General features: G+C 40.4%; 1 protein-coding gene and 1 long non-coding RNA gene across 5 annotated transcripts; both read right to left on the bottom strand.

Annotated features, from left to right (window-relative positions):
• Positions 1 to 15171: 15171 nt before the first annotated feature.
• CHRM2 (cholinergic receptor muscarinic 2) lies at positions 15172 to 101564 on the bottom strand. Of its 4 annotated transcripts, none has more exons than XR_007203216.1 (3): positions 100812 to 101564; positions 17596 to 20080; positions 15172 to 15456 (listed from the first exon to the last, which is right to left on the bottom strand). XR_007203216.1 is itself a non-coding variant. In XM_048301863.1 (3 exons), the coding sequence occupies exons 2-3, from the start codon at positions 20039 to 20041 to the stop codon at positions 15435 to 15437; spliced, it is 1416 nt and encodes a 471-aa protein (XP_048157820.1). In that variant the 5' UTR covers positions 20042 to 20080; positions 100812 to 101564; the 3' UTR covers positions 15172 to 15434. The 4 variants fall into 4 exon arrangements, 3 of the variants coding, with proteins under 3 accessions (XP_048157820.1, XP_048157821.1, XP_048157822.1); XM_048301863.1 differs by having other exon boundaries at positions 18648 to 20080; XM_048301864.1 differs by lacking the exon at positions 100812 to 101564 and adding an exon at positions 23792 to 23863 and having other exon boundaries at positions 18648 to 20080.
• Positions 101565 to 129784: 28220 nt separating this feature from the next.
• LOC125324422 lies at positions 129785 to 135139 on the bottom strand. Its single transcript, XR_007202965.1, has 3 exons — positions 135069 to 135139; positions 130150 to 130237; positions 129785 to 129964 (listed from the first exon to the last, which is right to left on the bottom strand). It is a non-coding gene; the product is annotated as an uncharacterized LOC125324422 (long non-coding RNA).
• Positions 135140 to 144179: the final 9040 nt, after the last annotated feature.

Raw genomic sequence — 144179 nt, forward strand, 5'->3', positions numbered from 1 at the left:
AAGATTTTGACCAAATCTTTGATGATTTGTTTTCAAAATATCCTCTTCTTTGTTTCCTACTAAGCATGCCATAGATGAGGAACGCTCCCAGGGATATGTAGAAGTGGTGCACCTAAAAACACAGAGATGGCATTCTGGAGTGGCATCCCTTGTGCTTTCTTACTCTGTGGTGAATCCAACACACTGTTAAAAAATACAGTTCTTTGAACGCTCCTTCATTAAGTGTAAAATGAGAAGCTCGTAAATGGATTAAATTTCAAAGAAGGTTCAATACGTGCTTTGGATTGTCTGAGTGTCTCTCTGAATTGCTTTATTTCTAAAAGTAATAGTGATATCTAAAAAATGTCTCAGCTGGATGACTGTAGTAATCACCTCATCTCATTATTTTCAAAAATTTGCATGTTGCTACTTCAGGAGAGAAAAAGGGTTCAGAAGCCACCTCCATTTGTGTTGGCATCTCATTTCAGATAGTCCTAAAAATGAACAGGTTTCCAGTAACCCCCGAAACTTGGTTTCAAGGAAGATTCTTGCCTACAAGGAAATGAGTTTGTGTTCAAATGCAGCCTCTTGCTCAGTGAGAGCATCACCACTGGGATCTCCAGGATTTCAGAAGCCTGTGGCCCTAAGTGCAAGGCAAAGGGTTGCTGCTAAGTCTTTCCTGAGAGATTGAAGGAGAGGAAAGAGGAAGGGCAGGGCTGGAGAGGGTTGGGTGAGATCAAGAGCTCAATTTTTATTCAAGAAATACTGCTGAGCAATGAAACCTGAGTTAATTCATCATCTTAGCTCCCAGGCCTATTTCTGTGTAATTCTAATTAGCCTACTTTGTGTTTGTGGTCAGCTGTTGAATCAGATTACAGAACAGCATATGTGTCCTGGTTTCAGCCAGGACAGAGTTGGAGTTAATTTCTTCTTGTTACAGTTCTGTGTTTTGGATTCTGACTGAGAATGGTCTTGATAACACATTGATGTTTTGGGTTTTTTTGCTAAGTTGTGTTTATCCTAAATCAAGGACTTTTTTTCCCCTTGTCTCATGCTCTGCCTTTTGGAGCTGCACAAAAGAAACTGGGAGGAAGCACAGCTGGGACAGGTGATCCAAAGTGAGCAGAGGGATATTCCACACCACAGAACATCATGCCCAGTATATAAACTGGGGGGAGTTATCCAGAAGGGTGGCTGATCTGGGCTGGGAAAGGGGGATCTTGCATCAGTCAGCAAATGGTAAGCAACCGCATTGTGCAATTCCAGAGCTGGAGAGAAGAAACCAGTTTGGATCCTGATTTGAAAAGCCTGAAGCATTGGGCAAGTGGCAGAGCACCATGGATGACAGCCTGGGGTCCCCAGCTGGAAGAGCTGCCTGAGAAGCTCCTCCATGGGAATGATTTATCACTGCAAGGCATTTCCCTCTGATTAGGCAGCAGGCCTAATTGTTGTTGTCTTCAGCTGCAAATGCATTAGTAAGGATGAGTGTGTCATGGGGAACATACTGCCTTCTCACTGCACTGAAGGAAAGGGCAATTTTTTTTTGAGGCTATTGCTGTAATTATTCTGTTGTGTTTGAATTACTCCCAATATATGTCATGAATAGGAATTGACCTTATAGGATGTCTCCAGATGCAGAGCTTCCATCCATCTAAAGGGAAGTCTATTTTGTATTTATAGGTAAAATTTTTTCCCAGCTTGCTGCCAGTTTCTCAGACTTAAAGCAATGCTTTTGTGGCCCAGGGATGGTTGTCTACCATTAGAAAACCTTGGTTCATATCTGTCTGTCGTGTCCAAGAAGGCTAAAATATCCTTCTTCCATTTAAATCCATAAGAGCAACAGATTCATCAATCTCTTCTTTTTAATACACTCAACAGAGTGACCACCTAACCTCCTGTTTAGAGCACTGGAAAAAAAGGGGGAAAGTCAGTGCTGACAGTTGTCCCAGGTAATATCTGAGGCACCCACAGGCATCTTCTGCCACAGCTGAGTATCCTAACAGCAGGTATCCAGCGGGTAAGGAGTCATTCTTCTGTTCCACTCTTGTAGTTCTTGAAAAGTAGGAAAAGTTCAGCCAGGAGATATGAGGAGGCATTGCTGACAGCCCCTGCTAACAGCAGGACTGGGAGAAGAACTGGGAAAAAAGTGAAAATTCATGGATAATAACGCTGTCCGCATCATTAATTGTTGTCTTCCCTGATGGGGGACACGTTCAGATTTTTGCCAGGACAAAAAAGGAGGCGAATGGGACTTCATTCTCCAGACAGGTGTTTATTAATTCTTATCTAAGGAGTACAAGCCACTGGCATGGCCTAGACCTAGCACAGAGCAGAGAATGCAGCAAGAAGACAACTTATCAAGATCTCACAGCCTTTTTAAGGTAAATTACCCAATGAAAACTTAAAACGCAAGATCTTTTCACTTTTTTACCAATGTCCAACAAGTTCCTAAATCACGTAGACAGGAACTGTGGAATTCTGTATCCAATCATCCCAAACCACTATTGCTGCAAAATATGGAGTTAGTGAAGAAGGAGAAAGAAGCTTTTAACTACAACTTATCCTCCAATTTGAGTTTTCTACTTCTATCTATTTACTATGCAAATAGACCTAAAACCTCTAAATTTTTCACCCTGTGATAATCTCACATAGTATTCTATCACCTCATTCACACCATTGTAGATTCAAATTCTTCCCAGAGGCTAGGCAAATTTTCCCATGGACAAAGGTCAAAACCAGTAATGTCCAGAGGGGTAAAACCTTTCAAAACAGGCAGAGAAATATTCTCTGCATTCTAGGTTCCCACAGTTTAACAATTGAAACAAAGTAAATATAATACAAATAATACTAATGATATCAATGCTAATAATTGTAATGAAAAGGAGAGAGAGGGAAATAAAACCCAAGAAAGGCATGTGATGCAGAGTACAAGTGTTCACCACCTGATTCCTGGCCTGTCCCTGAGCAGTGATTGGCCACCCCGGGCCAATTTCCCCTTAGTTTATATACTGAGCATGATCTTCTACGGTATGGAACATCCCTTTGGTTATTTCGGGTCAGCTGTCCTGGATATGCTCCCCCCCAGCTTCTTGTGCACCTGCTTTCTGAAAAGTCCTTGAGTTTGGGTAAACACTACCTAGCAACAACTTAAACATCAGTGTATTAACAACCTTATACTAAATCCAAACCACAGCACTGTACCAGCTACTAAGAAGAAAATTAACTCTGTCTTGGTTGAAACCAGGACAGACAGGCAGAAGAGTATTTGTTTATGAGTTTTTGAATGCCAGCAGATCTTGTGGATGAACAGAGACCCTCCATAGTCAGCACTCTGTGGGCAGAGGCAGCTCAGCAATGCAGCTACAAGTATTTAGGCACTGGGGATGTTTTATCAGTTCTCTACTTAGTCCTCTACCTCTGCTCCTGTCACTGCACAGGGAGTCTTGCAAACTCAGAGTCTATCCTCAGCTACCATGTAAGTTGATCTTAGCTCATTTGAGTATTTTTCTCTGACATTTCGCATGGCTGTTTCTGTGTCCTTATGGCTTGGTCTTGGGTGTGTGAGGAATGTTTTGTTGAAACTTTTGGACTATTTGTTGCTTATGTCAGAAGTGTGGGCACAGGGGAAATGACACCTGTTAGGTATTGGTGACTTCTGCTGAAGATGTTTGCTCAATTTTTCTCCTTGTTGTGGTCTAGTGACCTGAAGTCAATCACCTTCTTCTTCTGCTTTGTTCACTACAATCTCAGTATGAGAAATGTCATAAAACAAGAATGGAAGTTGCTTTACACTACAGAACATAGCTGAGACTACTTAAAATAACTTGTATATTATTAGGAAAAACAACCAGGAACACTTGTCTTGTTTTTTTCTGAACATAAATGTTATATCTGTCTAACTCTTTTTTTGCACAGGTTATTTTCTCTGTGTTTGCTACCATTGCCTTTTTCACATGCACTAACAGCAAGCTGTTAAATTAAGCAGTGAAAATGGGATACCTCCCTCAAGTTTCCTCATATATCCCTTGGAAAGAGCCCAATATTTTGTGATTTTTTGACCAGCAAACAGGATTTGCTCCTTACTGGGAGCCAGCTGCAGATGATTTTTTCTGTCTGTCATTGTTCTCCATGCTCCCTTCAAGCTGTTTTAATTTCCTCTCTTACTCCTGAGGACCACAGAGCAGTCAATCCAGGTAGCTGAACACAGAGGGACCAGGGAGCTGAGGGCTCTGTGCAGCACTGCCACTCTGCACCAGGCAGTGCCCACAAGGGGCCCCAACCCCACTGGAAACCCCTGATTAAGACACAGCAGCATCTGACACCTAATTGCTTTGTGTGGGAGTTTTCAGTGAAACATCCTGAGAGTGTAATAACTTTTGCAATTGATGGCACCTCTTGGAGCCCTTCTGGTTATTTAATTGATTCCAGGCTGGTGCTAAGAAAAATGCAGCTTGTGGGTGCTTGAGCTGTTTATTACCCATTAATAACCACGTGGGTGGACAGCTGCATTGTGCTGATCAATATGCAGAGCTGTGCTCCTGAAACAGGGGTATGGGGAATTTGGCACCCAGGCTGTGCAGGGAGAGGAGTTCCCTTCCAGCCTACAAAGATACTTCTTGCCCTTGCTCAGCTGGCCTAAACTCCTACAAGCATCAATCATTCCCAGGTGTCTGGAGAGGCATGTTTGTATGAGGCATGAAAGACAGGCTGTGTGCTGATGCTGATCCACCTCCTCCCAGCTGAGGGACTGATCAGGACAGCAAACACCACCCCCCTCTCCCAGATTGTGAAAAAGTACTGCTTTTCAGTGTTTTTCTGAGGTTTAAAATAGAAGATTTTTGTTTTGCCCTGCTCAAACCATACTCACTGCACAATTACATTGAATACAAATTTTAAATATTGAAATAAGTATTTATACTGAGGAGGCAGTAGTTATTTATACTTCAGCTTCTGTGCCTGCTTTTGTGATGTCTAGTATGTCAGCATCCTGGCCTTCAGGTTTTTCAGTTTTATGTCTGTGTATGTTCTCATGTGGTAGACACACAAATATTAGGGACATTGAAATACAGTTTTTCAACTCATGGAAAACTAGGAAATTATTATTTTGTTTTTTAGGCTTGGAACAAAAGCTTGTTTCTACAACTTTCTATGAAATGAGAAATCCTGAAAATTGTTTTCAGTATCTTATGTTATATGGTGCATGAATTTCACTAATTTATTACAGCATCATTTAGAAATACATACAATAATCAAAGAATAAATGATGGGATTGTGTTAAATGAAATTTTCATTTTGTTGAATTTTTCATTTCTAGTTTTGAAATGCTTTTCTGATGTTTATGTCACTACATGTGTAATACTATACCCCTCCCTCCCCTTGCCACTTTCACTCTAGAATAACTTACTGACAAATTTATGGGCAAGATTATTGACAAATGCTTGCTGGGCTTGTATTTGCTCTGAGTTGAAGGTTAATTCTGAATTTGTTTCAGATAAGCTACTGACCTGATGAAAAACAGCAGAAATTAAAAATAAAACTCATAACCTTCCCTCCCTAAATTCTACATTTCATCTAGGTTCTGCCTTTAAGTGCTTTGCTTTGTGGCAGCAGTACCCACCACCATTAACATATTTTGTCATCAACAGATTGTGATCACTTCTAGCCATGGAGAAACTAGAGGTGGTTTCAAGGCAGTGACCTAGAGATGAGGGGTACTTTATCTCATTAGAAGGTAATCAGCACTGTCTGGGCCCCTGAGAAATTACTGTTTTATGATTAGGTCCATAACCCAATAGGAAGAAAGCCCCTTGGAGGAGGTTTCTTGGAAAAATAGGCAAAAGGCAATACAGAAGGAGATAGGCTGTGCAACAAAAATTACTTTAAACAGGAGTCTCAAGGCTTCTCCTGGCAAATTAACAGCCAAGGGTGTATTTTTTTATTCAGTATATTTACAGCTTATCCATTACAGTCACAACCTGTGTCCAGCATAACAGGAAGAGCAGTGACTTGTGTGGAATTGATTCCAAATCTGTTATTTTATTTGTCCCTTCTGTACAAAATGCAAACTTCGAGGGGGAGGGGAGGATGAAAATGGAAAAAAATGCATGTAAACTGCTGCCTGCCCCTTCCTTTTCCTCTAGGTGGTTGTCACATTAGGCCTTTGCAATCAGGTTCACAGTTGCCTTTGTAAGGCTCCTGTCATTTCAGGTTAGTATTCCTGTGGGGCGATGTTATCGTGAAGTGGCTTTCCTGGCACCTTCGGTGGGATGCATGCTAATAGGGAGTGATGGAGAGGGGAAAACGTGATGGGGATGTCAGACCCTGTTAACAGAGCAGTCCTGCTCTGCCCTTTGCAGCTTGCACTGCACCAGGCCGGAGCTCTTTGTCTTATTGCTTTGTTCACTTCACATGATGAGAGGGGCAGGTCCATGCTAGCTGTGACCATTGCACCCAGAGTAGAGAAAGAATACTGTTCTGTGCCCTCAGGAAACTTATCTCAAAGGTGGCTCTACTGCATTCAAGGACATGCAAAACTGGACATCACCGTCGCTGCTGTAAGAACCAAATGCTGTCTCAGAACAAAAGACTCCTGGATACAGAGCAAAGGCATAAGAACTAATCAGATTTTTTTTTTTCCCATCCAGTTTGCAGCTTTGCATAATGGATTTCTCTTCTTTCCTCCCCTCTCTACTTCTTATTTTTTCCCAGCATGACACCAGTTATTATAATTACTGTTACAGCTACATCTACAAAACCTATGAAACCCTGGAGCTGTGCACACGTGGACTGAGAAGCATCTTGTCTAACTGCAGCAGTTCAGAAGAGGGTCATCTGAGCCTGTCCCCCTGGCTCTCCCTATCATCAGTATAGGCAGAAAAAACTGTATCCAAAGAGGCCTTCAAGCCATTTCAATAAGGTTCCTGTTCTAGGGAAAATTATATTTCCACATTGCCCCCAGGAGGGTGTCCTACTTTTGACAGATGAAGTGTGACATGCCTCATCTTCATTTCTTGCTGTGGCTTCAGAGTTCTTTGCAAACACCATTGACTTTCACTTTTCAGCCCTGTCCACTCTGAACTGTGTCTGCCAGGGGATTAACACATGTTATAGCATGTATCTTTTAAAGTATATATTCCTCCCTTCTATTCCTCTTTGCAGGGTCCCACGTGTTAGAGTAGCACCACTATAACTGTTCATAAAAGTATAATCATGCTGGTTGTTTGCTCTGGATTATGACCCAAGCATGCCCAGAACAGAAATGGTGGTCATTCCTGTTCTTTGTGAAATGCTATGGAGATCTGCTTATGCTTGTTCTAGCCTGGTGCATGTCTCTGTTGAGCCTCTGCTCAAGGCTGTGCATAAGCCATACAATTTATCCCTTTTTTTCCCTAGAGCATTTCAAAACCAGGAATTCATTTGAAATCACAGATTCACAGAATAAGCTGAGTTGGAATGGACCTTCAAGGATCATCAGGTCCACCTCCTGATCCTGCACAGCACCATCTCCTAGAGTCACACCATGTGCCCAAAGAGTATTGTTCTTGAGCTTCTTGAGCTCTGTCAGGCTTGGTGCTGTGACCACTTCCCTGGGGAGCCTGTTCCAGTGCCCAGTCACCCTTTGGAAGAAGAATATTTCCCTGATAGCCAACCTAAACCTCCTCTGACACACATTCAGGCCATTCCCTTGGGTCCTGTCACTGATCACACAGAGCGGAGATCAGTGTCTGCCCCTCCTCTTCCCCTTACGAGGAAGTTGTAACTGCAATGAAGTTTCCCCTCAGTCTCCTCTTGCTTTGCCCACCCCCCTGAAAAAAAATTAACAAATCAGCATTTTATAGCAGGAAAAAAGTTTCACTGGAAAGTTCTCAAACAATTGTTGTTGTAACTGCTGGACTCTGCCTAGCAGGCTGCAGCTCCCTGAGAGCTCAGTGAGGGTTTCCTAGGGCCGTGCAACCAGGCGCATCCCGGAGCCCATTTGGGACAGCCCCGCGATCTGGCTCCGGCAGCCAGCAGCGTTACAGGGCAGTGGTGGTAAAGGAGGCAGAGAAGGGTCTCTCATGAGGGTGTGAGATGGCTTTAATCACATCTTGCCCCAGCACCCTCGGAGGCAGAGAGAGAGAGACCTCGTGGTCTGGGTGCAGGGTGGTTTTGTCAGGGGCCCAGGGGTGGTCCCTGGGTGGGATTGGGGTACAGAACAAATAGAGAGAAACCGAGGGAGTGGCCAAGGCTAGGGCAGGGAACAGGGGGAACATGGCATCACAGAATCAGGGGGGTTAACAGGCTACCACAAAACAACTCCATTATTTTGTAGTTGTCTAGTCCTCTCAGCATGATGTAAAAGCCACTGAACAGAAGACATCAACCCTCCCTTTTAAAAAATTAGGGTGACTTTTTTCCACACAAGGAAATTACATGGAAAATATATTAATTTAAACACTTGGAAACTTTTTCTTTATTTATTTTTAATTTTAGAAAGACAGCATAACAAAATCTGGGATTTGATGTCCATATTTGATATGTCTTATTTATATTTTCTGAGAAACATCCGGAACATCCACGGTTTTAATAACTAAGCCTGTATACACTGAATTCTGCTCTCATCTCTTGGCTACTGGCAGGAATGCTGAAGCCTAACCCTCATGTTGAAAGACATGCAATATTGGCAGTAGCTTAGTTCTTTGTACCCAAAATGACAGCCTGGCCAGACAACCCAGGAGTACCTTAATTTGTGCCAAAGAGTGCGACTTTTATGGAGTTCTTGCTCTTTGGGCTCCTGGCACTTCTTAGTCTTCCCCTCTGTGATGGGAGCTAAGGTAGATCTGTGCTGGAGGGATTTAATTGCTTTGACCTTACTCCCTATTCTTTTATTAGGTTGCATTTTAGTAGGATGAATTTTGTAAAACCACAGATCCACTGTATCTATATTTCCAGAAAATGGTTTGGTGCAGCTGCCATCAGCTTCCATTTAGAAATATTGCTCCAATGCTTCCATTTAGAAATATTGCTCCTGTGCCATATGGATTCAATCATCTCTGCTCAGCCCTGTTTATAAGTGTTTTTCAACTGCAGGCAAAATGATAGCAATGATTATGGGGAGAGTCAGGGAAAACCTTTGGTCCCTAAGCTAAATGAATTAACTCCAGTTTTTTGAGGCATTCCTTCTTGTATTTTTCCCTCCTACATTGCTTCACATTTTTAAGCCAAAGGCTTTGATTTCTTAGTGATTTATTTGGCACCTTTTGCAAGCTGTTAATGAGAGAGAGAAACCTGGAGAGGTAGATGAGACTTGTCAGAGACAGGAGAGGAAGAAAGGGACAGGGAGAGGGAGGAAGGAGCGAAATAAGGAAGGAGAGGGTGGCAAGACAGAACAAAGACTGAGAGCAGAAGGAAAGGGGTATTTTTGTCTCTCTGCTTCTTCAATATCATTCTTGCTGATTTTCTTCTTTTCCCTCATTCTGTGTGTTGGCAGAAGTGAAGTTGGCAAGCTCCATGGAGAAGAAGGTGTCAATCTCCTAGTGCTGCCAAGTAGGTTCCCACGTCTAGACGGTGCATGTAATGATTGGCAAAAGGCCAGAAACAGTGTTAATGGATTTACTAAATAGCAGCATTTCTCTGTATTGATTTTCTTAGGGAGTTCCCAGAACTCAGGGTGAAGTAGGTAGCTATGCTTTACCTGATATTTTCTGCTAATAAATGGCCTCAGAGAGAAGCACTTAATAGAGACACTTCTGGCCTGGTGCCATTGTCTCAAGATGTCTCTTCAGAGGGAGATGATGGATATTATCAGGTATTATATTAACTGCAAGTATTGCTGGCTGTACTTGAAGATTGAGGTGGCAATTTCTATTGTGCTAAGAGTGATTCTGCACTTTTAAAGAAAAACGTAACTTTGCTCAGAGCCCAGTGGTGAAACTGTGAGTGTGAGTGAATGGCTTAGGCAGGTATTCTGGCATATCCATGGACCTTTTCTACTGTGTACAATCAGCACTGGCAAAAAAGTTCTCAAAATATATGTGGGAAGACAAACAAAGGTTTAGCATCAGTGCTCTGAATTTACTGGTAGCCTTAGCTGTACGTTTCTGCAATGTTGATCTTAAATACATGTATAAATAAGAAATGTGCATGCCAAAAATAGTTGTGCCTTGGGAAAACAGAGTTCAGGTACCTGTTTGTGTCTCTATTATGATTCTTACAAATGTCTTTTGACCATCAGGGTCTACCCCTTAAAATTTTCCCACCTTACAGCCTATCAGTAGAGTCCTTCATCTGCAGGGTTCAAGGGGCCTTACATACAGGGCAAGAAAATAAATCTATTCAAACACATCAATTTATCTGACTGCCCTGAGAAAACGACAGTTAAAAAACTGGCTTTTCTCATTTTTATTGTGGAAAGGTGGTGGGCAGCAGGGTGGTGAAATGGCTGGAGGTGAGCTTGGGCTGAAGAAACAGTAGAGCAAATGGCAGAGGCAGGAAGTCTTTGGCAGAGAGGTTGACACAGGTGTAAAGTCTTCTAAAGGTGGAACCAGTGAAGATCCTCAAATTTTAGAAAGGAAAAATTGAGAAAAAGGAAGGCAACATAGACCACCTTATTAAAATGGCTTCTTCCCATTCTGGAGTGGCTGGACAAAAGTAACCTGACCCTGCCATGGCTGATGCATCCACCATGCCCAAGAGACCCCCTCTTCAATCGCTTGTCAGACTGATAGACTGACTGAGCTCCAAAACCTAGATTTACCTCGGCAGGCATGGCCCCACATCACCCCCACTGTCTCCCTCTGCTTCTTTGGAGCCCTGTCTGCTTCCAAAGTTGGCGTGAAACTGTGTTCTGAGACCCTGAGAAGATGAATACGCACCTTATTTCTTTACCTCTACTCCCAGATGCTTTCCGAGCCTGCCATGCAGCTGGGTTTGCATTCATAAGGCAAAGGGAGCTCAACATATATTTGGTTGTTAGTGGTGCCATCTGCCTTCATAACTAAAAAAATTCTTTTGCTTGGATACAACAGGATGGCTACAAAAGAATCTTACCTATTCCCTTCCAATACTTGGATGACAGAAATATCTGGAGGAATGTTTTATTGGAGGCCCTTGTCAGACTGCTCAAGGGACATTGTGGTTAAAGGTGACATTTTCTGAAGGAGGAACAGAGATGTGGACAAAACAAGGACAGGTGAAGTTGTACTTCAGACCTCTCTTGAACTTCACACTTGCCAAGAAAGTCAGGCAAAAGAAGGTTAGAATTTTTTTTCTGGTTACTACAGACATTCTCACTGCCTGTGGCTACTGTAGGAAAAGCATTTCTTTCGATCTATCACTGTTTCATATTTCACAGAGTAGTTCAGTAGGTGGAAAGATAAATTAAACAGAGATACCACATACAAACACATTTTTACTATTATAATTCTCTGTTTAATGCAATGCTTTAACTAGGAATACAACTCAGCAGAAATACATACACATATATTGCATGTAATTTTAGTCGTCTCTTCAAAATGTTTCAAACCCTCATCATCTTATTCCTTCATGGCTTGTTTTGGTGAAATACCTTCTTTCTTCATCTTGTATAACAAGTTAGAATGCTGCTGAATAACACAGACATTTTTCCTCCAAATGAAATACAACATTACATCCAAATTCCCAGTTAATATGACTTTAACAAACTTCGCTTTCACTGTATGAACGTTGTGTATAATATATGTATATCTATACAGCATATATAAATATATATCTATAATGTATATATAATCAAGTGGGTCAGCTTTACACAGCTAACCATAAACTTGTGCTTATCTTATTTATATGAGATCAAATGTACGGCATCAAGAATTTGACCAGTTCCCGACTTGTAAGATCCTCAGTTCCTGGTTTTACCACATGATTTTGGACATCACATACAGGTAATGCATTCCCTTCTTTTTTGCAGTCATATTTTCTTTTGAGGAAAAGAATGCAGGTGTTTTTTAATACATATATAAATGAATAACAAGTTTTTCATATCCTTAAGTTAAAAAAGATCTCAAGAAGAGATGAGATTCTTCCTTGTACATAGAACTTGAAGAGTAGTTTGACATTCATTGTAGATATATTTACATTACAACCTTATCTGGATAGTATTACACATAATGTATTATTTTTTACACAGTCAGGATATGGTATTGGTCATGTTAAAACACACTATCTAAAGGTATTTACAAATTGCTAGTCTCTAACTTACCAACCACCTCAGCTAAGTGGCACCAGAAATAAGGGATAAGATAGAAGAAGGTCTGTGTTTGGCAGTCATGGCACTCCCGCCAGTGTTTTTATTATTATTATTACTGCCACTACTACCATGATGTGCTTCAGAGAAGGGTTGTCTTTGGGGTAGAGGTGGAGACAGAGTCTCCAGTGGGGGAAGAAATCCCTACCTCCTCCCTGAAGCCTACATGAACTGGGGGAAGCAGAAAAGCAATCCAGCTGGGACTTGCTTGTCCCTTTGCAAGTAAGAGAACACCAACCTTGTCCCCCTGTGCTTTCTCCATTTCCATCAGGTGAGTCCAGACATTAAACACTCAGCGAGGTCCTTGCTTCCAAGGGCACTGTAACACGAGCTGTGATCACACTGCCTCATGTACTACACAGAGCTGCTTCTGTCAGAGTCAGAGCACGTTGGGACATCTCTCAGAAAATAGTTTCTGTGTGCTTTTTGGTAAGTATGATCCAAAAAAATAAAAAAGAAAAAGGAAAAAAGGAAAGAAACTCACCGTGGAAAGATGGAAAAGAGTAGTTACTGAATGGCACTTTTCAGGTAATGCAGAATTTTGGAAGGCAAAAAGACACCAGAATTTATTTTCCTTTATTTGGTTAATACTGGAATAAAATGTGTTTAACAAATCTACCCAGTACCCTGAGATATGAGGCCTGGGAGGACTAAGACGCTCGTGTAACCCACTAGTTCCACAATGTAGCAAAAGAGGCCATAGCAAAAGGAGGGAAGGAAAATTATAGGAGAAATAATTGCATTGGTTGTGGTAAATGATTCATGTTCAACCTAGCCTTGCTATAATTACATTCTTAGGTTTGGACTCTCAGTGCATACTCTGCTAGTAAGCTCGTGAATGAAAGGGGATTTGAGGGAAGGCAGGGCTGCCTTTCCGTTGCACAGAGCATAAAATTAATCCGTGCATGTTGCAGCATGATATTCCACTACAAGCACATTTGCTCCTTGACATTATCCACTGTTGTGCCTAATACAGAGATAACAAAACTGGGGAACAAAAGAACTGATTTGGCTTTTTTTCATCTGAGGGTTTGTTTTACTTCCATTTTAAAACCCATGCAGAAAGGATTTATGGAACTTGCCACTCCACACAGTAGTTTGGGCTTCAGTGGAGGGGGGGATGTGCATGCTAGGGAAGGCAGTTTTTGGGTGGAGTTAAAGAGGTTGAGTACCAGCATTCACAGTGCCTGAAAGGCAAATGAAACTGCATGCCTGTAGCTGAAACACAGGTGACATTTGTTAAAGTGAGGAAGGAAGAAAGCTTTTTGTTAAAACTGTGGTAAAAGAGGAAAAACAGGCAGAGAAGAGAGGCCACAGCAAATTAAAGACCATCTCTCAGATTCCTTCAAGGCCAGATTTTCTATAAATTAAAAAAAAAGATTCCTTAAAAGCCTGCAGCATTTCATGACATACAAGAACTGTAAAAGCAATATTGTATAGAAATCATACCCTTGTAAGTGTCTTTAGACATAGTATATAGACCCAGTGTGAAAGAAAAGCTAACTTCTTTTTAGCCTCTCAATTTCTACCACTTGTACTGCTGTCATCTGGGACTATTAAACTCCAAACTCACTGTCAGAAAACACCCCCCATGCACAGGGTTTGTTTTCTGGTCATTTCTTTTGTAAGACTTTAGCTTCTCACCCCAAAACCACCACAATTTGTCAAAACATAAAGATTTTTAGGATATATTTTAGGGGGAGGGAGAAAAACATCAGCATTGCTCTTCTCCATTTCCCCCCCACCCCAAGCTGCACTCATGTCAGCTTTGCAGCAGGGGGGCTGTCAGGATGCTTTACCTATTTGGTCCTGCTAGGCCACTGCCATGATTAGTTTTGGGGCACAGAAGTGGCAAGGAGAGGTACTGTCAACAGAAGTGAAAAATTCAAAATGTGCCACCTCAGCACCACAGGAGAAACTGGGAGCCATATCCTGAGGCAATACTCATCCACAGGAATGTCTCATTCATAGGAATGAAGAACAGAGACCAAAATTGGTCAAAACTGGGCAAGTGGACAGTGAGTTTGCTAGCAAGTCCCACAGACAGATGGACACATTCAAATCCATAAAGAGATAAAACCAAAAAATTCTGTGCCCTCCTGCTCCTAACCCTGGATGGGAGGCCAGGAGCTGCTGGGCCACTTCAAGGTTTCTCAGTGGTGTGTGGGCTGCTCTCACCACAGTCACACTTCATAAAAGCACCTCTTCTAGTCAGTATGTTGTCCTCCACCAGAAGGGCATAAAACAGAGGGCTGATAGATTTAGCACTTGCTTTTGTCCTCTTCATGCTTTGTGAATGCCAAACAACTGATCTCTGGGGTCCACTTGAGCACTCCCTATCCCATCAGCATTTGTACAGCAAAAAAAGAATGAAAGAAGGGAAGAAAAAGCAATCTGACCTCTACAGATGTGTTTGTTGCCTTTGGACTGTCTTTCATCAGGCAGCATTCATATACTTTCCTATATTTTAATAGATCCTATGATTTCTAATAAATCAAATGAAAATCTCAAACAGAAAGAAGGCTGACAAGTTTTTCTTAGACTTTGTTCTCGCTGGAAAACAGATTTTCAATATTGCTTCAGATTTCTCTTTCTTTCTTTCTTCTTTTCTTTCTTTTCTTTTTTTCTTCTTTCTTCTTTTCATTTCGTTTCGTTTCATTTCTTTTAGTTTCTTTTCTTTTTTCTTCTTCCTCTCTTCCTTCCTTCCTCTTTTACCACAACACCTTTAATACTCAGAGAAGTTGCCCACTGGATTGTTGCATCTTCAAGTTGCTGTTTTCTTCCTGAAGAGTGAAGGTAGGGCTGTCCTGTGACAACACAAATCACTCCCCGTGGGCTGCCTCTTTCTGGAAGTAATGAAAGAGGAAAAAAAACGAGGGAACAAGAAGTTCTAGTGCAGTTTTTTGTTGTTAGCTATCCTTTTTTGTTTTTTATTTCTTTCTTTTTTCTTTTTTGTTCTCATGAGTCACCTGCACAGTATGCTTGATTTCTATGTGAAGCAAAAGTGGTCAGTGCAGCACGTGGTGTGGATGTGCCGCTGGGATCCTCTGGCCAAGCCCAAGGTGAAGATGAGGCAGCTCCAGCAGCAGGGCCACTTGGGGCCGCAGGGCCACGGGGTGCAGGTGACAGCCAGGGAAGCCGAAGTTACCCAGGGAGAGTTGCTCTTCAAGACTGACATCTAGATCCCGCAGAACTATCACTCAGAAGGGAAGTGAAACCTGGTGAACGTTGTTTGGGACACAAAGGAAAGACATGAAAGCTCAAAGGATATTCAAGAACAAATTGTTTCGTGGTTCTGAACCATTATGACATTTTTGTCTTACTGAGCCAGCTGAAGACCCAAGAGGTTCCCAGTATCTCAGGGCACTCTGTACCTCCTCTCTGCTTTCAGGAGAGGCTAGATACTGTAATAAGTGTTGGCTCTGCAGCTGCCAGCACCTGGTAATGCACACAAGGCAGACAAGATTCCATGCAATATCTTGATTAGTAGTTGGTTATTTTTCATGTATATAAACTATATTGGGTTGTGTGTTTGCTTGCCTGTGGACACATGCATTATGTCATCTATTTTTACACTGTTTAGTTGTCTGCAAATGTAGAGGTATCATGGAACTGTTGCAGGGTGGAAACACAAAGGACTGTGTGTCCTGCAAGCCTTTTAAATATACTAAAACACAAAGCACCTTGTCTTTTGGGCTCAAAAGTGAGGGTGGTGCCAGGGAAAAGTGCTAGAAAGCTTTGAACTGATATTTTTCCTTTGCTTGTTTGTTACATGAATACTGGGCCCCAAAATACTTTTTTTTCTGTGGTATTTTGAGTGTTATCACATGATGAAGTATAATTGTAATCTGTCTCTCACACTTCCTAACCTGTAGGGGTGTCCTTAGCTGTTAGATTAATTCATTATGAACAAGTGACAGCTTCAAATGTGAGAATAAAGGATTTGCCCCCTGCCAGAAAACCAGAGTTAAAAGATTAAGCATGGCTGTACAAACCATTATTTCCCAATTTGAGTACCTGTACTGTTGATATCCACAGCACTTGCTGAATGAAAGAAGCAGGTGTGTTTCTTTTATGAAACTTTTCTAAAGAAGTCTGATTTAGAAATTGATCACATTTGATTTTATTTTATCTTGGGATTTTATCTGGGTTTTTTAATACTGTGAGAGAATGAACAGCCTAGGAATGTGTAAGTCCTTCCTTTGACCTGTCAAGATAAACCTAGTGAACGAAGTTTTAAAAGGCAAGTAGTGCTCAGTTTTGCAAGCTTTGTCGTTGAGTTATTCTTCCTTACAAGCAGGAAGATGAAAACAGTGATAGTAGATATGACTTGAGGCAAGTGGGGGTTTCAAAATTAGATCCTTGGCTGTATGGAGACACTTATATTAGGATGAAATCACTAAGGGTATAAATTCAATGGCTTCATATTAAGACACATTAATCCTGAGTTTAACGTGGCCTTAATTTACTGCAGTTTAATCCTCCTGCTTTTCGCTTTCTGCTGGGAACTTGTACTATGAAACATGAAAATTGTTGTGATACCAAAGTGCTTTGACACTGTGTTCCAATAAGCTTGTCAAATGTAAAACTTAATTCTGCAAGATTAATTTCTCTGCAATTTCAGAGGCTGCTATTTTGAGGTACATTTTGGAATACTCTAATGTGGTAGCATGAAATAACAGAATGAATTGGTGTTCTGTTTGGTGGGTGGCTTTCATTCCAGAAAAGAGACTCTCGGACACTGTCTATGCTCTTTTTGGGTAACAAAATATATAAACGTATCTTTGATAGGGCCTGGAAGTTAAAGCTACTAAGAAAGAGGTAAATAAAATATGCACAACTCACAGACAACCTCTGTTGTCAGTAATCTGATACCCTTTGACCTGTCCACACAATGCTCAGTTTTACTACAGTAAATATCAAATATTGGAATACTAAATTCTTTATCAGACAGAAATAATCTAAATTTTGCCTAGTGTGGAGTAGCAGAAAATATTTGATCTTAACTCTTGCCAGACTCCCATCCAGACTATTTCAGTATCTGATTTCCTATAATCACAGTTTTCCTCTCTGCCTTTTTATTAGTGTTATCCCTTGGCTTACAGTCAAAATATGGCTCCCAGGCAGTACACAAGGCAATGTGACCACTATCTTTTCCAGAAAGCAAACATCTTGTCCAGGATTCACCCAGAAAGGACCCAAGTTTCACACTAAGGGCTTAGCAGAGCTTGATCAAGGTGGATATGTTGGTCTATCTTACTCTTTTCCTCAATAAATTAATCATAGAATCATCTTTTGACAGGCCAAGAGCATGGTCATCTAATATTAACTATTCATTCTGTGAAGCCTCAACATACCTCTTTGTCTGTACATCCAACTTTAAATGGATGTAACCATTCATCTTCCTAGCAATAATCTTGTTTCTATTCTTCAGCTGAGACCCTTTGTTTGGCCACCATGGTGGCTGACTGGATGAGACCTTTGAATTTAAACTTCTTTTGATGTTCAGTCTTGCCTGGGACAAATAAGGTACAGAAAGGAAGAAAAGGCTGATGGAGGTAAAAGACAAATCCATAGGTCGATGTTATGTGACGAACAAAGTGAACAAAATAATCTCAAAAGCTTTGGTTTACATGCAGGCTGAAAAAGTCTTGACATGTAGCAATCTGGACGAGACCACATCTTTTCACTTTGATCTTGACGTGATGAAGTAGTCACAGAACAAAAGCCCTGGGAAGGGGCAAGCGGCAGACTTCAAACAATATACAATGATTACATGTTGAGAGCATAAGTACACTTTCAGAACTGAGGCAGTTTTGGAAATGGTGGTGTCATAAACAACATAAAAAACTTTCATCATGATTTACCTAACATTAAGCTTCTTACATGACAGTGGCAAAACAGCTTTAGACAACTTGGAGCTTTAGAAAATTTCTGCCATGATTGATTTGGATTATACAATGATCTTCCAAACTCCTGTGCCTCTTCCACACAGTTATTAAAATTTGGGGGTTTTAGCCCTAGGTGAAGATGTATTAAACACATACAGGAAAAAAACAAGAAAAAGAGAATGAAAGAACAAGAATTTTACACAGAATGACTAAAAATCAGAGACTTTAAAGCCCTTCTGCAGAATATTCTCAGAAAGTAAGGAACTGTGCCTCCAGTCCACATCCTTGAATAATTTCTCAAACATCCCCATGTCCCAAAGATTTATTTTCATTTATAAAAAAAATGTTTTTAAGTGTAGTCCTCAGGGGTTCAGCTGATGCCCCTTATCAGTATTTCCACTAACATCCTGGATTGCACATTCCATAGAAGAGCATAAAGTGCTATAGCGTTGGGTTTTTTTAAATTTAATTTGGAACTTCTTCACCCTTTCCATAATTATTTTCATCATTATTTTTACCTTGTAGCTCCTATATTCTTGTAATGACACATAAGAAGGTGCTTAAAGGTCTTCTTGAAAGTGGCATTGCACAGCGCGTAGCAAGCGGGGTTGATGGTGCTGTTGATGTAACAGAGCCAGTAACCTATGGTCCATACGGTGCTAGGGATGCAGGATGTGCAGAAGCTGTTGATGAGCACCATCACATTGTATGGGGTCCAGGTGATGATGAAGGCCAGGAGGATGGCCAAAATAGTCCTTGTCACTTTTTTCTCCCTAGAAGGGGGTGGTTTCTTTTTGGCTGGCTGCTTTGTCATCTTGACGATTTTCCGGGCGACGCTGTTCTGCTTCTCTTCCCCGTTCGTGCCTACAATCTCCACGGTAGTGTTGGTAGGGGCACAGCAGTCCCCCTTTTGGGACTTGGTGACTATCCTGATGCACGTCAGCTTGGAGTTCTCTGCTTTGAGATGGTCTTGGGAGGCAGAAGCCTGTCTGGCATCTTTGGTAGCTTCGTCCTCTTTCAAGTTGGAAGCAACCACACTGACGGAGGTGGAGTCGTTGGAGCTCTCCTTCTCCCCTTGAACACAGTCTTCGGTCACAGTCTCTTCGCTGGTTTTTCCATTCTGAATTTTGCTGTGCTCCAACCCATCTCCACTGGTTGGGATATTGTTATTGTTTGGTTTCACTATTTTACCTTGGACAAGGCTGGGGGAAACTGTTTCTTGGTTTTGGGTGGCTTCCTTTTTTCCTTTCTTTATCCGACTCTTACTGGCTCGAGAGATTTGCCAGTAAAGGACAGTCATGATGATAACAGGCAAATAGAAGGCTGCAATGGCAGTGCCAAATGTGACAGCAGGGTTGGAAAAAAACTGGATGTAGCAATCCCCATCCGGGACAGTCCTTCCTCCCACAATAAATTGCCAGAAGAGAATTGCAGGGGCCCACAGGATGAAGGACAGCACCCAGGCAGCTGCGATCATCATGCCTGCCATCTTCGTGGTCCGCTTCACTGGATATGTCAGAGGTTTGGTGACGCAAAAGTATCTGTCAAAGCTGATAATGAGGAGGTTCATTACAGAGGCGTTGCTGACCACATAGTCAAGAGCCAGCCAGAGGTCACACACCACAGGCCCTAAGGGCCAGTAGCCTATCACAGTGTAGAGGGTGTACAGGTTCATGGAAAAGATGCCGATGATCAAGTCAGCACAGGCCAGGCTGAACAGGAAATAATTGTTGACAGTCTGGAGGTGCCTGTTGACTTTGATTGACACCATAACCAGGATGTTCCCAATTATGGTGACTAGACTGAGAGACCCTGCCACCAGCACGATGAACACCACCTCAACAGTTTTATAAGGGCTCTCCAAAGCCATCACATTTTCAGTGGAAGAGTTTATGTACGTTGAGTTATTCATTTCGCTTCTGATAACAAGGTACCCAGTTACAACTTAAGCCTGCAGAGGAGAGAAAAGAAAACAGATACCATCAGGAAGTTAGTTTCTTTGCCTTTAAGGAATGGATCCCAAAAAAGCCCAACATGACAGGAGTTGAAAGGTAGATGTATTCAGGAAAAACCAGTCAGCTTTGGCTAAAGGAAACACCTTACAGTGTACAGTTTAAGAGTAACAGAACAACAGGCTAGGTCTAAGCATGTGAGAAAAGCATACATTTGGATCCAACACTACATTTTTAAGTTCTCAGATACAATTTTCTCTTTGTTACTTTTTTAAAACTAATGTTGACTTGAATATTTTGGAACTGAACCTGCATATTGTTTTCTTTCTTGCTAACAGAACAGTTCACTTTGCGCATTTCAAACCCTATTCCAAATAAAAAGTCTGGACCTGAGGGTGCAACACCCTTATAACCCAAAGTGAAGCTGTGATTTACTGAGAGGCAGATGACATGAAGGAGATTTCTGTTTCCATCTTTCTTTCCTGTTCCACCCGGGCATGTTTCTGTGAGGTTTATGGAATGGGTTTTTATCATATTTCCTCCCAATTTTCTTACCCTGCAGTTCCTTTTATAGTCAACACATACAAAGATTTTGGCACTGCATCAAACTAATTAGTCTGTCAATAAGCAAAAGAGGGTGATTCTGTTGAAGTTAACAGAGTTAGTAAACTCACATCAGTTGAGCGTTTGGCTATCTAGTTAGATGCATACATAATTTATTTCTATTTTTTTCAATTTCAATGTTTCAACAAGTAAGATTAAAGTTATTTTTTACTTAGTTTTGAGCATTTGTATCTGGATAAGGCAGTGTTGTTTGGGTAGAGTTTTTTAAAACACAATGAGATTATCTTTTGATGCTTGCTTGATACTTTTCTCATGATTTTTCAAATCACAATATTTTTAACTGCTATCACACTAAACTACAACAAAAGGTCTGAAATGGATAGCAGGGTAATGCTAAATAAAGAAACAGATAAAAATAGTTCTGTTTACACATAGCAATTCTTTTTGTGCCCTGTATACCCTACTGGCAGTGCTCAATAAATAGCAATTAAATTGCTAGCAATACACATTTGAGAGAAGACTGAGAAAACAGTGCATGCTTTTGCCTTCAGGATCTGTTCTATCATTTTGTGCATCCCCTGGAAGTCAATAGAATGCACTGGAATTGTACAGCCCATCTCTGACTGCTCATTATTTATGAGCTGTGCTCAAGGGGTTATTGAAGCATGAAGGCCAGATGTGACAGAGAAGTTAGGTTTTTTCTAATTACAATATTCTCCTTTTTTTTCCCCCCACACATAAGGCCTCACTTCCTTAAGAAAGAGTTTCTAAATGTGGTGGTGCAATCAAAGGAAGACAAAAAATTCATCTATGTATAGCCCCTCCAAACACCAGGGATTAAGGAATTCTCTGGTCTCTCTGACTAACCTGCTGCTGTACAGGCATAGGCAGTCCACGTCACTTAAGAGGAGCAATGCATTTTTACTGTCATTTCAGAACTGTGCTTTGCTTTTCTTTTTTTTTTCAGATGTGAAAGAAAGAAAGAAGATGATGCAAAATGTCAACACAGCAGCAAAACCCCTTCTGACCTCTCGGAAAAATAAGAGAGTATGTCCCCATGGAAAAGTCAAAATGCTAAACCAGGGTAAAAGGTTTTCTGTCTGAGGCAACTTTGTAATCTTGCAATTTACACTTAAAGAAATACAACTGGCAGAGGGTGGGGCTCTTTGAAAGCCTTTGCTTTCAAAAACAGCTAAAATTTGTTTGCCAATTCCATGTTGAAGTGAATACATGAATAAGTAGAGGAACATAAGGCTAGACAGGCATTATTTTCCTTCTATCTATTTAGAGGTACATCCCTAAAATTCTTGGGATCAGGTTCGAGACAACAAAAAAAGGACGAGGAATGCTTTAGCAAAGTGTGTTCTTTGCACAGTAAGAATAGGCTGAGTGCAATGGAGCAGAATTTCTACTCTGTGCAAACACATCCACAGGACACCTTTAATATATAGGACTGTCATTTCAGCATTTCCTTGCGTATTTTTCTCCCAAAGCTTCACAGCTGAGCAGCTGGTTATCCAGTTAGATGTGTTAAGACATCAATTTTTTGGACAAGCTAAGAATTACTCCCAAGCAGAGTTGTTTATGAACATTCTTAACAGAATGCATTTTTAATGAAAAGACAAAATCACACATAGAGATGTATTGATTTAAAAAAAAAAAAAAATTCAACTGAAGAGGGTTTGTGATCCAGGGCTCTGCAGCTACCTCTGGTGACGGAAAGTGAGTGGGGGAGCAAAAATGGAAATGACTGAGAATGGATCAGAGCTGAAAAAAATAGTGCTTTATGATAAGAAAACAAATGTTTCTCTGAAATAAATTTTTGAAAAACTGTTCAGAAGTCCTGCTTCATTCCACCAAAGAACAAAATTAATTTTAAAAACTTGAAACTTGTTGTGAAACCAAATTGCCATCTCCCAGCTAACTTTATTCCTGAGTTTTTTCAGGTAAAATTTTTACACACTTTCACTGGAAATATTAGTAATTCAATTCCCCTGATTTTATGGGAATCTATGGGATGCAAGGAGATGGATGAAAGCTAAAAGCTAATTTTACTTGCTAGGAATAGGATTTCCCTGTGTTGATGCAAATAGAAGCAAAGCAAAGTAGTCCCTTTCCCAGTGATCTGTGCACAAAACTTTCCAGCCTTTAAAAAGGTTGGTAATTGTGGACTGCAAATTCCATAGATAGTGACAGCTTTCTGAGGTACAGGGAAACATCTGCTGTCACCAGCTCCAGTGGAAACTTCCTTTGCCTGCATCACTGTGATTGTAAAGTGAAGCATGTTTTGCTGTGTATGTTGATGAGAGGGTGTAGGGCTGGAGAGAAACATCTGATTTCCACTGACATATATTGTCACTGCTGAGAGTACAAATATTACATGAGCAGAGGCAGGGCTGTGCACGCTTCCTAACCCAAGAGCCCCTGCAATCTTCTGGGCTCCTTCCTGTTGGCTCCAGTAGAGCTGGAATCAGGTGCACAGAGAGGGTTCTGTTTCTTGTCGTGGCCACTTGCTGCCTCAGTACAGGACTGCCTGCGGACTGCTTTTGTTTTTGTCTTGCCACAGAGCCCATCTCTCCTGCTGGAGAGACAGTTGTTATGGGAGCAGATGTTATTCATCAGGCAGACCTAGGGGCAGAGGCATTTTAAGGTAATATGACCTCCGGTGTGAGAAATACCAGATCTTACTCTTGAGCAAACAGAGCTCTCCTCTGCAAGCCCATGGGTCTTTGTGTGAGTTACACAATATGGCACTGACTCCCATGGGCTACCATAATTTATCCTCCTATGCTAAGTGCATTCTTGCTAAACAGAGGATACCCAGAAAAGGCAAGGAATGTCTCTTGTGACCTGAAAAGCAACCAAGTTAATATTCTGAAATATATTTCAAAATATATATGACTTCGTGGAGTGGAAACACCATAATCACTGCACGGAAAATGTCCAAAGCCAAGAAATCCACATATAAATTAATTCATTGTTTATATTTGATATGTACGTGGGAAACATTCCCAGTGCAGTAGTTCCTCCCTCTAAAGAACTCATAGTGCTGAAAATCATTCCCTTCTTTTGACTGGACAACAGTTTAGGGCAGAACTGGAGCATACTTAAGCACTACATCCTGCTGAGTTGTGCTTTCCACTTACCCCAACAGGAACACATCCATTTGGTGCAGGCGAATCTTGTAGCAAACACTGTAATTTTAAGTTTAAAATATATCTCCAACATCTGTCACAAAACAGACTGTAGAAATGTTTGGTATATTGAAAAAAATGGCTGAAACATCACGCCTGTCAGAGTGTGTTAGACAAACCCTTCTTCTGTATTGTGCATATTGACAAGTTAAATTTGGTAAGGATTTAATGTCTTCTTTGAATTCTCTGAAACTATATAAAGGTCAAGACGTGAAAGAGGCAACAAATGATCTGCACCTGAAAGTTATATTTGTGATTTAAACAGGATTACCCAAGACTCTATGTGCATTGCTATTCTGAATGCATTTCAACATGCAACTCTCAAGCAGAAGTTACTTTAACTTTCTTTTTCTGATCTAGTTCCTATTCAGCCCAAACTTATGTAAAATGGATTTGATGTTTGCTGTAGCAATAATAGAATTTTTTTTCCTGAACCGATTTTTATCCTGAATTGAATTGATTTTGATTCTACATTTCTTCCTCACACCATTTTAAACTCACAGTATGAAAAGAAAAAGAGAGAAACAAAATCCCTACATCTGTGACAAATATCCTAGGTCTGTTAGCCAGAATTTATTGCAGACTTTAAGAGAGAACTATAGATGTAGTCTGGACTTTTGGTAAAAAAACATTTCAGGAAATACCCCAACACCTGAAGAATAAAATCTTCACCACATGGGTTATCTTCTGCAATCCTTTTGAAACTAGAAACATCTTTGCTAAGTGTTATGGTCTTGGTGTGGTCCATTTGTTTTAATTTTCATGCACTTTTGTTTATCTCAATCAACACATGTCCTACAAAAAAGATATCCTGTGGTCCTGCCTGGATCTACTTTTCTCCATCGCATTGTGAAGAATACCTAAGGGCAAAATTAAAAATTTCTGCATGTATCTTGAAACAACAAGTAGATCAGAGTCAAAGAGCATTAAAAAAACCAAACCAACAGTGTGCCACAAACAACAATTGAACAAGGCAGAAATGAAAACATTCCCCCAAAAGCAGCAGGGGACTGTACATGAGAAGGTGTCAATGCTGGCACCAAAAGTGCTGCCTCAGGGCAAGTTAGGGTCTGAGGATTTGTAAAGCTGTTAACTACATCTTGCACACTGCTGCTCTTATAGTCTAAAGCTATATAGGAGCAAATGTAGAAAAACTATTTGGAAGTAAATATAGTGCAATGAGCCCAACTTGTTTGTATTAAATATCACACAAAGAAAAGTATAGTCAGTATAATAAAAAAAACTCAAACAAAGAATAACCTCTCTGGTGTCAGGAAATTAAAAAGAAAAAAAAAAGGGTAGTTTTTCCTCAAAGATATGGATAATCAAGTATTTCTAATATATGGGTACTGTTATTACAATTACTACTGTTATGTTGATAGTCACCTGTTGGTACTGAGGCACGTGAAATATTACCTTTCTGTAAGTATAGGTTGGGCTGCAGATATGTTTTTGTTTTCCAGGACCTGAGTAATCAAGAGAGAATTTACATTCTGTCTTTGGGCAGCTGATACCATTACAAGCTAAACTCTGCATCCTACTGCATTGGGCAAACCTGAAAAATATGCTTAATCGGCATGGTTTTATCTAAGTGGTTTTGATCCACAAAAAGGGATTTTTACCTCCTGGACTAGAGAAGATACTTTGACTCACATGCCTCCTTATTCTTGCTAGGATCATATGTGAAAAATCTTGGTCCAGAAGGGAAATAGCCAAGTCTCTTGGTGAAGTTATGGAAGGTTTTCCTCGCTGTTCTTGTGGAACCATGAGATATATCCCTATGATAAAAGTGACTGAATACAATGATCCATATCATTCCTTCTGAGTCCCACCTGCAATGCTGTGCACCTCAGCTTGTCAGAGGTGCTTACACAGTAGAGGGAATTTTCAGGATAGCAGTTGTAAAGCAGAGGGTTTCAGCACTACATTTCAGTCAAAGTCAGTAGTTAGGGATGCTCTTGCTGTTGAAAGCTAGAACCAAAGAGCATTTTTTCTGGTGGGTTTTTTTTTTTTTTTTTTTTGCCAGGTAAGCTGTGAAATATGTCTACTTGCTAAAATCAAAATAAATTTATAATCCAGAAATCAGAGAAAAAAGTAAAATTTAGTCTTTGGAGTATGAAAGGCAAACTGGAGCTCTTATTGAAGCATCCCACAGCTTTCTCTAGAGGGTTGAGTTAAATGGATAGGATCTCCATCTAGAGGCACAGATAAGCAGCTGCCACATAAAACAGTAATTTCCAGCAGTAGGATAGTTTCAAAATATGTTAAAAACTAAGATAATTACTTACGTCTTAGGCAGAGGAGCCCCACATTTTATTGCAATTTACTTTTTATTATAATTAATGAGCAGAGACATAATTTGATGAAAACCTGAAACCATTACAGTTAAATATTCCTGGAGCAAGCAGTCTGGGTGAAGAGGTATATGGCCCTGGGATTAGCTCAGTCTGTCAGAGCCTGGTACTAATAGCACCATGGTTCTGGGTTCAATCCCTGGATAGGCCATTCATTTAAGAGCTGGACTTGATGATCCTTGTGGATCCTTCCAAATCAGAATATTCTGTGATCTAGTTACACTGGGGCACCCACTGCACAGAAGCACATGCTTAGGGCTGAGCTTATTCACTGCAACCATCATTTAGTCATCTATTTGGGCATGACCCAGCTCCTTCGAGAGGCCATAAATGGGTCAGAAGAGTGGATGATGTCATCAAAAGGTAAAATCTAGAGACTAGCTCATGGCACATACACATTTCATCAGGGCACCTACTTGCAGAGGTTATAGGAGAACTAGAAAAGGGACTTACCCTGACAGGAGCACTGACAGATGTCAGTAAGTCACTCTTTTCCTCCTTGTGCTGCACCACTGTTGCTGGAAGTTGACTGAAGCTCCACACACCCATCACCCAGCAAGTTTTATCTGACTATAACTGTCTTCTTCAAACACTTTAGATAAAATAATCATGTCAGAACTCAGACTAAAGCTATACCTATCCTCAGCCATGAGAAAGGTTGCCTCAGCAGAAGAGTTATTTAAGTTTCTGTTCAGATTGAATTGAGGATCATTAGGTTATATTCTCTGAAGGAACAGTGTGGTGTGAGTCAAGTTGTCCCTCTGCAGCCCAGCACAAATTGGAGGCACAGTACTTCATTATCCTCAGATCAGCTATCACACCTGTGCTGTTAAATACAGAAACCTTATGAGACCTACTCGAAGTCCCTGAGTGACAAGTAGTGAAGCTGCTGAAAGAGGAGAGGGATCAGAAGGCTGACTGAAACCAACTTAGAATTTATTCTTACCCAAAGCTAATGTATAAGAGGAACGCACCTCTTTTAAGAAACATACAAGCAGACCTATAAAAAATCCGCCCAGACCAAACCAACAACCAACCAACCCCCCCCAGACAAAACAAAATAATAAAAATCAAAACCCAAATCCCAGTCTTTCTGGTCTTTCCTGGCTTAATTTTTTTTTTTTTTCTGGAAGAGCCTGTAGGAATATTGGTCATGAAAAAACCCCAGAGAACTGCAATACAGCACAGGGAGGGTCCCTTAAGGAACCATGGATTAACCCCCTCAACTTGCCAGTGAGCCCAGAAAAGATGCTGTGATATTTCAGTGAATGCCTGCAAATCCCTCCAAGTCATAGAAGTCCTTTTGGGATCATGGATAAACCCATGGAGACTCTGACTCTGTTCCTCAGACAGAGTCAGAGTAGGGCTTCTGACAGGAATATTAACATACGAGAGACAAAGAGACTCTTCCTGAAGCTAAAGAAAATCTCTCCTTTTCCCTAGGTTGTAAACAGTGTTAGTATGTGGCTTTTGCATGGGATTTTCTTATTCACTCACTAAGATCTATCAGATGATCCTTGAATCTGCTTTGGAAAGTACCTCATTTCTTTACTTAGCAAATGATTTTAAAATTATTTTAAACACCATCATGGTCAGTCTTACATGAAATTCTCAAGAGCTTGAAAATCTAGTCTGTTCTGCTTCTGTGTCCATAAATTCTGGGGATGTTTACACATCTTCCATCTCACTTAACAGCTTACCTAAGATGTAGATTAGAAGCACAGAGAAGAATGCTGACTCAGATATAACAGGGAATGGCTCAAATTCTTGCAAGTATTTAAGCATATATTGAACAGAAGTTCAAACTTGTTTCTGAGAGAGCAGCTAAATCTTTTTTATGTCTGTATTACTGAAGATTGCATTTGAAGCAGTGATAATGAAATACTGAAGGAACTTAATTTGGTTCTTACCTTACCAGAAAGCAGTGATACCTAAATTTCCAACCAGAATCTATATTTCCAAGCTCATTCTGCAGTCTGAGAAAAGTTTGTGAAAGAAGGAAAGAGGGTGGCAACACCTAACAAAATATTTATAAAAACATTTAAAAATCTCAAAGGAAGTGTTTTCTGCAGCTAATTATAAACTTGTGGGTCACAGCTATGAATGTTTGCTGTGGGTCTGCATGATCATCTCCCCTTTTGTGAGCAGAGAACCTCAAAGATTGCATAGTCCTTGCCAATGAAAGGAGATATTTATTCAGCAGCTTTTCATGGCTACTGCATTAGTATAGGTTCCATAAGTCTCTGACTATGCTGTTTCACTGCATGACTGCTACCAACTTTAATTACATAGACTCTAGCTACAGACTAATTGTATTTTGACTCCATTACGGGTTTAACAAATCTGTGTTTGAATCTGGCTCTGATACATGGGTCCAGATATTGGTCCTAACATGCTGCAGCTACTCTTAGCAAGGTAAAATACCTTAGCTTTGCATTAATTCACCATGCCTCTAAGAGAAGCCCCTACCCTCTGTCAAAAAATAATGTAATGTTTAACAAGCTTAACTTAATAACAGGAGGCTGAGGGACTTTTCTCTGACCATGTACGTTCTGCAAAAATTATGTTCATCATCAGTGGGCCAGGAAGACTAAAACGCATAAGCAAATACTCTCAAGCTCTCTGCTTATTTTGGTTTTTTAAAGAGACATTGTAAAGCCTGTTCACATCAGATTTTGACCTCTCTTGAATATTTGCCAAAATAAAATAATGGGAACATTTGAAATGTAGGGTTTCAGAAGGGTTAAATTGGATTACTTGAAGCCAAAACCATTAAAAACCTGAGGGGCATTAACTAGCACAGGGTAGAGAAAAGCAAGGCCATTACTGTGTGCACAGATCTGCAAACTTCACAAACTCATCTTGGTACTTTATCAGTGAAGTCTGCGTGATAAAAAATTTCCATAGAGTGATGGTGATGAATATATTTGATGTCCCTTGCACATTCCATTCTACGTCAAAGATGAGTTTTTAATTAAAAGAGAGAAAGACGTTGATTTTGAAATTTAGAAGCTGTGCCATTGTATTTTTACCACATGGGAACTGCCACATTGTGGCAGAAGCACCATGTCAGCTTCAGCACAACTGTTGCTACAATGACTTGACTTGCTGATGAAGTCAGTTCCTCTCCCATTTCTGGTGTTGAGGATCTCAAACTCTTTTTATTAAAGTCCTGAAATTCCACAATTATGCTGTAAATTGCTCTCTGCCTTTCTTTCGCAGGCTTATCTGTTACTGTCTGCAAGTTTCCTGTTTCTGCTTCTACATCTCAGGCCACCTTTCCACAGCAAACATGTCTAAGGACAAAAAGACTACTAACTAATATATTTTGTTTTCTGAGGTTTCACTTTACCTTATTCTTCTGCAGTGGTCCACTTCCCTGAACCTAAGTCCATCTTTACATAACAACTCTTTAAATTGGGACTTTGTGGTAAAGCAAACTTATGGGAAGTAAAATTAAATCTAGATAGGAATAGTATCTAGCAGCGTGCCTAGGGAACAATCTCCTCCATCAATCTGCTGTGTCCCTGAAGTGTCATGTTGGGGATTAAATCCCTCCCACTGTGCCATGCAACAGCAGCAGAACCACTCAGCAGTGATTGCTGCACTGCAACGTGCCTCCACACAGAGCAAACCTGTTTGAAGAGCACAAGAACATACCTAGAGAAAGACATAAAAATGTGTGGGGCAAGAGAAAATAATAAATGGGGTGAATGTGAGAGGGAGGAAATCGGGACAAGACTGAGGTGTGAATAAAAAAGAAAATAAGTTAATTAGAGGAAAGCAAGAAAGGGTGACTGCAAGAGAAGCAGTTCTGCAATGCATTCACATGGGCTCTTCACATTGTCACCCTTTAATGCCTATTTTTGGTAGAAATACCTCACTGACCCTAGTTTCAGTACCTGTCTGTATTATCCTATGACAGTCCACACAGAGATAGGGTAACATTTCTTCAAGCCTTGCACTTTGAACAGTATCGTGGAAACTCTGGAGTGACTTGAAGTTTGGAATCTCACCTCAGTTGTCATTCAAACATTTAAGTTCTTAAAGCCACTGCTATTCACTGAGACTTGGCCTCTATAACCTCTTTAAAGAAGAGGATAGAAATTATTTTTTCAAAAAGTTATCATCTTCTTTCATAATCAGAAATTCCAATGTATTTATTACTTGTATAGAGATTATTTTTTCTCCAGTAAATTTCTTTTTGGTTTTTTGTGTGCTATTATCTATGTTGTGATCATGAACTTATTTCCTCCTTTTCCTATCATTATTTTCTTGCTCAGTTCTGCATCAAAGCCATGACCTCGAGTCTGGGATCATTAACAATCATTTCCACAAAGGGTCTGCCTCTAAATGATATGGGATTCTGATAATCAACTGGGATTCAGATTTTTATCTCCAGGTAAAGATGGCAGTTATCAAAGGGTTTCTATATTTCTGCCTGTCATCCCTGGGGATGAGTAAAGCATTCAAAATACTCAGTTGAAAGAAAATGACACAAAGTAAACAGAAAAGGGAAACTGTGACTGAATTTGGGGGACCCCTGGAGTGGGGTACATCCCTTCTGTGTCAGCTGAACTGGCAGAGGAACAGCTCAGTGCTGTGGACCAGCCACAGCTCTCCATGAGGTCACATCTTGGGAATTTCCGTTGTCTTGCTGTCTCTTTTCCCCCTGCTCTTGGTTGTATTAACAAGGGGTGCCTCAGCATCTCTTCTCCTTAACAGTGACAATTTTCTCTCAGATATTTGCAGCAGCTTTGCATTAGGACCTGATCTGTAGCCTGTAAGTCTGGGACAGACCTACACCACTCTTCTCATTGATCCATTTCCCTTTTCATTTTTCCTTGCTGCCTAATGCAACATCTGCTCCCCTTCAGCCTCTCTGGTCCTTCTTACCCTCTTCATCAGCTCTCTGCTGTTCACATCCATCTTCTGGCTATCATTTTTCCTGAGGCTACCACTGTGTTGCTTTTCTCATCTCCTGGTCTAACAGGTATTGGTTTTGCTGGCAGTGCTCAGCTCCCATTTCTCTGAGCACTTTAAACTGCAGAAAGACAAAAGAGGCTCCTGCAGTCTCAAATAAACCTCCTAAGGGGTGTAGCAGGAAGCAATGCTGTGATAGCACATTATGGTGCTGCCCTCCCACTAAAAGCCAATGTTGGGTGAACTTGACCTCTGTCTCTACCAGACAACTTGCAGAAATAATCCTAACCTTCAACAGCTTTGCTCTGAAGTTTGTAAGAAATGGGTACATCATTACTGACTGTTCCAAAATCATGAGACACAATTTTGCTCCCTCTTTGAGAATTATCCGTGGGACAGAGTATCTTTTTTGCAATATGCTTTATGTAGGAGAAGTAATGAAAATTGTTTTGGATGAGAAATGCAGAAGAATTGTGACTGGAGAATGAGGAGACATAACCATGGCTGGAGTATTCTGCCAATCTGTGTGTTAGACTGTGAAGTGAATCAGACCCCTCTGAGCAGGATTTTTTTAGGAAACATCAAGAGTGATCTATGGTGAGGGTAGTTTGAAGGGATGACCTTACAACAGCATTCTAACAATGAGAAAGTATCCAGTAGTAACAGAGCAACAGCAGGACTAAGGGGAACAGAGATGGTAACATTACCTAATTTATGTATATAAAATGACCAATAATATTACACACAGAACGTGTGCCTATGCTCAATTATTTCCTCATAAAGTGGTCACATCAACACAGTCACTGCCCAGGGTGGAAGTGAGATAACCCAGGTGGGAAGGTGGAAGGAATATGGGAGGTGATTCTGCCCTGCTGAGGTTTGTGGCTCTCTGCAGCTCTCCGAGGCTGAGGCTGAACAAAGCCTCAGTAACACCACCCTGATTTGCAGATGCCATGTACCCCAGTTGCACACGCCTTGTGATACTCTCTGAGAAATCTGTGGCTCAAAGGCTCATTTCACAGCTCCTTGCTCTCAGTCACTCATGCAATAAACCTGTGACTTCAAAGGGACAGCTGAAAGGAAATGTTTTCAGAGAAAAAAGGAAAAAAAAAAAGATTGTCTGCTTGTCCCTTTTTTTCTGTTCATGATATAACAGGCTTAGGATGTTTTGGTGTAACTGCTTCTCAGTGGGTTATTTTTCCCTTCTTACTTTACAAAAGCCACAAAAAACCCCCTGGCAGTGAGGAAGAAAACAGCTGTGTGATCCCAATCCAGATGCTTTCATCTTAGAGTGGGCTTGTCAAAGACGAGGCTCCTTGGGTCAGGCTGGACCCAAGATAGGGACTCTTCTCACTCAGTTTTTTATTTTAGGGCTTTCAGCAGTAGCACATGCTAAAGCACTACTGCTCCCTGCTGCAGACCCAGCCACAGAGTAAACAGAAAAATCTCTGAGGGTTGGTGGTGTCCTTTCAGGCTGTAGGCAAATCACTAACATGACATTTTCTTGTCTCTTAATGTAAATGAGGTTCATTTCTAAATTCAACACTTTTTGAGGCTTTTAACATGTTATCTATACCATCAATGTCCTAGATATGTATAAAGTCCTGAATGCCTTTCACAAACTTTCTAAAGCATTTTTTGGTTTGGGTTTGGTTTTTGTTTTTTTTTTTAGTACATATAAAGCTATATAAAAGTATGATTAGATTTCTTTTTAAATTTTTAATTAGTTTGTATCTATTTGTTGATCTGCTCTTGATCTGTTGTGATACGCAATGCAATCCCATTGAATGTTCGAAGCATTGAACAACACCAAATAATTAAAATGCAGACACTCTTATTTGTAGAAAGACATAGCAGAGGTATTTACAGTCAGGTTAATGTTTAACCTCTTAATCTTTCTAATGTTATGATTGGAAAATGCCCTTTAAATTTAATTATCTGCTTCTGTACATTTACTACTTTGCAAGCGAGCATTTAAAATGTCATTTTTCTTTACCGAGATCTTTCATAATTTTGTATACACTCATAATGATACTGGTCATCCTAAACAAATGCTATCCAACCCACCATGCCACTGACCTGGGCATTTATTTTCTTCTTAATTGTGTAAGGTCTGTAGATCTCAGACCTTGTAATTTAAGGGATAGCGTGTTTTCTCTTTAACCCCACCATCTATTAAAAGCATTTCAATGACAGCACATTTGCATTGCATCACCTTTGTAGAGAAGATCAAGCATCTCAAAGATGGCATTCACAAGTAATATAATCATATCTGGTAAGAAGAAAAATGTCTTTTCTAGCTAATCCTGCTGGATGTTGTGATTTACTAAATTTGTACCCCATACCTCTGCACAATCTGTTTATAATTAAACATAATAACACAGTTCATAGCCATTTTCAACTACAGAAATTATGGCAGAGAGATTAAAAGAGCTGAACTCTTACACTTTCTCTGGGAGAATCTCTTCTTGCTGCCTTGTAATCTTCACAGGTGAAGGGGGGTTGTTGCTCTACATCAGGTACTGAGAACCTGATGCAATTTGCCTTGTACTACACAGAGTCAATATGACTTCAACTCCCATGTAAATACACATGGACTTCAAACACAAGCAGAAATTTGTGTTTCAGGCATTCTAGCAAATTTGTCATTAACCTGCAGCACATGACTTGTGATACCTCCTGTTCTTTCAATGCTGGGAAACGGGGTGACATTTGAGAGCGAGTTAATGGCAAATAAATGGTGATGCAGCTTGTTCTGATATCTGCTTGGTAATAAAGATAATGCAGTAAAAAGAGGAAAAATTCATCCATTTCCTAGTTTTTCTTTCTAAAACTTGTGATGAATGTTGTACTTCTGTGGCCAGGGAGTGGTTCATTCTACCTGTTTGCTAGGGTCAGGATAAAAATAAAGCTTATGTGGTGAATTTGGATAAGTGAGCCAAAAGTTTTGGGTTTTCAAGGCTCTATGCAGGAAGTGACAAAAGATATTTGAGATTTTTCTCCTTCTGAAAAGAAAGTTCCTAAACTCTATTTTGAGACTTATAAGCAAAGTGACAAAGGTAGTAGTATTAATGAAGGGGAATGCCAAGTAGGTTAAAGCTTCACTTTAGATATTTTTTTTTTCCTTTTGTCCTCCTATTTTTATTCAAGGAGGTGTTTTATCCCCAAGAGAGACAGCAACTACTCCAGCAAACACAGAGGTTTGTTAGACCTAATCACTATTCAAGAAATCATTTTTCCTGCTTCCTTAAAATGAGTCTGTTCTGCAACAGATAGAAAATCAAAAGCTCATAATGCCTTCAAAGCATAATCTCTCTTTCTCTGTGTGTGTATGTATATTTACATATTTATGCTCTATTGTAGTTTTTTATTTCCTATCTTTTTCATTCTTTACTAATATATTTCTCAATATGGTTGATCTGCATTGCATTTTTTCCTCTTTATCTGTATTTCTTGTCGTGTACACAAGGGGTTTGGACAGAACTGTGAATATTAGACAAAGGAAAATCAATCCAACATGATCCAATTATATTTGCTAATCAACAATAGCCAGTGTTTCTGTCAGAAGGTGCACACCCATTGAATGTACGGTGTGTTTCTATCTCTCCTCTATATTGTTTGGGTTTGAGATTCACAGAATTAATCTGAGCTCCCTCTGTAGCTAAGAGAGCTATCTCTTCATGACAAAAATACACAGATAATGTTTGCTTGTGCTAGATTCACTTCATCTGCTCTGCAAACATGCTACTTTTGTGCAGGTTTAAGAATTAATTAAATATCCGGCTGCTCATAAAAACAGCAATCAGTGGAAGGATATTAGAGAGTGTTCATGGATTGAGCTGTGAAATTCCACACATCAGCATTGGCCCTGGAAGCCTGACTTCAGAGAGTGCTAAGAGCAGGGCTCCACTGTATAAGCTACATTACTCATCCACAGTCCAATTTCAGAGCCTGAAATCTCATGGTAAATTGCTCTGAAGAAAGATCAATAGGTCAAAAGCCCTGTGTATGCCAATGGCAAAACTTCTGTTGCTTTTGGTAGGCTCACGACTTTTCTATAAAATAGGAAAAAGCCAGGATTGGTGTCTGGGGACTAGTCCTAGTTCATTGTTTTATTAGATCCAGAATCATATTCTGCTGTTCCCTGCTGTAAACTGTCCTGGGATCACCCTTGCTATTCATCACTTAGGAGAAAACTCCGTCTTCAGTATCCGTTTGTAACATTAAGAGTGCCCAACCAAGCATTTCCTCCTTCTAAAGGACAATATTTCTCTTTTCTCCCCTTAGCACAGGGTCAGGCAAAACTATCTAGGGCTGTGACTGTTGCCAGGTCATTGCCATATATATCTTGGAAAAAAAAAAACCTGCAAAGTATAATGCTGGGTTCAGGTTTGGAACCTAGTGGGCTTCTGATACCCCAGAGCTGTAGATACAGTCTGCTTTGCTGGTTTTCCAGGTGTATTTACTGGACAGTGGTCCCCTCCTTTTAAGCACCTGCTGCAGTTCACCCATCCTGTTTATGTCCAAATGGATCTCCATGTATATGACTACTCTGAGCTCATAAAGTAACACGGAACCTTAACTGATAAAAGGACTTTGTAAATGACATGGACTAGCAGCATCATCAATAAAAAGAGCATAGTAATAGTTCTATGAAGATTGTGATAATCAGCAGAACAACTGAGGAATAAAATAACATCATTTTCATTCACCTATTCTATGGAGAGGATGTGGCTAACAGGCTTTCCTTTATAAATTGGAAATTAAAACTCTGGGAAAAGCTGCAGGGACAAGAGCTACTGGGATGTCATGGGATGGGATGAGTTGGAGGAAGTCCTGACAAAGACAAGGTCATCAGTACAAACAGAAGGAGAGGAAGGAAATTATATGACTGCCATGAGCAAGTGCTTCTCTGAACAAAATAAAATAGACCTAAGTCACCACCATTTTTACTCAGGTCTTGTCCCTTAAGTGAATAAGACAAAGGAACAAATAAATAACAGCAAAAAGAATTGAACTCCCCCACATTTGCCATATCACCTCTTAAAAAAAAGTTTCTGTTTGTCGAAACATTAGTATGAGACTCAGACTTTTCAGTAGCTCCTTTATGCCACTCCTGTGGTGTAAGGTAATGGAAAAGCTTCCAGGCAACTGAATATTTTTCCCCTGCTGTAAGTTCTCTGGGTGGCTTAGACCCAACATTTAAAAACTCTTACAAGTGTGAATAACCTCAAGATACCACAGGTGGCCACATCTAACATTTAGTACAAAGGCCACTAATTACAGCTCTCTGTGTAAAAGGAAAGCAAAAAGCAATGCTATATATATGTCTCCCTCTCAAAAGAGAATCAATAGAGACTACAGGAAATTTCTTAGAGAACTGTTGGACAGAAGATTGGTTCTTTCAGTTCAGTCACCGAACCCACACACAGGGGCTGAAGTGATGCAGTATTCCCTAGGGCAACTGGGCTCTGCCTGCAAGACTGGGGATGAGAATCACCACTGGGATAAACATGGTCTTTCCTTCTTCTACTCACATTGCTTTCTGCCCTGATTCTCCTAAGTCATTAATCACTGCAGTGGCAGTGGCTCTCATCCACCAGACAGCAGCTTTGGATATCTCATTTCCCACAGTCCAAGAAGGACTGTGTCCAGCAGATCAGAAGTATCTGTAATATAGCAGAGATGTCTAATTTTTTAAAAAATGCTTTTGTCCAGTGACTGATGCATTTTGGAAAGTAGTTTAAGAGCAGACCATATGTCCAAGATCAATGACAAGGGATATTCTGTTTGATAGAGTGAAGCACGTGACCTGGAAGGGAAGGCTGAGGGGAGTGAGAGTGTTTAGCCTGAAGAAGAGATGGCTGGGGTAGCAGCCTGCCAGTATCTACAGGGAATCTACTGAGAAGATGGAGCCAGTCTTTTTATAGTGGTGTGTAGTGGGAGGATGAAAGAAAGAAGACAAAAGGTTTTGATGATATCAAGGAAAAAAAGAGGCCAGCAAAGCAGTGGACACAGATTTGTGTACAGGGTCCATCCCTGGAAGTTTTTCAAGCCAAAACAGATAAAATCCTGAGCAACCTGGTCTGAACTCCACACTGACCCTACTTTGAGGACGAAATTGGAGTGGAGACCTCCTGAGGCTCTATCCCTATGAATTATTCTATGTTCCTCTGATTCTAGCATATGCCATGAAGTTTGCAGGTACTCTGGATCAGGAAAGCAGAAACACAAATACCTTTGTTTAATATAGAGTCAGATATGATGAAAGCAACCCATGTGATTGTGCAGAAAGCAGTCTGTGAGTCTGGGAGAAGCACATTGGAGAGAAAAACAAACAGCATTCTGCAGGTCCTTGGCTTCTCACTCAGAGTAAGTCAACATCTGAGCTGCGCCAGAATGAACTGCCCCTTAGTCACCTGCCTGCAGTTTGCAGTGTGGGATATCTGCTGCTTCCCAGGAGCTGAAGCTGAGATCATTAGAGAATCAGAAAGAGATCCTCTTTGCCCCAATTTCCACAGCTCTGACCTGTTGTTGACCACTAGATAGCCTTAGCAGCCAGTCTGAAAGAAAGAGATGCTGAGGGTGGGTGGAAGGGCCCACAGAGAACATCTTAAGGTGTAGAGATCAGACTCTTACAGAGTTCTGCCCTGATTACATCATTTTGGAGAAATATACCTGGAGAAAGGTATAATGTGAGCAAAGTTGTGTGCTGGCAAAATTTCACTGCAAGAGTGAGTACTCAGGTGCATACCTCAGCTCATGCCAAAGCAAAATGCATTTAAGCACAAGTGAATTAGGTTCCATGTTTGTCCTTAACTCTTATTTCTGTTCTTGTCCTACCACAAGTTCACATAGACATTGTAACGAATCACATGAGAAGATCCCAAGCTCTACACTCTCTTCCAAAAAAGTGCTACCTTGTGCATAAGCAAGAGAAATGACAGTTTTAGCAGGCCCTGGCAGAACTGTGGAATAATAGTGAACAGGATCACACAGCAGTCAGCCTTTCCATCTCCATTACATGATATGTATCTTTCCCCCCCTCCAAATTGCTTTTACCAGCAACCATGACAGCTGTCTGTCTCTGATCCCAAGCATGCACGTCTTGAAGGAGCAGCTGCTTCCCCTCTGAGCATAATGGCCCTGACATGAATGGAGTCTGCAATGATGATGCAGCTGAGATTCATTTTCCAGTGTAAAGGCTCAGCACAGCAGCATCAAGAGAGCCAACCACATACAGTTCAAGCACAAAGGCTTGTAGGAAAGTAGCCAGACTCTTTGGGTTATCATTTCTGCTGTTAACTTGGAGGTTCTGTTATTTACCCATTGTTGAAGAGGATGAGGGTATAGAGATTCATTCCATTTAAAGAATAGTCAGTTCACCGATGCTCTATGAAAAGTTACCTCTATAATTAGTCCAGCTCTAATTACAACCCAGCCAGAACAGCATTCTCAGTTTTTTGACTGTCATTATAGTATCAGAAATATACTTTGTAAAATACTTGAGTGTGAAAAAAAAAAGCAGAAGGATGTGTTGTGGCAGAACTGTTACAACTAGAAGTGATGATGATATTGCACATGATAACACAGAGCTTTTGAAGGAACAAGAGTTTTGGCATAAAAACAATGACTTAGATTAAACTTTTCTGGAATCACTGTCTGTCTCTGAAAACTGTGGGCACAACACATCATCCCTGACCTCAAAGGCACCTCTGGCACCCAGAGGTGCTATTGCTTATGACAGTCTATTTATCCATTTCAGTCTCCTGTCTGTCCCTTTTTTCCCCCTCTTTTTCCTGCTCCAAATTTATCTTGCAACTCAGAGCTCAAAGATCTGCAGGGCATTGGTGATGTCTCACTCACATCAGAGAGATGCTGAGCACAATAAGCATGCCAAGACACGAGAGCTGCTATATAACTGCATAGCATGCCATAGTCCAAGGCATGGAGGAGAGCTGAAGGTTTGTTCACCTTTTCATTTTCTTGTTTACAGGCAATGAAACAGGCAAGCACTGAATTTATTTTTGGCACATTTTTATACACAGCCTGTGCTTGCTGGGAGGTGGTGGGATTTTGGGGCACATCACTGATGGCAGGCATTTCCATGTACACACAGACAGCTTTTGCTAAGGGAGAACTACAATAATGCTCAAAGAGAAAGGAGAAAGCAGGGTCTAAGAAAGGAAAAAGGGAAGTTAAGAAGATCCATTTAAATGCAGCAGAGCTGAGCTAAAACCTGGATCAAAGCCTTGAAATTATACCATGAAGTTGGTAGAAGCCTGGTAGAACTGGCCCAAATGAGACTGCTAAATAATAAGTGACTCATGCTTATAATTCCCCCTCTCTTTCTTTTTTGTGTGCTGAAGGTAAGTGAATCCTTATGCCATATTGCTACATTCAGTGAAACCATAAATAAGCAAGTTAGTATTATTACAGCTCCAGCTATAATAATAAAACCTGGCAAGGGCCTGAAAGGTTTTCAGTATTTTCACCAAAAATAGCAAGAACAAAACAAGCAGTCCACCACCTCCAGTTTTCATCAAATTCTTTATATATTAAATTATTCTGGAAAGACATAATATTGCCAATTGTTATATATTATTGCCTCATGGATACCAGATAGATTGTGTTATCATAACCACCTCTCTTTTGCTTTAAAAGTTCTATCAGCGGATCCAGGAACAGAAAAACTCCCTGGAATAGCTATAAGTTCAGATTCATTAATTCATCCTTTCCCCTAACTGGTTCTCTGATGCCATTTGAAATGAAAGTGCTGAAAATATTCCAAACACATTTTCTTCCCTAAAGATTGTTTGATGCATACCACAGTGTTTTCCATCATTTTTATCCACTAAGCTCTGCACTGTCTTTCTCTCTCTCTGTTCTGTCGTTTGCTGTGCTCCCAGGAGATTAACAAGATAAGTAATTTAAGTTTTGACAACTCTGCAGGGCTGCTTTCAAAGCAGCATTTTTTTTCATGTTCTTTTTTTTTCTACTCGGAGAAAGTATCTTTCCTTCTGGAACAAACTTCTGAAAAACATTCTGCCTTGTATTTGCTTTTCGTTCTAATCTTTCTCTCCAGTGTTGTAGGCATTCAGGAAATAAAAGTGCCAGTTCTGAGACCTGAAGGGCTGTGGTGCTTAGAAGGTAAGGAAGGTCTTATCAGAGGGTTACTGTTCTTTGAATTCAGAGCAAGTCCCCTACATTTGGCTGTTCCTTCTGAAAATGCTCATGCAAGCTTTCTAAAGGCTATCTGAATCCAGAAAAAAATCTTCTTTATGACACTTAGATGATTTCATTCCTTCACAACATCATAGATAGTTGAAATACCACTTTAAAGCATACTTTAAATGGGGAAGCTCACAGCTTTAAAGAAAGTTACAGTTATCACATGCCTGGAAAGAAATTGTAATTATGATAAGGATTTTGAATCCTGTGAAAGAAAGTCAAAGTATGGGTGCCCAGAGGGGTATAACTTTTTAATTATTATTTTTTTATTTCCTGGTTTATCTGGTAATATTCAATAGAAACCTGAGTAGCTTCCTGCAAAGAGTATTTCAGTTACTATTAACACTACTAGATGATAGGAATAAAAGCCATGCAGGTATCAGGAGCCCTGTCATGTGTCAGTGTGCAATTCAGTACCTGGCTTCTTGTGGTGGTTACAGACTTACTGGTTAATTACTACAGAACAAAGACAGAGTGAAGGAGAGAGTTTTCATACCTATAGCAGCTGATGCTTAACAGTGGTACCCTAAGTTAGCAGACTCACCTTCAGCTCTTCAGTGAATGAAGATGGGGAAGATCTTTCACAGTCATTTGACTTTTCAGACCTCTGAAACCTTTCTCTCTGATCCCTCTTAGGCTTCTAACCCAAGAATCTCAGCTGCAGCTTAGTGGAGCATGAGCCCCATCATGCCAAAGAGTGAACTGTGCTATTTAGTTTCTGTTATCCAGTTTGATCTTTGGGAGTCTTTCAATATCTCATCTTTGTCTCATCTCCCCTCCACAAATTATTGTGCAACCTGATGTGGAGAAAATGGCAGTCAAACAAGTATGTTATAAACACCTTGTGATGAGTGGAGCAAACAGCATGGCAATAAAGTTGACCAGCCAGCCTCCCTCATGGGCTGCTTTTTATTGTGTTCAGCTGCAAGTGTCATTCCCCTAATGCTGCCCATTCATCTTGTGCTGGGTTGCAAGTCAAACCTGCTGACACTCATGGTCTCTTGGGGCTGGAGAGATCCAGCTTTGGCCCACTCATGGCAAATAAACTGTCTCATAAAAATACAAGGGTTCCCCCATAATTTTTTCTCCTGACTTTTTGTATCGTTGCTATGGAATAGATGATTGCAACTGGACAGTCCACAAAGGCATTTCTTGGCATGTCAGACAGCTGTGTATCATTTATTTGAGATGCCACGGCAATATCAGAGGGATTCAGGATGGAGAATAAAAGATATGGTAAAATCTAAGCAGTGTGTAGTGGCACTATAATTGAGGGAAGATACAGGAAAATGGAGTTTACCTACAATTAAACTGAACAGTGTAAATTTGCTGGTACTCCTCTAGTGGAGTAACACTCACTGGGGAAGGAAAAAGCTGTTTTGTGAGATGAGGGGGGAAAAAAGAAAAGAGAAAAATTCAAGCAGGTTGTTGTAGAAGATTATAGGGGTAATTTATATGAAAGCAGCTGCTCAGTTTCTCACCCTGAGTCAAACTGAGACAAAAGGTCAGAGAAAACAGTGATGGCAGTTCAATATCTACTTCAATAAGCAGCAAAGTGACTTTGCCCTCTGCAATCTTTCAACATGAAGAAAGACTGCCTTGATTTTTTTGCACTTAATGAAAGTAAATCATGTCCGGCTCTAGAAAGTTCAATAAACCTTTCTGGTTAACACATTTTGGAAATGGTTACAGTCAAACCATCTAGTTAATCTGAAATCCTAAAGCAGATGCTTTGACAACTCCACAATATTTACATCTTCTAATCCTGTCACCACAGCAGGCAGAGACTTTTTGTGCTTCACTATAGAAATAGATTTCCTGCTTCTTGTTTTTCTGTTGAGTCATAAAAAATTCCCTGCTATAAAAGATCCAAAACCAATTTACATCTGTCTTTTCATATCCTTGTTCAATTATGGTTTCTATTACCTCAAAAGTTATCTTAAATGCTCCCTATTGTCCAAGAGGTAGGTAATTAAATAAATAAACAATTTAACTGCAAGGGAAAGAAAAGCTTCATTCCAGTATTTACCACAAAGTACTCCAAGGAACTGGTTCCAAGCTGTATAATGGCTACACTGGGTTAAGAGTCTTCTCTCTGAACATTTCAGATAGAAAGGTCTTTTACCTCTTCTGTCTCTACCAAGGTTAATTTAGCTGACCTACTGAGACATCAGAGACTGCCGCTGTCTAGCTTGAAGAGGAAAAGGAGATGATGCAGTGATCACATGAAATGCTCTGTGTCAGACAGAGGTTGAACTCAATGCTTATTTTGCCCCATTCCTCTCAAATAAGGGGACTTCAGAGAAATTTGAAAGTCCACAGATGTGAATCTGGCACAAGGATTTTAATGTGCTGTACATATGGCTGCAGAGCTCACTTCCACAAGAGAGGTTTGTGGTCTCACCATCATTTAAACAGGACTGAATGTGTGGACTCACAAAAAGTACATGTAAAATGTTCGTAATATGAATCTTCAAGACTATATGCAGAGGGAGATGGCATGCTGGTCCTTACTCACCTGTGGCTGGATTTCCAGGGTGATTTCTAAGCAGTACAACTCACACAGACATTTTTAAATTTTTTTTTTCCCTGGTAACAGCTATTCATCCTGCTGTTTGTTTAGGAGCTTCCTAAATAGCTGATAAGATTTGAAGCACTAGTGGACATAAGCAGAGGGAGGATTAGAAACTCACTGGGCAAGTCCTGTGTTCTCATGGTCCAACACTATTTGCCTAGCATGAGGTGTGCTGAGATCAACCCTGACCATGCACATCTTTCAGCCTTTGTTAGACCTTTAGGTTTCCCAAGTATGGTGGTTTTTTGAAAAAAATGTATTCCTTCTCTGTAGTCTTATGTGCTCCAGGGACCTTAGCTTAGTCCTGCTCTGAGAGTGAGGCAGAAGGCTTGGAGAAGATAATGTAATGGCTTTTGTATCTGAAGGTACTTACACTGACATAATTGCAATTATTAATACTGGTAACAGGATGCACCCAATCTATAATTTGAGGTAATGTTTGGCAACTCGAGCAATACGAGTCATGAATCATTCATTAAGTGAGCAATGCATTTAAGGAGTTAGAATTAATTTTTAGATGTCCTCTGTCGTTTTGTTGTGTAATTTAAGGTCACCAGCAGTACTTTTTGTATGTCATAATTACATTGAGGCTTACATGCAATCTCTACAGAGCGCAAATATATTATTTGCTTTAGTTTAAACTTTTTTTTTACTTAGGGGAAGGACTTTGGGAATGGTGCCTGCTTGATGTTTCAGATCCTCTTTAGTCCTAAATTGGCACAGATACATTGAAGCTAGCAGAGCCCTACCACTAAAAAAAAAAAAATGGACAATGTGGCTTTGAGCAGGGATCTGTTTCCTAATCAATACATTTCCAGGCTGCCTACCACTCAGCCAGACACTAATACATTCAAATTAATTACAGTCTTTTTGATTGCTTCACCAAAAACCCTCAAAGGTTATGTGACCTCAGGACATGGCACCATTACATTGTGTCAGCCCAAAATGCAGGGGATTAGGCAGAGGAGCCCATCTTTACTGAGATATAAGTAAGGCATCTTTTTCTGCACTGACTTACGTTCCATTTTTCTTCCAGCATATCCTAATAAATAACTGAGACAATCCCCTCCTTTCTGCACAGTCCTGTAGCTTACATTTTAGTTGTACATGCTGTGTCTGTCTCTGGAAATGCTCATCCTCACACTCCATCAGCAGAGGAATGAAGACGAAATGCCAGCTTCCTGAGAGACCACCGAGATGTCTTTAACTGCATAATAATTGATGTTTTTATGGAGTTCCAGATCATTTACTGATATTGAACACTTCAGTGGTTTAATCCTTCCTCACACAATGTGTAGACAAATAATAGCTTGATAGACTTCATCATTTATGAAAGGCAGACAGAGCAGGCAAGCCAGCATGAAAATATTTTAATTATACTTTGTCAGAAGTATATAACGGGAGATAAGAGTGCTCTTCTTTCACCAGTTTCATTTGGAGAATTTGCCCAAGTCTAAATTTATTTGCTATTAATTGCACTTGGGCTCAGAGACTGTGTTTCCAGAAGGCAAGAAGAGAGACAAGATAAGAACAAAAAGTAGCAGAACACTACACAACTTGGGAGAGCAATTTCTTGCTTGAGGCCAGGCTTGAAAAAGAAAAAACTTCCTAGAAAATATTAAATAGTATAAAAAAGAGGATAGGACAATCTCACATGTTTTGTTAACTCTTGGCTTTATGTAAATTTAGTATGAGACAATACTATGCAGTATCACTGGACACGTGGCTAACTCACTGCAGAAAACCTTCCCTTTGATAAGTGTTCTCCAGCACAGCATGTGTTCTCCAGGCTTTTCTCCCTAGCTTCCCAAACCATATTTATAAATTATCTAGAACTGTAAATGAATGGCATCAGGGGTTGATAAGGAACATAGAAAGCTGGCTTTCTGATCAAATAAAAAAGTTATGTCAAAGATAATTTTTTTTTTCTGGAGCTGGATCCAAGCTTACTAAAGCCAGAGGGAGTTTTTTCCACTATGTTTCAATAGTTCTGGGATTGAGCCCCTGTGAAACTGTGCAAGATAAAACACCACATATTGCAAAACAGGGTTATTGATCATTATACTGCTCAGCTTCTGCTTATGTGGGTGTTATTATTTTTAGGTTGTATAAAACAGCATTTGATAAAGGTTGTCAAAATTATATTGTCTCCAGTGCAAATGTAGCATTGCTTTTATGTGTGATGGTGTTATGTTACTGGTGGCTTATCTTCTAACAATATGACATGGTAGGAAATATGTGAGAGAATCAAAGATAACAAAATGGGGTAAACCATACAAAATTCCATTTTCTTTCTTGTCAGTGTTACCATAGAATCATAGACTACAGAGTCCCTATACTGCTGAGATAGATTGTATTGCAGGACTAAAGATAAGATGTATTTACCTGGCCTTTGGTGAATGCAGAAAGCGGTCAAAAGTTTTTCTGTCACCTTGGTTGCCACTGAATGTCTCAGAGCAAGAACTAAAGAAAGGATTTCCAAGAGGTGTCTAGAATTTGCTTTATTCTGCTACCATTTAAAGCCAAGAACAAAGTACTCTCGACAGCCATATTGGTGAGGTCATAGCAGGAGAGGGAATTGAAATTCTTCCCATCCTAAAAGCTCTACACATACTATAATGGGATCAAGCCCCAGGTTTCCAGCCATTCATCTTGTTCAGCAGTAATGGCTCTACTCAACCAATTTCCAAAACATAGGCATGTATCCAACATGTAATTCATACAAACTTTTTTTTTAATCTTGCCAAGCTTTTACTGTCAGTAAAATTTCCATGCAGTGAAAAACAACAATTCAATTAAATGTTGCATGAAACTATTTCTTTTCCCCTGTTGTACATTTGCTATTAATGCATCCTGTGCTATTCAACTCAAGGTAAACAGACATCTCTATTTAGGTCTATTTAGCTTTCTCAATCAATTAATTTAATTTTTATAACTCTGTCATGATTGATGTAACTATTTTCTTTGCCAAAAAAATTTTCCTAGCCTCTTCAATTCTGTCTTACACTGAATGATGTTTTCCCTCACTGTCTTTAGACCTTCATATTTTTGTTTTTTTCTTTCTTAAAGACAAGATAATTGAAACAAAAGACAAGAGGGCTGAAACCACTGTGGATGAGACACTTAACTTCATTTTATTCACTTCTTGCCTCTTCAGCTTTATTAACTGTTTTGTTTGTTTTTCTTTTCCTAGAAAGGTTACTTTGATTTCAAAGCTGATGTTTGTACATGGATGCACCTGAGACTGCCCATTACACTTATCACCTTCCTACGTAATGTGATTATTTAGGAGTACATTGGAACCTTACATATTCTATCTTGGCTAACCTAACCACTTCCATCAGCTAATTTTGCCAAATCTGTATTTCCCTTTAGCCTATTGACTTCATTAGGTAATAATTGCAGCAAATTAAGAGCAACTCTTGCAGAGAGTAGTCCATTTATCTGCTCGATCTTATACTGAGGCTTGACAGTTATTATTTCTGTTGGCTTACTGTCTCTTTGGGAAAGTTTTTTTCCTTGGGAGTGTGGGCTCTGAGGAGAGCTGAAGGATGGAGGTGAAGACTCTTAAAGAGCATAAACCAAGTCTTAATAGGATGTGAGGGTATTCAGGTACTTCAAAGCCTACATGCTATAAAAACACACTTTGGTCTGAATAGCTTCTCAGTCAGAGGAATGTGGAAAATTAAATTGTCTCCCTGTAGGAAATATTACTAATTTGTTTTCGGCCCACGCTGATGAAATTTTGACATCTCAACTATTTGCACATAAAAGAAAGTGGAAAACAATCTCAGTGTGGAAATATTGGACTGCAAAATGTTTTCTTTCTTGATCAAAGAGATTATTAATCTCAAAAGGCTGATGTGTTTGGCATTCAGAAATTTGTACAATATTTCTGACAGCTGGAAATATTAGTGTTGGGATTTTTTTAGATTGAAATGTTTATTTGAAATGTTCTACTTCAAATATTCTGTAACTAATATTATAGAGAGAACATCCTGTTTTGTTTTGTGGTGGTGGTTTTTTAAAACTTTTTGTTTCTTTGAAATTCTAGATTTTTATGGAAAAGAGTCAGTCAAAAGGTTTTAGACATCTTCTCTCCTACTCTGTTTTTCAGCAAAAAAAAAAAAAAGGAAGAGGCATCTTTGAGACGACTCTCTCTTGGTTCACTGAAGACATAGAGACCATTCATGCAGGTGCATCCATGAAAATGCCCTTCGTGGAACGTGCCAGAGAAGAGGCATTTTGAAGAGATGTGCATTTTAAAAAGACACCACATATTTCTGCAGGAACTCAGAAATTCACTTGTGTTCATTTAGTAATTTTGGGCCATGGATTATTTCTGACATGCTGGTTAACACATTTTCTTAAGGGTTTCTAGTTGTCATTTTCATTAAAATTTCATTATCAATTTTGATAAATTATGGTAGTGCTCTCTTTATTTGCCCAGTTGTTAATACAATATGGGAGGAAAAGCTTGTTTCAGTGTAGAAATGGAACCTAAAACCCTGGAAATAGCAACCAAAATCCTGGTTTTGATTTCAGGTAAACATCTGCAGAACTGGAATATTTTTTTGTTTTACAACTGCCACCAAAAGAGAAATTTGATGAAACTAAATGTTCAAGTTACCTTGTTTTATTTGAATTACCTTAGCTTATTTGGATGAGAGAGCTCTGTGGCAAAATGCATGGCACCTTTCAGATTTCATGAGGGCTCCATCTCGACTCTGCCACCACAGGGGGGTAGCCTATGGTGTTCTCACCCTCACTGCAGGCTTGGCTCATAGGAGCCATTAGGAAGAATACTCAGCTATGCTAGACATCAATGCTTCTTTTGGATTTTGTGACTACATAAAATGGGAACTGGGGTTTTGGAAGACATTGCCATATGTGTTTTATCTGCCAACAAACAGTAGGTGTATCCCCTACAAGTTAATGTCTGATGCCAGCAGAGGCTACATATCTATGAATTTACAGATTCTCATTGAATTGCGCTGACCTTTTACATATGACAAAAAATTAATATTTTAATTAAACTTTTTTTACCTCCCCCTCAGTTTTTTTTCTCCCTAAATTTGGCCTGCACAAAAGCCTGAATTGCTTCATGATGTCAGGCAACTTTCCACTCATCCTGGAAGTGGCAAGTTTGTGCTGATAACAGTGGTAATGACACCATAGGAAGTACAGGAATATGTGTACCACAGTGTTGCCCTCCTACAGAGCCATCTGAGACAGTGGAAATGGATTTTGCATTTTTAGTGATTAAATATGAGGATGTCAGATCAGGAAAACTAGATCAGAAGTGACAGGAATGTGGCTACAGAGTAATCTACAATTAGTATTTTGTTTATCATTTTCTCCAGATTCAGGCTGGAGCTACTGTCCTTTCAGGAGTTACCAAACTGCACAGAGAAACAACATCAAGAAGGCATTTTGTATTTTAAATTAACACTGACCTTCCATTCACCTTTCAGTCCTCTTGGGTTACCCAGCTTCATATTAGAAGTCTTCATCTGCCTTGCTTCAATCCCCCTTCATTGGTTGTGTAATTGGAAAAAGTCAGTACAACTGCATTTCTGTGGTTTGGTTTCAGTTGCTCGTACTGACAACACTGGAATATTGCTATATATTGCAGTTTAGAAAATCACTTGTATACTAGGGCCTTTCATAAATATCAATATTGAAAGCTCTTCTGCAACTGCATGGGGTAGATGGGTTTAAATTGACACATTTTGCAGTCAAGCTGAGGGAACTGGTCAAGGCTGTAATGGGTTAGGGGAATCTCAACAGCTGCAGTGTAAACACTTCTCTGCTAAGCTCTACCCAAGCAACAAGACTTCATATTTCCAAACATATTCAATGCTTGATTCCTACTCATCATCTCTCATATTTTGGTTTGGAAATATGAGGGCATTTTTCAAGCAAACTAGACTTTCCAGTGAAAACTAGGTGAAATATAAGGTTGCACTTTGATTTTCTGAGATATTTAACTGTTACATTTTAAATGAAAGCAATGAGAAATGGAAATTAAAATGTCTGCCATAGGTTACAAGTGAAAAACTCACACTTTCACAGTTCAAGTCCTGGTATCTCACTTCTTGCTGTCTCTATGTGAAAAGCAAACATATCTCTGAATGCTTTGCCACTTGAAGCATGTAAGTTTTATCAGAATTAATTAAAATCTATAGATACTTAGGAGACCAGTAATGTCCCTCTTCCCCCAAAATCAGAGTTTAATTCACAAATCTCTTTTTATTATGGTTCAAACTCAAGCTGAATTCTCCTCTATGGGAATTTACTTGAAGAAAACATTGTAAATTGGTTAATTGTTGGATTTGACAACCACTTCATTCGCAGACCGAGTCCCTCATTGTCTTCTTCTCACCTGCCTTCCGTGCAGTTCAGTGCAGCACATTTCAAAGGCTAAAAAAGCAGCTCTGAAACTTTACCCCAGAAACCCAATAATATGCCCTGAGGAGACAGCTTCTCCTTTGAGGGCAAGTCCCTTGGTTCTAACTCCCATGCATGCTTGTTTTTCTTCTTTTCTCCTACACTTGGACTAGATATGGATGTCCATCCTGTCTCTCCATGGTTTGTCATTGCTTCCCTTTTAAAACCTCGAGTGCTTTTCAGCAGATGTGAGAGCCTTGGGCTCACTTGCCCTCTGAGCCACAGAGAAATCCTGTATATACAGAACCAGGTTTTGTGTGCCAACAGCAGGCACTGTAGGCTGAAGGTGCGTATTTAACAATCAGCTACTGAACGTGTAATGGCTTCTACCTGAATTGCTAAAATCACACAAGGGTGGGCTGACCTTTGCAACATGGTTCCCACCAAAGCTGTTTTTCCGCTCCTAGGGCTTCTCTTTTTAAAATGTTTTCATTTTCCTGGCAGCAATTCTATCCTCTAACTGCAGTTTCTCTTCAGTGGTTATTCAGATTAAGCAGTTTGATTGAAATTCTTTGCTGTTAAGCTCTGGAGTTTTCAGCTGTGCAAATGGTAGGGGATATTGAGAGAAGGGGAAACTCTGGAGGCCCTGAAGAAGTGCTTCCTTCCTCAACATGCTGATAGAGACAGCTATTCAGATCCTTTTCTTTAATAAATGTCTGCTGCTCCCATTTTCTACAGTCCATGTCTACAGTGACTCCGACGCGCTGGCACTGCCTGCTGCTCTGCTCGGGGTGCATGCCAGTGCCAGGAGTGCTCTCATGGCACTCGTGGTGCCAATCATCTCTGGGCCTGTGCATCTGGCTCTGAGCACAGAGCTTAGATACTCTTCTAGTCTGAATATTTGATCAGACGAATTTAGGACAGTCTCACCACAACACACAAATATTTGTGATTCTCCCATGCATCCACTTGTTTGATCTAGGCTCATAACTCCTTCTCCCCACTTTCCCTCTGGCTCAGGATGAGAGGTTTTTGGTTCACATATGACAGTTTCAAGGAACTCTTGAAACAAGAACTCAGTGGGAGCACTAAAGACTGTCAGTTATAAAATGCACAGACTAAACTGCAAGAAATGTTTAACAGCAGAGTTCAGGTAGGTGTCATCTAAATTATCCTGGAAGTCACTGTTTCTCTGCAAGTGAATTGCAAGGATAGTTTCTTATACACTTGCTGCTAATGTTTTGACTGCTGAAATCAGATTATCTTTTTTTTTTTTTAATTAGCCAATGTTATCAGCTCTCTAGGAGTGAAAAGTTGCACGATTGCAACTGGTACTGCCATACAAGGGAATTCAGACACTGCTGCATCCTCTCACAGGAGCAGGCATGAGAGTGCAGTAGGACACACCATTCTAATTGGTACTGCAGAAGACCACCTAATGTCCAAATTCTGTGCTCTATTTGCATATGTCACCATAGAGAAGGGGTTTATACTCTACTTATCAACAACACTCACTGCACCTTGTTTCATGCCTGCTTAGACCCATCTGAGATATCCTTTGTCTATTGAGCTTTCACTTTTGAGATCTGTGGTTCAAAATGCAGTTGAAGAGTTACATGCCATGTTTGGAGCTATACCAAGGAATAACATGAATTCCATTCTTCAGCCATTCACTGCTACTGTGTCTTGGAAATTTTTTTCAGCTCTCCTGGTGAATAAAGCTGGATTCAAACTCTATGAACACACAGTAAGCACATACCAGCTTAAGCTTCAAAATCATGGCACACAGTAATGCACCACCAGTGAAGGTGCCAGATAACTGAATTACAGTGTTTTTGTTTTTCATTGTTGATACTGGAATAAAATAAAGAGTAAATACTGTACCTTTTTTAAAAGACCAAACTGAGATTAGGATAACAGAATTTAAAAAATTAATCATAGAATCACAGAATGGTTGAGGTTGGAAGGGCCTCTGGGGGTCATCTTGTCTACCCTCCCACTCAAGTGGGGTAACATTGAGCAGGTGACCTTTATGGACCTTTAATCATCTTTTGTTTTGAAGTGTTTTGGTTGAATTTGCAGTAAGTGACACTCCAAGTGCTTAACTGAATTCAAATAAGTATCCAAGAGCTCAAAATTCTCACTGGAGATAAATTTAATTTCTCTGAAACTTGGTAAGCAAATCCTACTGAAAAATTTCATGAAAATCACTTATTTTGTCACACTGAAATGAAATGGAGTAGAAATTAATTTACTGAATAGATCGCCACTTTTTTTTTGCCAGAATTTGAAAAGTAGCTGACCTCATTCATTAAACTATTGATTACCTCTTTATTTAATATTTCTAAGAGTTCCTATTTTTTCTGGTTTTGAACTAATTTGATTAGAATAGTCTTTATTTTGCTCTCTTAATATTTTCAAGTATGGATAAATAACAAAAGGAAAAATTCCCATATGAACTGAATCTCTCCATAATTGCAAGTCAGGCTCATGGATTGAGGAGTTCATTAGTGTTCTGTATTAACAACCACAAGTTTCTCCAAGTTTCAATTACTTTCAGGTACCAGGGCTCATGGCCAAGCAGTGATTGTAATAGAGAGATTAATCTAAGTCTCCAGTGTATATAGACAGCACACTTGCTCCCAACATGACGCAGGAGAGAGGAAAGGCGCAGAAACCCACCCTGTCTGATAACTGCATGATTCTCCTGGCAGTGTTATTAGCACTCCAGAACTCAATGGAAAACAGCAAGGTGAGGAGTACAGGGTGCCTGTAGAAGATGATACTAAATACATGAAAGATGAGAAGAGTGTAAAGTTTTCAACACTCTGCTTCTCTGAACTGATGGCAGCACTTTTTGAATCTGTTTTGGGACAGAACAGATATCTTCCTTGCTTTAGGATCAGAGACTTAGCAGTCCTGGAGTGTGCTCCTTTAAAATTTTCAGACAAAGTCACCAGCTCAGATAAAGCAGTATAACTGCATTGTGGCTTTAATTAAATTATGTCAGTCCCTGAGTATCTTGCCCTTGAATAGTTGAAGAAGGAAGCTCTTCCCTCTCAATGACTTTATCAACTAGATAGATAGGGTGGAAGAAAGGAAATATTACTGTCTGTATTAAAACTTAACTTATAGTAGGCAAGTAATTAAGGGATAAAATCGTAGAGCACTACATTTTCTTTTCCACCAAGAAATCTCTGCAGCAGAGTAAGGGAAGACATCAGGACCTTACTGATGGCTGCAGCATTTTAATTTACATGGTCAGTCACTGACAAGTAGTGTCTTAGAACAGCCCTTGTGCTTGGTGTCCCCTCAGAGGACTCTCCATGGCTGGAAGGCTGGTGTAAAAGAGATTTGTTGTCTGTGCTTCCTCCTTGAAGAGGAGAAGAAAGGTGACAGATGCAGACTTCCATTACAGATGATTTGCATTGAGAAACTCCCTCTGAGTACAGGCAGTGAGGACACCAATCTTTTTCACAAGTGGTATGAATTTAAAAAAAAATAAGAAAACTTTGCTCAAAACATTTCCAAAGGAAAGCCTGGGAAGTCCATGCCAGAGTACAGTTTGAAATCCAGCTTTGAGTATGTTTGTAGCTTTCCTGTTCATGAAATTGCCCTTCCTGCATATTTCATTTCTTCTATCTTTATTTCTGGTTAAGGGAATACCCTGTTAACCTTTTTAGGAAATAAAAAAAGAGCTTGACCACATTTTGTCATTAAAATACAGATAAAAAGGAACCAGGTGTTATAAGAATAATCCTAGGACACATTCAGAGATTTCTTAGGCGCTACTGTATTTGTTCCCTAATATTTTTCAATGCAGCTTCCCTTTGATTTAGACCACAGGAACATAAATTTTGATCTCCACTCCACGCTCTTCCTATTGATCTTTCGATTTGTTTATGTCTGCTTATACTTAAAATCTTCTAAGTTTCCTCTTGACTTCTTTTTTTACCCTCTATTTCCCACCACTGACCCTGTTATCAAGGTTACTTTATGCACTGATAAAGGCCTTTACAGCTATCTGAAATGCTTCACTAGAACCAAGTTATATTTTGACTATCCCACTTCTTGTACTTGATCCTGCACTTAAACATGTGTTTAAATGATGGAAATCCATCCTAAAGGGGATAAAAATTTCTGAATTTCAGTTCACTTGCATCCATTTATTGCACACTGAGTCTATATCTGGCATGATATATCCCACTACTCAGAAGGAAATCATTCTGTTTGATAGTCTTTTACTGGTTTTTATTCAGTGCTGAAACTGAACTAGGACCCTTCAAATGTTCCTACAGAAGTGAAACTGTGCCAAAAAACTATTAACAGGTCAGGATGCCTTTGATTCAGGAACCCTGCTAAGTATATTAACTATTTTCCCTCTATGATTCGAGCTGCTGACATTATGGAGCTATTATGTGACTCTGTGGAGTCACAGAAAAGAAGCATGGTGAATCACAAGGTATTACTCCTTTTCAAAAGTGAACTGGTATGGGAACCATCCTACCAGAACTCCTCACTGCAGTTTGCATGGAAAATGTTGGTAACAACATCCTTGTCAGCACTCCTTGTCCAAGAAGGTAGTTTGTCTTGCTGTGAATTGCAAGTAGTCTTTAGCTAACAGTAAATTTCAAAATATTTTTAATCTGTTCATTGCAAAAAATGAATCAGCAATTAAGGGGTAACCCAAAGCCAGGTGTTAGTGGTTCGAGAGTGTCACAGCTGCTTGAACACCTGCAGTGTCACTGCTGTATAAGAAACTCACTTTTTGAATGACCACACCATCTAAAAGAGCAAAGGAGAGGAGGAGGAGGATGGGAAGGAAAGCCTCTTTACCACAGAAAAGCAATACCAGCTAAGCACAAAGATAAATTTCCATGGCCCTGCCAGTGACCTAAAATTGTCAGGAGCTGGGTCTGAACTGGAATAGAGTGAAGCAAGTAAAGTTTTGTGTTCCTCCTCATGGTGACAGTTCCCACTGCAGGAATGGAAAAAAATGAATTCATCAAAATGTGTACAATCTTGTAGAAATTGAGATTTGACTTGTGGAATCTTCTGCAATCTGCTGTCAGGGATTTGGAAATTGTGAAACCAAAGCCCAGTGGGGCAGCCATGGATGGCTGATACTCCTGGATAAGCTGAAACATGTCTCTGGTGCCTTTTGTCTGCTGCTGGGCAGTGCTGCTGCTGGACTCTCTGGAGGCTGGGTGGATACACCAGAGGAACCACAGAATGGGACATAAACCATGGAACTCTCTGGCTAGCCTTCTGTTTTGTATTTGCAGGGAAGTGACCAGCTTTACCAGTCCTCCCAGGTGATCTATGATGGAAGAAGAATTCTTCCTGAAAAGAATATGACACCTGACTGCAGTGGTTGCCATGAGAGAGAAATCCTGTGGTCAGTAAGATAACTCATTGCCTCATTTAACCACTTATGTCACTGGCAATGCCTGCTAAAGTGCTGTTCCTTGGGGGGAAATGAATAGCTAAGAAGGAAAATGGCCAAGCTCAACAGCACAAATGATATAATTGCAAAGCATGTTAAAGAGGCATTATTAAGTGAAGTGGGCTGGATGATTTACTTCGAATCTGCTCAGTGAAAATTTTGCACTGAGAGACATGGGACAATGCCAAGGTTAATCATCTGCATGGCTTGCCCATAGCAAACACTCCCTGCATAGACATCTATCTGCTCTTTAGAAATGGGCAAACCACAGAGTGTAATCAGAGAGGAAGAATGAAAAATCAAACCCTCTGCATCATATATTCAACACGAAAATACAGTATTTTACATTGCCACTTGGTACTAATGAAACCACGAAGTTAATGGAGTGTAAGGAGAACAGCACACCATCTCCTACATGGAGTTTGCATTTTAAAGCCCTCTGGGACATGTTTTTATATGTAAGAAAATTTGTAGAACCTAACTAAGAGGTGTTTTATAAGTCAGAAGTGTTTCTGCATGATTACACTGCTTATTAAAGATGCAAAAGGTTGAACTACTCTTCCAGACTGATTTTTTAAGACAATTTGACATCACTCTTTATGGCTAGTTTCATGTTTGTCAGGGAAAATACAATCAATACTTGCACAAGTTTCTTGAATAATAAAATTCAGCACAATGCCAGAGACTCCATCTGGTCAAGAAGGGAAAATATATTAGCTGGATTCTTGACAGTGTTAGGGAAACAGAGGAGTCATGCAGCCAGTTTCACAGAGGCATGCATGTTATTCCACTGTTTATAGCAATTGTCAAATTCAGTTCTGGTTTATGAAGGTTTAAACCTCTGTGATTCATTAAGTGTCTGCAACAGTTAAGGTATATTTTGCAGGTTATCTTGTCTTCAGAAAAAATAACTTTGTCATTCATATTTCTGCATAATTGATATTCATACTACAAGAAAAGTTATCTTACAATAAATGGCTACCTTTGAAATATTCATTGGTCATGAGGAACACAAGAATATAAGGAGAGAAAAAGACCTTGGATATTGCTGCGACAGAATTATTGTTACATTCAGAAAGTATTTTGAAGTAATTGTAAATTAAGAGTTATTGGAGGTTTTATTTTACTGTTTTAGATGTATACAAGAATTTACAAAATTTTAATGTCAATTCCTTGTTTACAAGGCTAAAAAATACATTTCTGTTTTAAAATATATTTGAAAAAAAAAAAGACCATACAAAGCAAAGTTTTGGAGGAAACTACTCCACTGAATAGGACACAGATTTAAATCCCTCTGCTTCTGTTACTTTTGAAATCTTCACCAAGATGCAGAATTTAGGATTTTGATAATGCAAATTATGGAATTCACTTATCATGTAAAGCCTGCATATTTGAAACCCCCTTCCACACAGTACAAGGGTAAAAGAGAACTGCAAGAAAGAAACACATTCCCTGGGGAAGACAAAATTCCCTGTGGAGTCTGTTTTTTCCAACAGAAATTATTTTCATCAGTCCTACCTTAAACACACATGGGCTGGTCAACCAGGGAGAAACCACACACTAAAAGCAAGGAAGCACTTGGCAATGATTTGTTCTTTCAGCCTTTTGCGACAGAGGATGATAAAGAACAGATGAATCTGGGGACATTTAACAGTTAGGGATTCTTGACTCTGTAATACAGAAACTGAGACACATCTGAACCCTGTCTAATACACTTCTAGCAGTGGAGGGCTTGTCCCACACACTTTACCTTTCTGCAATCCTCTCAGTTGCCAGTTTTTCCCTAAAATCGTGGTGGGTAGCAGGGTTGGCATACTTCAAGCAGGTTTCTGCTTGCAATTTCTAGCATAATTTTGGCTTTTTCCTTCAATATGAATCATACAGAGGGGCTTCGTCCGGAATGTGGAACCTTGCTGCCTGCACACATGAGCCTGATGGCTCCCTCTGCCCAAAGCCCCGCCCTGTAGTGCTCAGGTGAGACAACAGTATTTGAACATCAGGGTCATACTTTGTATAAAGCTGAGGAAACAACCTCATAGAGGTAGGCTTCATTGTAAGCAAACTGTTGATTCCTTTGTCCCTTTATGTGTCCCCAAAAGTCATCAAAGAAAATGTGGCTGCAACCAACACCAGCTCTAAAGAGGGCAAAGAATTTCCCTTCCAATGAGCAGTGATGCCTGGAAGAGGCAGCTCTCAGCCACGCCCTAAGAGGGTGCGTGGCTCCAAATCATAACTGAGCTTAGAGTTTCTGGTCACAGACCCCTTCCTCCAGAAACCTGTGTGATTAAAGACCTAATTATATTGTTTTCCCTATCCTTAGTTTGTCTGCCCTGACCTGACATTGGCAGTCTCATTTGTTTAAGCAAATGAAAGATGTCTGTCCCAGCTAATTTATGTTTGGCAACACTGCAGTAGAAATTTTTCAAAGAAAACATCACTTCTGTCTTCTTGCCAGAGGCAGGTAAATGTGATGTGAGTGACAACCTGACTTCTGATTCTGGCTTAAGAATTAAGAGAGTGAGGCTGAGCCCCTACTGTGGAAGCAAAACATCTTGGCAGTGACAAGCATGTTGCAAACTCTCTGTACCAGCAATGCCAATGTTTCAGGGCTGCATAAAATTCAAGAAAAAAGGTCACTAAGGAAGAGTTGATTGTGGAATTTGCTATTCTGGTACTATTCTGAGAAACTGATTCTCATAAAAAAGTTTATGTTTCTGTTTGACAGATTGTGAGTGATATTATAGTTGGCCATTTTTCTTCTCCTCTCTTCTCTAAGAATAAATACAATGAAATTCTATTAAATTCCATAATGATTTAGGTTGTGGCAGCCTTACTCTCTGCCAAGTCTGCTGGCAAAATTCCACAATGCAACTGGGGAAATCCATCAGTTATACGAGCAGATAATGCCAAAGCATAAACAGATGTAATTGCAATTGCTGAGGTGTGCTTGAGATGAGGATGATTATCAAAGTGCAGCACTAGAAATAGTGTGGTTATTTTAGGTAGGAGTTTTAACATCTTTTGTCCAGTCAAACCTAGTAGGTGTAGATAAATAAGTAGATATTTGAAATTCAGGAGCAAAAAAAGAGACAATCCTCCTAGTTTCACGAAATCGCACAAGACAAGGAAACCTTTTGAGAGGGAGAGGGAAGGAAATGCTAACTATTATTAACTGAAATGTGAATTACCCCTCTTAAGAATAGAAAAGTGGTAGGTCTGAAAAAGAACTCCTTTCAGAACGTCCACACATGTTGAAGTATAGAATTTAGTTACAGGTTAATGTCCAGATATGTTTCAAAATGATACAGTATTAGGAAAGAAATAAAAACATCACTGAAGAAGGAAAGCAAAAGGCCATAAAATTTAGATGGCCAAAATAGGCCATCAGACTCTAAATTGTCCCCGTTATTTGCACTGGTAGAATGGTACAGTAAAAAGCATCTAGACTTGGAAAGGAGTACAAAAACAAACAAACAAAAACCCCAGAGACTGAACAGTGAGGGTAAATCAGAATTTAGGTTTCCAAAACTGAAAAAGTCATTTAATAGGAATGGAAGAAATGTGCAAATGAGAAGGAAGAAGCAGAAGAAAGATGGGTGTCTGTTTTGTGCAGGCTTTGTGTCATTGTTATCTGAACACTTCACAACCTCACCATACCATGAATTAGTTCATCCTATCACACTCCTGAAAACTGAATAATGAAAACTTTCCTGGACAGTAGAAATTAAAAAAAGAAAAAAAACAAAACCAAGGAAAGAGAGTTTAGTAAACTATTCATTGTCTTTTTTGACTCTATGTAATTAAATTTTGACATTACAGTGCATGCCTCAAATAAGCAGTTGGATGATTATTTACACTTAGTATTGTCTGTTGGGCAGTGTTCTACTGAGCTCAGTCTTCTGTGGAAGAATCAGTAAAGAATTTTTCTCTGTTTTCTAGACCTTTTTCCCAACTGTCTGCCACTTAATAATACTCAGATTCCACATTTGGTCTCATTATTTCTGAGGGCGCAGATGAAAAACATTTCATCTTGTGAAGGCAGTGTGGAGGTGCTGCAGCCTCTAGCAAAATACGTGAGGGCTGGCTGCTCTGGATTCCTCCTAAGACCCACAGTGTGGACACCCTCCTCATGCACCAGCTCCGTGCCTGGTCCTATATCTCAAGTGCATGACATCCACAACATCCAGCCAGGAGACAAGAGGGTCCCTTCCACTCTGGTGACATGGGCAGACAGTGCAGCGAAGGGGAAGCTCCCAGAAAGAATGTAGCTATCCCTGAGCTTGTTCCATGCCGGTTTCTGAAATCTCTTAGGACTAAATTGCAGACTGGTTTACCTGCTCTAATGTTCATGCCCTGCCCAAAGGGCTGTATGGAGGTTACAGACTGAAGCATATGCAGCTTATATGGTATTGGTTTCTATCCCAACTGGAATAGAAGAATTGGAAGTCATATTATCCTTGACTTTGAGGATTGTCCCTGCATGCAGGTTTGAACCCTGCTGGTCATTAATGCTGCTAAATATGCAAAATTTTCTTGCACTGACAATGCCTATGCTGTGAAGCAGAGGACTTTGTTTCTCAGAGTCATCACTCTAATAACTTTCATCAGCACTGAACAACCTTGAAGGAGAAGTGTAATTTCTTCAGCTTTTTTAAAAAAAGGTTGTCACCTTAAGGATATTAGAAGACAATCAGTGTCTGACTATTGTAATCATCTTTTACAGGAGAAGTGACATGTCCCAGTCAGACATCCTTTGGGGACATGACCTCTGTTATCAGCACACTTATTAGAGTGGACCACTGGTCTTGGAGGCTACCTAATGAATACAAATCTCCTTGCAAAGTAAAAACATTCCTGTTGAAAGCCTTCTGCAGCCCCTGGTTTGAACACAGGTTTGCTCTCCTGCAGTTAAGTGGAACCTTACTCTGCACTTACATCTCTGGAGGTTTCTGTGTTTATTGGTTACCAAAACTCCACAACAATATCCTGGGGTGCCTGGTTGTTCCTTGCTGGATGCCCATTAGGGATAGAGACGGGAGTCTCTGGGGTCTCAGAACTGCATTGCAATGGGTAGATCCCCAGTCCTGGCTGAATACTGGCAGCTGAGGGATTCTCCCATACAGCATGCTGGATGTTTCTAATCTGTACGTAGAACCTTCTGTGAGAGCATCTGCTCCATCCATAGCACAGGACTGAATCCTTGACAAAAAAGAGTGAAGGCGATGGGAAGTGTCTGAAGACAGAGGAGTAAAAAGAGGGACAGCAGAAGGAAGACCAAGGGAAAAGGGAGAAAAATGGGGAGATTGAAAGGCAAGAAAATGAAAGGCATAAAAAAGGCAAATGAGATGTTCTGAAGCTTTTACAGAAATGGCACAAGTTTTCCCTGCAGGATGTGTACAGAGGTTGTAGTTGGTGTAGAATGGCAGAATTACCCCATGTCTGAAGCTTCAGAAGTTTCAGTTGCTTTCTGGACACCCAGTCACTGGAAGCAGCCTAAGACTAGTGAATATCCTTGTTCTTTTCATGTGTAAGGAGAAAAGTTTGAGGCTGTTGATAAAGACCGATGATTTTTTATCTTAGGCTTTTTTCAAGCTAAAAAAAATTAAAGACAAAAAAAGGATGTTGCAGGCACATAGTTAAATACCTGAGCTCTGTCATCTATCTACTTTCATCAGATCACCATAAATTCTACCTTAGGAAAGCTGTACAGTCAGCCTTGATAAAGGATATTGAGGGAAGAATGAAATACCATTAAAAACCTGCTTTCTCAAGGTGCTTCAGGATGCTTCTGGTCAGCCTAATGCTTTTTAGTAAAATTGAGTGTAGTGCCATATGAATATCAGCTAGTAGCTCATAAGAGGAGCCTGCATGCTGCCCCCAGAGCACTTAGCAGCACTGTGCTCTAAGTGATCTGAGCCAGTACATGGCAGGGTAACACTGCATTATTCCAGGCCACTGTCTTACACCACCACCACCACACTGAGATGCAGCCCCGCGGTGTTATCACGTTGTTGAGCTTGGTCCTGAAAATAAACTCTCTAAAGGTTGCAGCTATAAATAGACATGGTACACTGCCTTATCACCTCCACAGCCTGAGCTGAGGGGTGATGTCTGGTGTTGGCAATGAAAAGGGGTTAACTGCATGTCCCCAGCATGCCAGAGCACATCACAGCAGTGCCACCACGGGCCTGTGTTTTGCCACCTGTATACAAAGTTGGATGTTTCCTCTGTTGGAATCTGGCTGGTATCCTGTCTGCACGAAAGAATGGTTTTGTTTTAACCAGCTCAGTATGGATCTTACAAGTGTTTGGCCACAGTACTCTTGGGGACAAATCTTGTGATGGGCAGAACCACCCACGGTGGGCAGAGTCAGATGAGCAGGGCAGTGGCCCAGCTCAGGTCTTGCTGCCTTGCTTTTGCCAACACCACAGCTCTGGCAATGCCCCCCTGCTGCTGCCAGGCACCTCAGAGCAGGCACTGCTGCAGTGATGGCTCCTGACAAAACCAGCAGCTGCTGACTGCTTCCCCCAGGCTCTCACCCTCTGGCTCCCTCCCCTACTTATTCCTGTTTTCTCCACCTTCTCCTGCCCCTATGCTGGAGGTAGCAAGATTCGGTCACAAGTGAGAAGCTTTAACCCAGCTCTGAATTATGTGCATGCTGTAGTTTAACTGAAGAATCACAGTGTGTTTAATGAGTACCAGAGCCCTCAGTTCAGTAACTATAGGCAGTTAAAAAATAAATGAATAATAGATAGATTTTTAAATTTGCATCCATATCATGTGTTCTATCTGCATATTAATTTTGCAGATAATGCTCTAGGAAAGAATATCAAACAGTTTTCTAATATGATGTAATATTATATTAAAGTATGTAATGTAGGTTTCCATGAAATGTTGCTATCCCCAGAAACCCCATCTGACTTAAATAGGAACACTACTGTCTGTGAACTAAGTAAAAACAAAAGACTGCAAATAAAGATAACAGTTCTGTGATATGTCTGATCTGTGGAGTGATATTCTCTAATGTGGCTACAGGGAGAGCTGTTTGATTTAATTTTATTTAACATATTCATTAATTCAAGAACATAAACAGCTTAGAAATGAAACAATATGAATATATTATAGGAAATAATGGAGCAGATGAAAAAATAATACAAATTAGCTTGAGCTTTGATTTAGGAAAGAACTTAAGCAGGCCCTTATTCAGGAAAATTCTTAGAATGAAATATCAAATTTTAGGAATATGTCTGCATTGCTGGTGGGGGCCAGGATATTGCACAATGTTGTCCATTGCACAATGACACCTCTTTTTGTCATATGTCCTTGTCAGAGCAGGAATGAGAGTAGAGGAGGAGACTTTTCCCCTTAGCTGTGAAATATGATGCTGCAATTTTGAATTGAAACTCATGATTAGCCTTAAACATATTTTTAAACTTTTTCTTCAAGGGGATATTTTCTGTGAATTGGGTTCTCAGGAGATTTGGAACCAGAGCAGGAGTAAAGCTATACCAACTGTGAAGTTTGAAGAAAAATTGTCAGAATATTAATTTACAGTGAAAATGAGAAAAAGTAATACATTTAGAGAGGTTTGATCAATAAAGAAAAATGATGAGGTAGTGTATTACACTGCAACACGGATATCAAGGAACATTATTAATGAGAACTTTCTTTATAAAGGTAATTTACCACCCAAAAAGCAGCAGCTGCTCTCCCACACCACTATGCTGATATCACAACATGGATGAGCACATATCCCTCAATGGACCAGCTGGAGGCAAACTACAGGGGGTTCCACAAAGCTGATAATCTTTCCCCAAAAAACCCCTGATCGCTCACAAACTTTGCCAATGTTAATATGTGGGTATGAATGATAAGCAGTGAGCATAAGAATGAGAATCTCTAGTGATCTAGTGCCCTGGAAAAAAAAAATAAATCAGAAATTAAAATTTGATAAAGGCAAGAACAAAGTCCTACATGAAGGAAGTGGAAATTAAATAGACAAACTCCAAATGGAGACTATTGTTCTTGTGGAAAAGATCTTCACATCAGTAAGATCCAATATGCAGTGTTACTATGAAAAGATAAATATGATTATGGAATGTGCAAATCTCAAGCTAAGGAAAATAATTATTTCAGCACCTTACAATAATGAGTATTCAGCTGGAATACTGCATTCTATTATCACACCATTTTCAGAAATTCTCAAATGTATTATCAAAGGTCCAGGGCAGTAGAAATAAACTGATCAGAGGTCAAGAAATCATGCAATAGACTGAAAATTGGGAGAATTGGATTTTTTAATTCTAGAGAAGTTTGAATTTCAGAAGGTTGTTTCAAAGGATGAGAAACTTTTCTCTACCCTCATAAGCAACAGCAGAAGGAATAATTACTTTGATCTGCAGAAAAGAAGATTTAGATTCCTAATTAGGTAAAGGTTCTAGCTAAAGGGAGAGTTAAATGCTGGATCAGTGTACCAACAGTTTTATAGCATCTCCATCCATGGAGGCCTTTAATATCAGGGTATACAGATACCTATTGATGATAATCAAGATATCCTTGGTACTGCTTCCATGGAATAAGAGTAAAAGCATCACAGGCCCCCTTTAGCAGTTTCTGGTGTAATTTCTAAAATGCCTAATCATGACACCATAACAAGGCTTGCAGGAAAACCATGAAGAGGGGGCATACACCAGTGGGTGGTTTGATCGCTCTTTTCCATTTTTACTCTCTGTTATTTTCACCTTTACCTTGTTGAGCTTGTTTGGCATCCTTAAGGATGACTAGCAAAGTCACGTATGATTTTAGTGAAGTGAATGTCTGTGAGTGCACAGAACAGCAGTACTATTCTCTATCACAGTGGGCTAAGTTATATTGAAAAATGGTAATTCTTCCATATGAAGAAATGGCTCTCTCATACAACACGTGAACACATGGGAAGAAGCAAAGACATCTCTTTCATAATTTCAGTGTAGCTGTGTAACACAATCTGTATGCCCCTCTCTTGAAAATTCTGGAATGAGCTCAGGAAGGATAAATTGGAGAAATCAGTGGTAAAAGACCCTCAGATGTGGTGGTGGTGGTATTGGCTGTAAAAGTGAGGAGAAAGGGAAAAAAAATTCCTGTGTGGGTATGATTGAGTTTGTTATCCATATTGACATAATTTGAGGAAGTTACTTGCATGCACCTCCTAAAAGGTAAGCTAAATGACTTGCATTCAAATGGAAGAAGAATTCACTGCACAGGGCTCCCTGTAGCTTCTGAGCTGCTGCAAATATTATGTCTATACCAAACTGTCCTTCTCTTGACTGTAATGAAGCTGTGTCACGTAACAGTTGCTGAGACACTGACATTAGAGCTTACTAAAGATAAAATGCCTTTTGACTTAATGTGATTTCTATTTACAGTCATTTGTCTTTACATACAATCTAAAAATACAAGCATTTATCTATGTATGTTTTCTCAATCAAGTCACTTCATACTTCTACTGGGCTCCCTTAATAATTCTGCCAAGATCAAATAAAGAAGTAAATGGGTCAAAGACTAGAAAGAAGTGATGTAAAATTTCCTGCATAGATCTTTGGAATCTGAAACCAGATTCCAGCTTCCAATACATATAAAATGCCACAGGGCATGGCAACAATGGTGAGTGAATGAACCTCAGAGTAAAGCAAACCCACTCAGTACTTTCAGTTTTTATGATTCAGCTCTTTGCTGACAGAACATCTGAAAACATATTCAACTGGGCATTACTTTCAAATGTAAGTCCATTTTGGAAAGGCTATCAGGAGTTCAAAGCAATCCTTCACATCAGGAAAAGCCCAGTCACTGCCAGTGTATATACATTAAGAAAGTGCATGGAACTTACCTGCACTATAAATTTAAATCTGCCTGGCTTTGTAACATGGAGCTCACCTGTTCTGGGATATGCAGAAGAACTAATTTTATAGGCTTTAGTGATTCTCCAGTATTTTATATTACAGCAATTTAATTTTGAGATAACCTAAAACCAACTAGAGAAAAGGCAACCTGAAATCATAACACTGTTGCAAGTTGTAGCTGATTCAAGAAAATGGATAGATGGAGAGGAAACTACACAATGGTATTTTGAAAACTGTACATTGCAAAAGAGAGAACATTATTCACTCACTGGTTGTGTTGTCTGGCATCAGGGGAAAAAAAAAAGCTAGAAATCCAAATTTCATTGCCTGAAATCTTGCTTGGATGGATTTTCTTAAATTAATACATGACCAAAATAAGATATTCATATCAGATTCAGTAATTTTAAATTAAATTTCTCTGCTGGGAAAAGTAATCCTTTGACACATCAGAGAATTTTATAGATAGGCAAATATAATTGTAGTAGATAAACAGTGCACATGTCATAGTTTTAGAAAGTAATATGAGTTAGAAAAAGAAGAACAAAACCCAAACACACAAAACACCCCCACAAAACAACAACAAAAACCCCACAAAATTTTTTCCCTCTCCAGAAGCAGAGTTTTGACATTAAAAATTGCAGAGACATGAAGAATATAAAGTTAGAAAGGAGGACTAAGATCACTGATAGGAGTAACTTCGTGGAGCATTGGTTATCTACTTTTTTCTGAAAATAATTTATTTATGGAACTTCAAGATTCAAGCTGTCTGGAGCTAAAGTCAGAACTCACTTTATTCAGTAAAGGGGATTTTTCTTAGGAACTTCGAATCCTCCTCTAGTAGCACCTTTAATTAAATAGGAATTAGGTTTGGCAACTTTGGGCATACCTTTATTTGTAAGGAAAAAACCTAATCTACAGAAGTAGCTTGCTCTGTACCTTACAACTAAAGCAGAATATTACAAATACTGTGCTGGGGGTTAGGGTATGTTCCAGGCTCAGGGTCCCAATCATAGACATTTTCAAAAGCAGAGGCTACTGAAATGATTGTCACTGTGAAAATGCGTAACAAATTCTTCACAGACACACCTTGCCCTGTTGATAAATGTCCTGCTGAAATCAATGGATATGCTCCCAAAAATTTCCACAGAAAATTCTGAAGTCTCAACAGAGTAGGTGACAAGGGAGAAGAACAAGCAAAATCTCTTCTTTCAAATACCAGGGGAAAGAGGCCCCTTTGGTACCCCACGAGGTCTCTTTCATGAGGGTATTTCACCCTTTGTTCCTTGTTCCTCGTGTTTGATTAGAAGCTTTGTATCAAGGGCTGTAGGAAGGTACCCCTTTCTGGTTGAAACAAATGTTCATTGGGGTTTGAGGCTGGAAAAAGGAGACAACAAGCAAAACAGACTTCAGAAATCTTCCTTCTCCTTCTGTGGGATATTGTTTGCCTGATTTTAGTGTTCTGTAAGTCATGTACCTTAACAAAGCTATCTAGGGTCCCTCTACAGCAAAGAACACCACAGAGATGCCTCCAGAAGGGAATCTGCCCCCTCTTCCTTATTCCCACAGTAGGATGGAACTAAGTGCCAGCAGTGGACATTTCTTTACTACACAGCAACCTTAGCCAGGCCTTGTAGACTAGAAGGCCAACTTGTAAGTGGGTTTTGAAGCCTAACTGGGAGGAATCCTACCTCCAGTACTGACCTGGAGTACCTCACTGGACTGAGTAAATTTCAATTGTGAAGCTTCCCACTACAAGAAAAAAGACAGCATCACAACTGTGTTATGGAATTCTCAGTGCTTACTAAGTAGTAAAGCTATTATTCATTTTCCTTGGCATTAGAAAGGGCTCTTAAAGCACAGAGGTTTCTTTGGCTATTGTTAGGTAAAATGTCAATCCTCTAGCCTGTGATTAGAAGGCTTTCAAGCTAAAGGCATTACTTCCTTCTTTCCATTATGTGTGTGAGACAGAACTCACAGTTGGTGGAAGTGAGCTACAAGGGAACTCTGAAAACAAAGCAGAGTAATAATAATGGGATTTTTCTTTACCCTCACTGCAAAGAATGGTAGTAACCACAAAAGCCACACTGTGAAAGAACCAAGTAGGGCTCTAGATTGTGTTTGCTACCTTATGTAGATTTCTATGTCATATTAGCTCAGTGCACAAATCAAAAGTCAATCTAAGTGTCTACAAGCCCTGCAAACCCAGCCTCGTGCCTAAACCCTCCTATAATAAAAGTGCAGTGACTAAGGCAGAGCTGACAATTTTGCTGACGGCACACACACATCAGATCAGAGCACAGCTCATTCTTCCAGATTGTAATAGCTGAGCATTGCTAACAATAGAAAATCTTGGTCAGTAAACTAAGCAGAAGTCTTCAAGGACACATACATAATGTAGATCAAGAAGTGTCTTTTTCACACTTTAGACTGAGGCTGCATTAACTGTGTGGATTTGTGCTCTGCTGTCCCTTCACAACACTGTTAATGGCATTGTTCCATCGCAGCCCATCCAAAGCACCTGCTGAGGAGCACCTAATAACAAAGATCTTTGATGCAGAAAACAAGTAAGCTCATCCTGTTGCCTTCAACAGGATGGCAAGCAGTGTTAACACAAGTGGCCTGATATTAGCTGGGAATTTAATGCAGGATCTCTCCCTTCACCTAGCCCTCAAAGAAGGAATCTGTGTCACAGGTGTTGTAATTAGGGGTAGGAAGGTATATGCATGATGGTCACACTTTCTATTCTCTGAGCAGAAAATAAAGCAATAAGCTGGCTACATCCTTCAAGCAACTATAGAAAGAAAGGGAGTGCAATAATCCACCTTGTGAATAGGTTCTATTCATATTTAAAACTGGCTTTCACCTTACTGAACTCCTTCAAGAGATTGTTAATTTCCTTGTCCAATAAAATAATATTGATTAACAAAATGAAACTTTGATCTATGGTTTTGGTTGTTGCATTTTGCTTTGTAGGTTTGTTCTTTTTTTTTTTTTTTTTTTTTGGTTGGTTGGTTTTGTTTGTTTGTTTTTTTCTAAAGATGATAATAATATTGTACTAGGAAGAAAACCCTCCAAACAAAAAACCCTAAAACTGTCTATAAATCAGATGCAAAATCCAGCACTTTCAGATCCTGTAATTTTAATATGTCATGTGTTTGGGTTGGGTTTTTTTTTTTCCCTTAAAATCCCAGTTCTGTGAATCAGGTTATGATAGCATCTAATATTTTGAAAGAATGTAAGTTTCCAGTCCTCAAAACATTCCAACATCTGGAAGGAATTGAGAACAGCTGAAATGTTTTGTTTTAATATGTGCTTGCTGAGGAACAATCTTCCGTGAGATGGATCTGGGGAGAATTAGGGGGTTAAAGTGAAGATGGTTCAGTATCTGCTGTTTGTAGAAAGGAATCACAAAGGAGCCCAATGAAACCTTAACATTGTATTGTTGCTGTCTAGTGTCCTGTATATGGAGTGGCTTGTGCTACTACTGAGGAAAGACAAAAACCCTTACTTACAAAAACCCTTACAGCACTTACTGTGCTGAGGGTGGCACAACTTAAAACCCACACTCTCTTAGCTTCCAGGCTAGAAGATGAGAATTCCTTCACTTGTCTCCACTCCTTTTTCTTTCCATGTGTGAATGACCAAAGAAGGGAAAGAAAAAAGTAAATTCTAACTCATATTGAGCTACACTGTGCTGAAGAGATTCAGAAATACTCCCCATGCCATATTAAACTGGATTAGTCTGATGGATCAGTTTTGCAGCTTGTGGCACCCATATTCAAATAGTTGCTACATTGTTTATCCAGCCACACCAGAATGGAAAGGATAGATTTATAACTCTTATGAAATCAGCAGGTTGAAAAGGACAAGTTGATTAGCCAGTTTGCAGTAAGCTTTACACTTTGCAAACTAAACACACCAGCTGGGAGCAGTTACCCAGCTAGTAAACACCCGTATGCCATGAAATTTCATAAACAAAGACAAGTGGTCACGTTTTTTCACTTTGGTTCAAAATATAATCTACTTTTTAAGCATGTTTACATTTTTAAGAGAGGTTGCAATGAGACAGAGCAACTGAAGTCAAAGCTACAGGCTCCAACATGTGAATAAGCAGCTGCCATGGTGTATTGTAATTCAGCACAAATCTCTGTCTAAAAATAAGATCCATAAATATGGGGAAAAAAGCCCTAAACCCATAAAAGTTGGTGCAGAGTTTCTTAAAAGAACCTGAGTAAATAGCAACATGTTTTCTTTTTCAGAAGACAAGAGAAAAACAGGGACAATGATTACACCCTACTCTCTAAGAGCATGTCTGGACAGATGGGTATAGGTGGTTTGGAGTCCCTTAGCCTCAGCAAGGTCCCACTCTATGCCAGGAGTTTTTTGAGGACAATGAAAGATGCATTACTGGGTGAACACTGTTTCCAAAAACATTAGGGATCTGCTTGAGTACAATCCACTCACACAGCCAAAATTTAACATGCTACATCACAAAGCTCTTTTGAACAAGTGGGAGCATTCATTTGTTCCTGATTAAAGCTGTTTTTGCTCAGTAACAATATCTGGTGACTGCCGGCCAACTTGGAGTCCAAAAAGTTTATTTTATGACATTAGATAACCAGCACAAAAGTGACACCCCATGTGCTTTCTTGCTCTCTGTCTGCTGGAGGCCAATGGCACTAGTGCAGATTTCTTTGGAGAGGGCTGTTACCCCGATTCAGCTCAGCAGTAGGATAATAGGGCACTGGAAATTGAGTAACACACTGCCTCCACTCTCCCTGCTTATCAGTTCCCCCCTTTTCCCAGTCACTACCAACAGCTCCAAGGGCTCAGGTAAAAGAATGTAACAAATATCCCCTCAGCTGTGGGTCCTGTATCAATTCATAATGCATGAAACAGCCCTGGTGAAACAGAGAGCAAGGGAGCTTGTAATTCCATGTAACTCACAGCCACGTCACAATCAATACTGTATAATACAGGTGCATTGTTTGTCTCCCAAAGTCATTTTATCCCCCAAAGAACTCTTTCACTCCCTTAATCTCTTTTCTTTTCCTTTTTCCCTAAGGAAAAGAGAAATGCCTTACGGAAAGCAAAAGAGCTCTCTGAAAATCCCATCACTTTTAGATTGCTCGTCAGTGGCAGACAAGATATATTTAAATCACAGTTCAGTGAAGCATGCATAAGGATGCATCCCGCTTTACAGAGCTCTTGCTCATATCTATTCTCTTACAACCTCCTATTCTGCCCTCAAATAGAAATCCTGTACAGTAAAAAGAAAATGTAAGTAAGTCCAGTAAGCAATGGCCTAAGCTTTACCACTGACAATTCCTGAGGTAAAAAAATTCCTGGTTTGCAACGATTCATTGTCAATATCTTTGAAGAGCCTTGGTGCTCTCAGATGCAAAAAGTGAGTGACCCAAAAGCCACAAGGTCTTCAATATGAGTGGCTGTCTTCTGCTCCAGAGTAGTTCCCCTCTTCCAGAATGACAAAAGTTCCCTTTACCCAAGTGAACAACAGTGGATTCGATATTGAATTACACCATTGCACATAAACACACACGATCATGCAGAAGACATGATCCTCCGTAGGTATGTCTACACTTCCAGGTGGAAAGAGGGCTCAAAAGTAGATGTAAGGGTGCCATTCCCCATGACCTCAGAGCTTTCCATCCACACTGGTATTTATAGCTCAAATTTCCAGGAAAAAGGCAAAAGCTGTACCTCACATGTGCTGATGCAGTGGGAGAGTAACATGCTCTGCCCAGCCATAGCTTGCTCTGCCTAGAATACTTAAACAAGATTTGGGTTCATGCAGAGGTTGGGAATGGGCTCAGGCTCTCCTCTCTCCAAAAAATCATAAATAACCTGAATTCAGAACCGCTACCACCACTGTAGGTATTCACTGAGGATGGAAGGCATCCATCCACGTGTGTTGGAGAATGGCCTCATGCCCATAAATTTTTGACAGTGTAGGCATACCCTTTCAGAACATGCCTGATTTCTTTGCTTTACTATTTCAATGGTTTCACAGAGAGCATCATCTGCCCATTTACCTCTCCCTTTGACAAAGAATTGAAATTTGCAGCATTCACAGCAAGGTGGAAGCAAATCCACTGCAGACATGTGCACGCACATGCTCTTGCTTGGTAACAACCTGGAAATCTCCTCAGCTGTGTACCAGTATTGATTGTGCTTTAGGCCCCAACAGAGAGATGGTTTGCTCCGTTTCGTCAGTTGTGGAAGGTTTGGGGTTTTCTCCATGGGTAATTTCCTCCAAAGCGAGCGCAAACAATGCAGTCAGAAGAGCTCCAGAGGCAGACAGGGAAAATAACCTGGTGGTTGAGAGGAGTTTATTGGCTTCCGCTGCTTATGAACAGCTCAACAGCATGGAGTCCTCCAGGTTGGTGTATCTCTATAATCTTGACCCACCTGGAGATCCATGGTGTCGAACCATGAACTCATGAAGACAGCACTGCTTCCAGTGTTCCTCTTCATCCTCAGTGCGTCGGACAGGGAATTGCTGAGTCCTTTAGCATTTCTTCTACGACAGGCAAACTCCTTTGTTCCTTTTACTACCCCTTTTCCACCATTGTACAGTTTGATACACATGGATAAGAGGTCACACACACCTTTCCTTTCAGCATTTGGTAAATGGCTGTCATGCTACTCCTTCCACACTCAGTACTTTCTGTATCAATTAGAGCATCAGGGTGGAGACCTCCATCAGGAATTACAAAATCTGGGATTCCTTTCATGTCCTAACCAAGTCTGAATAAGTTTTTTGGGTAGCTGCTTTGTTTTGCAGCAATGCTGAAGAAAGTGAGTAATAATGTAAGAAATACATTCTGGTTGGCCAAGAAAGACTTATAAAAGGAAATTCCTCAGTATTTCTCAAAGATGAGCAGAATCTGAACTGTCTTTCCAGCCTCAAATCACATGTTTATGTCCAAGGAAGATTCTATGGTGATCATGGTGATTATCATGGTGATCTTAAAAATTTTTCTACCATTTCCAAGCACAGTACAAATGTGTGAGCACAGTGTCAGAAGCTGTTCTTTAGTTCCATTGACTCTGTACTTCACTTTGGTGCCTCTAATGAGACCTCACTTGCAACCTATTATTTTCAAGCTTTCTGGCTTGCCCATTATTCTCCTACACTTTGGGTTTGATGTATAAATAATAAATGGTCAGCATGATGGCTATAGGACCTTTAGGGAAAAGTATTAAGAAATCTTCTTTCTGTGAAGGTTTAGATAAATTAATTTTGCTTAAAAAGCAAATTTGAGCTGACTGCCTGACATTAATTAGCTTAGCCCTACGAAACTCCTCCAAGGTATTATATGAATTTTACAACATGCTATGCATTTTACAGAGAGGTATGCTGAGGTTCACAGAAAGACTAAATGTCACATTATTATTTTATGCAAACAGCTGACCAGTGTGGTGATTAAATTGTGTGGTGATATACTCTTGACAAGAGTCTTCAGCTAGCTTCACTGGGGAGTGATAGCAGGACATTTCAAACAAATGGGCATCTATTTTGGAGCTCATCTCCCCTACTGATTTGCAACCTAGCTTTCTTAATTAAGTTGGCAGGTAGGTTTGCCATTCATTTTTCTGCCACCCAAATAATATTTTTTTTTCTTTTCAGGGTAAAGAGGCTGTAATTATTCACTGCTGATATACAATGACAATACATGACAGCATTTGCTGGCTAGAGAAGACACAGAGACAAGACTCATGCATGCCCCACCACTCTGTCACAGGGAAGGAGCACACACAGCCACCTCCCTCTGTAAAAGCTTGTGTAACCCAGGAGAAGCTTAAGAAGAGACCTTGTACACATTTAGGCTCCTGTTCAGCAGCACAGTTACTCACTAATCTTCTCTTCTAGAACTACAGAAAAGGAACAAGAAAGCATATCTAACATTTAGTATTGATAAGTATGATACATTCCTAAAAACATATAAAGAGATGCCAATGACAATACAGTTTTGAAAACTACTCTGTATCAAGGAAGTACTACTTAGGACAAAGAAATTATTGCTGCATTTTGCAGTTCATCCCTATAAAGATGTCTCATAATTGTCTTGAAAGTATTTGAGTTAAAGAAATTTTTGGTTTCTACAATGGATATGTTTGGTGTTTACTTTCTTCTGCAATGTATTGGGATGATCATTTGCTCAGAGTCAAAATACATGTGCTAGAGCTGAGGGGTTTTAGGGACGTGCATCTGTTCTTGTGGCTTTATCTTTATTTGAAATTACAAGGCTGTTTGTACCATTAACTTTAGTCGCAGCTGAGATGATGATGATGTCACAGCAGGAGCAAATAATGAGTATAAGCAGAATTGACAAATGAAATCTTAGTCTTTGCTTTCATGCATTTGCCAACAGTCATTTCAAGTAAATATATGCACAGTAGTTCAAATTATGTTGATGACATATACTTACTTTATGGTGAAGAGTACATTACTCCCTGAGCTGCTGTGGGGAAATACATGGGATTCCTGCTTAGTAAGACATTATTCTTCAAATAGCCCAGTTGGAATGCATGAACTGCTGCTGAGTAAACCCACAGAAATGTGCAAGGCTGATAGGAAAACTACATCTTCTCAGAATGAAATAATGTTTCAAGATCTAACTGTAAGGAAAAAGTAAATAAAAGACACAGTATCTGATACATAACTAAATTACAAGACTTTGTGTTTCTGCAAGTTTTCTACAACTTATCAGCAGCCCTTTGATCACTTTACTGTGTAATGGCACTGTAGATTTGTTGTTCCCTGTTTCATTTCCATCAAACATGAATCAGAAAAAAGTTTTACTAAAGCAATTGCCATGAGAAAATCTTTAAAGAATGGGGATAGGGAGCTGCCAAAAGGTACTAAGGAAGGTGAAAGACAGATGAAATTTGTAGTCTGACCTTCCAGTGCTCTTTTCATTTTCATTTACCTCTCCTGCCTCCTTCCCTGCTCAGGTAGGACTGTAAGCCTATACTTCAAATCTGCTGCAGAGATGACTGACAGCAATGATGCCAATGTACTGTGGAAAGATAATTGATGTTGCAGTCTGTCAGTCTCCCTTATGATATTATCACTATAACAGCAAATTTCACTGCACCACCAGAGACAGTTTCTTAAGAACTTCCTGACTGTCAACAACAGAGCAGTCTGATAAGTGTGCCAAAAAAAAAAAAAAAAAGCACCAACTTTGAAATGTTCTTTCTTGGCACAGGAAATATTTAGATTTTGTTTCTATTTGTGTCAAAATTCCTGGCTGGGGACCTGCTCCAAGGTTTCTTTAACGTGCCCGATTATACGTAGTACCTGCTGACTGACTGATCACTGTCCAGATCCCATATCAAGCAGAACTTGATGCAATGGAGAAGGGGACAAAGATCTTTGGCAGATCTCAAAAGACAACCTCATCTCTGTGATTTCCTCTGTCCTCAAGAAGGCAAAGAGGAGTTTGTATCCTTGAGGAGTCAATTCCTTCCAAAAGCCATGAATTCTTTTAGAGTTTTTTGGTTTGGAGCTCAGATTTATCATTATAATACTACAAAATATTATCGTCTGTAAAATATTAGATCTCAGCTGTATGTTATTGCAAAGTCTTTCAGTGATTGATTTAAAGGCATGTGAAAGGCATTCCTCATAGAAGATTTTCTTTTATTCCTCACTTTTTCCTTTAAACAGTTCTGGTTTTGTGCCTTTCTCTTTCAACATTACAAGGGCTGGATAAAACTATCTCTAGAGACCATTGGTATCACCAGCAGTAAATTACCAGCAATTGTGCTATTCTCTCAAATGATAATGAGCTGGATTAAAGCAGATACAGAACTGCTACCCTAATACAACTTGGGTAATTAAATTCCAATATGTAAAATTCTATCTGGCATTGCAATGGGATACCATACTCTATTTCCTATCCTTTGATAAGGTGTAATTCTCCTAAATGCTCTGACACAGCTGGCATTTTTCAGCCCAGAAGTGTGCTGAATATGATGCAGTGGAGAGCTTTTAGTGTACTGAAGTTGAATAAGTTGGTAATATATTTTATTGCTCCCTTAAGGTGATAGATAACATGAAAATGCAAACCGTTTCCAGTAGCATTTGATTATGGAGAATCTAGCATGATTTTTGGAAGTGTTGGGCTCTAACAGCCCCAGCTGAAGACTATGAAAGCAAAGAGATTCCCAAAATCTCAGTAAATCAGCCTCATGGGCTTCCCTAAAATGCTACAGAAGACTTTCTTGTAATTACTGCTAGTAACATGAGGGAATGCAACAGAGACAAGATGAAAGCTCTGGATAATAATTTTTATAATCGTCATAGAAGTGAAAGTTCCTGGGTGGAAGTTATAAGATGAAAATGCTGCCAAGTCAAGGCTTTTCCTGCCTCTGCAAAGTTACTAGTCCAAGGGAAGTGTCAAAGGAGTTGATTAGTATTTGTATAAAATTTATATCAGGGTAGAATTTTTTCAAAGTGAATTCGAGTCAAAAATTTCCAGTAATTTCTGTGGAGGACTTGATGAGGACAGATACCTGTTTTACAAAATTGCAGGCTTCTCACAAGATTAAAAATTTTCACATCTCTTAGGATCTCTGGGGGAAGTGTGTCTGTGTTGGCTCATTTTAATTTGGAGTAAGATGTTGTCTAATACTACCTGGCCAGAAAGGTATAAGATGAAGTTTTGTGACAACCAGGAGAGAAAGAAGATCTACTTTAACCCCTGTGGAAACAAGCTTTCTCCCAATCCAACTGTTTGTGAGCTGAGACTTATAGATTTCTACCGAATGGGCAGAATTAATTTGATGTGAACTGTGTGCTGTGTACTATTGAACTAATGAATAGTCCCTGATGGATATGGTATCTGCAGGGCATTTCACCCTGCTGAGTCACATAGTTTTTGCAGTATGTCAAAAATGAAATGATTCTTCTAAGGGCCAGCATTTTTCTGAAGACAAATAAAGACCAACAGGCAGCTAAAATCTTTTTAAGGGACAGCACAATCCATCATTTCAGACATGATTTTGACATTACCCAATATTTTAGCAGCTGACCATGCAAACTGCCTGTCCCCAAATACTGCCACATGCCCTCTTCCATCCAAGAGTTATAACCAATAGTGAAAAGATGAATGGTTTATTATAATTGGTTTAATTGTCTTATAACACCAAGCAGCTCTCTGATAAGTACAGGAGTTGATTGTCCTGCTTTACTCCAAGCTGTGCAGTCTCACCTCCAGTCCTGTGTGCAGTTTTGGGTACCACAATATAAGAAAGACATAAAGCTGTTAGAGAGCACCCAAAGGAGGGCAGCAAAGATGATGGAGGGTATTGAGAGGAATCTGTACAAGGAGCAGCTGAGGGCACTTGGTCTGTTCAGCCTGGAGGAGACTGAGGGGAGACCTCATTGCAGTCTGCAACTTCCTCATGAGGGGAAGAGGAGGGGCAGACACTGATCTCTGCTCTGTGGTGACCAGGGACAGGACCCCCTCGAGGGAATGGCCTGAAGTTGTGTCAGGGGAGGCTCAAATTGGATATCAGGAAATGGTTCTTCACCCAGAGGGTGGCTGGACACTGGAACAGGCTCCCCATGGCAGTGGTCACAGCACCAAGCCTGACAGAGCTCAAGAAGCACTTAGACAATGCTCTTGGGCATTTGGGGTGATTCTTGGGGATGATGCTATGCAGGGCCAGGAGCTGGACTTTGATGATCCTCACGGATCCCTTCCAACTCAAGGATATTCTATGATTCTATGATAACACTGTGCCAGAAGCCAAGAGAAAACACAAGTCTGAAAAAATTTCATCTATTCTGAGGTGTGAGATAAAGAGATCATCATCATGAAACGTTTGCTCATGAGATGCATCCATAAAAAGAGAGAAGAGAATTTGAGTCCTGAAGAGTGTTGCACAGGACAGTATGCTAAAATATTACCATAGTCATCCACAGGGATATCAGAGGCTTCAGATATTAGAGAAATTTGCTTGAAAACTAGGAGACCTCTGTTTTTTTCACCTGAGAGACAAACCTACCCCAGTCCATAGGTGGTCATTCCCATCAGGGATTTAAATCAGACAACTCTTTGAAAAAGGCTCCTACTAGCTGTACCATTATGTATTGAAAACAAATAGCCTACTGAGTGTTGCCTACAAAACCTTGCCTCTTTGATGAGTTTAGCCTCTGCTGTGAGGAACATGGGATTTTTAATCTTGATCAAATGGGACAAGGAACACCTTGATGTCCCTGGCATTTTCAAAAGAGATTATCTTTCACATTCAGATTTTTAACTCCTTGCCAGCTCACTCCTCATTTGCTAGTCATTTGCTTAATGCAAAAGAATAAGCCATCTAAGTAATGAAATCTCAAGCACATCACAAGCCATTTCTTGCACTGAAAGGCTGAGCTTCAATTCAAGATAGTCACGTGGTATTTTAACAAATTGCAGTCTATGTATTACACTATGAAAAATTTAGCCTAGTAAAAGTAGTCCTTTTTCATAGTGCTGTTTTGTAACTGTGCTTTACGTAGGGCATCAATCCTCACTAGTAGAGGACAATTTTTTCACAGGAGTGTAACTCTGGTGTCAGAAAACCCAGTATTGTCACAAGGGTTCTGATCTTTTAAGAACTGAGCACAAGCTTGCACAGAAAGATACACTTTGACTGAAGAGTAAGTGCATTTAACAAGGCTTTGGAGTTTTGTTTCTAATGCTACTTTTGGTGTTTGTTTGCTTGCTTGTTTGAGTAACAGGGCAAAACTCATGATGCCAGAAAGAAACTGGTGAGAGCAAAAAGTAAGAGAGCATTTCTCATTCTCTTGTGTTTCTGCTGTAATGCCAAGCTCAGGAAATTAGGTTAATTTTCTGGGAGACACACAGCTTTGCCAGTGTCTGAAAGCTCCTAAATTCTATAAGTCTGCTACACATCATTCATGACAGGTTGCAAAGAGAAAGAACACTTACCAAAGCAGAAAGAACAACCCAAGGGGCAGCAGTACTACCCAAAGAAACTCAAACGCTGCTTACTACACAATGCATTACATGAAAAATGGATATATAGAGTATGATGATCTCTTCTCTTGTCAATGACACTGACCAAACTAAACAAAAAACTAGACATTTATCTTAAAGGAAAGTTACTCTTTCAAAACAGAAATATCTCCAGCAGGATGTCTCATTTAGATATGGTCTTGTTTGGAGACTTAACTGGAAATCCAGCTTTGGTTTGGTCTGCTTTTCTTTCGGTTTTCCTACTTTGTAATAATTTTGTCTAAAACCTAAAGGGAAAAGACAGGCAGGCAGAGAAATCTTGTAGTTAAAGGATAAACTGATTAAAATGAAGAAAACAAAATTGCATTAAAGGGCTGTGATGTGTTGCAGGACAAAGAGAAAAAACCACCACCAACAGAACAAAATCCTGGATGATGAGGGGTTTATTACTTTTTGCTTTCAGAAGATGATGATGGCTCTTTCCATCAGTTGAAACATTGTTTTAGAAGAACTGATTTTTCCCAGCTAAATGGAATGAAATCTGATTTTCTCTCTTACTACTGAAGCTCCCAAGAAATATGGTATTTTCGGAACAGGCTGCTGTGCATATTGGAAGTAACTGGGTAGAACAGCCTGGTAAAGTACACAAAATCAGAAAGAAATTTTGAATTCAATTCAGCTCATTGTGCATGAAAATAAAAACCAGAGCAGATATTAATTAATTAATACTACTTTCATGTTAATTCTTGGAAGAACTGCACCACACAGAATTAGTTAAGTAATACCATGAAATACTTTGCATCTTGTCAGAAAGCAGGCAGCAATGGACAGTAAGCATCCTCATGATAATACCCTGAAACAAGAGACTCTTTAAAGGTATTTTGGTTATCCTTGCTTTTGTGAGGCTTTTTGCTATCCCAGGCTTTAAGTAATTTTCCAGACATTTTGCTTTAATAAAAGCAGAACAATGTGTCACACAGAAGTGATATTTACCAGCTGTCAGGTAATTTCCCAACACAACTCAAAGCTGTTTTCCTCAGCAGAAGGCTTTCTATAATTCTGTGTAGGTTTTCGTATCGCCCACAAACTCCAGTTGTCTTGTGAACGATTTTCCTTCTCCAATCAAAGGACCAAACTACTTCCTAAACAGTTTCAGGGTAAAGTGTAAGACTTGCTCCCACTGGTCCTGGATAAAAGGATTCTAGCTGCAAGAGGCCATAGATGACAAAAAAGATTTCTATTCAAACATTAGCATTAGCAAGGAAAAGTCTCCTTCTGAAGAATGCTACTGAGTTTGAACTGCAAGCAGGGCTTTACAATTAAGTTTTTTACTTCTTCTAAGCCTTTCAGGAGCTTTTTCAGTAACACTTCAAGAAAATCCACACAGAAATGTAGAATGAAAATAAGAAGAGAATAATAATAACAGTAATAAGCAGAAAGAAAAACAAGAGCTATGGTTTCTCTGTGCATTTTTTTTGTTGGTCTTGTTTATAAATCTACCTACAAATTATCTTCTAGTGTAGAAAATAAATGAAAATTACAAACTATAAAGAACAGAACTGTCTTCTTTTTTATTTCCAGAGCAGCCTGGGATTTGAGAAGCCATCTTTACAGCTGAAAGATGCTTCTTTTCATCTCGGGGGACTGTGACCAGGACAAAATTCACCCTCTGCCAGCTCTGCTGTGGCACATTCTGAGCAGTCAGGCCATTGACCTAAGCAGGCTAACACAGAGACACTCACAGAGGCAGCATCAGGTGGGTGTATTATATCCAGGCAGCCCAGGGAGTCTGGAAATACCCTGCACTCCAAAGCTGTGCTGAGGTAGTGTGGCACGAACGAAGCAGACACGTGTATGCTCTCATTTCTGCTCCGGGCACACAGGCTGCCCTTCAGGGCTCATTATTAAGTGCTTAATGTAAGAGGCCTTTGAAGTCTCTCTGGCCTGAAATTGCCAGTCTCTCTTAATTTAGTGTTCCTTATATTACTGCATTTGTGGATACTGCTGGTAGGTAAGAGTGCAGGTGTAAGGGTGCTGGGCTCAGGCAGACAAAGGCTGTTAGTCTGCTGTTTATCTGATGCCTCTGAAATAATTGCTGGTACTGGTTGCTGACAGCATGAAGGAGACACTGCTTTTACCCTCTTCTCGTATCCAGATATTTTAAAAAGAAATACAAATGCAAGGGCTCTGACAGTATCTGCCACAGCAGCATGACTGGGGTGAGCCTGCTCCAAGCACTGTGGAGGTGAGAAATATCAGTGGGTTTGAGGCTGGACTCTCTTTGCCAGCCATGCCACCTGTGGATATGATGGAAGGCCACAGTAAAATGCACCAAGCTGGTGCATCTTTGCTGGCAAGTGAGTTATAGATTATTCTGGGATAGGTCTCTTTCAACCACCCTGTGTGACAGGAGCCGGAATACCAAACCCCTCCATGTTGGTAGAAAAAAGGAGAGGCAGAAAATGAAAACTAAGTTTGTACTGTACTTTCAAGAGAATGCATTAAAAGTAAAGTAAAAATCAAGCTCCACATTTGTGAACCAAATTCTAGCTACTTGGTTTTAGAATTCCCTCTGTGACACTCAGAGCCTGCAAAGGATCGGAGGATAGAATTGTGTCATCTCATTCACTCTGCAAAAATCTCTACAGATGAACATATAGGGAATAAGAGGTAGGGAGGTGGAAAAGAGAAAGCAGAGGCAGGAATAAAGTGGGAAAACCCCTGTGTATGAGTATTAAAACAAGCTTTTGAAACATGAAAAGGAAGAATGGGAAAGAATCATACACCAGAAATACAACAACAACAAAGAAAAAACCAAACCCCTAACAAAACTCCCCAGAAATTAAAAAGAAAAAGCTCCCAAACTAGTGAATTAGGTAAGATAATCAAACTCCTTGTGAACTCCAGCCAAAAATGTAGTCTAGTTTAAAGAAAAACATGGTAAGGAGAAAGCTGGAGAAGAAATGACTGACAGCTAAATGGAGTTTAAGAGACAAACAGGAGTTTGGCTTAAAGCAGTGGGATGTATCCATCCCTAATCTATTTATCTAAAACAACTATCTTCGTTTGCTAACATCATTCATTTCTCAGTCAACTGATTTGTGTGTGTTTTGCTGCAAGGATACAGTGGTTATCTCAAATTATCTTCTAAATCCATTCCTTCATCTTTAAATTACATTCTCTATGGGGCAGATATTGGGAAGTATTGTGAGGTTTTTATTTATTTTCCTGTACATTTTCCATATAATAAAGATAAGACACATATTAGTACTCACTTTAGCTCGGAACAGAGAGGCATAATTAATTGGTTTGGAATCATGTTTGAAAAATTGTGTAAGCTAGATAATTTTTCTGAGGTATAATTTTTTTATATATATGTATGGGTGATCTCTAGATCATATGATGTTTTTCTTTCAGCTGCAAGCAAAAAATAGATTTCAAGACTAAGTTATTTCCTAAGGAACAGAGTTGATTGTCCCATGTTCTCTCCCTTTCATCTTGCTCCCACACACTATTTCCAGAGCCAGTGAGAGAGCAGAAAACATAAACCAACAACATCATTAGCAGGTTTTTATGCTCCCCATCCCATGGAGATGGCTTTGGCTTTTGTCTGGCCAAAAAAATGTTGCCTCAGCATTATTCTCTCCAGCTCTGTGGTCTTTCCTGTCCATACATTGCCCCTGTTCCTCCAAGTCTTCATGTGGAAAAAGAAACTGAAGCAGGTGACTAAGAAATTGCCTGTTAGTCAAAGCCCTGCCACAGTTAGGCAGTCACAAACAACCCTGATCATATTTCATCCTATACAAGCACTGATGTTTTATGGTGATATTGGTAGAAAGGCAATCATCCTGCAGGACTTTCAGCAGGAAAATATGGAACAAGTGTTGATTTCAAACTCATCCCTTCCTGCTTTGCCCAAAGACATGAAGAGCCCACAGCGGGCACAAAAAAAAAGTATTTCTGTTCAAGGTAGCAAATGAAGTCTGTTCCAAGAAATTCTCCTAGTGGCCTATCACCAAAAAAAAAAAAAAAAAAAAAAGGAAATTTAAAAGCATTCTAAATGTAAATGGATCCAGTCAAATCAAGTACATACTCTACTCTCCTTTAGAAAAATTACAAACTTTTAGGTCACAAGCTTACCATGTATTGGGGAATATCATGGTAGTAACAAGTGTATTTTTTAAAACTACCATTATCTTCTAAGGCTTTTATCTCCTTATTCCCTTCTCTTTTTCTCCACTAATTAGATTTTTCATCATATTTTGTTTCTTCACATATACCTCGCACACTGCTGATCTGGTACTTTCATCCTTCAAAACAACATCAAGCAAAAAAGTTCAGCAAGGTTTTTAAAACTTTGTTTTAAAATGTAAGAAATTAAAGGCAAAGAATTTCAACGAGCTGTTGAAACCTGAGACAATGCATTGTTTTGCATTTCTAATGAAGCAATTAGTAGTTTTTGTTGTTTCCTTTGTTTTTAATCTAGGCAGATGTTTTTCACTGGAATTCTTAGCTAATAGAAAATCAAATATTTTACTGAGGAATCATCTTTTATAAATATATTAAAGTAATAACTTTCTTGGGCTTCTGCAGTTTTTGGCAGTCATTGCTTTTTAATACAAATAAATGGCAGTTATTGACAGTTGGAGCTGTTCCCTTTTTTTATCTTCCTCTCCTATTAGGTCATTTCTTGTTCTTAAGCATAGGAAATTACTGAATCTAAAAAGAAATAAACCCTCTCTGCTCTAAAAGAGTGTTTTGCATTAGAGACAGCAGTAATTCTATAATAAATATACTAATAAGGAAGTTTAATACATAAAGAAATACTATAATGACTGAAAATGAAAGAATAAGACTGTTTAAGAAAAGACTCCTTCTGAAATGGAAAGCTCCTTGCAACTATGGTGTCAGCCCAGAGTCTTAAAAATTAATTAAGGAATGTAAAGAGGAAGAGTGAAAAAATTCACTAAAATGGTAACACTTCATCCTAAATCTGAACATTCAGGAGAGATAAGGATAGCTGAAATCCTACTCTTCAATCTCATGCAGAGAGTGAAAATACATCTCAGGTGAGAAATGGGTTCATGAAACAAACCTGATGATTTTTTTTGTTCCCGTTTTTGCCATGAGACTTCAGCTTAGACTGATCTATTCAGAACAATTATCCAGTCAATGACATGTTAACCTAAAGCAGCACTGGGACACTTCATTAAAGTACCAAAATCAGATCATTTTGGTCTCCAACAACTTATTGTAAAACATGGAGTGAACATTCTTTCTTCTAAGTCTGGCTGTGTGTTAAAAACCTGTCTAATGAGACCAGGGAACAAAACTTCAGCAGTAAAGTGCAGTGCTACTGCATAAGTACAAACCCAGTCAGACTGCTCATTGCCAGCTCTTACAGTGGGCCAGGCCTGAATGCCAGCAGATATTCTCATGCTTCTACAGGTACACTTACATCCTGCATGTTTCAAAAATAACAATTCCTGTGCCATGTCAGTAGCAGCCTTCCTCCTCAGATTTACATTGCACAGGAGGGAAATCAGAGCTGGATCTCTCCCTCATTGTGTGGAGACAGCAAATGAGAACTCCTCATTCCCAGTTCAGGACTCAAATCCTGCAGTCCTGGCTTAAACAAATGCCTGTTCCTCGTCCAAATCTCCTACCTACATCTGAGGGACCACTTGTGAGAGTGACAGTCTACAAAGTTTCAGCAGGAGAAAAACACCCACTCTACCTCAAGCTAAGAGCACAGAGGCTGCTTTAGAAGTGGCAGCCACTCAAAAAGTATAACCCCCGACCTCTGCTGTTTGCAGAGCAGGGGGAGGATAAACCAGCCCACAACGTTGCTCAAGTTACCTCCAAACACAACTTCTATACAACAAGCCTGGGTATACTGTGCTGGCTGCATAAGTAGGAAGTCTAACAATTATAGATGTTGCTAACACAAAGATCAGTTATTATTTTACATATAAATCTTAAAATTAAAATAAATTCTTTATCCTAAAGAGATAATTTTTTCAAACACCCCCTCCCCCGGAAAAGTCAGTATGGAGATCTGCTCTCAACAAAAATTCTTAGGAAAGGGAGATCCAGCATTCAGGCAGAAACCATCTTTACCTCTTTCTGCTCCAGGCGTCTTTTTTACTACTCTCTTGAAACCGGAAACTCCTAATGACATGCTGTTGAAACCCTTAGGTTTCAACTTGGTGCTGTAGAATTGCTGGGAATAAGGTTTTTTGTTTGGCTTTGTTTTGTTTTGTTCTGTTGGTTTGTTGGTTTGGTTTTTTTTTTAACAAGTAAGTAAATTAATGAAAGAAAGCTTTAAAAATTCAGTACAGCAATATTTTGACCACTTATATGATTAATGTCCGGACCTGATTAAGGAAGCAGTTTACATTGAGAGTCACTGTATGGAAGCCCCTTCACACTTTTTCCTGCCTTTTGATCTGCCTGAGTTCATTCCCTCTCAGTTCCACTGCAGCATGGACCTGTAAGAGCCCCTCTGTAGTTCTCAACCTCTCTGCTGCTCCTTTCCAATAAAGATACCAAAAGTATAAAACGATATTTAACTTGAAAAACGTGAAGGCAAGTAAATATTAAATGTGAGCACAGCAAGGAGATTGATAAAGTGGATAGCTGGCATTTATTTCAGATGAAGATCTGCAGCAGTCAGGAGCTGGAAAATAGAAACGGTTTGTGACAGGCACTAGCCTGTTGCAATGGTACAACAGCCCTTGTAATGAAGCTGCAATCACTCTTCTGATCTCCTGCTGCCTTGTTTCGTCCTTTTCCTTCTTGAGGAACTGGCACTTCCAATCTGTTCTAATTCTCCTGATTCTAGGCTTTGATTTATACTGCTCTGGCTATTGTACATCCTGTCAGAGGAAGGAGGAGTTAAGCCCTCGAGGTGGAAAGAGAGGCAGCAGTGACATGAGGGTGAGTAAGAACAGAGAATAATACCAGCGATTAGACAATGCTGATGGATGACGTACGAGCCTGCCTTGCTCTGTAATTATACATAATATTTTTTCTTCAGCCTTGGCTGATGTGAACAAATACAACGTACCACCACCCTCCAACCCCCTGGGGAAAAAAAATAAAAGAAAAAGAAAGAAAGCTCCATGTAAAATTATAGTCCAATAATAAGAGCATGGTGCTGAACTCCGAGTCAGGACATCTGGGTTCTGGCCCCTTGGCATCAGCATGACACTAGACAGAACCCATTTATTCTTCCTGCTGCCTTTGTTTACTCTGATGCATTGAAATAGATTTCTAGAAGCTCTGCTCTGCTAACAAAGTGCAACAAATGAAGAACAGACTCTTTAGAAGTGACATCTTAAATAGAATTTATCTAGCCCTGCCACTTATGACGCTTGTCTGTCTATTTACAGGTCCCTGGGGCCCTGTGAGTCTCCCATGCTCTTTTTGGCCATTGTTTAATGGCTCTGAGACATTTTTGAAACTTAAGAATCTCCAAGGAGGCAGACATCATTGATGCCCCTATCCAAGAGTAGAGCAAACACAAGTTGACATATAATAAGTATTTTTATATATATAATAATATAGTAATTATAATAAATTATATAGTAAATAAATACTACTATAATAAAATAATATAGTAATTATTTATATTTCATTCTTTGAAAATCATGCACTTTGCTCAATAATCAGCAGCTTTTTATTAAGTGGAAGGATACTCTTTGAACTCTGTAATCCGTGTAAAACCAGGCACATAAGGTCTGATACCACTAGTAATTCTAATCATACTTGAGGGTGATGTCTATTTCCACATGGTTGATCAACGCTTCTTAAAAATGCACTAAATTTCTTAGTACAGTAACTGTCTATAGTCTGCTGCCTAACAGTAAGAAAGTCACTGAGTAAAATACACTTTGAAAATATTTTCAAATGTTCTGCCCTGTATTTTCAGCATGTGTGAACAGATTTTATGTGTAAAACAGGAGATGCTAACAAATGTGGGTGAAAAGATCATGAAAGATTTTGAAATCTTTGCTCAGATTGGATACTATTTCATTCCTTTTAGTATTTTGTGCCAGATCCAGGGACCATCACTCACAGTATGGAGCAGTTGATGTGACAAACATTTCTGGGGTGTTTGTTCAGTGATGAAGTAGTACCCAAAGTGAATAAAAGAGCAGTTGCCTTATCCTAAAATGAGCTGAAGAGACAGTAGGTAGTATAAAAAAAAGGCAGTGCTAAAGCAGCAGAAATGTCATAAGACAGGAATCCCTTTGCTTGCTTTGCAAGTTTTTGCAAAGTTTTCAAGAAAAGGGATGATGGAGCAGCCAACGCTGAAGTGAAGGAAACCATGAGACAGAAATTAACTCCCCAGGGAAGCCAAGTCTATCTTAAGATCACACATTTTCCCTTGGGACATACACAGCCAACCAGGTTTGCACTTTTGGAGTGGACTGGACTCTGTGCCATGTCCAGGATGGAGGAGATGCAGCACAGTTTCTGCCTTGTGTGGAAGCAGTCCTGGTGTATGCAAGGAAAATGTGCCTAAAGGGAGTTTCTACTACTAGCCACAGTGTAGACCTGCAGTTTCATATCTCTTTAAAAGCACTTGTCTTTAAAAAGACAAGTGGATGATGCAAAATAATGCTAAACCATAACATATCAGTGTTATGTTCCCAGGTATTGAACCAAAAGATCCTTCTGCAAGATGTGATCAAGAACAGGCTGAGGTATGGAGTCAGCCACCAGTGATTTACAATAATTATCTGATGGGGGGAAAGGAACAATAAATACAGCCCCTGCTGAACAGCACATGCCTTTGGTTTTGTTTTTTCCTCCAAGATATTTCTGGTTTGGGATCTCTCCTTTCAGCTATGCTGCTCTTGAGCTCTTCTTAGAGCAAAAGGGAGCAGTTGTTGTCCAGCCTGTCTTGCCATCTAGAGCACCTTCAGCTTCTGCCTACAGATGTCAGGTCATTAAATTAGAGGCAGGAAGCTGGTTTACATGTGTTAAGTGGACAGTCACACATGAAAAGTACCAAGTTCTCAATACTGAATGTGAAAAGCTTTAAAGAATCTCTTGGCCTTGACATAATAATTGGAACTATTAATCAGACTGTGAAGCTTAGCCAGCACACTTGCAGATGTACAATTTAAAATACAGGGGGGAAATATCCAGTGGACAAATTAATGACAATTAACAGATTGTTCATCATAGGTCATTTTATTTTCAGTGATCTGAAAGCAAAAGAAAGCATCAGCTGTCTGATGAGACCAGTGACGAGACCCAGGACTGAGGGCATGTCTGTTCTCAGAAAAGCCCATCTTCACACAACCCTCTTTGAGGCTATTGGGAAGACAAAATTTTCCTCACGTCTTTCAGGTTAATGGCACTCAATAATTTACAGCCATTTTCCTCTATAGAAGTCTGCTAATTATGTCCCCATAATAACCATTTGTGTTGGCATTACACTCCGGCACACCAGCCTGATCAGATGGCTTTGCTTGCAAACAAATTCCATCACCATCATCCCAGAGGATGGCACAAGCTTATATGAGCAAAGCTGAGTGAGGAGGGTGGCAGGCAGGAGTATAAGATAAGTGTGTGGTTTTGTCCCACATCTATTCATTACCTATAGCCTGACAACTTTTTGTGTCCTGCCCTCTCTTCCTTAGGCTGAGAGGGCAGAGATAACAGCCAGACAATCCCACAGAAGTGGCAGACTGCAAACTGTTCAAAACAGCAATGTGCTCCTGCACTGAATGTGCAAAATCAAGAAAATCAGTAACTCTACATGTGAATGGGGCTGGTTAGGTGATCACAGCACATTGACTCAAAGACTCAAACAGCAGATTAAGTCATTTGCTGACTCACTAGGCTGTGTCTTTGAAAAGAGTGATGAGAAGTGCATGGTGGAAGGGAGTATGGAGGGTGGAGGAATAAACAGGAAACTGAACAGGAGTTCTCTGTTTTCAGTCTGCTGGATGTAGACCAAAGAGAGAAAGTTTCCTCTCTCTTCTCCCAACCCAAAATAGAGAGCTGCTTTCCATATAATAATAAATCTTTGGCTTTTTTTTATAAAAAGTTGCTCTCTTCAGTTAGATGTTTAATTAAAGTAATGATAGATTGTTAAAAGAATAAATAAACGTGGGACAGCTTTGGCAAAATCTATCCTTTTAAAAAACATCAAGGAAAGTATTTGATTTTCAGATCATTTCCCCAATTAATCCTTTCATTCCCCACTGGGTGGAAGATAGCATAATCATCTATGTGTAAACAGTGATAAGAGTAACTGCATGTACTCTGTTGTGGAGACTGTGGAGGTTTTTTTTTCAGAACTTCTTTTTTCTTTTGCCCTTGAGGCACTGTAGGTAGTCATTTCAGAAAGTAACAAGAGAAAAAAAAATTAGGTATTGTACCAAATCCCAGGTACTCCTGAGTTGAGGGAGTGGTTCTGGTCCTGCACCATTCAATGTGCAGGACTGCCCCTGGAGCTGGGATGTCATGTACATGATTTCCTATAGGAACACAAACAGCTATGTCATTGTTCTGTTAATGTGCCTGAGAATGCTTATCTAAGCAAAGATCAGCTCTCCTTTCCTTCACTGTGCAGTTCCATTCGGAGTTTAAGGAACGGTGGGAGATCAGACAAGGCGCAGTCCTTCTCCCTTATCCCCGGTGGGACGTACACGGCACTTTAAAGCAAAGACAGTGATGTTCTCACTTTGTAGCTAATCAATTCCACCACTAAAAGGGACTGACATCTTAGCAGCAGCGGCACTGAGGGCTAACTGGAAACACACCTTGGTTCCTACCAGAGCAAAGAAGTGCATCTGAGTTCTCTGTGAGGTGCTGTTTTCTTTTAGCACCTCTCCTCTTGCTTTCATGCCTGCCTCATAAACACCCAGCTTGTCAAGCCCTGGTATCAGAGAAAACGTGCTGCCAGCTGACAAGGCCTGGATTAGGCTCCTTCTGAGGCTGCTCTTTAAGCACCCAGAGTGGTTCACTGCAGAGCAGCAAGAGGTCTGGCACTAGCACACATACTAATCCTCTCACATCACGGCAGGGAAACATGGGCTGAGCAAGAGACAGCAGGCTTTAAAATCCCTGTGTCTCTACTCACTCGATGATCCTGTGGGCCCTTTTAGTGTCCAGGATGCAGTGAAATCAGGATGGGCTCTGCACAGCCTGAATGTCCCCCAAACCTCCCCTGTGGCTGACCGTTCCAGCAAAAGGAGTGGGTTAGAGTGGGGGAGAGAGTTGGCATGATGACCACAGAAATCTTCTAGGTGGCCTGTACAATAACTAATCATTACACAAGAAAAGGCAACAACCACTCTTTAATGCTGCAGTGCAGGAACTGGCTTTATGGCAGAGAAGAGCAGGTTGAAGAGATGAGGGTGCACATCAGCAATCAGGTGTGATTTGTCAGCACAACAAATATATGCTGGTGTGATCCCTAGCACAGAGGTAGTACTAGACTTTCAAAATAAGCAAATGATTTCTCTCTATCATCTCTTCTCTGCCTATGTGTTCAGCTGCAAAAAATTCCTTCCTTCCTGGTTGTCGTGCTTTTAATTTTGTTCCTTTGTTTAAGAAGCAATAATGTGCAATGAATGAAATCTTGATCTGGAGCTATTCTTGTGAAATAAACAAATTATTAAAGAAAACAAAAAGTGAGAGCTCTCCTGGGCTTTTCTCCTCGTTCTTTTTGTTGTACTGCATTAACACCACTGCCAGAGGTTTAGGAAATAGGTTTAACCACAGCTTCCTCATGCCTTGAAGGAAAGGGATGGAGACCTTTTTATTTGCTCCATCTATTCAAACTGGAATAAAAGTTAAATTGAGAGCTTTTCACCTGCTAAGAGAAGTGCAATCAGGAGTCGCTGAGCCTCCCAGCTGACTCAACCAGAACATAGCATCCAAAGCATATCAGAAAATGCAGAGGATGCATTTCTCCTTTGCTGCTGTGCTGTAGGCATTTGTTGTGTTGTCATCCTTAGCACAAAATCAAGGCATTCTCAGCTGGTCCTGTCTACTGACCTGCACTGAGGAAACCTGATGTTTCAACTCTTAAATTGTGGAGAAAAGAAAGGTGTAGGGAGGGCAAGGGGTTCATTCTCATTCAAGTCATAGCATCATAGAATATGCTGATCACCAGGAGAAAGATCCCCTTTGAGAGAGAATGACCAGCCTGCTTGTGTCCCAGGAAAAGGTGATTCAGACAGTCTTCAGTGGGATTGAGTCTTTAGAAACTGCACCTTTTGTCTACAGCAGCCAGATCCAATGATTCTCCCTGAAGAGCAGCACTTTTGACTTCTAGGCTGCCACTATATCACCTTGTCACACCTTCCCAAACTGGGTAAATACTGCTGTCGCTGGTTTGGGTGGCTAAGTGCTTTCTCTCTGCAGCTTTGCACCTGCCGTTCCCTCAGGGCTCTGAGCCCTCCCACCCAGTCTGTTGGGGCCATGTTTTCAGAGTCCCTGGAGCAGTGTTTTCCCCTCACTCTTCCCAGTCTTATTCTCATGCTGATAACCTCAGAACCTTGCACCTGCACCTCCCAATAACCTTTCTGTGCTGGGTTCTCATGGGCAGCAATTGCCACCTGGGAGATAACAAGATTTTTTTCCCCCCTCCTTTCACTGTATTTTAGTTATAGCCTTCAGTTTGTGCAAGGGACACAATAATGCTCTTGTATGCACAAGAAACTGGCCGTGCAGCCCCTGCCTTGAGCAGTGCATGCTCCAATCAACACCAACAGCAAGCAATAACAGCCAGGAGAGATCTGGAAATTCTGGCTGTTTCTCTTCCCAGCTGAGTGGCACAATGAGAACTTCCCCTTTCTCTTTTGTCTCTCCTCTGTTTTTATGTTTTTCCAAGGTTTTCACAGTTAGAGACAATGTTTGTTGCTGGTAGTGGAAGAACGAGAAGAAATGCCAGAGATGTGACCACATTTTACCTTTCTCAACTCACTGTTCCACTCTAAAGAGAACACCTATAACGGGCACGAAAAGGCCTTAAACTGAAAGAGAATTTTGTCTGCAAGGTTAGGATCTTATATTGTAGTTATAGACAGTGGGGCAGGAAAGCACACTCTGAGGATGGCATCGAGATCAGCCTGGAAACAAGGTGTATTTCTAAATTCTCCAACTGCTACAATGAACAAATAAAACAAAGAATCTTTGAATTTATTTGTAGGAGGTCTTCTGGTGGGATTAAGGGTTAATTAAACAACTTTACAAAGTATCTTGTAGTAGTTTTAGTAAGAACTTGGCCAAGAAGGACAAACAATTTCTGGTGAGCAGAGAAAGTGAAGCAGGCTGAGCATTGTCCAAAGAAGATGGCTCACCTGATGACTCTGAGTGGGGCTCTGAGTGCAAAAGCAACTCTCTCTAAGCCCATGTTCCCACTGTTCTCTCTCAGAAGTGTGTGGCAGCAGCGAGCAAGCAAAGGGAACAGGCATACAGTGACACCACCCCAGCATAAGTTGGGACACCCAGGGTCAGTGGAAAGGCTCTTACTCTCCAAAGACCCATGCTATTAGGTAATTTGCACATGGAATAAAAGCAACTGAATGTTTGAAAGATAATATATCATTAATTTCTTTCTATGGATGCCCAGATTTAGGTAAAATTAAGGGTAAGTTCAGTGCTGTTCCAGAAAGGCTGCCAAATGCTTTAAAATCTAAACAGGAAGAACAGACAAAGCTTGTGAGAATGAAAATGTTATTTTATACTACTTCCATGTTAGAAGCTGAGATACAGGAGGTTGCTGAGTTTGTCCAAGGCCATGTGGTAAAACCAGGAATTCAGCACTTGTCACTACTTTCTGAAAGCAGTAACAAGAAAATTACTCCTCATCTTTTTAGCTATGTGTCATTTCCACACCCCACTTTGATTTTTAAGAGGAATTAAAGACAATAATGTGGAATATTAATTGTCAAATTTGCCATTCAGAAAGGATGGCAGTGATTGATTTATCTGGTTTTTTTTAAACCAGATTTTTTGCATTCCCCTGTGCTTCAAAGTAGGAGATACATAGTCTCACTCTTTGCTAAAGAAAGGGAGAGAGTGAGTTACAGGTTTTCTTCAGACAAAACACGGTTTTGTTCTTCTTTCCTTGCTTTTTTCTAATTGTAGACTTTTGCGTTTTTTTCTCTTTACTGAAGCACATAGCAAAATAACTAATAACAGTAGGATATTCCTTGCAAGAAACTCTTTCTGATGTCAAAACCTTTCAGTAAAAATTCCTACATTTACTTCCAGTGGATCAGATTGTGAAAATGACTAGCAGACATCAAACAGACATTTTTTATGAGAATTTAACAGTGAGCCCTTCATGTATTCTTTCCTTCTAGTGGCAGTTAAGTGAGCTGGCTATCACAAATGTCAAAAGCAGAAGGTAACTTATTTTACCTTCCTTCTTCCCTGCTTTTCCTCATAGTTAAGAGCCTTCTATGTTTGGCTAAAGGAAGAAACTTTACAACCAAGACTCCCCGTTTAAATTCTCACTGCTAGGGCTCAAGGTCACAACGAGAAGGCATGACATTGCCAGGTTAAATATAGCACTTTCTTTGGTGATGGCCTCTCCTTTCATGTCACTCGTGCTCTGACAGCTTTCATCAGCTGAAAATACACTGCTAAAAAAGTGAAATTAGTGTGGGTGAAAGATGCCAGTAATGGATCAGGGGATCAGTTTGAGCTTAGCTTAAGCATGGAGAAGCAACAGTAGAGAAAACATCTCTCTTTTACTTCTCACCAAGATCTGGAGCAGTTGCAGCTTCAGTACTTGTTTGTTTGAGGGATCCCAAATATTTTATCTTATCCTTGTTTTCTGAACAGAAACTTTCCCAGTAAGCAACTCCTAAGGGCTCAATTTTCCAACACTCCAGTGCAAAGAAAAACCCTGTGGATGGAGTCTGCTCCTTTCTTGCATTTGGCAGCACCACAGCTGAACCTCATTATCTGACAATCTGTGGGAAGTGAATCCCCTGGTCATGGGACCAGGAAGAATTATTGTCCCTGCCTCAGAATGCCAAGCCAAAACCTACCCAAGGTAACAAGAGTTGATCTCTGACCTCAGCAGACTTTGTGTGAGGCCATAGGACTGTGTCAAAAATCAGGCAGCAGTTTGGTGGCATGGTCAGGACCTTATCTATGATCAACTTGGTCTCAGTCCAGTGTGCTAAGTGAAAAAATATCCTTCTCTAATTAAACCCTGATGCTTGCACAAAGCACTAGCACCCTTAGTGCAGGAAATGTCTGGGATATTCAATGGATTATTATGGAGAGAGATCAAAGAGGTGTCCAAGTCTAATAGAACAGCAAGTTCACCCACCCACATGTTGGTAAGTCAACTGGTACAAACAGATTAAAAAACCCCAGCAATTCCTAAGTGATTTCTAGAATAAGTGGAGAACGTAAGAGTAGGTGCTCTTAACTAAATAGCTGAAGATGTGGTACAGTCAAAACACTGAAAAGTAATAAACTTATTATTACATTAAGAGCATGAAGCTAAAACTAATTATAATTAGTGAACGGCTTAAAAAGCACTGAAGGCAGAAATAAAATGAATTCAAAATTAAAAAACTGAAAGAATGAAAGAGAAAGAAAGTAAAATCCATGGATTCAAAACAACAAGTATTTCAACAGACAGTTTCTGGTTCAGTGAAGTCAGGCAGAAAGCAAACTGGAAGGCAAGATAGGAAGAAAGTTATTGTGAAATGTTAAAGTCCAAGAGGTTGTTTGAGCCAAGCAACCAGCTTTGAGGAAAAGACTCTTCATCTCTGGTGAAGCCCATGGCTAAGGGAGGGAATTAAAATAAAACACAAACAAAATGTCAGTCGTAAATGAGGAGGGCCAAGGGTGCACAAACTGACAAGAGCTTGTGGGGGTGTGTGCAGAGGGGGGAACTGCAGGACATTTCTGACAGGTCTTGAATTCACCCTGTTTAGGAGGGAATCAATGGGATCTGCTGCACATCAAGGGACTATTTGGAATAATTAGTGAGGAAAAGGAGTTTACAGAGGTTCTGAATTATTTATTTGGTTAAATCTTCTCTGCAAATGATGCTGTGCCAATATCCATGTTAGACCTAATTTTTTTTCAAGACAAGAAAGCACATGAGCTGTCGGAACGTGAAACACTGAAAGGGGAAACGTTGGAACAAACTGATAAACTAAACAGCAGCCTATCACAAGGACCTTATGGTTATATATGCAAGGGTTTGGAAGGCATTTGAAATTGAAGTGGCTGTGCTGATAGCAAAAATACACAAGTTGTTGCTGTAGTCAGATATGCTACAGAAGGACAGAAGGGCAGCAACAAGCACACCTATCTTTAGGACAGGCACAGGATTAATCTTAGGTATTATATACTGAAAAGCCTTGTTTCACTTCCACCTTAATTGATTGAAACTAACAAAAACTAGATTTACAAATAGGAGAGGATAAAAGAATCCTAGCTTTTGTTAAAAAAATGTTGTCTGATATATATGCTTTGAAGCATCAAGTTAAAAGACCAAGAAAAACAGCCTGACAAATTTACACATACAGGTTTTTATATATTGTTTTAAATTCTTTGACAAATTTAAGTTGTGGTAGAATAGGTGGATTATTGTTACAAGCTGGAAGCTGGTTAAGAAAGAGAAAACAAACTACATACGAATGATCCTTTTTCACTATAAAAGATTAACAGTGGGGTTGTCCAAGAACTTAGAACTTCTTTACTGAAATTATTGCTCTTAGAAAAAGAGAATAAGGGTTAAACTATTTCATAGTATGTTAATTAAGTTGAGTGAACCTAAAATTTGGATCTCTAATGGAAATTCACATTGGTTGATGCAGAACAATCACAGGTGAAGTGAAATATCTGGCAGCCTTTCTGGGTTCTAAGCCAGCTGTGGCTGCTCAATATGACATTACAGTGAACTACCCAATTCTGCTCTATTACAGCAGTGGTCAGCAAAAAAAAGCCCAAATCAAACAGACAAAACAAAACTTCAATTAGCATGGGAGGAGTAAGAGGTGTTAAAATGGAAATTATTGTTCGTTTCTTCTCTCATGGTTGAGTAAATGAATGACACACAATGAAGTGGCTGTTCCAGTCGGTCTTTTTGTGTTGTATAACAGAGAGGTATCAATAACACTGAAAGACAACTAACTTAAATAGACCAAAAGTTCTCTGGAATATGATTTTCCAAAGAAAATATTTAATTAACCTATGAAACTCACTGATATATGCTATCACTATGGTACTGACCCTACTGGGAGGCAGAACTGGATTAGCTGCTTATCTGGCCAGTGGGTACAACTGCAGCTTGTCTAAAATCGCTAAAATTTGGTGAGGGAGGTGAGGAGGTCTTTTTGTCATTTGGAAAAGATCTCTGGGTAGTGAGCAAACCCAAGCTGATAAAAACCTTTTACCTGAGGGCAGTGGAGATATCTAGGGCACCCTATTCCTATCTATTCCCTACACCTGCCTTTTTGGTAGCCTACATTGATAGAAACACTGCAGGACGAGACAAAACACCTGTCTGATCCAATACTGTAATCATTATGTTCTAATGCTCTTTAAGTGGATGACTGATGCCTTTTTGAATAGGAAAACAATGAGCAATGAGAACAAATAACACAAATTCTGTTAATTATTCATGCTAACATTCATGAAACTTTTGAAATGTGTGAATATTTTCATGAATAAATCAGTGGTCACTGGCTTGCATTAAAGGACTTCAGAAATAATAGCGGAATAAGCTTGTTGCCATTACTCATGAACAAAGTTATGAATAATTTTCAATATATGACTGCTTTGCTTTCTAATTGACTGAACATGAGAAAGATGAGTCTAAAATAGACATCAGTAATTCATTGCAAAGCTGAGAGAACATTTCTCAGGAATCTATGAAAATGCTATGGGCTATATCAGAAAACTAGTTTTTCCTCATGTACAGTTTTTGCTAATTTTTGTTTCTCACATGGTGGAATGGATTACAAAAGAGAAGGATCTAATCTTTAGTGTTTGCAGGTCATCCAATCTGCACAGAAATAAAGAGATCTTTATATATTCAGGCTACCTGAAAATCCTGAGCCAGAGAAATCACTAAGCAAGAGAATTCTTTTAAATTACTAGGTTTATTTTATCACCTTGGTTTCCAACACTAATTTTGACAATGATTCAGAAGAAAGATCTATGGAGATATTTTTGTCTTATTACATCTCTCTCAAAAGAAAAGCCAAAAACCCCAAACAAAACCAAACACCACCCAAAAAAAACCAAAAAACAAGCAACCAAAAAACTATGAAAACCCACACATGCCCACAGTTTACTCAAAGCTTTTCTAAGAGCTTGAGGGAAACCCTGGGAAATGCTGATTTACAGAATTTCTGGCCTATTTATGTTGTGGCTGCTCACAGAGATCTTTATTGCTGTCACTGCAAGAGGTGCCCCATGCTATTCCCAATGCCCATTATCACATTGCATTTCCCTTTCAGCAGAGTCGGATGAAACAGAGCTGCTCCATGAACAGTTGTCAAAACACTGGCATATTCTAATTACAACACTTACTATGTTTCTGTGAAAGTCAAATTCTGAGCTCAATTGCACCAGAATAAACCAGACGCAATTAAAATCACTGGAGGCACCCCTGATTTGAAGGGACGTAATTAAGATCAGAGCTTATCTAGCCCATGGAGTCTAAAGAAATACTGGAATCAGAGAATCATCTTGTCAAACAGAAAACATGCAGAAGACTCTGAGCAAAGCAGCTGGCCCTAAATGTGGTCTGTTTCATTTTATCCATATCATATCCTTAAAAATGAATACATGAAGCATGTGGACTACTGAAATCCCATTGCATATCTTAGTGGCATTGGCAAGCATTCTTTAGGAAGTGCTTGATGGAAATGAGATGAAACTCACTCCACCCTGTCCTATCCTCTTGGGAGTTCAAATTACGTTATATGAGAGATATTCTCTTGAAGACCTGCTGATGTATAACCGTTTCTATGGGGAACAGACGATGTTAGACATAGGTAGCAATATAGCTTTAAAGGTAGGACAGTCAGCCCAAAACGACAGGCAGCTCCACAGCCTAAAGCATTTTTACACAGAAGCAAGCTCAGGGTGTATGGGAAAAGGAGGCAGCCCTTTAATGCAACTTCAGGAGTGGTCTCAACTTTTAATTCTGCCCACTTCAATCAGGGAAGTGTAGGAAGGCGGTGGGATAAGTCAGCAAGGGATCCCTCCTTGATTTAATATGGAGAGCTAGGGAGTGCAATCTGCTAGGCACAGGTGTTTGGCAGTCAGCTGGTGGGATGAGGACAAGCAAGTAGGGAACTGTATCTTTTTGGGCAGCTCTGACACAGGAAAAGCTGTGGAGACCCTGGCAAAACTGAAAGCTACCTTTGCCAAAATAGAGGAACTGGAAAAGATGGGTAGGAGGTGTGCGTGGAGTCTCGTTTAGCTACAGGAGTTCTCAGTGCTAGGTTCTTTCTGCAGCCTGGTTCTTAGAGATGGGAATCTCTAAGATGGGTTTAACAGGGCTTGAAGTGCTACCACACAATTTAATGCTACCATACATTAAATACCAGCATACAGTTTAAGCTTTTTAAGATTTAAGGCTACAAGTATTTGTGAAAAAGTTATCCCTGTCATTCATATAAGCTGGATCTAAGCCCCTTCAGCTTTCCTTAGCCTGATTACTGCTGCCTATCCCATCCACCCACCTAAACAGCTGGTAGAAGGTCAGGGCAGCAGTTTCACAACTGAGTACTCCTCTTCTGTGCCTTCAAATCCCTCAGAATTAGCTGAGAGCTGCTTCAAGCTGCGAAGCTCAAGGACAGAGAGATACAAAATTTCTGAATAAATGGCCAGACATAGTCTGGGCTTCCCAGCTCCAATTTCTTCCCACTTACTACTCCACAGTTTAACCCACCCAAGCCATAATCTCCTAGTGACCAAACCAGGATCAGCTGAATCAGCTGAACACCACCTGCCTTTTTTTTCCAGCTTGGGATTTAGAAGAGGGAAGATCTGACTGGAAACAGACATTGGGAAGAATGTCCTTTTCTCACACCACTCGCTTCTCCCCCTCTGCCGTAGTTTGCCATGGAGCCTCACATTCCTGGCGCCCGGGGATGCTCTTCCTCGCCCGCCGCTGGCACTAGAGGGCGCGGGGATCTGGGCTTCAGGCTGGAAATCCAACTCTCCACGGCTTCCGACTTTGCCTTAAACTGAACTCAACTTTCAAAGAGGTCTTGATTTCACAGAAAGGGAATTGGCTTCATTACTACTGGCTTGTCTCAGTTCCCCATGCTGCATTGCTATGGAAACAGGACCAGAAAATACGTCTTTTGCATGTAGGTCATGATAGTACTGGAGAAGGGATAGTTGGGTGAATGGGTGAGTGGGTTACAGGGGTGAAGTGGGACAGAGTAACCTCCTGGGATTATATTAACAACTGTGAGGGATTTCATAGTAGAAGTCCTCGAAAGATTATTGAATGAGGCACCCAATGGGCTCAAAGAGCCAAGCATTTTGAGTAGCTGAGAACCATGACACACACACAGGGATTCAGCCCAGAAGTGACAACCTAAGTGACAGTGGGCACTGGGCTGAACACTTAGGAGGAAAAAAAAAAAAAGTAGTTTTGTTCATAGATTCTCCTTTAAACTGATGGCCTCAGTTTTCCCCTGTCTATGTCTCGGTCTCCATCCCGGATGATGACAGAGCACTGTCCTGTCTCTTCCATCTCCTCAGGTCATTCTTGATCACGCATGGTCCAGATCTCCCTGAGCTCTGCCCAGATACTGAGTTACAACCATTCAGGTAGAGGACACTACTCGAAATTTTGGGTTTGGGTGGGAGAAAAGCATGACCTTTCCTTTTTTATAATTTTGCCCTCCATCCAAAACAAGCTGGGGACATCCTAGACCCCCCCTCCCCATGTACTGGGTCTCATTCCCAAGTGGACTGCAACGCAGAAATTGCAGAGTGCTGAGGGAAGGAACAGAGAGGGCAGCTCAGTGGGGCACATGCTCAACAGACCAGCGAGATTACTGCACCTCTCACTCTCCTGGTGCAAAAGCAAACAGTCCTGGGGTCCTGCAGAAGGGAAGTTCAACCAAACTTGTACTCAAAGAGCTCCTAGAGGAAAGAGGAAATGTATTCCCTGTAGCTTAGAGGGGTTTATAGATGAGTCACCGAGAGTGGCTCGTATCATAAACCACATAATCAAAGCTGGTGTGTATTCAGACAGGGGCTGTGATTGCAAGTGATGCAATACCATAATGGCAGACAGCATGCATACTTCTGCTCTCCTGTATCAACCTTCCTTATTGCTTTTTATAGTTTGTGGATTTGGTATTTCCCCCAAATAGCTGCAAGAGCAGGCTGTCAAGCAGAGGTTAGACCTTCTTTTTTTGTCCTTGCTTTTTTCCTTCTGCAAAGAGAATATCTTCCTTAAGGGACAAGGACAAGTCAGTGTGTGCAAACACACTGGTTGATACGTAAAAATGGGAAGAGATGTCATTTTGGCTAGATTTGCAGCAAGAATTTCCAGCTGGAAATAAAGCCATCTCCTTGCCCTAAAAGGAAGTTTGGCAGATGAAAATAGTAGGAATAAACAATCCTACAGGGGTGGGAAGAAGCGTTGCTTGTCCTGCACCCAGCAAAGGGGTAAGGACTCACCCATGGGCCAGGGGGGATGAGTTATAAGCCCTGGCAGCGGGCACAGCCATCCTCCAGGAGCACCTGGCATCAGGGCCCTGCGGCTCCGCCGCCTTGCAGGGGGACGAGCAGAGGAGCTCGCAGCCTGCCTTTCCCCATCATCCTGCTGCTGGGGCAGCTGCCAAGCATGGCACGGGGCACAGAGCGGTGGGAAGGCGCAAAGCCAGGAGAGTGCCCTACCTGTAGGGATGGCCAGAATCGGCTTTTGCCCGAGAGGAAGCAGAAAGCACTTTGTCCCTTCAGAGCCCTCGATACGGCCTTACTGTGGGGCTGCACCAGGACCTCGATGCCCCAGGGCTGTTTCTGGGACGCAGTTTTTCTCCCACAGCTTGATCTGAGCTCCCTCTCAAAGTATCAGCTCGCTCTTTCCGGCCACAAGCACCCCGTGGCGGCGGCACAGGCGAAAGGAAAGGGAGCTCGGAGGCACGGCCGGGAGCGACACAGCCCTGCCGGGTCTCAGCCGGAGCGGGGCCGCGGGGCGAGCTGGACCCTGCCGCGGAGCATCCTGTCCCGCAGCACCCTGCTTCCTGCTCCGGGGAGCGAACCCCAGGAGCAAAGATCCGGGGAAGAGGGGCCGGAAATGAGCCGGGGAAACCCCAGACCCTTCCCACCTCCGGCGGCGCCTCCAGCCGGCGCTCCCCTCCCCGAGGCAGGACGTGGGAGCTGAGGCAGCGGGAACGGGAGCTGCTCCCGGGCAGAGGAGGGATTCTGGGGGCGACGGACCGCGCCGGCACAGCGGCAGCCCCCTCCCCTGATACCCCGCATCCCTCCTGGTCCCGGCAGGGCAGGGATCCCGCCCGCCCCGTCCCTGCCCGCCCGCCCGACAGCGAGCGCGCACCGCGGGCAGGCTCCGCTCCCCGGGGACGGCTCCGCTCCCCGCTCCCGGTGACATTTTGCAGGAGTCGTCGACAAACATGTCACAGCGGGATTTGGGAAGGGTAGCCTGGCAGATGAACCTGTGTCGGAATGTAGCATTTATAATAAAACCCCTTGTGTATAGAGCTTGAAGAATGGGAGGATTTCTCTAAATCAGGCTACTGTATCTCTGCTTCCCCGCTATACCATGCTAGGCTCGGTTCTGGGATTAATATCGCAACTGAAACTCGACAGAGAAGGGCTCTGTGCTGGGAGCAATCGCTTTGCCTAATCTCCTCTCGCTGTCTGTCTTTCACCGCTGGCCCGCACAGCTGTGACCCATTCAGCAAAAGTTTCCCTATGGTCTGCTCTGCTTCTTCTACCAGGAAGCAAAAGCTCGTTTCTTAGACATTATTTCCTTGGCGGGAGCTTTCCTATGACAGCAGCGGATGAAATCCTAGATGCGGCGAAGAAGGGGCGGAGGGTAGAGGACGCGAAAGAAAAGCCAAGAGGAAAAAAAAAAAAAAAAAGACAAAAAACATAGATGGCAAGAAAAAGGAAAAAGAGAGAGAGAGAGAGAGAGGAAACGTCAGTAAAACCCAAAGCTTTCCTACCTGTGATCCAATTAGCAGAAGTTGCATCTCATCCCGCTGCAAGCGGCTCGCTGGAGCGGTGGCGCGGAGCGGCCGCGGCTGTGGCGGCAGAGGCATGCGGGCTGCGCGCCGTCAGCTCTCGCAGCCAGCGGCTTTATCTTCCTCTTCCATATCTTCCACGAAGAGGGAGGGGGGTTGGGCTGGGGGAAATACAGATCACTTGGTACCGTGATAACGGGGGGAAAGAATAACAGGTCGGAAGCTTTAAACAAGAGGTGGTATTGTCCGGGCTGATGGAGTTTTTGCCTCTCGCTCCCTCTCGCCCTCCCACACCCACAGGCACACACATATACACGCACACCCTCGGTGGCTCTAACCCTCGGGAGTCTCTGCTCTAGTTCAGCCAAGCTGAGCTTTTAAAAAAATAAATAAATAAAATTGAGAGCAATAGTGCAATCAAACCTGGCTCAAAGGTTTAGACAAAACTGGAGTAATTAAAAACAGGTGAAGCCGGGACTCGTGAATGAGCCGGTAATAATTCATACTTCCCCCAGAGCTCGTGGGGAAATGAGGGTAAGCTGCCGCCTTCGCTGGGCTGGCGGCGAGCGAAGGGAGAGGGGTGCCTAGGTGAGCATCTCGGGTGAATGTCCTTGCTGGGTGCTGCGGCTCTGGGTCCGCTCGCTGACCGCCCGGAGGGGTGTGCGGGGGTGTGTGATGTGTGTGAGCGCGAAGTGGGCTCGATTAGCTGCAATGGGAAGGCAATTTCTGCAGAGAACATTTACAGTTTTCTTTCAATATGACAGGATTAGTTGCTGTTGAAGGCTCTCCTCCAATAAGATCGCACTGCTTTCTGATTTGGTGGTTTTGCTGAATAGAAATTACTGGTTCTTGTTATCTCTCAACACACTCTCCCCTCTTCCTCATCAGGCACTCCCCTCTTTCTCATCAGAAGTCTTTATCTACAATTTGCACATCAGAATCACTTTTTTTTTTTTTCAATTACCCCTTCCCCATCTTTCCCTGCAATACTCTTCTCTTTATTTCTGGTGGGTTTTTTTTTTTTTTTTTTTTTTTTTTTTTCCAATTCGGTGATAGCTGTAAGTCTAAAGAAGTGTATGGGAGGAGAAAGAGAGAAAGAGATCTTGCTTTTAGATTATTGCAGTCATCGGAGGCTCCACACATTGTGGAAAAATGTTCTTACACTAAATCCAGTTCAGGTTTTTAAACTGATTATTGTTCTGAAATTTTCTTGGAAAGAGGCTTCCTTAGCACAATGACAAACAAATTAGGGAAAACAGGTGTATTTTGAGAACAAGAGTTAGTTCTAATAGGGTGTACAGCATTCCTGTTTAACTAATAGTCACTAGGCTAAGAAGTATTTGTTTTGTTTAAGGAAACTTGCCAGTTCTACGGATGTAATCTAGATATAAAAATCTTTATGTTTTCTTTGTTTCTATTCACCTCTCTCCTGGACCAGAACTGATTTGTGGTGTGAAGGTTGCTTTTTCTCTTGGGATAGGGGCTGTCGGAGTGGGAAGCAGGAGAGCGGAACCCATCTCCTCTAACGTCCAAAGAATAGTAGGGGGGAAGTGGCAAGTGCAGAAAAGAGAAGGGGACTTTGTGAAAGCAATCCTGGCTTTTGGCTACTGCATCCCCTGCCCCATCTCTTGTCTTGAAGGGCCGAAGGAGCCACAGCCCAACCACTCCCTTCGTCTCAACTCCAAAACCCCCTTCGCTTTGGAGAAAGCATTTCTTGGTCTGAGATTGCTCCAGGAAGAGAGCTGGAGCTGTCTACCTGACTCACACACATGTAGCTGTTGCTCCTGGAAGCTCCTGGAAGCTCCTGGAAGCCTTAGGGGTGGATTTACCCCAAACAGGGTGATGTGCCTTCAGGGTAGGACTGTTGCCTGGAAGGGTTCAAGGCCAGGTGGGAGGGGGGTTTGAGCAACCTGGTCTAGTGGAATATGTCCCTGCCCGTGGCAGTGGGGTTGGAACTAGATGATCTTTTGTGTTCCTTACTGCCAGCTAATTTGGAGATGGGAAGCTCTGAATTTGGAGGTGCTTGTACTTCAGTGTTACACAAAGCTGTGTTTCTCTACCTGAAAGCACTTTCACGTGATTTAAGGGCTGGATTACTTGTAGCTCTTCGGGAACATCAAGGCAGCTGGGACCTGACTTCCGCCCCTTGGTTTCTCAGCCTTCACAGAAAATTTTGCCTGGACTTCAGAGTTAGAAGACAGCTATGCAGGCAACTCAGATGAAATTTCGTATTGGGAGGTTGGAATGATGGCCATGAGCACACTGCAGCCTCGTGGGGCTACTCCACCTCACGTGCCAGGACAGGGGACAGCCGCCTCCACAGTCTGGGTGCCCCTTCCTTTGCCAGACAGAGTCTCAGCCCCGGCCGCCCCCTGCACCTCCCACGGGTTGTCTCTCAGACCTTGGCACTTAACACGCTTTAACATTCACTAATCAGGATGATCAGCAGCCTCAAAAGTGACAACGCCTGCTTCTTCTTCCCCTTATTATTATCATTATTGTTATTTTTTCCCTCCCAGCGAGTGTTTGATTGTGCACGTTGATTTCTGGAGATTTAATTAGAGTTCGGTCACTGCGAGCACGAGTCAGCCCTTCCCACAGCGGGGGGAGCAGGGAGTGGGTGGCGTCCCTGCCCTGGGATGACCCCGGCAGTACACGACAGTCCTGGGGACTCCCCAGCCTCCCTCCCTCCATTGCAGAAGAAGGACAGAGGTCTGGGGCCGGGGATCGCTTCCAGCAGCATGGCTGGAGTGAAGGCAGGAGGCAGCTCCGAGCTGGCTCTACCCAGCTGCAGGGGGCTCCCCAGTGCCACGCTGCTCAGCGCCGTGTGCTCGTCACGGACAGCTGGAGGGACATCCTCCGCCGTGCCAACCTCGGCCAAGCGGGGAGCATCTCCCTTCCTCGCAAGCATCCCCCACCCCCCCCCCCACCCCCCCCGTGATCTCCCGTGGAAATAAAAGCTCGGTCCTGAAAACCCCTGGCGTGTGACCCTCACCTCCTCCGTGCCTTGTCTGCAGCCCGCCCGGGGAGAGCGGAGGTTCCCCGCACCGACACTCGTGTCAGCAGCGCTGCCCTCCCGAGCCCGCCGAGCCCGGCTCTTAATCAATCTCAGCAGATACATCTTCACGGCACCCGGTGACTCCGCCGTAATCGGCAGCTCTTAAGTTTGACGGAACATCCGTCATTACCGGCTCTCCTCTTTGTAGATCTAGGTGCTAGACACACCTCCTGAGGGAAAAATTGCCGCTTCTGTGCGTAAAACGTTTGAAACACAGCCCCCCCACCTCCCGCCGCCCCAAACCCCCCTCGTCCCCGGCTCATGCAAGAAGAGGGAGGGTGAGGGAGCCGAGTCATTTACAGGGCGCTGAACCGCTGAAGTGTTAAATTCTTAGTAGAGCCATAGAACAAAGCACTCAGCCCTTCCCTGGAAGAAAAAAAGGGAAAGCTCGTGAGGAAGCGAGTATTTGCTCATGCTGAACTTCTCCTCCCGCAGAGGGAGCGGGAGTCGCTCCCGGGGAGCGCAGGCAAGGACAGCAACTTTCAGCGAGGCTATTTCCAAAAGAAACCGCATCTGTGTCCAGAGATGCCGAGTGATCTCTAATGAGACTTTGCTGGGGGCTCTCCCTGTTTTTGGCTACACGTCTCCCAAATGGCTCCTTCCCCCGGCATGGAGCTACCTCATTGGGGTTTGCTCCAGCAGGATGAATCCCCTGTCCCCAGGGATTTATAGCTTGGATGGGGAGGGAGGAGGGGTGTCCCCGGGAGCTACTTCCAAAGGGAGCTTTTCTATGATATTCATAGGGGTGAGCTCGCTCTCTGATTCAGCTCTCATCTGCACCTGGGGGTCACAGAGATATCTGCAGAAACTCAAGGTTCCCTCAAGAGTGAGGGAGGCTACCAAGGGCCTGGGCAGGTGGTCCCCGTGCTCCCACAGCGCCTATTTCCCCCTTCTCAGCCTCTCTCCATGCCTGTTTCATCCTATTGCCACAGGGTTGGTGTTAGAGGGGGTATGAGAAAAGGTCAGACTGTGACTTCCCTCTCACTCCCAGGGGCTCTCACACCCACCTAGAGCCAGGCCACATGACAGCTTCCCTCCCGTTAGCCTCTTTCTGTCCCCAGGTGGATAACGACGGACCAGGAGAGTAGTCCAGCTCCAGTCACTTGCTGTTTCCCACTTGCTAAGTTTCCTAGGAGGAGGGAAGCAGGGAGAGCGCACTTTTAGATGTGCAGATGCCCAGTGGATGGGGATCTGCTTCCTCAGATCCCTTCCAATATGTTCTTCATGGCTTGGGTGACTGGCTTCCCAGCCAGCAGACAGCTTTCTTGGGGGCCTGAGAGAGCAAGCCCAGGGAACATCCAGCTCTGCTAACCAAAATGCTTCACTTCCCTTCGGAGGTGTGGTCCTCTCCCTGGTGCCTGCTGGAGGTGGATGTGTCACCTCCCAGGGGAAGGAAGTGGGTCTAAGAACCATGTTTATTGAGAACACCTCTTCCCTGGGAGGTTTTGCCAGCAGTTTTAGGCAAATAGGACTGGGGAGAGCAGGACAAAGCCCTAATTTCTCAGTGGATGAAAACACCAGGCAAACAGGTTCTTAGTGCAAGTAGTGAAAGGCCATTAAAATTCCACATTGATTTACCCCCAGCCTTGCAATGGATAGCTGAATTTAATGCATGGGGAGGCAGGTGTCTGAGAGATGATGGGAAAATGCTGGGGAGAGTGGGACAATGGAACTGCAAATTACCTTGACAGTGTGGAACACGGAGAGCAAGAAGAAAGGAAGGAACAAATTCAAACTAAGACAAAGGCAAGCCAGAGTCCACAGAAATAAATTCCTAATAGACACATATATGAGGAAATTAAATGAGTTAAATAAACTGATGGTCAAACCTTTAACAGAAAATGATGTGTAATCCCTCAGCTATGTCCAGGACAGTGCATTTCTAGGAGTGCTATAAACCGCAGTTAGATCTGCCAGGGTAGGCAGTGAGACATTGACACGTGGTAGCTTGGATCTCACAAGTGCCAGGGAACTAAGAACGTCTTGGTTTCTTCTTCTCAGTTCAAGCCTTAAAGTCCCTCAGAACAGCTGGTGAGGAGGGGTGTTGCTTTCACCCACCAGCTACATTAAACTGCCTTGTTAATACAAAATCATCAAGCTTTTCTTTTCCCTTTCCCCTGGATGATGATATTCTTTTTGTGTCCCCTTTGAATCTCAAAGCCCAACATACTGGGAATTATTCAAATCAGATGGAAATAGATGCAGTGGAAATTCCCAGCAGGCTTAGATGGGGCTCAGGGTCTAATTCTAAGAGCCAAACTGATCCTCTCTCTTGCGGAGCAGCTAGGTGGCGAACTGGAAAATCAAATCTACTGTTTTATTAAGGATAAGCACAGTACGTGGAGAGCATTCTGCTAGGCACAGCAAAACTGATGGAGCACTTTTTAATATAAGCATGCATGCAGTTACCATCCTAGCAATAAACCCCTACCAAGTGCATATCTTCACTGCATTTTTTGTTTGGTTGGTTTTTTGTTGTTTTGGGGTTTTTTGTTTGTTTTTAGGGGTTTTTGTTTTTGTGTAGAAATACTTATTCCTTGAAAGTGTTGCAGTGTCCCAGGTGGGCAGATCTGAAAAGAGTTGCAGAACAATCTGCAAAACATATCTGCTGAGAATCAGTGTCCAGATTTGGGAAGACAGTGACTGATAATCACGCTATAGCAAATATTCAAGGTTGTCAGACACACTTCAGAGTACAGACAGAAGAGTGTGTTTCAGGAAAAAGAAAACAAGAAAGAAGTATGTCACCTCAATTTATGTGATATAGGAGTTAAAAAAAAATTAACGAGGGGACAAGCAGGGATATGGTTTTGTTTATAACATGGTATATTTTATAACTGTGGCACAAAGCTGTTAAAAGGCAAAAAGTTAAATAAAATTCCCTCTAAATTGTGTACAGGTGTGTGGAGTGGGTTATCTGCCTCATAAAAGCTTTACTTGACGTTGGCCATAGAAAAACAGACCCACCTTGACCTGAATCTCAGTGGTTCATATCCTGAAGTGTCTCTAATTGGGAGAAAATGGGAAAACCTTGAAATGGACGGAGCCGCCGGAAAAGTTCGGAGCCTCCGCCTGCAGCACCCTGGAGAGCGGCCTGGCAGCCTCCGGAGTGTCCCTGTTTCCCCGTGTCCGTGTGTCCCTGTGCCCGTGTGTCTGTGCACACACACACACACACAGACACACATCCCTTTGCACATACGCCCCTTGCTCGTGCTTGTGCTCACAGCTGTTCAGGCAAACACAGCTGCACGTCTGGTGAGGTGTTCCTTGAGGTCACACCTCTAGTTTTCAATCCCACATTACTTGGGAGATGACTCCCTGCAGGAAGCTGGAGGAGGGTGTTTCTGTGCCTTGCACGCACCCGTGAGCTGGAGTCAGTTGCAGAAATGAGGAAGAGTTCATTGTGCCTTTGAGAGTGTCAAAGAATCCCAGAATCCCAGAATGGGGAGGGTTGGAAGGAACCACCAGAGAACATCTAGTCCAACCTCCCGGCGTCCTCTCGAGCATGTTACTCAGGACTGCGTTCAGATGGTTTCTGAATATTTCAAGAGAAGAGGTTCAAACACACAGAAGAACAGAGTAACTTGAAGCTCAGCACTAGGAATAGCTCCTTCCAGTACAGGCTTAAGTAAATAGTTGTGTTATTGCAAAAAATGAACTTTCTGCAGAGAGCCTCAGTCACTGGAAACGTGCCCACTTGACTCATGTTGTACACCAGGATGGTGTGTGGACACGGGAAAGCAGGTGTCAGGCAGGCTATGCACTTCTTTTAATTTTAATTAGCTGGGAAAAGACCAAGAGGTATTTCAAACACAATTTTTTCTTAGAGCAGGCAGACTGTTGGCAGATTTATGTGCACTCCAGTGACTCCAAAGGTGCACTGAGGACTGTTTGTTTGATGAAGAGATTTAAAGAGGGCCACAGTTCAGGGGGAAATATTTCCCCCCAAATATTACTTTACAAACAGGCTCAATAGTTATCTTCACTGGGCATGAAGTCAAGGGTTCTGTCTGCTCTTTAAGCACTCAAGCCCACATATGAAGTTCTCTGGCAGTGTAACTCTGTAGATACTTCCCCTTTGAACTTTTGATTCTGCCACAGGGCTTGTATAAAATCTAATACTGGTACTGCTCACCCAAGCACACACAAGGAATGAATGGTTATCTGAAGCCCATCTGAAGCACATAAATCCAGAAAAAGAATTCTTAAAATCAGAGATCCTGAAAACTTTTTTATTAAGCTACTTCAGCAAGCAGCTCAGATCCATCCTAAAAAAAAAAAAAATACGAAGAGGAAAACTAATTCAGTTTCTTTGGGGAGAGGGTATTGAAAACTATAACTTCTATGTTCCCTGTGAGCATTGTTTCTATGAGATACCTGTTTTCTCCTCCTGAAAATGCTGTATTTTGTGCCTTTTGTCACTTACTGGAGCAGTGAAGCTTGCAGAAGAACATTGCCTGATTAAATGGCTTAACTTCATGTTGGTCACACATACACTCAGCTGGAATGAGAATTCAAGCAATAATAGTGAAACCAACAGCCATTTCATTTAAAACAAGCATTAACAACAACATTCCATGAACAATGCTGGATAGCACCTTCTCCTTAGTGTCCAGTGAGTTGCTGATTGGAATCAGAGAGAGAGGAGCTCTATTTGTCCTGTGTTCAGGGGCAGACATCTCTCATCATGCTCAGGAATAATATGACACTATTTTAGCCTTTTCCTTTCTCCCACTGCTATGTGACAGCAGTTACACACTCACCACACAGTGAATTTGCACCACACAGTGCCAGGAATCCTGAGATGCCAGAGGTGTTTCTGCAATTAGGCACAATATTTCCAAGTATCTCTTCTATGGATCAGGGCTTATAGGCTCAGATGAAGCTCCACCTTGTTGTGCTCGCTCTGTTTTCAGCACCTGAACCATTACACTCCTGTGTTCTCTGTAGATACAGCCTTAAAAACACTTCTTTCATTTGTTTACCTCACTCTTTAACCTGAGTTTCATGTTAGTTTTTTTTCTACATTTTTCACTTCTTCTACTTCACAGCTTAAATTTCTCTTGAAGTTTTTTATCTTTGTCTCAGGCTCACAAAATGAGGAAACAATTTCCAATCCGTAGATTGGCAAATTTAGCAGCCTGTCTCCAGCAATGGCCAGATTCAGGTGTTTCTGTAGAAAGAGCCAAGCAGTTTATCCCTTAGACATGAGATAATCTGCTTCCTCCTAGAAGGGTCCTCCTAATCACAGAGAGTTATGGTTGCATAAATTCTCCTGCATGTTTTTTGTTGTCTCTTCTCCTGTTTGTCTTAGCATTAAATACTGTAACTTATGGTATTGCTGGTATGCCTAGAAAAACCCAGTTCTTTTCAGGCCTAAGGTCGTCCTTGGCTTCGACAACTACAGTATAAATACATGTTCTACACTTCAAAGTCTGTGAACAAAGGTATTTTCTTATATGAGTTTTGAAGTTGATACCTATTATGTCAACTGATGGCCCCACAGTGTTTTGGTTTTTGGTCTGAAGTGGCAAAAACAATGATTTCCCATCTTGTAAAAGCAAATTCCCAGGTTGGAATTATTCATTGTATCTTTACTTTTTCTATATTTTTTCTTGTCTCCCTACTCTCTAAGAGTAAGGATTCCAGTGTTTTTTCTTCATGCCCTGTTCAGCCAAGTGTCTCTGTTTTTCCTTTCTTCATGGCAATTATTTTCCCCCTTTCTGGTTCCCTTTTACAGCATCTTTCTCGAGACAAGTTCATTTTATTGCAGATACTATTCTGGATGAAACCACACCACTAAGATAGATGGTCTATATAATGTCGTATAATGTTCTAATATGATTGCCTAATATTATTTCATAAATCAGCATAAACCTTGTTGCTTAACATCCTTCTGCCTTATTTACTTAGCTAAGCTCTGAACATCTTTGCTAATCTGTTTTGATTTATACTTGTGTCACTGGTGTGTTTAACTGAAAAACTTGAGCAAAATACAACAGCATATAGTTTTTTTCTTCTTTGGAATCTTCTGCTTTGTATTTTTCAACAATGAGCTTCATTAACCACCAAATTTGTTAAATGCATTCAATTTTCTTCACTTTTTCTATTGGTTCCGGTCCAGCACAAAACCCATTCTCAATTCACTGCACTCTTCTGAACTGCTATTGGAGTCCCTTTGTCAGAAACAATTTGCAGACTCATTTATTACTAATGGTCAAGTTCTAAATTCCCACTCTTCCTTTATTACACCAGTCCTATCTTACCTGTTTATACTTTGAAAGAGAATAAAACTCCACCAAATGGAGTTGCTTAGACTTCCCCTCCTTTCTACTTCTAGCAGTTGCACTGAAGTCATACCAACTCAGTTCGGCTCTGTACCTACAGCTTCTCAACCTTCAGCTTGCAAATCAAGGTAAGATTAGTAACAGTTACTGTCACATATCCCATAAAACAATTTTTTACTTTTGAACATTTTTTTTTCTTCTGCAGCTTTGAGCTATAGCCATATTATCTTTCCATAAAAGTTACAAATCCTACCATGTTTTTTATCTCTTAATCTTCATTATCAACACAGAAAGAACTTTATTATATTCCTAAGCATCCTGGAGAATTTACTTGTGTATTTTGCTGAAAACTTCTCCCACCTAGAAAGGGTGAAATGTGGCTATGAAACATGACAATGAGAAGCCATTCTTTTCCTCTTTCTGTGATTTTAGGCTATTTCTTGTCAATAGGATATATTTAATTGAGGCAATATTAATAAAAAGTGTAACAAAATTTTCTGAATCAGTTTGACTCAACAAACATAACATTTATAGACCCTCTGTCAGTATTTCCATATTGTACATCTTAAAATTACCTGTTTTCACATTCCTGTGCATTATGTTTTTGGTTGAATTGTTTTACTTTGGAAGGAACAGACTCTCTTGAGGGGAGACATGACAGTAGTTTTGTAGCTCAAGCTGTCATTAAATCAAGTATAAGCAGCCTTTCTAATAAGCTTTTAAATTAGAAGGAGAAAGCTCTCAGATGAAGTTCTACATTGCTGCAGTGATTATTAAGAGCAATGAATCATGTGGGGTCAAGCTTAGCCGGCAAACTAAATTAGTTTTGGAGCACTTTTAGAATGTGTCTTGCAGCCACACTTTTAATGCTGTTTGGTGATTCAGCAACACTGTAGATCACAGCATGTGGCAATCTTACACAGGAACAGAGATTTGAATCCACTGCTGTCTGATTCCCTTGTGAATCCTTAGAATGAGAAATAGCTGAAAATCCCCTTCCTTTCATATGTTTTTTCACATTCCAAGTTATCAGCATGGACTTCTGCTAGGTCAAGCACTATTTAATCAAACATTATTTTCATCAAACCATCTTTTCTACCAGAAACAACAAATTATTTTAATTCTTACTCTTCCTCACTGTACCACACGTTTCAACAACTGAATAGCATTTATTAAGACAAGTTCCTTCTTGCATCACTTGTAGAGACAACAGATGATGCAGTGAAACTTTCTATATGCCATCTAAGAAGAAGAAAGTATGTTCTTTCTTCCCAAGTAAATAGATAGACCCCTTTTGACATTCATGACAAGCAGGGTGAGTAAAGCTAATTGCATTCAATTATGAGCCACTTGGAACATTAGCATGTCAGTGTTTTTTAGAACCTTTAGAAGTCACTCTCTGGTGCACATTTAATAAGCTACTGAGACTGTTAATATTCTGTTCCTGATTTTTCTCTTCAACAAAAGATATACCTGACTACCTGAACTGCCAAACACTGTAGTATATTTTGAAAGATTATAGCTAGCATTAAAGCTCAATTTGTGCACATAAGCTGGCCCAAGTAAAAAGGTCACATCTGTAAACCATTAGAAAGACTTTTTCTTGCCTATTTCCATATGCAAGATAAGCCTAGATATTGATATCTGTTGGAAAATGGTGTCATCAGAATTATTATTCTGATAGTTCATGAAAATAGTTCATGAGAATGCCTGAGTGCTCAGTGTTCAGCACAAAAGTGTTGGTTTAAAAGACCTGAACATGGATATGATATTCTCACCTGGACCTCAGGGAGCAAAGAATAAGCTCAGGAGTCAGAATTATTACTTTAATACTCAATTAAGTGCCAGTTTTCCAAACAGTTCTTTCAAGTACAGGTTATACAGCACTTGTGCTCCAAACACAAGGCTGCTCAGCCAGAACTGCTGAATATCCACTGTGTGTGGCTGTTGAGCAGAGCAGCTGTTACTAAGAGCCAGGGCTTTGCTTTGTCAGGTTAGTTGTTTAAAACCTAAAGAACTTAGTAAACATATAGGCTACAATCTGTCTTGGCTTCCTTTTCTAACCTGAGAATTCACTACAGTGATTATCCCCCTCAAAGGTGTGTTGTGAGGCACTACTAATTGAAGTCTTTCACATGTGGAAAGGTATAGGTGGCAAAGATGCTACAGCACAAATTATTAAAAGAGGAGCAGAGCGGCATGTATCTATTTCATGTAATGGGTTGGTTATTCGTTCCTCCTACTCATGTCTCTGATTCAACAAAGTTAAAATTTACATGCCTAAATACTCATAAAATAACATTAGATTCATGTTCACAATCAATATTACATATCTGTACAGCTGTTTCATTGATTTAGGATCTATTCACTGTACCAGTAACCAGAAATAGATCATGTTGTTTATATTGTTCTTTAAAACAAAAGAAAAATGCATCAGAAAATGTCATTTTTTAATCTGTTAGCTATGGTCATTTGGGATTTTGTTTATTTCTTTTTTTCAGCACATTTTACAGAATTCATGGTGTTATCTAGTGGTCCTTTCTGTCAGAGATTTCCACCTCTGATCTGAACTGAGCTTGATTTTATAGAAAGAAAATGGCTGTACCAGACAAGACTTCCTTGTATCAACCCCAGGTTTTTTGTACAAGTTGTTACCTGAGCTGAGCCTAAACAAAGCACTCTGGAGAACAAGGACCAAAATATTTTCAATTTCAGGCAATAATAATATACAGGGAAACAGAAAGAGAAAAAAAACCTCTTTCATCATCCCAAGCTATCCTCTGGGTCTCTGAAGGATAAGCAACTAGATCTAGCCCTGCAAAATGAACTAGTTTGTAAAACATTAACTTGCAGACTCCAGAGCTTGGACCTAGGCCCTTGAGTCTTCCTGTAGAGGTTTAAGACTTTGGATTCATAAGAGGTAGTTCAGTCAGGAGGCAAGAGCAGCAATTGATTAATAAGAGTCCAGGCAAAGAATGACCCTCTGTGCTCAATCTTTCTGGCTCTTTATGTACCACTAGACTAAGTTTCATCCTCTGGGTGTGTGTCTATGGGCAAAGAGATTTGGGACTTCTTGCTGACCAGTTTCTGCCCACATAATAATATTGGTAGCCAGTTGTATTGGCTTTGTCTGGGATAAAGTTGGTTTTCTTTATAGTAGCTAGTATAGTGCTCTGGATTTGTGATGGCAGCAGCGCTGATAACACACAGATATTTTAGTTGCTGCTGAGCAGTGCTGACACAGCCTCCAGGCCTTTTCTACTTTTTATTCTGCCCTGCCAGTGAGGGAGCTGGGGGTGGGCAAGAATTTGGGAGAGGACACAGCCTGGATAGTTGGCTCCAAGTGATCAAAGGAATATTCCATATGATGTGGTGTTGTGCTCAGTAATAAATACAGGGGCAGAGGAAGTTTGCCAGGACTGACATTGCTTGGGGGCAGACTGAGCATCTGTTGGCTGGTGGTGAGCAATTGGACTTTTTTGCACCACTTGCTTATATTGTTAGGTTTTGGCTTTTGGGTTGTTTTTCTTTTTTTTTTTTTTTTGGTTTCGTTTTTGTGATGTGATGCAGAAATCCTAAGCTCTAGATGTCTGCTAATGCACTTCAGACCCCTGGGTTCAGGTTGTGCAGACTTTGGGTAGGACATATGAATAGATTTTTTTCCTTTTCAGTAGAATGGACAATGAGAGGAAATTTGCTGCATTCATAAATTCCCATTTTTTTTCCTTTGTTTTAAAATAGACCTTCCTTCTTAATATTTAAAATCTGGTAAAACTAAGTTTATTATTATTAGACATGGTGCTTGTCCAGGATTTCTGATTCAAATAATAGTGTGGACTAGTGGTTATCTTTTCCTTTGAGAAAATTTTTTAATGTAAATACCACAGATGCCACTTGAAGATGCCCTGTGTGTGGCAGCTCATGGAATAATGCCTACATAGGGAGTCTCAGGTAGATGATTTCACACAGGACTAAGGAAGCTGTGTGTGTGCTGACTGTGGAAATTGTAACAGGCTGGAGAAGGCCAATTTCATCTTGTGACACCCATCAGTGTTTCACTAGTTCTTGTTGTTCTTCCCTCTGAAGAGGAGAACACTGAAAAAAGGTTTTTATTCTGAGAGAACTGTCAGAACATCAACTTGTTCTATGAAGTTAGCCTTAGAGGAGGAAGGCAGGGGAAAGGTTTTTCTCCGTAACCAGGGAGATTTCTGTTGCCAAAAGAATCTGCCTTAAAACCACCAACAAATAAAATTCAAAAAAAAGCTTCAATAAAATAGAAAAAATATATTCTTCCTACAACATTTCCATTAGATCTAAATGGTAGACTCTGGTAATTAAAAGTACGAAGATTGAAAATAAGGGTTGAAGAACTGAAGAGCTTTAATAATTCTTATCATTATCTGTCCTCAGACAGATATATAAAAAAGAATTAGATGTATTAGTACTTCAGAATTTGACATGTAAGAAAGTATATCTCAGAGCTGGCACTCCAATTCTGCCACAGACTATAAATTGAGATGGTGTTCCCAGATGTGACTTTTGTAATGAAGTATGATCTGCCACATCACCACTGTAGAAGAAAAATATTTGTCTTCACTAAATCATACAAATACTGCCCATTGCATATTCCCTTGAATGGTGTAATCAGACTCACTACCACAAAATGAAATATATATCTTTATTCATGACTCCTAGGATATAGGAAATTAATGCCCCAAACACACACAAAAGAGAAGGAAAAAAATGCAACAAAAACCTAAAGAACAGTTTCTATTTCGATGTAATTAGTTTCTAAAAGAAAATACCCACTACCCAAACTAAATGTGAAGCGTAGTTACCTTCTTTATTTTACAGTGATCAGCTAATTGGCATCTTTTGAGTTAGTTTGGTTCTGACATCACAAAGCAGCTCCTGCTCTACTGTGTGGTGAGCAAGGATGCGGGATGCCCCCAACATCAGAAGGATGTGTACCTGTTGGAGTCCAGAGGAGAGCCATGAAGATGGTCAGAAGGCTGGAGCACCTCTGCTATGCTGACAGGCTGGGAGAGTTGGGATTACTCAACCTGGAGAAGAGAAGTCTCCAGGCAGTCATTAGAGCAGCTTCCAGTGCCTGAAGGGGCCCTGCAGGAAAGCTGGGGAGGGACATTTTGTAAGGTCACAAAGTGATAGGACAGGGAGTGATGGCTTCAAACTGAAAGAGGTAGGTTTAGATTAGATATCAGAAAGAAATAGACTGTGAGCATTGTGAGACTCTGGCACAGGTTTCCCAGAGAAGCTGCAGATGCTTCATCTCTGTAAATGTTCAAGGCCAGGTTGGATGGGGCTTTGAGCAACTTGGTCTAGTGGAAGGTGTCCCTGCCCATGGCAGGGGAACTCCAGCTCCCTTCCAACCCAAGCCTTTCTGTGATTCTGTGGTTCTATATGACTCCTACAGACATGACTCACAGAAAATGATTATTCTGGGATTAACCCACAGTACAGGGCAACAAACACTTGCAGTGATTAAGCAGTCTGTTCTTCCCTGTAAGCATTTAGAGGGCAGAGGCAGAACTTGCCACTGCTTTGCAACAACCAATTTGAGGACATTTCTAACCTACCCAGTCTTTTCTTCCTGTTGCATAATTACTGTTTACCTCACTGAGTTGCATGCATCCTCGTTAATAAGCAGTCTCATTACACTGGCTCCCTCTCATCTACAGTGAAAGCAGCAAGAAACAATCACCCATTGTTTTTGTCAGGATCAGCCCAGCTCTGAGAGAGCAGCAGCAGAGCTATTGTTATTTTCTCTTCCAGATCTATATATACACAGGCATATGGAACCTTTCCCTGCACTGATACTTTTCTGCTCAAGTGTTATGGTTTGCTTTTCAGGTTATTAATAACAACAGCAAGAGCAACAATAATAACAACAATAGTAATAATAATAATTTTACCCCACCAACACCTGCACTTTCAGTAAATTTCAGTTGCATCGTTTTTCCCCAGTTTCCTTGTTACTTGTCTTTCTTCCATATACTGACAGTGCCTAATGTCTAGACTGTAAGAGCCTAGATCAAAAGTTTTCAAACTTTTGTGTTTTATATACCCTGAAAAAAAATCCTAATGGAACTGCAAATACAAGACTAGTGAGTACAGATTTATTTTTGTTAGCTATATTTCTTGCCTTCTCTAGAAATAGCCAAAGTACCTCCAGGGGGTTGTAGACAAACCACTGGAAAACAGAGACATAAAAGATGAGTTTTCTGTGCCTTGAGGTTAGAGTCAAGCAAAATTTCAGGTGTTCTCTGCAGAGTTTGGGGTTTGAGAAAGCTCCTCTGCAGCATGGATGTAGGGATGTGGTAGCAAAACATATCTTGTGGGAGAGAGTTGATGCAGTCTGACACGCAACAAAAAGATAGAGAAACAATATTTTTAGACTAAGGACTATAACAGGTCTTTTTTAGTCTGGCAGGAGTAGATCTCAGTGTCTCAGGGTAGACAATGTACAATAACAATACACAGAATACTTCTTTATTTGAAGAGCACAGGGTACCTTTGGGATTCAGCTCTTTTAGCAAAAGTATATTTTCCTTTATTACTATTTGTTCAGAAAATACAGTGGAAGTTGCAAAAATATGTGTATGGTGTTTTAAATGGTTTTAAGATCAGCACTGGTTGATCAATGTATCATATAATAATTTTTTCATTTATATATTTCAAATTTACATTACTCAATAGAGTATCAGTGACAATAGTAGCTGAGAAATAATTCAATTATTTGCCACCCTCAGAAAATGGCTTTTTGTCATGGTGGAACAGATTTATGGAAAAGGCAGTGTTTATTGTTCCTATTTCAGCATATGTCTGAATATAAAAAGTATCACATTTGCTTTTCAAAGAGAGTTCAGACTTTAAGATTTAATATGCCTACAAGTCAGTAGAAATTAAAAATAAGGTTTTTAGACAGAGTCAATTTTTGTTTATACCTGTAATAAAATTTAGATAAATAATTTCAGGCTTTTAAAATAGTGGCTTTGGAGAGGAAAATGTATGCATTAAGAGATCCTTGGATGAAATCCTTGTGGGATCTCTATATATGAACATATATACTTATGTTTAGTTGTCTGTATGAGAAAGGATAGGTTCTTTTTAGTTGCAATAATAAATGAATTTTATGGCCTAAGGTTTTCTATAGTTTTTCTAGTTTTGAAATGCTCCTGACTTTTCAGCAGACATTTCTGAGGCTGGACCTTGTCTGAAGTTCCCTTGCTAATTTCATAAGAGATAAAAAAAATGTCCACGGGAAAAGCATGGAGACAGTTTGAACCTCCTTAAGGTGAAAAAAAGAAGCAGTGAAGATGCAATTACTGGACTGTAGTTGCAGCTGTAGGGCACACACACTCTAACTCATATAAACCAGCTGCCCTCCCTTGTCTGTAACTGCCACTAGGTGTGCTAGATCCTTCCAGATTTATTTTGTGTTATATTCAAATATGCTAAAAACCTACTGCTTTACACTCCAGTTACTGTAACCACTTGGGTGAGTGAAGGAGAGAGATTAAAATCTATTCCTAACAACACTGCTGCCACAATGTCCTCCCTACTGGTGCTATTAGTCAGCTCAGAAAACCCAGAGGAAGCCCATCTTTATCGAGTAGAACGACCTGACTCATTGGGATAGTGATGGATTTGGATAGCTTTAGATTACCTGTTGGTTATCTCTCATTGACTGCACAGAAATAAGTAAAAAAAAAAAAAAAAAAAAAGGAAAAAATAGTATTCTCTAGAACACTCATTGCAGAGTGTCTAGACTAAGAGTGCTTAATTGTATCTAATAAGCACTAACCCTTTTCTTGCTTCTAGCTAAAAAACAAAGGTTATAGTCTCTAATGCCAAATACCAGCATCAGGCATTGGGTTACAGAAGGAGAAAGTGGTTTCCACATCTCAGGTATCCCCTTTGCTTTCATTTCTCCTCACCTGCTAAAGCTGAAAGTGTGCCATTAAACAGAGCAGCTTGATCCTCTGCCTTCTTCCTCAGTTTTAACAGGTGCTTTAAAAGTACTGAATCATGAACAGTGATTTCTGAGGTCCAGAGACCAGCCCTGCTCCTTTAATCAGCTTACAGGTTCTGGAGGACTGCAGTTCCCATCTGCATCTCCTGGGTGGATGACCTGCCACTGGCAAGGGTGAGTGGCTACAAATCTGCCAAGGGAAGGATGCTACTACCTACACCCCCTGAGCAGCTGTAGGTCATGGAGCAGGTACAATACTCAGTTTGGAAACTAAGGGCTCCAGTTAAGATACACCTGAGACCTGTGATGTTAACACTTTTGGCAGTGCTTGAGAAGATTGTATCAAGAGCCATCATTTGAGTGACTGACCCTCACCATACATCTCACAACTGTCCAGCACTCTTTGCCTTTGCACACACAGGCCAGAGGCTTTCAGGCAGTTTCTAGGACTCAGGAATTGCAATCATGACCAGGAGTAGAAAAAATTATTATGATCTCTTCCCTAGGAGGAATGTGTTTTAATTTCATGGAGCTAGAGGGGTCTTAACTAATCTCTGCTTTACTTAATTAGATGTGCTAGCAGAAATTTCCATGCCACCTCTTGAGGAAACAACAGGAGGGAATTTGAAAAGAGGCTGTTGGTTAAAATGAGTAAAGATGTTATACACACCTCTTTTGCCTGCCTAATTACTCACGACATGAACACACACAGCTGTGACTAGGATGCACCAGAACAAACTGTTCTATAAATTCACAGCAGTTTCCTGGGTATTCCAGAAAATACATAAGGACCTGCAGATAATGCAGAGTGTCAGTAGTCTCTTGGCAACTCACTGTTGAGTAAACTCATATGGGGACTGTAATAGAACATAAAACCATTCACTTACAAAAGGTTTTCATTTCTTCTGAGATGTTGGATATTTATCTCCTGAGGGATTAATTTGTTGGAGGCAGATACTGAATGTTCCCAAGATCTCGTTGGGAATTTTCTGCTGCGAGTGTGAAACCTCTGCAGCTTATGCTGAAGCACCGATCAGTTTAAGAAGCTTGTAGCTGTATGTCTGAGGAAACATGTTGGTTCATTTTCTTCTACCTTTGAAATCAGAATCAGAATTAAAATAAGATCAAGCAATTTTATTATAAAGGAATGAACATAAATCCGTGGAGCTTGATTTCTCTGCCAATTGCACTAGGGCGGCTATATATATAGGTAATTATTCTCATTTAGTGCTGACGTAAATGAAAGGAGAACCATGGCCTGTGGTCTAAGAAGAGAAGGTTGTAATAAATGCTGGATACTTGCCATAGACAATATTTTCTATAGGTTCAAACAAACTCCTGAGATACATTTGGTTTCATTTAAACTTCTTCATAACTTATCCTGGTTACTTCAGTTTGCAAGAAGGTTTTTGCCAAATCCAAACACCTTTATGAAGGCTCATGAATATAATAACTATCATGCAGACTTCAAAGTGGTTAAAACCCAGAAGAACAGACGTTTAAAGATTTAATAAAAAAAAGAAAATGTATATACTGCTAAACGTATCATTCTGCTATTGTCTTCAAGTGTTATCAGGTAGGGATAGTTGCATGTTGGTGCCAGGGAGCAGAGGACAAACTCCTTCTTGTGCTTGCTACCATATCATTACTTTGTATACGGAGAGGAGAACCGGTTCCACAGTGCAGAAAGTCATTTGCAAAAGAGATGATTCCTGTCCACTTCAAAACATACCCAAAAATGAATCAGAAGAAATGGTATATTCTCTTCGGAGAAAAAGAGGTAGAAAAAAGAACATGTTTTACTAAAAAGTAATTTAAAAGAATATGATTTTTTCCCTTCATTGCCCGTTTTACTTTTTGTGTGTGTGTTTTGCAGGTAAGCAGAAAATTTACCATACAGCAATAATACAGCAAACTTGTAATAACCTTTCATGACTTTGTAGTCAGAGGGCCAAATCCTGTCTCTGTCAATGTGAATTGCAAAAGTATAATTGATTTATATAGTGTCATGTTCTCAACAAGACTCATGGAAAAGACAATTGAGTTTTTTGGAAGTTTTGCAGCAAAGGCTTGCTTACTTTTCAGTTTTTGTTCCAAACACATGATGAGCTCACTTACCTTCTTATTCTTTTGTTTCACATAAGTATAGATTGGATGTTTATAAACCCAGCCTTTTTATTTCTAATCCCACAGTGTTGCTCATACCAGGAAGACTTAAAATTTATGCAACCTTTTTGGCAAGTTTCACTCTGTTCAGCCTTTGTTCAAAATAACATTGCAAACTTTTCGTGGAACTTGACTCACATTTTCAGAGCAATAAACCTACCCAGAAAGCCAGTTGAATACATTCCTTAGGAAAAAAAATAGCACCATGCTAGGATTTTGAGTTTTTTCCTTTAAGTCATACTTGAGATTTCTAGAGAATTCTAGATTCCATAGAAAATATTATTTTACACTGCTATATACTCTGAGAAAAGCTGGTCACAAGTTTCATTGTACAGATGTAACTCCTGGATCTATCTGGGAGACAAACAGCAAGTGTCTGCTAGTCACAGCTCTCATCACATAGTTTCTAGCAGTAAACCTCAGCATATGGCAGCTCCACACATAGTTACCTTTATTTAAATACTGTTTGTTGCTCGGGATGAATAGTTACATCACATGACAAGGCTTCTGCTCCCCAGTTGAATTAGTGAACATTTTACAACCAGCAAATAATGTGAAGTATATCAGAAATGAGAGTGAATGCTTTTGTTTGCGCAGAAAGATCCCAGTTTTTCTGTTTGGATGGGTATTTAAGTGATGCACAGCTAGGCTTCAAGCAACCATATGAAATGCACCGAGGACAAGATGAGAAAACATGACTGAACTCTTTATTTCTAATAAATAGTTTGAATAATTTGGATGTTGTTTATACAGCCTACAACCAGTTCCAACACAGAGCTGCACAGAACAGCAAAATCAAGCTAAAAGCCCTAGAAAGAGCCTCCCATCTTGCACTTGTTGAAACTGGGGTCACTTAAAGCACATCTTTTTCTCAAGGATCAGAGCTTTCCATGGGAAAGTGGATTTTGTTGCCACTGTTGGGGAGAACAGAAACACATGGTCATTTTAATGAAGTAGCAGGCAAGTCTGTGCAAAATGTTTGTGTGAAGCCAGGACAATGCTGTGGAAAAGCTTAAGGTTGAAACACACCAATACTGCTGAATTGATGGGAGAGTCCTTGTGAGTGTCAGGTTAGAGAAGTTGCATGCGAAAAAGAGTACCTCCGTGTTTTTGGAATCGTGTGCTATTGCATAGCTAATGAATGCCACAGGATTTCCATCTTTTAATAATTTTACATCTCAGTTGAGAGCTAAGAAGGAATAATATTTCAAGTAGGAGTCAGAGTCAAAACTCCAGATCTACACATCCATCATCCTGAGGCAAATTTGGTTCTAGAGGGAAATGCTGTTGCCTGGGCTCAGTGCCAGAAATGTAGTGGTGACTCATTAGTAGCACGTCCAGGGGAAATGAAGGCTTTATGGTGGTATGAGCATATTGACTGAAAGGCCAGTAGTGCCCCTGGAAAGATTCCCTACCAAGAGCTTTAAATCAAGCTGCTAAAACTGGATTCCTGGGGATATTATTAAAACTCCATCATATATCTTGGGCTCCTGGAGAAAATGTAGCCATATGTCTACTTGATGAATCACTGAGATTTCTGATGGAAATATCTCATCTGGTACTGATCCTGCCAATTTCTATCTAGTTTAAGTTCCAGTAACCAATTACAACCCAATATATTATAGACTGAGCCACGTTCTTGCAGGTAGCTCAGACACGTCAGTGTTGCCGTAATAAGTTTTTCTCACACTTTACATTTATTTTTAAAAATTGCCTCTGTTATTGAAGAGCTTGAAGCAAGGATCCATGGCATCAGGAAGGCAAGAAGCATTTGCAGAAACAGAGTCAACTTTGCTATTGCTCTTTGGGATTCAAAAGACACATCCATATCACCTTCATTTTCTAACAAGTAAATAAGTCAACAGAAAAAGTGCTTAAGAGAAATTTGTTAGCAATTAATCACATGCCTCAGAGACCTCAGGTTCCAAATGTAGGCAGAATGGTGCTGAAAGTTGAGATTATAGAAGCGAACAATTAAATATTCAAATTAATATTTTTAAAATTGAAAAATCAAAGTTCCAACATCAGCAAAACATGGGAAAAAAAGTAGTTACCTCTGCTTTGCAGTCTGTGATCTTTACTGGAAGAGCTGAAAAGAAATTAACACAAAATACTTTGAAGGACCTATTTATTGCTGGTGATTCTGTGGATCAAACAAATCTTCTGTAAATGTACTTCAAAATGTTAAAGTATGTAAAAATTTTAGAAATGTAGGAGGTGAATATGAGAAGAGCGAGAAAGGACACAACTTTATCAGTTCTTTCTGACTTTTTTGTATATTTAGTCTGATACTTAGGAGCATCCCTGAGCCCAAGTTTTCAGGGAAAGCAAAGTATAAAGTAATAGAGAGAATTTTTTAATCAAATGCTCTACTTGCATTTTGTGACAACTACACCTTTTTGTCCATATTTCCTTCCTGAAAAACAAGACATATTTTCTGATTAACTTTGGTATTTCTTGGAAAGCCTGAGAAAAGCATAAGAGTAGGTTTTGACGTTTTCTTGGTTTTGATAAATGTCCCAGTTTGAAGGAAAATGAACCTCTTAGGTTTTAAAGGCATAGAAGTATTTCCTAAAAAATGTGAATTCTGAGAAGAGATTAAAAGTACTTCTAATTTCAAAATTTAAATTGACATAGCAATAACTACTTTTCATAAAACATCTTGTAAACACACATGGCTGAACTGTGAGGTATCTATTAGCTACAATAAGAGCAAGTAACTGATTTGTATGACTTCATAATGATTTATTACCCTTGAATAAATTTATTAATAGCTTATTAAAAACAATATAACAGGAGGGGACCTTAATGGTAAAATACAGAAAATGAAATATTCTGATTTCAAATTAGATGAGAACACAAAATAAGGTAAATCTTCAGAAAGCATGAATTAGCGAGAGTCCATTTAAGTCACGGGAGGTGGAGCAGTTAATGCCAGCTGATCATGTAGCTCCACAAACTTAAATCTGTTCTCCTCTCGTTAACAGTGGAGCAACTAGTGATCTTAATGCACTGAACTGTGCAAAGCCTTTGCACAGTAAAAAACCACATTATTCTTCTGGTATCAGAAATGGAATTTGGAGGTGCAAAGAGGTTAAGTGATTTGCAAAGGCTGCAGGACAGAAAAGTGGCAGAGCCAGGAATAGATCTGGCATGTCATGACTCCTTGCAGTAACCAGAAGACCATCTGGCTTGTCAGAATAAATCCACATTTAATTAGGTGATGTTCTAAGGGCAAACAAAAATGCCAGCATAGGTTAAATGTCATCTAATAATTTGTCCTCACAGCAGTTCATCTGTAACAAGCCACTGTATAGCCCTATTTCTAATCTGTTGCATCACAACTTCTGCTACATGACTGCTAAAAAAATTCTTTCATCTTTGTCCTCAAATGCAAATTCAGAAGATGTAGTGCTGGCTAGGTTGTGCTTTGTCTGGAGATATAAGCAAGGAAATTTCTTGATTCATTCCATGAAACACTGAATGCAAATATCAGATCATTGACCTGACTTCTCTTTTATTAATTACATGTATTAGCCCACTGGGAAAAGAAAACCCACCTGATTTTATTGAAGGCAGTTCTCCTAAACTGAAATTCAGTTTATCTCCTCCTTAGTAGCAGTCCAGCACTGAGTAGACTGAGGACACCTGTCACCAGTAACAAATGGGGCAGCTCAGCCACATCAGAATCCAGGACTGGCCAAGACACTGGTATGTCTCTCACTTACTTTGGCTGAGTTTGTATTTTCCCTAAAAGTCCTAAGTTCCTCAACATAAGTCTTCCTTTCCCTTCTATGTCCCTACCTGCTGCCTCTTTTGCAGCCACCAGGCACAGCTAATGGGGCTGTTTTCTCCATCCCTCGGCTGGAGACACAAATTTCATAGTGGGATAACTCTCAACCATCTTTACATTAATACAATAAATCTCAGAGTATGTTTTACTCAGATATTGTCTCTGGCTGCAATTTAGTCTTTTCACACTTTACTCCTACACTCTCCTTCCTAGAAATGTTACCTTGATGAGGAAATTATTTAATTTTTTTTTTTAATATTCTTTTTTAATTTTCCCTGAGCTTCTGATAACATCTCATTTACCTGCAGAACATGAAGTAGCCATAAAATATTCTGCAGTGTTAACAGTGCAGGAAGGGCAGTACATAAGAAATAGGGAGCAGAGCTTTAGACATTGTAATTCACTTCCAGTAACCCAAAGTTACAAAGACTTGCCTCAGCCAAGGACCTGACTTATAACCTAAGACTAAGATAACCTTCCTCCCTTTTATTGTGAATCCTTGAGTAAAACTACGTCATTTCTCAGGAAAAGGAGAGAACTGCAGACTCTTCTGTTAAAGCTGGTTATCTTTACCTATGCCAATCACATCCTGCTCCAGAGATATTTACCAGAGTGTGAGAATATACCTATAATCATAAAGTGAATTAAACATATAAATAAGTTTCATGAAGATAATTGCAAGCAAAATGAAAAGAATAAAAAAAAAATAAAAAAAAAAACAACCAAGCATATGAGGAAGAAACAGACAGGCATAATGAAAATGGAGACTTAAAGTAATAATTTCAGGAAAGACTTTGAAGATCTACTTTAACTGATGACTTATACTCATGCAATTAATGAAGAAAGAATTGAAAAGGAAATTAAAGAATAAATTTAAGATATATATAAAAATTATTCTGTCTGACTGCCTTTGTGGTTGCTTTTTAATTATCCAGGTGGGTTGTATAGTTGACCAGAATGACAAGATTCATTCAAAAGTTTCACTCCCACTTGACACCTCCTTCCTTTCTGTAAAACCTTTTGCCAAATTATTAAAGGCCTGACACTGCTGTGGCCAATAATGTGACTCCACAGTTTTTAGCTAATACTCTGGACGTAAAATCTACCAGGTGGCTGTTGTACTCTGGAGACATTGGCACCTCCACCATGCTCCTCAAACACGACCTTAGGAAGAAAGAAGAGATTTGCACTCCTCATATTTACTCAGTGCTTATTATGTCTGTGATGCTGGTGTATCTGCAAGTTAACAGATCTTACTGGCAGAGCCTCCTGCTGCTCTCTTCTTTCTCTGTCCCCAGGAGTGTGACTATGCACTTCGATTAGCCAAGGCCATAAGCCCCCGAGAATTACATCAATAATTTTTTCCATTTTCTTTTGGTGACCTCTGTTTCAAAGTTTCATTCTTTCCTTGAGGTGTCCTGGACAGCATTGCTTCCAGACCCTACCTATCACCCACATTTAACTCTGTGAAGCTATCACTGCTCAGTTAGTGGGAGGTGCACACTCCAGACTCAGAATCAATTTCTGGGGTGGGAAATGAAGGGAAGGAAAAGAAAAAGAGAGAAAAGAAAAAGTAAGAAAGGAGACTATTGTATGAGAGCTTTGGTGGATTGATGCCGCGTTTGTCCCTGCTGGGTCCCTCGTGGACCTCTTAGGCAGCGCTCTGCCAGCACCCACGCGTGCACACGATCTCACCTTCACAGGTGGTCGTGAACAGCCGCTCACACACCCACAGGCTGTGCATGAACTGGAGACAGAGAGGTGAGAGGGGTTCCTGCATGCAATTCTGAGGTGTTTAATGGCAACAGCCCGAAGGGAACAGAGGCAAGAAGAACACAAAACCAAAAGCCCACTCCAGTTTTATCCTGAAAACTCCCAAAGGCGGGCAGAGCATCCAAAACCAACAGTCTGAGGGCTAGGAGGCAGAGGCAAGGTTGAATGGCATAACAGGGGCCAATGGGAAAAGGGATGGGAGGGGGAGAGGGCCAGTGGCCAGCAGAATCTAGACAAAGGGAGAACTTTCTAGCACAGTGTTGTAAGGACAGACCACTTTTAGGGGAACTTGGGGGATGTAAAGTGAACTTAGCCACTGCAACAAGAGACGACTATAGAGCAAGCCCATCTTAACAGACTATCAATAATTCAATGCAAATTTATTTTTCATAGCTCCTTTCATGTGAACTGTTCTCCTAAAATGCTATACAAAATAAATAATACAAGACCATAGGTGTTATACTGTATAAATTACAGACCAACAGAAGCAGAAAGATGCTGCCTGTAGAACATATTAAAGAGAGACAAAGGTAAATAACAGAGAAGAGAGTGGAAGAAATTAAGAGCTGCAGGCAGGGGAATGATGAGAAGTCTGCAGATGAGATCTGATAAGGGATGGAGAGTTGATAAGGCAGAGAGATATCAGAAGGATGTTGCAGATGGCAAGAGATTGTGCAGAGGGTCAGAGGAAGCTGGAGTTAAACCAGTGGAGGAAGGAGGAAGGGTTGCCAAATGCAAGGCCTGGAAGTGCACTAACAAGGCAGGCATTTTGCAGCCAGTGCCTGACTAATGGGCTGTTCAGGGATTTCCCTGGAAACAGCAGGGTTATGAACTGGTGGGTTTGGTATGACAAGTACAAGGTAATGGATAGTATTTTGCTTGCTGCCAAGCTGTAGAAAAGCCTGGGACAGGCTGTGTCATCAAGGCAAAGAAACTTGGAATTCTATTGGGGGGGGTGGAAATTAAAATCCTCTATCTTCAGATATAACTTATTTATTAACTATGGGTGCAATTTACATAGGTATATGTTCAAATGGTAATAAATTCTCCTCAGATCTTGAAGTCCACTCATCTGGTATGGCTTTTTAAATTCCCTTGCTACACTGGCTGTGCCTCTGACCTACCCCTACCAGCGGTTCCTCTATGAGAAACCCTTTCTAGCCAACAATAAATTGATATTCTGAAAATGTTTTAGAAATGGCTTCATTTTAGCATCTGCACTTTTAAGAGCAACACATGTTGAACAGACAAATTTAGCTGTACACATGCGGCTTGTGCTCACAAATATGGTTGGGATCCTCAATGTTCAATGCTTGGTTCAATGCTAGGTTCTGCCTGTGTAAAATCAGGGAATTTTAGAAGTTTTTCAGTTTCATTTTCCAGCCCTGACTACTCATGATCCCTAAAACTGCTTCTTGTCTTTTAACACTGACTGTTGAACATTTGATTTGACCTTGGTTCTAAAGGTTATGATGGGGTTATATCTGAAAACTGAATGATATTTTAGTCCTGTGATCAAAGGGTGTAGCTTTGAGCCTGAGGCCTTATAAGATTTTTTTTCCCCAGAAGTAGTGAAGGGCAAATATTCCTATGTCACTTCTTTCATTCCAGACTTACTCCCAAGTTCCACATGAAATAATTTCTGTGCAAAAGAACAGCTTGTAGAGAGTTTAAAAGTGAACTAACCAAATACCTTCAGAAATAGAATGACTTCTCCGAGAGCTGGTTTGTGGGCCAGCTTGGTGCTCTATAAAAGTCATTAGTATTAAAGCAGCTGGCTTTAAATTAAACCTCTGATTTTGATCAAAAGAGAAAAAATTCTATTACAGACTTAGGAAATTGTTAATAAAATACTCCCTTGATCTTCCCAAAATTTCAGACAGCAGAACAAAACAAGTCTAACTAATCAACATATTTGTTTTCTTCCAGAGGTTTCAGAGATCACTCATGTGTCCTTCTCAGACCAGTGTAAATGCAAGATAAGGAATCATGCCAAAATGTGCTGAAAGCAGATGCCAGTAAACAAAATGATCTGAATTCCAGCTGATCTGCAGAAGCCCCCATGATATTAGGTGGATATGATCTGCACCAAAATACTTCTTTGTTTTGTAAAAGAGGTTAATGAGATTTTAGCTAAAATGGTAAAACAGTAATTTCTGGGCCATCTATTTGTCAAGTAATTTTGCTAATAATGGTAGTCATACTCCAGTAAAATTAATTTTTGGAATGATGGCCAAAGTGTGGTATTTTCTTCAAGATCTGTAGCCCTATTTTCTGCCTGCTTCTGTTCATGCTGCAATTGTCCATATTTTGGACAATTAATTTTGTTTGCCAACAATATCTAACAGTGACATGCAGTGTATCACTGACTGACCTGCAATTTAATGAAGACAGTAATGATATCAGTTGATTTTATCTAAGAAAGAAAAGAAAAAAATATCAGAAAAAATAACTAATATCGTAGGTGATTTTTTTTCAATACTTTTTAAATCCAACTTGATAGAGTGGCCATCTGATGCAGAATTCCTGCATGTACAGAAATGTTTTAGCCACTATAAAGGTGCAAATGTATTCACCAGGCAAATGTCAGGGAATGTTTGTATTGCAAAACTACAACTGCATATCAATTTTTTTTTTTTTAAATGACCTGAATGTGCATCTCAGGATATACATATTTTTTAGCTACACAGCTCATATGAAATAATTAGACACATAAATCACAGAATCACAGAATTAACTAGGTTGGAAAATACCTTTGAGATCATTGAGTCCAACCTATGACTGAACACCACCTTGTCAACTAGACCATGGCACTGAGTGCCACATCCAGTCTTTACTTAAACACCTCCTGGAACAGTGACTCCAAATAACAACAAGCTCAAATTTTCATACCTACAGACAGTAACCTGGCAAGAGCTATGAGTTTTGCAGGGTTCCTTAAATACTGTTTGGCTTGGTTTGTCACAGCCAATGGGAAAAAAAAAAATGGAAGAAAGTAAAGTGATCCCCAGAAGATGTTTGACTGCCAGCTCTCAAGTCTTAGACCAACAGTATTTCTGATCAAGGTGTTGTCAGTTTTCTGACAACTATTTCCAACATAAGCATTAGTAATGCCTTAAAATACATTTGTGTCTGAATGAAGTAAATAGCCTTTTTCAGAAATGAAAGCTGTTATGGTTCTGATGGGTAACTTGATTTGGCACACATAAACTAGCAAACCTGTGTGCCTGGTATCGCACTAGAAGGTTTTCAAGTATTGTCTTGTGCAGAAAACAGAATACTCAGCCTCTGAACAGCTGCTGTCCATTAATTAGTGGAATTAGGGCTAATAATGTGCCAACCAAGCCCATACAGAATTGCTTTGCTTTTATTTTTCTAGCCTGAGCACAAGACATTTAAGAAGAATTTAAACATACCTTCCTTCCTTGTGAATTACAGTCTAGCAAATACCAGTGAATGGCTCTTAAAGTAGGGTACAAACAAGACAGGTGGTATAGATGCTATTTCTTAGGGATTGCTCCAGGCCCTGGATTGTACTGCCTGTCTCCCCCATTTCTCACTTTAAGGAAGCTTGGCACTTATTGGACCGCTGTGTGAGTGGTCAACTCATTACTGAAGAAAAAAACAAACCCCTTGCTAACTAACAAGAAAGAGAAACCCTTGAGTCTGGAGAGTTTTCTGCAGGATTAGTGCATTGAATTAAATCAGAAAAGGTCTACCAAAGATGCAAAAGCAGAATTATAGCCATCTCTTCAAGAGTATGTGAGGGAGGAAGACAAAACAGTTTCCCATTTTTATGGAGGTTGAGTTTTACTTAAGTTCTTGATCATGTAACTTCTCATATTCACACACCACACTGAAAAAAACCACTAACCTTGGTAGTCACGTAGCTGCAATTTTGAAAATCCTTCAAAGATGGAAGCAGAAGAATTGTTGCTGGCAGAGCCAAGGGTCTACTTGGATCCAGTCTGCAACAAAATTCTCATGGCCATATATCAGCTCTGTGAGTAATTCTTTAGTGAAAAGTCAGTCCTGTTTGGGTCATTCAGAGCAGACCATACAGACCTGAAAATAAAGAGCAGGAAAATGAAAGAAGATCATCTTTGTCATCTCTAGTCTCCACATGACTGGGCTGACGCAGAAGTGACACATTTTTGACTCAAGAATAGAATAGTTACATTATTTATGGCAGGGATATTACAAACACCAAAATACAATGAAATCAAGGCAGTCTGTGTTACTACCCTTACCTGAATAGGATTCAGCTGTGAGGAACCTGTCTGACTGTGTCATCTTCAGCAACAGAAGCTCTCACAATGTTTCAGCGCATTGATGAGCCTGTGAGAAGAACAGATTAAAGGGGTAAAATGAATTCCAGCTCCAGTCCTGCATTCCTGTCCATTAAAAGCAAACATTAACTTTAAAAATGCAAATAAAGATATGAAAGGAGACCAAACAAAAGCAGTAGCATTAACAGCTTCTCAGAGCCCTTTATAGCTCTCTGGAGTGATTACATCTTATTTTATTTCCACTTCTTAAAGCTCTGTTATTGTATTCTAGCCACAGGAAAAAAAAAAACAAAAAACAAATAACCTCTTTAATTATTCTTCAATGTTTTTTGCCAGCCAGGCCCTTTGTCCTGGATTGAAATCAATGTTAATGGCTTTTGAGACTCCAGTTTAGATATATTTTTTAATTGATGTCTCCTCTTCCTCCTGCTGACCTAATTCTCATTTTCATTATATTCAAAAACACACTGATGATCCACTCAGATCTGATAAATTATTTTAGCTCCTTTCTGCAATAACTAAACTTAATAGTGTTATGCTGGCACAATTTAATTACTGGCACAAACATTTGAAATTTGTGAACAACAGCTGAGCTGCAGTGACAGAAAACAGGTGGTCTGGTGGCTGTTAGGATCCAAGTAGCAAGCAAGCTAAGAAAATACAGGCTACTGGGTGGACTCATTATTACAGTTTTTGTTTGAACCTCTTCTTATCTATCAGTTTTAATCTTTATTCCATCTGACAGGGCAATTGCCATTACAGACTCCTTCTGTGGGACTGTTTATAGTTATAGAGAAGGCACATACTTAAGAGTCTGCCAGGCTGGGAAAGAAGGAATGGAACAAAAGCAGAAGAGGTGCTTAGAATGACAATAAAATTATTTGGTATGCTGGAGGTAGTGTGGAATTTTTTAACCTGTAGCCCTCACTGATGCAGGAGAGAGGCAGGGAATTCTACAACTCAAAGAGTAAGCAGTCAAAATTGGCAGAGGAAAGCAAGTAAAGTTCCTCAGATGTCATACTGTGATATTTCTTATGGTTTTTCATCTTGCCAGAGGTGAATTTTCTGGGCTGGTACCCACTGTGCTAGCACTGCATCCTGTGGTGGGAATTGTGATGTCTGCAGAGCCTTACTTCTGTGAGCACTGTGCCTCCATGTAGCTGTGCTCACAGCTAGTTCAGCAACCACAAGTCTGGGGATTTTTGGTGTGCCAGGCAGGAGGATAAGCTGTTTGAGGAAATGTGATTGAGTTCACCTGTTGCCTCTGTACTCTGGGCCCAAGAAGCAAGAACATTCATAATTATCCACTTGCTTTTTCCTGGACAATATTGCTCTGAATCACATTTCTCAAGGTCAGAAATATTCAAACACAAGTCCTGCAGGAATCTTAGGAAACACCTTACTTGTCATCAATGCCAGCCGAAGCAGGAGCACTTAGTCCCTCAGAGCTTTTCCCATGAAGTTTGCTACCTACTGTAACATTATACTCCACTGGGGAAGAAAACAAGCTCATTAAAAGAATTCCTTTATTTCTGAAGTACATTTTAAAGAAATGTTCACTATACTACTATCATTAGATGCATAATTGTGGTCTAGCATGAATTGTTAATAGGTATTTTCTAAATGCAGGCCAAACCAACCTAATCTTTGCTCCAAGCAGTTTTGTAGCCTGCAGCAAGAGACAAAAGGTGAATTTAGGAAGAAAGGAAGAACAAGGGAAAACTGCAACAGCCTTGTGTCAGTCAGAAAAACTGACCAGTATACCAGAGTTAGTTTTTTTTTTCCTGTTGCTCACTTGAAAGCTAATAGACAATTGCAGGGAAGTTTGCAGGTATTTCTGAGTAGGTCTGATGAAGCACAGGTGATCATAAGGAAGAATATTTTTGTCTGAAGAACCATTTAAGAGGTCCTTTGGTTTCTAGATAAGTTTCTGTTCTCTTTAGTGTTTATTATTTAAGACTGTTGTTCTGGATCTGGATTGCACAGGCATACCATGATGACTACTGGATAGAATTGAATAATCATCAGAAAAAAAAGATCCTTGATATTCTTAAAAATAAAAGCCTTGTCACAAACTCTCTGCACCTGAAAAAGCTGATGGGATATTTCCAGTTGTTTGTGTACCATTCAGAATTGCTGTCGAAGGGGAAATGTCCTTGCTTGAGGAGATGTTGTGCATCAAAGTCATGATTCAAAACAGTAAAGATGAAGAGATAATCAAGGGTGCTAATGGTCACAATGAGGCATGATAAATCTGGACAAAAGTGGTGATTGTGGGCAATAAATCCAACAACCTGCTGGGCTTGGCACAGAGCCACCTGAGAGGCTGATTGCCAGTAGTTTTCAAGGTGAGCATAAAATGAAGCATCCTCAAAGTAATAACGCTCACATAATGAATATAATCTTTTATTAAAGCACTGTCTATGACCAATGCAAAATTAGTCTGCCTGAGTGCATGAGCATGTGTGTTCAGAAGGAGATCTTGAGAGAGACAAACAGGATGATGAACACACCTGCAGGTCGTTATTTTGCCTTCCCTTTGGCTTCTCCAGTCCTTGTTCAGCAGCTGTATTCTCAGAAGGCTGTTTAGTCCTGAAACTGTGATGCCTCATCATAAGATTATGCAGTTCTGCTGTGTTGGAAGTGGCTGGAATCTGGCCATATTAGCATCAAATACTAGAACAGATGAGGTTCTGGGTCCTGCACTGTGACCACAACAGCCCCATGCAGCACTACAGGCTGGGGAGCTGCTTGTTGGAAAAGGACCTTGGGGTGCTGGTTGACAGCACCTGAACAAGAGCCAGCTGTTTCCAGGTGGGCAAGAAGGCCAAGGGTGTCCTGGCCTCTGTCAGCAACAGTGCGGCCAGTGGGACCAGGGCAGTGATTTTCTCCCTGTACTTGGCACTGGTGAGGCCACACCTCCAATCCTGTGTTCAGTTTTGGGCCCCTACAGGAAAAACATGGAGGTGCTGGAATGTGTCCAGAGAAGGGCAAGGGAGCTGGGGAAGGGTCTGGAGCACAAGTATTACAAGGAGTGGCTGAGGGAGCTGGAGTTGTTTAAGCTGGAGGAAAGGAGACTGAAGGGAGGCCTTTTATTGCTCTCTAAAACTACTTGTGGTGAGGGAGATGGGGGTCAGACTCTTCCCCCATGTAACAAGTGATAGGACAGGAGGAAACAGACTCAAGCTGTGCCAAATGAGGTTTAGTTTGGATATCAGGAAAAATTTCTTCACTGAAGAGGTTTGGAACAGGCTTGCCAGGGAAGTGCTAGAGTCACCATCCCTGCAGATGTTTAAAAGAAATATAGGAGTTGTGGTGGTTAGGAACATAATTTATTGCTGGATTTGGTAGTGCTCAGTTAATGGTTGGGCTTCAGAAACTTAAAGGTCTTTTTCATCCTAAATGATTTTATGATTCTACAAGTGGTAGCTGGAGACCTTTCTATTCTTTTTCTTCTTAGGGAAGCACACTGGCAGGAAAGGAAATCCCAGAGATTCTGACTGGGGAGCTGGTTGTCCTTTCTCAGTCCCACCCCACACTGAGCTCTCTGCTGGTGATGAGAGACGAGGAGTAGCCTCAGGGCTGAACAGCCTTTGAGGTGACAGGATCAAGCAATTCCCTTTGAAACTATTTTTTAGGATCTCTGCAGGCAGACAGACATCACTGTAATGTATATGGAGGTGAGGGGTGGGGGATGGTTTTCCAAAGAGGAGTCAGAAAATTACACCTGTGTCTGTGGAATATGGACACAAGACCAGCACATGGTGCTCTAAGTGATGTTCTGTGGAATCTAAATCTTAGCTTCTTTCTGAATAAGACTAAATACAGCTTACTGCAAGAAGGAAATTTGCAGCAATTGGTTATCAAGAATTGGTTAAAGCAGTGTTGGTTTTTTTGTTTTTTTCCTTCCACCAACCACATAGATTGATTCTTATAACAGAACCAGTTCTTAGAAAGCTGAACTAGATATCAGATGAAGTAGACCCCTTGAGAAACTGTATTTTGACAATTCATCATAGGAGGTTGTTAAGTTAGTCCTGTGTTTGATTTTTTTCTTTTCTTTTTTTTTTTTTTTCTTATTTATAGAACAGGTTTTTATTTTTTAACTGTTGGAACTAGGAAGGCTGCTTCAGGAGCCTCATCAGCATTCCCTTTAGCAGCATACAATAGGATCTTACAGCTGCCCTTTCTCTGCAGTATTGACTAAGGTAGATGCAGGAGCTGTTATCAGAATGCTATCAAAGCAGAGTTTCCACATCCAGCACACTGAAAGGTAACTTTCAAGCCTGTGATGTCTCTTTCAAGTCTCAATGTTTCCAAATTAACAACATTGTACCCTACTGTACTTGTGCATTTTGCTTTGTTTGATGTGGCATTTACATGCTTGTGTTCATTTCAACCAGTCACTCTCTGTCTAACACTACTTAGGCTTGTATTTTTTAGCTCAGTTAAACAGATTTTCTCTTGCTCAGAAGATGAACAGGTCTGACTCCACAGGTAAGATACTTTCCTATGCAGAAAACACAAGAAACATATTAGGTAGTGCCAGTTCTGCAACAGAAATAATGGGTAAAATTTATTCAGTGTTTTTAATGAACCTCTCTTTTTCTTACTGAAAAAAAGCTTTGAGTATCAAAACAGAACTTTTTCTTGGGGAAGGAACTACTTGTTCTGGTGGAACTTTTCTCATGATGATTTTGCAGATCTAAGGCATATTGCAGATCAGTCCAAGTTCAGGTCCAAGTGCTGGCTCAGCAAGCTGTGGAGCACAGCATTTCCCAGTCTTCCTTATCTCAGGAGGATGCTTTAGCTGAGAATTGCACTGTGAGAGAGACCCTGAGAGCAATGATCACAGAGGGAAGGATGTTCAATATGCTCACCAAAAGCTTGCAGAGATGTGAGCTCCAGTCTTCTCTCTGTTGCACAGTAGGGCTCTTTTAGGGTGTCTTTCTCTCAGTGTGCTTAGTTGTTTTCTTACCCCTTCAAGAAAAAAAATAAAGACCACAGTAGCCTTCATATTTTTAGTTTTCCTAGGAAAGAGGAACTTTAAAATATGTATTGGTGAAAGTTCATTTCCTATTCAGTTTTGGGTGGTATCAGTGGTCACTTAGATGACCTCAGATTGAAGGACAGTTTCCTTTTTCTGCAGTTTATCAGCTGTGCTTATGAGTCAGAAGCTGTTTCAAGGGCTGCAAATGTAGAAGTTTTAAATCTGTAGGGGTAGGATTTCCGTTTTATTTATGTACACAGAGTAGAGTGGAACTGAAGCCTATGGGCACTGTGACAACAGACACAAAAATTATTTAAATGCGGGAAAGGAGATGCTGCAGCCAAAAAGAAATTATCTTGGTGTAGCTGTTACATAAACACAAGTACAAAGACAAGGACCATGGCTTTCCTTACAAGATTTAGCAACCAAAATCCTGCCTTTAAAATTTCATAAAATAAAGTTACAAAACACATTCACGGAAGTGAAAAGGAATAGGCACACAGAGTTCATCCTCTTGGGAAGACAACAAGGGCTCCCTTTTCTGTCTTCTCCCCTGCCCTGCGCTGAAGCCTGGGTTTGCAAGCCGGCAGCTCAAACTTCAGCCACTGCTTCATGTGTGGAGGCCCCAGTGGGCAGGGCACAAAGATGTTGGGGACTCTCAGCAAATCTCAGAGTGCATCTCTTAGGGCTCATCATGGTTGGTACTAATGCCAAATAGTCAATTGTGCACTTCTAGCATTTAGTTCCAATGCGATTTCTACATTTGGCTTTTTCCTATTTCCAAGGCATTCTTTCTTGTATTATCCATTTGAACTCTTAGGTCAGTTAAGATATCTGGGATAAATATTTCAGAGATGGTGTTTTCAAAACCTATGAAAAGGTTGAGGTTGGGCAATAAGAGGCGTTCTCTTTGCAGGTACCACAGTGCAAGTGCTTGACCATGTTTGAAGAAGTTTTACTGAAGGTACTGGAATCACAGGAAAGGTGGAAAAAGGGAAAATAGTTGTCTAGGGAAACTATTCTGCATACCTAGATGTAAATGCTCTTTCCTGGTACATTCATGTTTTGTTTACTGGACAGTCTTCCAAGATTACTGTTGGTACGAAGAGAAGAATGAAGTGAAATTTCAGCTGCATTATGCCATATGTGAACTGTGAATTTCAAAAGATGCTTCAGCATTTTTACCTTGTCAAAAAAGATTCTGGTTTGCCATCACAATTGATGTTTACTTCAGAAAAAATACTTTTTAAAAAAATTGTAAATTTTTAGTTTTGTATTTCAGAGATTAATCTTCTTTGGGAAGAACTTCTTTAGCATTTAGATATTCATATATTTTAGGAAAGGATTGCCTGTCTCAAAAAAAATTTTCATAAGAAACAGAGCCACTTGTTTCAAATACCTTCTTCTTAATGTACTCACTTGGACTATAGCTTCCTCAAACAATTAAGGAAACCCACAGGATGAACCCATCCATTACTGTCCTTGCAAACAAAGTGACAGTGGGAAGACAAAGTGTGGCTTCCATTTTAATGCCCAAAACACAGTGACCGGCAAGAAATTTTTCTACTGTCAGTAGTTAGGAATAAGCATCAAACTCATGACAACATAATTGTTCATATGGATACACACAAAGCAAGGAAAAATCTGCATAGTCTGTACAGATAAAAACATATGTTAACTTCATATCAGATGAGGGGTGGACTAACCTAACAGTAGCTGAATGTGTGTTGGACACCAAACTCTTCTAAACACAGATAAGTAGATCAGATTCATCGTCTAAAGCATATCTGAAAGATCTTCCTCTTTGATCCTTTGGATACATTTGTACAGCTTCTCATGCCAATTAAATCTTTTTGAATTGAGCTGAACTGAGGAATGAATCGTTGGTTGCAAGCCAGCTCCCAGTGGGCAGGTGTCCACTTCAAATAAAACTTCACTACAGTGTTTTGGCATCATTTCATGTTTTGCTTGTGCAAGTATAACCTGCCAACAGAAACTGGCTTATTCCTCAAGGATTTTTTTTGTTTGTTTTAGTCAAAGGAGATTAAAGCAAATATATATAAAAAAAATCTGCTTCAAGCCACAAAGGTATTATTGGTTTCAATCTGATCTAACTCACATCCCACTGAAATCAGTTGGGCCTTTCTATTTTCTTCAGCGTGGTTTGCAGTGTCCATTCTTAGACAGAGCCTCTGACAGTCTAACAATGCTTGCTTTTCAGAGAGCTACTCACTTGAACATCCAGACAAGCAGACTGAAAGGAACATCTGAAATAGCTACAGAAGGTCATTTCTGATAAAATAATTAATGGAAACAATACCTTTAGAGAAGCAGAATTCCCGAAACACTCCAAGATGTGGTCTGACCTTCCTGCATGGATAACTGTAATATTAGACATAGATGAAAAGCTTATGGAATGATTGCTGACAATGTTTCATGGGACTTTATAGATAATCAGCACATTTACTATTCAGAGCTATCAGCCAGTATTTCTACTAGTGACAATATCAGTTTACAGAGTGAAAGAAAGTAGGGTTTTTTATAAAAAATTATAAAACTGTTGTTAGATTCTCTGCTCCAGAAGGAAAGTCAGCTACTCTAAATGGGGAACTCAGTTAATAATCTTTAATTTTTCTTTGCAATAAAATAATTCTAAAATTAACACTAAGTTAAAGTAACACAAAAGAACATATTAAAGTTATAATTCACATTTCAACTGTAAAAAATCCCACAAAACTAGAAGCTCAAAATGGTTTAAAACCTCTAATGAGATGTAACACTGGGCTGTGTGAATTTACAGAAATCAAATTAAAAAAAAAAGAATTTCAAGGGTTTGTGGTTGATGGTTGTCAGAGGTTCTGGAGCAGGAATGGGAGGTTTCCTTACATTAACATCATTTGGAAAATTCTGTATGGAGACTTCTGAGGACCTCTTGTAGCTATAGCAAATATATTTGGAAGTAGACAGCCAGCCATCAATAGGAGTTGCAAAGGTTAGCACCAAATTCACCAATTACCACTGGTTTACAAATGGCCCTACTTGAACCAAATCCTCTTCTATCCATTCACTGTGGAATACTTCCATTGCCTTCAGAGATTACTTGGTAGTTATTCTGGCGTGAGCACAGAATTTGAATTGGGCTATTTTTGAATGGAAGCCCCAATTCCACCATCCCTAGACATAATACAGCTGTAGTGATCCAATGAGAAGACCTTATTGTTCTATGGAAACAGGAAAGAACAGCCTCACTGTGGATGTGCTGACAACCACGTATATTCTGCCATCACTCTTTCAGTTCTGACACACCCAGACATTTTCTCCTTAAGATAACATCATAGATTTTGGCTCTCTACATTCAAAATAAAATAAATATCAAGTAGCAACCCTGCTGTGCTTGCTAAGTCATTTTCAAGGGTCTAATAAATACTGGTTATTTGTATTTGCCACAGCCAGTGTTTCAGGTACCTGCATTGATTTCAAATGGTGAGTGAGAAGAAGCCAACCATTGGAGCAGAGCCAAAGAACAACCTTTACTGAAAGTATCCAGGGAGAGACAGTGAGGGGAAGCAGGACTGGAGGCCAGTGGTACTATACAACATCTCTCTTTTCATCATTACTGATGACTCTGTCCTTATTGATGATAAAGCAATCTTTTTTTTTTAAAGCAAAACTTTTGCTTTTGAAAGTGTTGATTCTTCTCAGTTTTTGCATAGCTACAAGTAGACTGCTTTTCACCTACCTGCTACCAATGCATAAACCAAATCTGTGGTTTCCTTACTGCTTGAGCAGTTATCTGACAGCTCATAAAGCAAAATCCAAGTCTTGGGGGAAGGCTAAGAAATATTGTGGCAGTCTCGGGGTATCTGAAAAACAACTGTCATGGTTTAAGCCTAACTTGGAATTAAACACCATGCAGCTGGCCACTGAACCCCCCCCCAGAGAAGAAACCTGTAATGACCAAAAGATGAGATTTCTTGAGTTAGACTTGTCCTAAACAGGTTTAGGACAGCCCATCCAAAGACATTACTTTGCATGTAGTATGAAGCAGCACTTGCCTGGAGGGGCTGGTAGGAATCATTACAGAGTTTGCACAAGCTTGAATTTAGGGTTTTCATCAGCGGAAGCCAGAAGCAGCTTGAATGAAGGTTCAGAAGCATTGGAAATACAATTTCTCGATGCTGTTTTGGGCATGACTACAGAATACAGACATTTGTTTTTATAAGCAGCATGGAGAAAAAGATCCAGGAAAACACCAAAGAAAACATCCAAGACCATGTAAAGAAGGAACTTGTTTGTTCCAGACAAAGAAGGCAAGCGCCTCTCATTGTATAGAAGGAATAAATGAGACAAAGAGATGCCGTGTACCTTACTTAATTTAGCGAGTGAATAGAAGTCATTTTCCACTGGGTTGTACAGCATTAGCAAGCCAACAAATAGATATTCATTCCTTTTCGTGCATCTTTTCCTATCCAGGATAAGAACTGCAGAAGATATTTGCAATCTGAGCACGACACAAGCTGTAGGCAAAGCCTGAACAGGCAAAGTATCTACTCATGACCCCACAGGCAAAACCATGTAAAGCAGGAAGTGTGCAACACACAGGACAGAAGAGGGTAAGGGCAAAACTTGCATTCTTCACTAAGAGAAGCTGGTAATATTATCAGAAAACTCAGATTTTCCTCATGTATTCAGCTTTTTCATTCCAATAGCAAAAAAAAAAAAAAAAAGATTCTACAGTAAATAAATAATAACCAATTCTGGAGTCTCTTTAGTGTGCTGGGAGGCATCATTTGAAGATAGGTGAGTGAAAGCCTGTGGGTTGGGGACATAGTCACACAGGACACATAAGTACCTAGCATAGACAATATTCCATCAATCGGTACCTTAATTGCCAAATATAATTTTCTGGTCTTTTGACAAGCAAAATGCTTGCACTGACTAAATAGCACATTGGGTGACCAGGAAGTTTCAAATGTGTTGGTGACATAGCAAGCTGATGTGAAAGGGTTTGCTGCTCCTGTTCACTCCCAGCCCAGACAAGAGAATGGCTCAGGTTGCCCTGTTGCAATAAATCTGGCTGCCTCACCTCCCCAGGGAAGACAGCTGGGAGTGAGGTGCTTCCCCAAGCAAGGCAGGTAAGGAGAGGGGATGCTATTCTGGGAAGGTTTCCAGAAGGAAGGCTGGGGGAATATAAATAGGAAGGAAAAAACAAAAGGAATTTTAAAAAGAGGCAAATATGATTTGTCTTCTTTCTAATGAGAAGAGCAAGGCATGAGATTGAACTCCCTGAAAATGATGAGTGTGTGGGTTTAAATAACTGTTATTTAAATGGCTTGGGTCCCAAGCAGACTGCGCTAACACATTGATACTTCAGAGAAACAGGGAAACAGCCATTTACTTAGTGGCTCATGGATTAATTGAGTTCCAGACAGACCTGGACAGTGGTCAGCAAACCTGCAGTACATCACCTTGCCAGCAGCACCCTTTCCTCAAGACCTTTGGAAATGGCAGTGTGCAGCTGAAATCAGGTTTTGCCTTCTCTGGGAACTGCAGGGATGCATGGGAATTCAGACCATGGGAGGAATGGCAGACAGTAATGAGCAAGAGAGAAAAAATGGTAATTTATATAATGTGTCATACTGACTCATAGATGATTTAAAATATTTGGATTGTGTTTAAAGACCACTTTTCTCTAAAACACTTCCTTTATCACATTTCTTTGTGGGTTTTTTCTCTTTTTTTTTTTCCACTCCTCAGAGAAACAGGTCACTTCAGCCCTAAGTTAAGACATAATGAACTCAAGTAGCAGCCAAATCATCAGGAAACTACTCTACCTCTGACACATAACTTTTCTGGTGCGTCAAAACAATTGTAAGATTTTTAGGCTAAGCCTGGAAATTATTTTCTATTTTTCCTCACTTTACCAAATATTTTCAGTCAGCTATAGTCATATCCCTGTCTAGCCTATGGCCTTGGAGAAACATACTGAGACAATTATTTAGGGCACACTTTAGCTTTAGTTACTAACACCACCTGTACCAATATCAGATTTCTCTCCCTTACCTGCCAATCCTCATGGACATTGTAGGCACAAAGTTATCAATTGCTATACATTAATTTCCACCTTGACTGCATTGTGTACTGTTACCCTGAAACAGAAGATGGTATTGAAATGCCCATGTTGCATGGGAATATAAAAGCATAAGTAATACATTCGTTGTGTAAATGTATTTACTGTGATCTATAAGGTTTCACCTGCACAATTAACACACCTGTGTTAATTATCCCACTCAATAGAAGAAACTAAGGAGTTTGTCAGTGCATTAAAATACAGGCAGAAAGACTGCTGTGGAAGAAGAAAAAAAAAATTAAACGAGGAGGGAAACTAGCCAGAGATTGCTCCTTCTTGGTCACTTTTTACAGTTGACAGAGACTGAGGTCATAAACCCATACTCCAGAAACATGTGAAGAAATCCCAGCACTGGACATTCCCAGCTGTTCCTTCCTTCATGTCACAGCTGTACCAACAATTTTTTTTTTGTGCTTATATGCAAATCAGATCATGGAATGTATTTATATTTAAAATAAGACCCAAAAAATCCAAACAAAACAAGGCCAGACATATCTCTATCTATCTCTATCTAATCTATCTCTATTTATATCATCTACCTATATCATCTATATTTATATATCCCATAAAGACTCCTGTTTGTTAAACACAGGTCTACCCTACATGACCAGACTTTATGCCCAGTTAAGTCTTGTCTTTCTTCCCACAGCTGACATAGGAGCAGAAAGCCAGGTTCTGCTTCTGTCAGTGCTGGGGTAGTCGGGCACAAACCTGACTGTGTGTTCTGATCCAGACCAAATCCGTGCCACAGCCTGAGCTGGTGTCATGACTGGAAACATGGCATAAGCTTAGAATGGAGGAAAACTTGAGAGGGAAAGATTGACAGAGGAGGAAGAGAGGTTTCACTTCTAAATACCCCAGAGATAGTCAATGATGAGCAACCTGTATTTAGGGGGATCATTTAGATTTTTTAAGCCCTCTTTATCTTGCCCAGGAGAGCTGGTTGCACTGGGGCACTTTGGAGTGTGGGGAGTGTAATGATTCATTGTACAGAAAAGTTAACTGCTGATGGGATAGAGACTTTTAAGGTTAACAACCTTTCCTTTAAGAAGGTATTTCCCACTGATGAATCCTAAACTGAGAAAAAAGTTTTAAATTCAGCCCAAAGAGTTGAGTTTCTGAGTATATTTGCCAGGGTCACCACAATTTTAACTCAGAAATTACAGGGGAGATTTTTATTTCTGTATTAGAGACAGGTGGAAATAGACAAGCCAATTCCAAACCACAAATACACTCTCTGCTTATCTGTAATAATTCTCTTTAGCATGGCAAAGATACCTTTGCCAGAGACAGGTGCTGTGCTAAAATGCACAACTGTTCTTTTTATTTGCAGGAGCAGCTGCTAGTGCCTTTGGTGCCAGGTTTGAACGTACAAATGCAAAATTTGGAGGTTTTAATTATGTGCCCATGTTTGAATAGCAGGCTTTTCATAAGGTCACATATTCTTGAAATGAACCATAAACAGGTACCTGAGGCAGGGTTTGGAAAGATGTTCAAAAGACACTGGTCTGGGAAGATTCAATGGAGATATGGAAGAGCATCTGTTTCCAGTGGAGATGTGCACTGGAGAGATGCAGTTTCTTCATTCTCCTCAGGACTGGAATGGACCAGCTCAAAATACTCACTCCTATTATACTCAAAATTCTCTCATTTAATAACTAGCAAACACAGATGAAGGAATTCACATGTTCTCTGCCTGGATCTCAGGAATTTTGTGGGAATAGTTCACATCTGTAGGGAAACAAGTGGCTTTGGTAGTGCTTTTATCCCACTCAATTTAACGGCCTCGAGGTCATTGTCTGCCACTGGAGTCAGAGGTGTCTCAGTCTCTGCTGAAATTCAGGTTCATCATCTTCATGTCTCACTCAAATTTTCTTTCCTCTTATCCTCTCATATTTTGCCTGGTACAATAAAGCTTCAGTAATCCTGTATGTCCCACACTCAGAGGGACGAGGTGGCAGATGGTGGTGGGACAAAAAAAAAAAGAGAAGAAATATTTCAAATTGTCTTTATTCCTCTCTGAAGGAAACACAGGACTGCCCTAATTGAAGAATGAGAACAGAAGTTTTCTGAAACACATGAAGAAACAATGTGATATAGAACTTCTAAGCTCTGAAGAATTGTTTTCCTCATAGGGCTCCTTTGCAAAGGAACATGAAGAAAATTTCATATTGTCAACTCAATTTCCAACTAAAAGGTTTTCAAAATCTTCCTGTTTTGGAAAAAGCCCTTCTAAGTCTCAGAGGAACTAAAGGAAGCTCATGAAAAGTAAGGGCTTGCAACTTTTAATCTGAGATTTTATGAAGAAGGTGGAAAGATGGGCAGCAATGCTTAACCCTTTCTTCTAAATCCTTGGCTGATCAGAGGAGAATTACTTTGACCTGTCTCATCCTTCTGCATGTTCTTTCCAACTTTTTTTTTTGTAATCTAATGAAAATTATCTGATTCAGAAATATATTGAGGCTGGGCTCAGGAAAAGCTTTTTTTTTTTTAATGTCTGTTGAAGTCTCTTACCAAAGGCCAAATATGGAGGTTGTTGGTGTAATGTGGTTGTCAACATTTTAAAAATTTACTGCAGCTCATTTGGATGGGTCATATTAATTTGATACCAGCCTCTTTCTTTTTTTCTGGGTAAGAGAATGAAATAACCTCCCAGATAAACTCAACAATAAGAGAAACGTAGGAAGATGAATCCTGCGGTTCATCCAGCTTGTTTGGAGATGTGATTAAATAAAGGTGAGAACAACCAAGGACTTCAAGTTTTAGCCTAGCAAATTTTTCTGCTGCATCGTTTTCCATTTGGACTCAGCAAGAGCAAAATTGCCTACTGATGAGTAGGTATCCACTATAGAGGATTCATTAGGTGCTTTT

This window comes from Corvus hawaiiensis, chromosome 4 (assembly GCF_020740725.1).
Source record: "Corvus hawaiiensis isolate bCorHaw1 chromosome 4, bCorHaw1.pri.cur, whole genome shotgun sequence".
NCBI lineage: Eukaryota > Metazoa > Chordata > Aves > Passeriformes > Corvidae > Corvus > Corvus hawaiiensis.

Bases quoted from the DNA above. Each gene is read 5' to 3' on its own strand.
- CHRM2 (XM_048301863.1), bottom strand. From the start codon at position 20,041: ATGAATAACTCAACGTACATAAACTCTTCCACTGAAAATGTGATGGCT. The intron at 15,457-18,647 runs GTAAAAATAATG...AACGTTCACCAG, and splicing joins AAGAATATAGGAGCTACAAG to GTTTCACTTCCCTTCTGAGT.